At 34.8% G+C, this 144179-nt stretch overlaps 5 protein-coding genes across 5 annotated transcripts in view; 2 read left to right on the top strand and 3 right to left on the bottom strand.

Annotated features, from left to right (window-relative positions):
- The window catches only part of LOC108484127 (pectinesterase/pectinesterase inhibitor PPE8B-like), a 3185-nt gene extending 1698 nt beyond the window's left edge, over positions 1-1487 (top strand). The window contains exon 3 of the mRNA XM_017787799.2: positions 629-1487. Within this exon, the coding sequence (XP_017643288.1) occupies positions 629-1326 (698 nt within the window). The 3' untranslated portion in view covers positions 1327-1487. The remainder of the gene's footprint in view (positions 1-628) is intronic.
- Positions 1488-19619: 18132 nt separating this feature from the next.
- On the top strand, positions 19620-22076 carry LOC108485530 (probable pectinesterase/pectinesterase inhibitor 12). The gene is made up of 2 exons (XM_017789382.2): positions 19620-20774; positions 21300-22076. Exons 1-2 carry the CDS (start codon positions 19850-19852, stop codon positions 21986-21988), a joined length of 1614 nt encoding a protein of 537 aa, XP_017644871.1. The 5' UTR covers positions 19620-19849; the 3' UTR covers positions 21989-22076.
- Positions 22077-81471: 59395 nt separating this feature from the next.
- LOC108486627 (conserved oligomeric Golgi complex subunit 3-like) lies at positions 81472-92345 on the bottom strand. The gene is made up of 25 exons (XM_017790777.2): positions 92105-92345; positions 91638-91721; positions 91445-91552; positions 91244-91288; positions 91081-91155; positions 90866-90961; positions 90623-90700; positions 90354-90439; positions 90167-90233; positions 89994-90056; positions 89798-89899; positions 89599-89703; positions 89412-89504; positions 89076-89164; positions 88684-88903; positions 88182-88268; positions 87313-87429; positions 87171-87203; positions 86832-86918; positions 86686-86748; positions 86311-86427; positions 85885-85977; positions 85460-85585; positions 82041-82141; positions 81472-81935 (listed from the first exon to the last, which is right to left on the bottom strand). The coding sequence occupies exons 1-25, from the start codon at positions 92192-92194 to the stop codon at positions 81806-81808; spliced, it is 2355 nt and encodes a 784-aa protein (XP_017646266.1). The 5' UTR covers positions 92195-92345; the 3' UTR covers positions 81472-81805.
- Positions 92346-92838: 493 nt separating this feature from the next.
- LOC108485477 (DNA repair protein RAD51 homolog) lies at positions 92839-95425 on the bottom strand. The gene is made up of 9 exons (XM_017789324.2): positions 95151-95425; positions 94544-94688; positions 94337-94447; positions 94126-94217; positions 93907-94001; positions 93709-93822; positions 93478-93607; positions 93231-93352; positions 92839-93133 (listed from the first exon to the last, which is right to left on the bottom strand). Exons 1-9 carry the CDS (start codon positions 95247-95249, stop codon positions 93010-93012), a joined length of 1032 nt encoding a protein of 343 aa, XP_017644813.1. The 5' UTR covers positions 95250-95425; the 3' UTR covers positions 92839-93009.
- Positions 95426-100223: 4798 nt separating this feature from the next.
- On the bottom strand, positions 100224-114970 carry LOC108486203 (1-phosphatidylinositol-3-phosphate 5-kinase FAB1A-like). The gene is given in 12 exon segments (XM_053029589.1): positions 100224-100769; positions 101141-101407; positions 101879-103381; positions 103530-103700; positions 103788-103911; positions 104947-105278; positions 105353-106258; positions 111006-111350; positions 111509-111662; positions 112537-113293; positions 113438-114154; positions 114732-114970. Coding segments are annotated over 11 exon segments (5511 nt in total). The 5' UTR covers positions 114063-114154; positions 114732-114970; the 3' UTR covers positions 100224-100442.
- Between the last annotated feature and the right edge of the window lie 29209 nt (positions 114971-144179).

The following is a 144179-nucleotide window of genomic DNA, read 5'->3' as shown; positions in this document are numbered from 1 at the left end:
GTTAAAATCGACTCAATCGGTTTAGTTGATTTCGATTCGGACAGTTTATGCGTTTTTTTTAATTATAGATTCAATTTGGCGATTATATCTATCGGTTATCTGTTACTAAAATTTCAAATTCAATAACTAAAGTTGATTATGAATTTTTTTTTTACCCGGGTTAGTGATTTTCTTGGTAAGAGGATTAAATTGACGAAATTATGTTAAACTAAAATATAGGTATTGGTTGATTGATTCTTAATTTTTAGTTGACATTGACATTGTTTATTATCAATGCAAAAGGATATTGATTCGAGCGCACTGAAATGTGTTTATTCTCTTATTTAAGAGTTTAGCAAGAATTTGTTAATAATTTTAATTTGTTAATAATTTTAAGTATTGTATCAATATATATATATATATATAAAAGTACTGATATCAAAATGTATAGGTACCGAATCTCTAGAGAAGAAAATCATAATTTCACCAAAACTTTATTAATAAAAATAAGAAAACAGATGAGATAAGAAAAAAAGAAATATCTAGAAATAAATATGCTATGTGAAATAAATAGATTTAGGGAAAGAATAAATGATAGGATCATTAATATTCTGATATGCATGGAATGCTTTTGTCCTAAAATCTGCAGCTGTAAGCGGAAGAGGATTCATAGCAAGGGACATAACATTTGAGAACACAGCAGGACCCCAAAAACACCAAGCGGTAGCATTGCGATCGGACTCTGACCAATCACTTTTCTTCCGATGTGCCATTAAGGGCTACCAAGATTCACTCTACACTCACACAATGCGTCAATTTTTCCGAGAATGTAAGATCACTGGCACCGTGGATTTCATATTTGGTGACGCCTCCGTAGTATTCCAAAACTGTCAAATCCTAGCCAAGCAAGGCCTACCGAACCAGAAGAACACGATCACCGCACAAGGCCGGAAAGACCCGAACCAGCCGACAGGGTTCTCGATCCAATTCTGCAACATCTCAGCTGATGCGGATTTGTTACCTTTCGTTAACTCTACTCCTACATACCTTGGGAGACCCTGGAAGCTGTATTCAAGGACCATAATCATGCAATCCTACATTGGAAATGCTGTAAGGCCACAAGGGTGGCTTGAATGGAACCAAGATTTTGCTTTGGACACATTGTATTATGCTGAGTTCATGAATTTTGGGCCTGGGGCTGGCCTTGGTGGCAGGGTTCAATGGCCTGGCTACCATGCATTGAATAACTCGGCTCAAGCTGGCAATTTTACAGTGGCTCGATTGATCGAAGGGGACCTATGGTTACCGTCAACCGGCGTTAAATACACTGCCGGATTAGGAGCATAAATAAGTAATCAACGCAGCTTCAATACTTCATTTATGTTTTTCTAATATAAAATCCCTTTCATATAACACTAGAGAGGTTTTTTTCTTTTTTCTTTTGTTTAGATTTTTTTTAATCTATCAGAAATGATGAATGAAATTATTAAAGATTACATTTAATATAATAGTATTTGAACTAATATTAATTTTGAGAGTTGTTTCATGTATTGGGCGAGACAGCTTAGGACTGAGTTTAAGCGTTATATTAACATATTTTACGTTTATTAAGTCAAATTTGACCTATAATATTATATATTACTATAAGTATAAGGAATAAATATTAAAATTATACATGAGCTTTGATAGAATCTGCAATGTTATAGATTAACTTTAATTTGGTGCATTTGTATACATTAAGCTTTAATTTGGGTTCAATTTTTACATTTCACTAACCCCATTATCCATGTGGCATAATTTCTTGTTAAGTCATATGAAAATTGTTGATGTGGCATTTTATTAAGTTAAAAAATAAAAAAATTTATTTAAATTATTTCCACCTAGATAAAAAAATAGATTTTCTGGGAGAAATATGAAATCCTTTTCTCAAGTGTGTTTATTTTTTTAATCCAGGTGAAAATAAATTAAATTTTTTTGTTTGTTAACCTAATGAAATGTCATGTCAGCAATTTACACGTGACTTAATAAAAAAATTGTGCCACATAGATAACGAGATTAATGAAATGTGAAAACTGAACCAAAATTTAATTTTGATGTATACAAATGTATCAAACTAAGTTGATGTATAACATTCCAAATTCTATTAAAATTCATGTATAATTTAGTATTTATCCTAAATATAATTTTATGTATTATGAGTTACATAATATATAAAAATAATAATATAATATATTACAAACATTAAAAACAAGTTAGGCTCAAGCCTTAAATATTTGAGCTCGAGCCGAAACTATATTTTAAATGGGTCTAATTTTTGTACAAGTTCATTTTTCAAGCCTACTATTTAGGCCCAAATCTTTCCAAATTTTAGGTGGGCTTTCGAATTTGAATAAATAACCCAACCCTAAATAAATTTTGCATCATATTTAACATTTTTTTAAAGTGAGTTGTATTTACCATGTATGAATTAATGATGGTAAAATGCTTTCCAAGTTTTTTTTAACCTAAAAATTTGTTTTTATTCTTCAATTGTATTTTTTATTTTCAAGCAGTTATAATTGCAATTATAACTATTTATATTGTTAAATATGACTCCTATTTTCAGTCAAATTTGAGAACTAATCTTTCAATTAAACTCTGTTTATTTGTTTCAATCAAACACTGATTAGTTTAGATTATTTTATTATTATTTGACCTATGAATTTAGCCTATAAATAGACTCTTTTACAACCTTAGAAAATACACCCATTAGATATTAAAACTCATAACACATTTAGAGAATTTTGTGTTTACGTTTTAAAGGTTATTTGTTTTCAGGTTTTTAGGGTTTAATTTTTATCTCCATCTTTTGTACTCTTCATTCTTTTGCCATTATAGTAATATTATCTTTACCCGTGGTTGTTTATCTTCTTTAGAGGGGTTTTTTCACGTTAAATTTGTGTGTTCAATTTCTCAATTTATTTCACTATTTTTTACTTGTTGCTTAATCGGGTCGATCATATCAAATGGTATCAGAGCTAGTGTAATTTTCATAGATCAGCTCATTCAGAGATGGCAATAACAAGGTTTGAAATTGAGAAGTTCGATGGTTAGACAAATTTCAATCTGTGGCAAGTTCGTATGATGGCAATTCTAGTTCAATCCAGCTTGAAAAATGTTGTTACTGAGAAAAAACCTGAGAATCTAAATAAAACAGAATGGGAAGAGCTTGATAAAAAGACTTTGTCTGCAATCCAGTTGTGCCTCACGAATACGGTATTGCAGGAGGTATTGATGGAGAAAACTTCATCCGCCTTGTGGAAAAGGTTAGAAACTCTTTATGCGACTAAGTCTTTGGCTAATCGTTTAGTGTTGAAACAACGTCTATTTACGTTTCCCATGAACAAATGTGAGCTTCTTAGAAATTACATCAGTCAATTCATTACTCTTTTAAATGATTTAAAGAATGTTGAGATTCATATTGACGATGAAAATTAGGCTATGCTATTATTGTGCTCTTTACCCCCTTCATACAAGTCTTTCAGGGAGGCCCTGATTTATGGCAGAGACAAACTCTCGTTCGAAGATGTGAAGCTTCATTTGTTGAGTAGAAACAAACTCGACAAAGATAGTAAGACAGATAGGCAAGCTTCCGTTTTGGTAGCATCAAAGAAACGAGACAAAAGGTGTCGCTATTGTAAAAAGTTAGGTCACGTCAAAGCAGATTGTTATAAACTGCGAAATAAAAGACCTGCTGAGAGTAACGAGGAAGATGTAGCTGGTGCTAATTTGGCTGATGAAAACGGTAATGATTTCTTGTTAATGTCAACGAGCGATAACTCTAAACTCATGTCCGAGTGGATCCTAGATTTGGGATGTTCTTTCCACATATGTCCCAATAGAGAATGGTTCTCCACATACATTTCGGTTGAAGGTGGAGTTGTGCGCATGGAAAACGATTCATCTAGTAAGGTAATTGGTATTGGTACTGTTAAAATTAGGATACACGATGGGACGATTATGACACTCTCAAATGTCAGGTATGTACCTGGTTTACGAAAGAATCTCATCTCATTGAGTATTTTAGACTTGAAATAATGCAGAATCAACATCAAGTCGACTGGCATTAATTTATCTCGTGGAGCTCTCATTTTGTTAAAAAGTAAAAGAACCAGCAGTCTTTATATTCTGGAAGGTTCTACAGTGACCGGTGAAATCGGACGTCCCTCGTCTGTTATGGAGTCGAAGTCAACTCGTTTGAAGCAGAGACAACTTGGTCATAGGAGGGAAAAAGGTATGACCGTTTCGTTAAAGAGAGGTTTTCTTTTGGATACAGGTTTTGAAAAGTTAAGGCACTGTGTTCGTGAAAATCAAACTCAGGTTAGTCTTGATTTGGTAGTGTACAAGTTGAAGGCTAGAAGTTTTCCAGTTTCTAAGTACAAATTCGACTCAGTTAACTCCCTGCATAGTTCAAGATGGGCTCGTGGCAGGCTTTGGCAAAGATGGTGTTGTGGAAATATAAGTCAATGTGGAGATTTATTAAATATGACTCCTATTTTCAGTCAAATTTGAGAAATAATCTTTCAGTTAAACTCTGTTTATTTGTTTCAATCAAATACTGATTAGTTTAGATTATTTTATTATTATTTGACTTATGAATTTAGCCTATAAATAGTTTTTTTACAACCTTAGAAAATACACCCATTAGATATTAGAACTCGTAACACATTTAGAGAATTTTGTATTTACGTTTTGAGGGTTCTTTGTTTTCAGGGTTTAGTTTTTATCTTCATATTTTGTAGTCTTCGTTCTTTTGCCATTATAGTAAAATTATCTTTGCCTGTGGTTTTTTATCCTCTTTGGAGGGGTTTTTCCACTTTAAATTTGTGTGTTCAATTTCTCAATTTATTCCGCTATTTTTTTTTACTTGTTGCTTAATTGGGTCGATCCTAACATATATTTTATAACTTGCTTTATTTGGTGGTACGTTTGATCAAAGTATATTGGCTATTTGCTTGTATCTTTTTGAGGATTTTGCACAATTAATCTCGTGATTATAATTGAAGAAGAGATTGGATCAAGTAATATTACTTTATAAGGACCCTAATGTAATCTACTTACCTTATATACTAAAATATGCAATCCAAAAAATAAGGATTGACTTTATGAATATTTATTCTATATTCTTATATTAAAAGTAATTGATTTGATAAGATTTAGACAGATCAGAATGAATTAAATTTTAGTTTGTAAAGCTAGATTCATGCTCTAAATATGAAAACTTTATTCAACCACGAAAGAGGTTACTGTGTTAGAGCTATTATGAAAGTAATTACACAAGCAATTACAACTGCACTTGGCACTGATTAAGAATTATAATTTGCTTTATTTAGAGTTACAAACTTTTGGACCAAAATAGATGGACCATGACTTAAATAATATCATGGACGTTTGCTAACCCCTATTTGAAAACCAATCATGTAGAGCAATAAATCCTTAAAGATTGGTTGATCCAAATCAAACAAACTGAATCCCTTGATTTGTGAAGATTAAATTGAAGATATATCTTGTAGATCTTTGATTTATTTTGAACTTTATGAGGATATTTGTAAAGTCTTTTTATAAGACTATTTTAATGGGGTCTTGATTGTATTTGAAAGATATCTCAACAAGCTTTAAACTATTATATAATAGAGACGTGTGTAAATTAGAAAATGAGGAAGAGAGTCAGCATGTATTTTATTCGGTAAGTAATTTGTTAGTGTGCATTTTTGTAAGTAAAACAATTAAGTCACTTGGGTTTACAAACTTAGTGGAGAGATTTAATTATTAAGTGAAAAAGTGTGGTTATTATATCAGTATCTATAAGACTTAAACCATTACTTGTATGAGGTTAAAGATAATAAATTATCTCTTTGTAAACTCCATAAATGTAAGGAAAGTTGAGTTGCGTTTATTCTTTTACATTTCTCATGGTACTCCTAACCCTACTCATAAAGATTACATGAATTTTAAAAAAGGATTAAATATAAAATTAGTACCTAAATTTATCCACTTCTCCCATATTGGTACTTATGAGTTTTTTGTCCTAGATTGGTACCCAAACTTTTTCTTCCGTCAACTAAACCGATACCCAAGTCTAACGGCATTAAATTCAAGACACGTAGCACTCTAAAATGAATACACATCGCAATGATGATTCATCATTTAAAAATTTTAAAAATATATTTGAAAATTAAAAAAATTCTTTTGACTCATCTCTACCTCTACACTTTCGATTCTTCTTCTACCTTTTCAATGATTTTAGCCAAAATCCTTAATTTCTTCTTCTTTTTCTTCTTCTTTTTAAAAATACTTTGTATTCTCATCTCTCTCCCTATAGTCTTCAAGTTACTAAACCCACACAATAAATCACAAATTACAATACATTTCCCTATTCCATTCATATATAAAAGCAACAACAACAATTCACATTAATTAGCCCTTTGCCTTTTTTGTTTAATTTTTTAATCCTAAAATTTGAATTTTCCTTTCAGTGTTTCATTCAAGATTCGCGGGAAGAATGTGAGAATTTTATATCTTCATTATATGGATCGTATTTTTAACGTTTTCAATATTGGATTCAGGCACAATTGGTTGCGATAATTGTTTTGAAATTAGGGTAAGTGATTGGGTTTTAAATCTAGCTGGGGCTTTGTTTTTGTGTGAAAATCAAGGTTTGGATATACAGAAAAGGGGAAGGAAGATGATAATCAAACAAACTGGGAATCTTGAAATGAGGAGTATGAAACGGCGTAAGATGGAAAAAGAGGGCTACGATAATTGTGGGAAGAAGAGATATTTTATGGTTATGATGGTAATCCAAAGAGATTGAAATTGAACAGTTATTATTCATACTGCAAGGTTATTGCTTGGCATCCTTTTGAGTTTTGGGTCATCGAACATACCCAAAATCGATGAATAGGAAGAAGAGAATGTTAGTTATGAAATTTCTCTGTTAAAAACTGGGGTTAGTGAGGATGATACTGTTGTCAAAACTGGTGTTTACTTTTGAGAACTACATTCTGGTGTCATTTCCAAGCAAAAAAGGAGGCCAATCGGAGGAAGAAGAAAGAAGAAGAGAAAAGAAATTAATTACATGACAAAAAATTGAGGGAGAAAAGCAAAAAATATATATTTTAATTTTTTCTAGATTTTGACATCAGCATGACATCATTTTTGTCACGTATCACAATCTTATTATGCCACATGTCTTAAGCTTAACGGCTTTAGACTTAGGTACTGATTTAGTTGACTGAAAAAAATTTAGGTACCAATCTGGGACAAAAAAATCATAATCAATTTGAGAGAAGTGAGTAAGTTCAGATACTAATTTTATATTTATCCTTTTTAAAAATAAATTTTTATAAAAAAAATCAAATGATTAATTTAACTTAAAAATTTGACATGCCACTGCCTAGTTTTTCTTTTACCCACATTTTATTCCAGCCGGTTTATGAGTCCATATCGCTAATAAAAGATATATTATGTTTTAAAAAAAAAAACATAGATTGGTCTAATAAGAGATTATAATATTTGTATGCAAGGTGCAAACCAGCAATCCAATTAAGTGGATAACCTGATGTTTAAACATATATAAGCACAAAATGTCGGAAAAGAATCAACGCATGTGATTTATATTATTTTTAAATATGAAATGCAATTCACCTTGTCCCGTGACTACCCATATGCCAAGCCTCAACTTGCAACCTTTATTGTGTCATCATTATTAAACAAAATTAGGAATTTAATTTATATATTAATATTTTTAAAATTTTAAAATTTTGGTTTAATTTTAATTTTTTAAATTTGTTGATATGATGTTTTGAAATAAAAAATTATTCATTTGAAATCTATGTAATTTAAAAAGATATTTTAATTAACTTGAATTTAATAAAAAATTTAACAATATTAATAGTTAGATCTAAATTTTGAAATTTGACAAGTAAAGAGTCAAAATTATTAGGAATATAAGTAAAGAGACTAAATTCTTTATTTTTGAAAAGTACAAGTGCTATAAGTATATTTTAACCTTTAAAAAATAATGTTAAATTTAATCCTTGATATTTATTCGTTTTGTTACTTTAAATTTTTTTTCACTTTCACCCCAATCTTTAAAATTCAACCAATTTTGCCTTTTTTTTCTTTTTGGATGACAAAACTATCTAAACTATTAATAATTTAATAGTGATGACTTAATAGCTCAGGTGGTAATATACATGTACTTTATTGATGATATAGATTTTTTCAAAAATTATGATTTTTTAAAATTTTTATAAAGTATACATAAATGATCATGTGATTGTTAAGTTAATGTCCTTAAAATTTTAATATTGAATGAGCTTATTTGTTTAAAAAGTAACAATTTTACTAAATTTAAAAGGTTAAATGCAAAAGTGGTTAAAAACTTAGAGCCAAATGGAAAAAGAGTAAACTTTAAAAGTTAAATCTATTATCATGCCAAAAGAAAATAGCAAACTCAAAGTTGTGTATGTAATTTGCTAGCGGGTTGATTACATCTAGACTTATCAAAGATTTGCTACATTAAATTTGAAGATTTGTATGAAATTTAAAAGGATGATTAAAAATATTAAGTTTTAAAATGAGCTTAAACAAAAAATTAGATCCGTTTAAAATATAAATTAAACTTGAACTTTAATATTCAAAGTTCAAGTCTTGCTCGATCTAGCCTATTTTCAAGTTTATAATAATTTTATTTTCTTATATATATAAATATATATATTTATATTATGTAGTCTATACCATAAAAAATTATATATATTATACTATAAGTATTTAAAAATGTTAAGTTAGTTTATATTTAAACATTTAACAAAAGAAATATATATAATGGTATATATGATACAGGAAGAAATCCACTTACATCGATGTAAAAATTAAAGTGGTTTTGCACTCTTCTGTAAGTTTTTATACAATTGATATTTTAACAATTCAACCGTTTAATGTTTCATTCACGTAGATCATGCATAAATTTTGGTATAAATTTAAAATTTATATCTATTTGTTTTGGGTAAAAAACTCTTAATCATTAAATATATATTAGTATATATAATATTTTAGACCAACATGATAGAGATATCGGATCGATTTAGAAATTTACATGCATGACAAGTACAAATATCTTGATAAATTCAATGGTCGGATTGTTAAAATATCAATCGTATAAAAAGTTATGAAATAGTGTAAAATCCCTTTAATCGTACATCGGTGTAAGTAGATTCTTTCTCATATGATATATATAATATTTTTAAATATTAAATAAAAATAATTATATTTTAAAAATAATAATATGGGTGACCTAAACTTGTTTGGGTTAGCAATTTGCAAATATGCGCAAACTTAAGTAAAGTTTGAGATCCATATCTTAGGTAGACAACCATGTATGATATTGTTACCATATATCGGTCAACTTGAACTCAACTTAACCCATAAACACCTCTAATTGTATCAAACATCTTTAAAGTATGACTTAAAACTAAAAAATAAGATTGTTGAATCGGACCGGATCGACCGATCAAACAGGTTGGATTGAGAACTGATTAAGGTACCACTTTGGAGAAAGGTATTGAACCGGTTGACTTAAAAACTGATACAAGCCAATTGAACCAAGAAAAAAATTGATTGAACCATATTTTAATATTTTTTTATTTTTATGAATTTTTAATAATTTATTTAATCAAATGGGCTAAATTGGTCAGACCGATTAGATCGACGAATCCATGGCTTGATCTATTTGATCACCGGTACAATTTTGAGAACCTTGCTTTAAACATTTTAATTGAATCCTCAAAGTATCAATACTGTAACAACAACTTTCTTCTCTCAACTTAGCCATTAAATGCTAATCGAATATGACATATAGTCTATTACAATACGTAGATTAAATTTTAAACACTTATGTACCTTTGTATAGACAACTTGTAAATGAAGTGTTAAAAAAAAATAGCCTTTTTAATTTTTAAGATGTCATATTTAAGTAATCCATGCAATAGGTATACATATTTAAAATTTGATCCATCTATTTTAATATGCCTCGTGTCAAATCCAAACTAACATATAACTTCCAAACTCACTTGTAGGGTGGTAGAAGGATTTGATTGATAAGATATTGAAAATTTTTAAGACTCAATTAGAACATTTTAAAATTTGAGAACCAATTTAGAACCTGAATCATAATTTGGGGGTACATGATGGAATTAACCCATTTGTTTGCCAACAACTCCGAATTCTTGCCATCGATTAGAGTGCCCAAATTATTTGTTTGTATTTATTCATACCCCCAATAAACTTTTCTCATTCATTAACCAATCAAATTACAAATAAGGGAAGAAATTAACTAACAATTTCCTTTGCGTCTTCAATCCAATTTGGCAGATATGAAATACCCTAGCTTTCTTGAAAAATTAAAGTTTGATTCCTATAACATACGTTTAAAGTAAGGAAAAAAAATCTCAATTTAAACTCAATCATTAAATTATTTCAATTTTATTGAATATTGAATTGCTTTTTTAAGAATAAACATGCCTTTGAATTCATACATAATTATACATTCACTCATGCACCTTTCAATAAAATATCCAATGAATATAGGAACACGGGAAGCCTAACCATAAGGTTTAGATAGGAGAGTGTTTCGTCTAAACATTCTGTCACAACAGACAAACCCGCACAATCTTCAAAAGACCACGTCAATATTGTTTTGTAGATTGTTTTTCAAAACCATTTTTTAACTATGGAGAAGAATTTTTAATAGCACCTGTCAATTTATCACATCTTCAACTTGAAAAAAACCTCTTTTAGTCCCTTCAATTCGATTCCAACAGTACCCTTGATTAGTATTCACCACTCTACCACCTCGTACTTAAAGAGTAAGGTACTAAATGGTTGGGACCCCGGCCATGCTAGACTCTTATAAATACCCCTCCTCGACACTAGGGCAAGGGGAGAGAGATATACAATTCACATTGTCTACACTCTACTCAAACTCAACCCCAACTTTTTAAATCACTATTCCCTGTCGCTCTTTGCACAATCTATAGTGTGAACCACCTCGATCCTAGTGACTATCTATACCACCTCTAGTGCAAACCGCTGCCATTGTATTGTTCTACACCTTGTATAACTTAATTAGTATAAGGATTAGCATCCCTTGCGATTTCAATCGCCACCATTGTATTGCCCTTCTCTAAGTCCAAAGAGAATTGTCAGTTGGATCATTTTAGCTAATCATTCTCCACCGATAGATGATCAAGCCTCAAAGACAACTTTGAAGAAGTAACCTTTTGATCAAAGGGCAATCAAATATCTTCTTCTACTACTAGGAAGTATAGGAAGGGCATTACCTTGAGCGTTACCAATATAAACAACTCTAAGAAGAAGCTCAGCCAAGATTAAAACAAGGGCTTAGTGAATAGAAGTCATGCTTTCTGTCGAAAGCAAATGATGTGATAAACACAATAAAAAGCATAAGATTCTACAAAAAAAGATAGCATAAACCTACTTCAGAAGCCTTTATAGAATTTGCCACAGGACTATTTACAAGATTTCTCACAGGATATTTGACGAAGGGAGGATCGACACTCAAGTGTTCATGCACATACTAGTGAATGAAATCAATAGATTCTTCCTCCTCACCAAGCGTTAGCTTAGCAAAAAGGCCCTTACCATGCCAGGGCCACACCATATGAGATAAGGGTGGAACAACAATATTTGGCATAATAAGGAACTCCACCTTCTCCTCTAGAGTTGTGCCATTATGGTTACGCTCATTGAAACAAAACCTCTAAAATTTACTTAAAAGACCATACATCCCTAAACTTAGCATCAATAGTTCTTAAGCGATCGTATTGATCCTATGTGAAGGGAAGAGTAGAAAGCCTCGCACACATAAGAATAGACCATCTTAGAGGAAAAGAGAAATCTCCCACCTTATTTTTTATTAGGATGTATTTGTGGGAATAAAATACAACATTTTTTTTGTTAAATTGATACACTTTGGTTTCATCATTGTTGTTATCATGTGCCTAAAATTGATCTATGCAAAAAAAAAAATCCTCAAAAGTGAAGGCAAACAAATTCCCAAAGCTATTTGAAGAAGGTTCCTTTAAACATTTCTTGTAATCTAAAAAATACAACATTAATAGTAGCCAAAAGTCCTTGATAATTTTCTAATGGCAACGTAGTATAATTAAAATATTTTTACAAATTAAGGATTGAGAGGCAGATGGAACCTTGCTTCAAACAGTTGCAAAAGGAGATAAAAGCCTCTCTTGTTGGTCGTAACTTTACTCATTTGATAAAACATTGATGGAACAAGAAGGCCATATCTATACTGATATAATTTTAAATACTACAACAGCAACATGCCAATCATCTCCTCTATGATTGTGGTACATAACAATTCATCACCTTCCACTAAAGCATTATCCATTAAGGACCTTATAGGATTGGCAATCATTTTGAAATGAAAAACAACAAAAGCGAGAGATAAGAAAAAAATTTACTTTTCAACAAAGAACAATAAAAATGAGTTGAAAGCAAAAGAAGACGAACTAGCACAAAAGAACATTGATCCTAAAGTCCTAAATATGCCTATTTATAGGTGTCTAGGTGGGAAAATGAAGTGACACTTCAAACAAAATGACAACAATGAAGAAATAACACATTCCAAAAAACCTCCAATTGAAGGTCAATGACATGTATAAAGGCAATTAATATGATGGCACAGTCATTAGAGTGACAATAATGACACTATAAAACCTTTCACAATCATTGCTAAGGATTCCTAGTGAGCTTCACTAGCAAATTGGCCCAAAATAAGTCACTTTATAACCAACCTTTCATCTAAGGGGCAATTGTTATACCCTATAACACTCTTGCACCCCTTGCTAAACTACTATTAGCTCAGAAGGATCAACTCAAAATTGCTGATAGGGAGGTTGAATTGGCCTTTGAGAAATTGTGGTGGAAGCAATGAAAAATATGGAACAAAGAACACAAGGACTTATAGTGGTTCAACCCTAATCTCCTACTCCACCACCTTAGCTTACAACAACTAAGGATTTTCCCAAATTCACTAATTTGGAAACCTTTGAAAACAAGGTTTAACCTTACAATATCTCTTAAGATTTATGCTCCAAAATCTTAAGATAAAACTCCTTTAAGGTTTCTACTCAAACCTTAAGAATTAACCCTCTCTCAAAGAGAAACAAATAAGCAAACAAAGAAACAATCCTTATAAGATTAGGATGTTTCCCAATTAAGCACAAATACATAGAAGAACACTTGAGCTAAATGAATACAATGAAAGCTCACAAGTGTTTACAAGAAAAAAAGTATGAAAGAATTAAGCTCTATGTTGTTTTGATTGATCTTTAAGCTTTGCACATGTTTCTTGTTGTTGCTAAACCTTTAAAAGACAGTATTTGTACCTTCTAATTAATTTCCAACTGTTGTGGTTGTTGTAGAAGTGACTGTAATCATTGGGAATGAAATACCAAGTCATTAACTTCACCTACAGCAACAAGTATCGATACCTACTAAAAAGGTATCGATATTTTTTGTATTTAATGTTGATTTCAGTGGCCGTTGGAGCATGAATATCGATACCTTAGGAAATACATCGATACCTTAAGAAAAGTGTCGATATTGGATCGATACCTACCTGTAACACCCCTCACTTGTACTTAATGTCGGAATAGGGTTAAGAAATATTATCGGACTTACAACACATTTATAAATACTTTTCACATACATTTAATCAATTCATACAATCATCATTCAATCTCAATCAATTTGTCCCTAATACGAGCCTACTAGCCCCTAAACATACGTTGGGAGTGGTTCAGGACTAAACCAATAACTTAAGAAACTTCCACGAAACTTTGAAAATTTTTCTCAAACAGGGGACACACACCGGTGTCACAGGCCGTGTGGATATTCGAAATGAAAGCACATGGCCGTGTCCCAGCCCGCATCCGACCCCGTGTAACTCTCTGACTTAGGTCACACGACCAACACATACGGCCGTGTGGCTAGTCTGTATGCCCTAAAAATTACCATACACGCCCGTGCGTGAGGCCGTGCCAAACCTGTTGGGTATACTGACTTATGTCACACAACCAAGTCACACGCCCGTGTGTGAGGTCGTGTGGAGCATACTGACTTCATTTCAAATTCAACACCAGGGGACACACGGCCGTGTAACATAACCGTGTGTCACACACGGCTGAGACACACGCCCATGTCTCTGCTTATGTGGACAAAAATAGGCTATTTACCAAGCCATTTTACCACCCCAAACTTGCATGTACTACACAACCCAAATGGTACAAATTCATAGCATATATAGGCATCTAAAGCAACCATAACCAAGACTAAAATGTACCGTTTCAATATCAACAACTAACATACTTATAATACTATAATTTGCCTACTCAAATCATGCTAATTCACTTTTCCAAAGCATTAATGTATACCACTTTAACTAAGTATTTATTAGCCTAAAACCACAAGCACAACCATTCTCAATTCATTAACCATTAACTACATTAAATGTTGCATTCAACAAGCCATTCTCAAACAAACATGAACCACATCACTAGAAGGCATTAATACGTATATATACATCACATAATTGCCAAAATAAGCCAACTTACATGGCTAATACAAAACCAAACACATTTTATTTACAAGCTAACACAAATGGCCAAAATCATGCTACATAAACCAAAATGACTCAAAGTCCTTATACATGTCATATATTTAGAAATTCCAGAGTTTATAGGTACCAAGTGATAGGTTGATAGTGTGAAGCGAACTCCGACAATCCCCAAATCTGAGCTAGCTTTGAATTTACTATAAAACATAGAAAAATAAACATTGTAAGCTATAAAGCTTAGTAAGCTCGTATGAAATAAACTTAATGTAATATAACTCAATAATTTGAGTACAACAATAAGTAGCTTACATTAGATAACAAACCTTTCCAAATCTCAATTGTGAGATTATACACTACCTTCACAAATTTCTTCGATTTTAAACTTATAATTCATGTACGTACATGTATCATTTAACATCAATCTCATATTCATCCACCTCTTTCGTATACCAGTTGAACTATACGAAATAGAAGTCGGATACTCAATGCTTTCACACGATAAGTACCTATACCATGGCCCGAAGCCAAATCAAGGTAACTTATCTCCGAAGTACTGATATCATGGCCTGAAGCCAAATCAGTCGATATGCATGGCCTGAAGCCAAATTGGTATAATTCGTACCCTAAGTGTTATATCATGGCCTGAAACCAACTCAATGTATCCCCTAATGACATATCACTAACATCCTAAACTATTCCTAAGGTTCAACCGGGATTTCAAATGTCGAATCATCGTCGAATCACTATCGTTCATATCTACAGTCTCATATTCACAATTTATGCAATATCAAACCAAATGAAATACACTTTTATTGAAATTTATCACATACGAACTTACCTCGAATGTGGAAACGATGAAATAAGTTGTTTAGTCGATAACTTTCGTTTTTCCCGATCTAGATCATAATTTTGCTTTTCTTGATCTTAATTAGCTATCCAAGCATGGCTGAATGAAAATATAAATTTTTGGCTTCCTTAGGTTAATATTCGGTGGATGAAAGATAGTAGAAGATGATACAAAATTTTGTTTTATTATAATTAACCTTCAATTTCCAAATTACCTAAATAACCTTATTAATAAACCATTACAACACCTAATATTGTGTCCATATAAGTCCACTCATGTTTTAGATGGAAAATTACAACATAAGGACCTCTAAATTAAAATTCCATAGCTATTAGATACCTTTAGCTAATGGAACTCCACTTTTACACTTTACGAGATTAAGTCCTTTTTTATCAAATTAATCATTCAAAAGATAAAATTTCTAAACGAAACTTTCACACAATCATATATTCATGTTGTAGACCTTAATTTAATAATTAAATAAATATTTTATTTCGAATTTGTGGTCCCGAAACCACTATTTCGATTCGACTAAAAACAGGCTGTTACACTACCAGGGTTTAAAAGTGGCAAAATGTCAATTTGGTATCTATTATCAGAGGGGTATCAATATCTTGTAAAATATCTATACTTAGACAAAAATTATCGATTCTTTTTGTCCTCAAGCAATTCCAACTTGTTTGAAAATGGTTAAAATATATTTGAAAATGTTTGACTTAATTGAAACCATTTCAACTTGATTTTTATGAAATTTCTCAACTTTAATTTTATTCAAAAACACTTTAATTTCTTATATCAAAACATATTATCCAATAAGGCTTAGTTTAACAATCTCCCGTTTTTTGATAAAACAAAACATTTTGTAAATTTATTTTTGAATAGGTTGCTCCCCCTTAATAAAAGTCATTTTCAATTTAAGCTCCCCCTATATAAAAATCATTTTCAATTTAACGCATAAATATTTGGAGCATAAAAATTTTAAATAAGCTCAAATTTGACATTCATTTTGCTTTGAAAACATATTCACTAAAATTGACATTCATCTTACCTTTCTCTTCTCCCCCTTTTTGTTATATTAAAAAAAATCAAGTAAAACTTAAGAGGAAAAGAATTTGGTTAGTCCAAAGATAGATATATTAAAAATAAAGAACAAATGAAGTACCATACCAAATAACATTAAGGTGCAATCACATAGAATTTGCATTTGTTCCCCTTGAAGCAATACATCTTACCTAAAAACATAGAATTAAGTTTTTGGTACCCAATTTCTTTTGGGTCCATAATCATTAGTCTCCAGAATCCTAGTCCCTTTAAGTATCCATTTTGAAATAGCTTCATTGTCTTGAGTAGCACTAAGTCCTTTAAGGACCCATACACTCTTAATAAGTTTTCCCTTGTAAAATCTTGAGGGACTTCTATGTTTATAGAAAGTAAAGATATTTTTAACAATATTTTGTTTTGAATTTTCTCCTTTTTCAAAAACTTTGTTAGAGGGAACTTTTTCACTTTTAAGCAACTCAAGTTGTTTTTTATGATCCTCATGAACTTTTGAAAGTAAATTATGCAAGTCTAAATATTTCTTTTCAAGGTCATTAATAATTTCTTGCATTTTATTTACTTTCTCTTCAAGTTCATGATTGGTTTTGGAAACTAAGTCATTTTCATTTCTCAATTTTGAAACATTTTTCTTGTGTTTTGACATCATTACTTCAAATTCCAAACCCAATTCATCATAGGATCTTGCAACTCATCAAAAGAATAATCATTTAAAGTAGATGAGTTAGAAGTTACCTTAGAATCATTGATGGCCATAAGGCAAAAGTTGGCTACTTCATCATCGGATGAATCTTCACCACTCCAAGCAGCAACATAGGCCTTTTGGTTGCTAGATCCCTTCCTTTTAAGTTGAGGACAATCATACTTTATGTGTCTCGATTTCTTGCATTCATAGCAAATAATGGGATCTTTTTCCTTGGTAGATTCAAGCTTGAGTCCTTCCTTTTTTTTGAATTTCTCTTCCTTTGTTGGACCTCATGAATCTCTTAAATCTTTTAGCAAACATCTCCATCTCTTTATCTTCATCCAACTCTTCTCTTGATTCACTATCATTATTAGTGGTGGATTTTAGAGCTTTACCAACATTCTTCTTCACAACTCTTTCTTATTCACTCCTATTGTTAAGCCTCATCTCATGTGTAAGCAAAGAATCAATGGGCTCATCCAATGACAAAGTTTCTAAATTCTTTGCTTTCTCAATTACGGTCGCCTTGGCTTCCCATGATGTAGGTAAGCTATGAAGCACATTTCTTACCACCTTTTCATTTGGATAAGTCTTCCTATAAGACTTCAATCCATTTATGATAATTGTAAACCGATCGGACATCTCCTTGATATCTTCTTTGGGCTTCATCTTGAAAGATTCATGGTCGAGAGTAATGATTCCAAGTTTAGACTTCTTCACTTGGCTAGTGCCTTCATGGGTGACTTCCAGCTTGTTTCATATCTCTTTAGTGTTTGAACAAGACGAAACTCTACTATACTCATCTGGACCAAGTGCACAAAATAGAGTATGCATTGCCTTGGTATTTTGTTGCATATTCTTCCTATCTTCCTCATTCCATTCATTCTTGCTCTTTGGAAGAAAGATCTCTCCTTTCTTTTGAGGTATGCTTGGACCATTCGTGATGATGTCCCACATAGCATAATCATTGGCTTGTATAAACAAGGTCATTCTATTCTTCCAATAAGAATAATTTGCACCATTGAAATAATGAGGTCTATTGATGGATTGAGACTCACCAAGGAATATTGACCCGGAAGTAGATCTCTTTGTTGTAGAATAAGTTGATAATCGTTTTAAGCTTCTCCGAGGATCTTCTCTTGGTTGTTAAACCGTCTTTAGAAGCTAACTCTGATACCAATTGTTAATTCGGAAGGATCAACTCGAAATCATCGATAAGGAGGTTGAAAATATTTAACTTCATTAAAACAACTTCAACTTGATTTTTATGAAATTGCTCAACTTTAATTTTATTCAAAAACTCAATAAGGCTTAGTTTAACAACTACCCAATGACTATAGAAACACAACAAAGCCCAACAATATGGCTTTCTTAAAAGAACATCTTGCCTAAACACCCCATTACAATGAGCATGCCTGCACAATCCTCAAAAGATAAATGGGGAAAAATTCTTGACAGCAGTTGTCAATCTATCACGTCCCGAACTTGATGGACACCTTGTCTAGCCCCTTCAAGTTGACTCCAACAATATCATTGACTGACATCAGCACCTATGGATAAATACCTCTTTTAGCACCAAGCAAGGGCTCTCATTGTTTACACTCTACTCAAACTCAACCCCAACTTCCCTCTATAAATACCTCTTTTAACACCAAGCAAGGGCTCTCATTGTTTACACTCTACTCAAACTCAACCCCAACTTCCTTAAAATAATCATTTTTCTTAGACTTTTTGTACCATCTACAGTATAAACCATCCAATTCTAGCGGTTCTCTATATTCCTTACCGTGTGAACGATCATCATGATAATGTCCTTCACTTGTTAATTTTAATTATTAAATATTATGAAGTGTGTAACTAGAAGTTATATTAATTTACAGTAAAAATATGATTTATTTATTATTTGGAAAAAAAGAGTTGGGGATGCAAGACAAGTAGCAATCAATCTGAGTTCCGCGTATTCTTTGGTACATAAATTTAGAAATTTCCACAACATTATTTATACCACCGTATTTAAGTTTGTAATCTTATTACAGATACAGAGTCCCACGAAAATGTTTAGACTAAACTAAAAATGAAACTCACGTTCCCAGTCACATTTTTTAATATTAATTCTACTTCTTGGCATTTGATAGTTATACAGAATTTAATGAAACGTTCATCCTTGTCTATTCCAAAATGTTTAAATTTATTTTTGTTTATCCATTGAGTCGAATATACCTTAATATCTTCGTAAGTCTTATAATGTTTTTTATTTTTAAAATATATTTTAAATATTCTTATCAAATTAAATTGTTGTCAATACAATTGAGTTTAATCAAATTCAAAGCTCAAATCAACTCTTAACTCACCAATATTCAAGCTCTCCTATACAAAACTCAAATCTAGTAAGATGAAGAAGCCTCTGTTTACTCTACTTGCGCTTCACCTAACAAACATTAGAATTTAATATAATTGTCTCTCGGTCTCAAGTCTCAACAATTTCACTTAATAATTATGGGGAAAGCCATTAGACCTGTCTGATCTCTCGCGGCGCCTATAAAATAAACAAATATCTTTTCACCTTCTCCGGCATCACCTTTCAATGGCTTCCACCATTTCCAAACTCTCTATCATCCTCCATTTCACCCTCTTTTTATCTTTTGCTTTAGCTCTGAACTCTATTTCAACTACTCCCCTAAGCTCTAATCTCTCTTCCATACGAAATTTTTGCCAATCAACTCCATATCAAGATGCTTGTTTCGATTCACTGAAACTTTCCGTTTCAATCAATATCAGTCCCAGCATAATAAATTACCTCATTCAATCACTCAACTCTGCATTATCTGAAGCTGGAAAGCTCACAAACCTGTTCTCCAATGGCGGAAATGCAAAAATTGTTGAAACACAGAGAGGGACAATGCAAGATTGCAAGGAACTACATGAAATCACACTATCTTCCTTGAAAAAATCAGTATCAAGAATTCAATCAGGTGATTCGAAGAAGCTAGGTGATGCAAGATCTTATCTAAGTGCAGCTCTCACAAACAAGAACACATGTCTAGAAGGATTGGATTCGGCTTCTGGGACTTTGAAACCTGTTTTGGTGAAATCATTGACGAGTACTTACAAGCACGTGAGTAACTCCCTTTCAATGATTCCCAAATCGGGTGGTGGCAAAAAAGGCCATAGAAATCGTCGCCTGTTGGGGTTTCCGAGCTGGTTGGGACGGAGAGCTCGCCGGATTTTGCAGAGCAGCGACGATGAATACGATCCGAGTGACGTGCTCACTGTAGCTGCCGATGGAACAGGGAATTTCAGTACCATAAATGATGCTATAAACTTTGCTCCCAACAATAGTTATGACAGAATCATAATCTATGTTAGGGAAGGGGTTTATGAAGAAAATGTTGAAATCCCAAGCTATAAAACCAACATTGTTCTTCTCGGAGATGGAAATGATGTCACCTTCATTACTGGAAACCGAAGCGTACGTGATGGCTGGACCACTTTCAGATCTGCAACTGTTGGTAATCTCAATAACTTGGTTCTTAAAATTTTCTATTTCTAGTTCAAGACATTTTTACAAGGAAACCCACTTAATACATAGTTTTTGATCAAGTCAGTTCTGTTCAGTAAAATCAGCTATAATGGTTAAGCTTGTTTTATAAGCACTCCATCAGTTGTAGGTTATAAATTTTGGTAACTAGACCAATTTCTTATATATAATTTTTATTTTAAATACATTTATAAAATGTAATAAACAAATAAATAAACTTTTAACCAAAACTTCAACCTAACTCGACTAATGTTAATTTGGTTCAATTTGATCAATTAAAATCTAAGTCGATTGATTAGTTAAAATATGAGATTAGTTGGTTAAGTTAATTTTTTGGTTTAATCAATTGCTCTCCCCTTAAATTTTGGGTTTGATTTGGATGGATAATTTTATATAATCAAGTCTAAATGAATTAAAATTGAAATAGAATTGAGAGGTATATCTGCCTGAAATTATGTTCAACATTAAGATTAAACTTATTGTGTTATCATTGCAGCGGTATCTGGCGAAGGCTTTTTGGCTCGGGATATAACAATCGACAACAGTGCAGGCCCTGAGAAGCACCAAGCAGTTGCATTAAGAGTAAACGCAGATTTCACCGCATTATATAGGTGTTCCATCAGTGGTTTCCAGGACACATTATACGTCCACTCTTTTCGACAATTTTACCGTGAATGCGACATATCAGGCACCATAGATTACATCTTCGGGAACGCAGCTGTTGTTTTCCAAGCATGTAACATAATCACTCGAATGCCAATGCCCGGTCAGTTCACAGTAATTACAGCACAATCTCGAGACTCCCCAGACGAGACCACCGGGATTTCGATCCAAAACTGTTCGATTCTTGCCACGGTTGAACTGTATGGGAATTCAAGCCGCTTCAAAAGCTACCTAGGGAGGCCATGGAGGATGTATTCCACAACAGTTTATATTGAATCATATATTGATGATTTTATAAATCCTAGTGGATGGACTAAGTGGTCCAACGATGAAGGCTTAGACACACTTTATTATGGAGAGTACGATAATTATGGGCCAGGTTCAGGGACGGATAGCCGAGTCACTTGGCCTGGATATCACGTAATGGAATATGATGTTGCTTATAACTTCAGTGTTTCGGAGTTAATTACCGGTGAAGCTTGGCTGGATTCTACTGCTTTCCCATATGATGATGGGATTTGACAAAATATAACTTCCCTATTTGGTATTTCTAACACTGCAGTCGTGAAAGATAATGTAGATAAGGGAACTTTTACTTTACAGGTCAGAACCCACATGGATCTCCACTCTTTCCAAACTTCAATTTCTATTTTACTTCCTAACTGTTAACAAAAACAAAGTGCAAACTTTGAAGCATAACTGTTAATGGCGATTTGGTTATATTATACATCAATTTCATAATCTTTTAAAAACTCATATTATCTTATCATTTCTATATACAATTTAAACCTATCCCACCCCCATTTACGCTTTCTACCTTGACAAGCTTAATTACAAATTGAATAATAATAACAGCTTACAACACTTTTACACTAAAATAAGTGCTTTCTCAATCTTGTATATAAAACTAAAGCAAGTCTTGTCTTAAGAAGTCCCAACAGTTTTGTTCAAAAGATGACAATCAGTTATACCAAATTAAATTGTGCAATCAGATGCAAACCAGTTTGCAAATAGAGTTGCATTTGGCCTATGCAATTGACACTAACAACTCAAATTAAAATATCATTTCAATTAGATTCTTTTGTTGGTCTAACCATTAGTTTCAAGTTAACATGTTTAAAAATATTTAATAACACATTTAAAGTAGATATTTTTTAAGTGTAACAAGTACAGTATAATTACAAATACAAATTTAAATAATCACCAAATAGAATCAAACTATTACAGTATGAATAGACTAATAATTAATACAATCCATACTAGAGCTAACAAACTAGGATTATTTAGACTAAAATTCTCATCCGTGATGGGACATATAATTACGCATAATAAGTCTAAACCTAAGAACCAAATTAGATAGATTAATGAAAAAAGTTGATAAAAATATTATTTTAATTTGAAAATTTAGGATTAATTTAAAATTTGAGAAGAGGGTAACACTCTTTTCAGTCTTTTAAATTATCAACAGAAGTATGGGTGTCGGTGGGATGATTTGTTTGACTAAGGTGAAATGAGAATTGCAGACAAGGAAATATAAAAGGTGGGTAAAGTAGTTGATTTTTGGAGGCAAGGTCTGAAGTGGAGATCTTTTCCTCTGTTCATAGCAGAGTTTTGAAGTTTAGGGGGCTGTCCTTCTACACCCAAATGTACGCAACGCAACATGATCTGTTGCCAACCATCGTATTTCTAAACCAACAGGCAACATAACCCTCACTTTCCATGCTTCATAAGTCCCCACAACCTTTTTTTGACTACAAAGCCCGCCAAGGCTGATATTACAGGGTCAACAAGCTGTTCTTACAGGCTTTCTTCATTTGGCTCTCTGCCCCCTGGCCAATAAATGTTGAAATAATGGTTTTCGAAGATTTTGGCATTAAGAGACAACGGAATCAGGGACAAATTATCGTGATTCACGTGATAGCAACTTGGGTAGTAATTAAATATGGTGAAGTGTGAGAAATATTGCTAAATTTATTATCCTTTTATTGTGTTGTTGGTATGTTAGTCTTATTTCATTTTAGATGTTAAAATTTGAAAATTACTAATACTTTCTTGGATTTTAGATACATGCATTGCGGCCTTACTCCATCTTATTTGATATTTAGTTTTTATTTTAATAATTTCAATGGATATTTTACATATAGATATGAAATAATAATATGTAGATATCTCACTTAAATATTTTGAAGTTTATTTTTCATTATGGTATCAAAATAAGAAAAAAAAAAGAAGTTAAATATGTAATATAGTGATTTTATTTTATTTTCTCTTTTCATATTTCAAGAAAACCTAAAGTTAACTCTTAATTTTCTCCCATTACAGCTGCCACTTATTGCCTCATCAACCTCTGCACCTTCTCCAACCAATTTCACCACCGGCATCTCCTTTCTTCTCACTCTTTCTTGATCTTGCCTTGGTTTAAAAAAATATAGTAATTTTAAAATATCGAGGCGAAGCAAGTAAATACTAGAACAACTCATATTTGACATCCTACAGATTCAAACTTCATATTTGACATCCTACAGATACAAACTTCATATTTGACATCCTACAGATTCAAAAACTATGTCCTAAGTTTTTGACAAATTTCAACTAGAACCAAATTAAAAAGTACATGTAGAAAACAATTCATTTCTTCTTCTAATTACGTATTTCATGAATTGTATACTAGAGTTAAGGTTATGAGCGTGACCGATACTTGGAAGCCCAATATGAGTCTAGAATTTCAAAACAAAATGATAGCACAAATTCAAGAAATATTACTCTTAATACCTAGATGAAATTTTCAACAAGAATTCAAGATTATGCAAGTCTACTACTCTAGACCAAAGCACCACAAAATTTCTCTAAACAAAGTCTAATGCTATTATGCTACTACATTGTTAGCTCAAGCCAAAACAAATATATATATATATATATATATATATATATATATATATATATATATATATACCAAAAGCTTAAGCCAAAAATGTTTAGCTCAATGGACTTTGATTTAGAAGAAGAAAAGTCCTCAACATCATCCATCAAACAGTGGAATTGTAGATGATATTACAACGGTGATAACCACTAAGATGAAAAAGAAGTGATTATTGCTCAACAATGTATCAATCTCAGCACCATGTACGTCGCTTCTATAGAGATTCAACATTACTGAAATTAATACATTGTTGATCAATCCACTTATGCCTAAGCACTTTCCCATACCAAAGGAAAAGATTGATGTTCTGATTAATACCTTCACCAGTCAAGGTAATATTATTTCAACCATTGATGAAACCCTGGTTAATGTTGCTGCCAATAATGACTCTACCACATATGTTTTTACTACAATGTTGTTGAACCTAAAATTGTTCCTAAGAAAGTTGCAGAAGATAAAGTCGAGGAATTTGATGCCCTTGGAAACCCTAATCACAATCCCTCAAAGAATGAATTTAAACTTGTTGCCTCAGAGAAGGATGTTCAAGTTATTGTAGTTATGCTTGCAATACCTACCACATTAGGCATGTAATAGTCCGTTTTCAATGAAATCAAAATAGTAGTTTCGGAGTAAATTATTATTTTATTATTTTAATTTCTATGGGATTTTAGTAAGGTCATATTAAAATTTCGTTAATAAATTTTGACGTTTGCATGCTTAATTAAGTGAAAAGGACTAAATCGTAAAACATACAAAAGTAGAGTTCCATTAGTTAAAGGTGTCAAATGCTTATGAAACTATAACGTGAGATGACTTAGATGGTAATTATACCATTTAAGTAGCTATTGGATGATTATGGCAAGGTTTTATTGAAATTATTAATATTTTTAAAGGGCAAAAATGGTAAAATGGTAATTCAAACATAAAACAAAAGTAAAGGAAAAGATGGTATCATCTTCTTCATTTTCAAAACCTAACTGAAAATCACCATTAGAGATGGGTTGATATTCGTCCAAGCTCTCTCATTGCATGTAATTGTAATTTTGTCCCGTTTTTAATGATTTTTATGTTTTCGGGATCGTTGTAATTTAACCTAGCTAGCACTGGGATCAATTTGTAAAACTGTTAAAGATATCGGGTTTTTCTATGAATTTTTTGCATGATTATTGATGTTTAATGATAGATTATTAGTCCTTGTTAATAAATAAACTAGTTTTGTGAAGTGATTTTAGATGAAATTATCATTTAGGGACTTATTTGTAAAATTAGTAAAATTCCATGGTAAATTTGTGAAATGATGAATTTTATAGATTGATATAGGTCCCTAGAAAAATTGGCTAGCTTTAGAAAATGATGAAAATGTTTAGGTTTCAATTTATGAGCTTAAGGACTAAATTGTGAAAAGTTAAAATGTTAGGGGCAAAATAGTAATTTTGAAAAAAATGAAATATGGACAGAATTGAATAATAGAAGTATTAAATGGAGTAAATTTGTCTATTCAGATCAAGATAGACCACGTACGAATATAGATCGAGGAAAAGCTAAAGCCTCAAATTAGTCGATCTTATTTTTACACCCTTATCCTCAAGGTAAGTTCGTATGAATAAATATCATTTTAATGCTATTTTCAATTGTATTTTAATATGTTAGTTGTCATGTAATTGAATGATGAATATCCAACAATGCTTTGATGGTTATCGAGTCCCGGTTGAATCCTAGAAATTCGTAGGATACAAATGACATGTCATTAAGGATTTCATATTTCGGGTGCTGGTCTTGAATGTCTTACCGATGGATGAGGTCCTGCATTTTTTGCGAATACTCCACAGCTCATTTGAGCAGCATCGTGTAGCTTACATTCCAAGCCATATCTCATGTGAGCAAGCCCATTTCACAGCTCGTATGAGCAACGATGTAAAGGAAAGGTTACGATTATATGTTTAAGCACACTTCGTATGAGCTTTCTCGAGTATCCAATAATATTCTAAGTGGTTCAACGGGCATGAAAAGGAAAGGAGTGGTAAATGTTCTAATGAACTATATTATGTATACATGGAAAGGAAATGATGAAGTCAAATGAAGTATGCTTATGTAAAAATGGCTTACCTTATTTTTAATTCAAGTGAAATATGTTTGAATGCACTAACTTGTGTTGGTGATGGTGCTTAGGCTTGTGCCAAGCTTGTCATTGGATTACATTATGCTTATACTTATGTTATTTAGAGGAAATGGTAAGTTATGTTTCATGTTTTACAAACTTACTGAGCATTATGTGCTTACGTAGTTTTCTTTCCTATGTTCTATAGATAATCAGAAGCTCGATCGATTTTGAAGCTCATCGAAGATCTATCACACTATCTAGCATAAATCTCGGTAGTTTTTGATATTTTAATAAAGGTTATAATGGCATGTATAGGTTGAATTATAATGTCATAATGATGAATGTTTAGTTGGTGAATCGGCTTGTAAAAGTTGTAAATGTTATCTTGTTTTGGTACTTTGATGCCTTGATGATTTGTGTCATTGTGCTATTTCACGTTACATGTTTGGAATGGTTTATATGGTATGTTTTGAGATGGTTTGAATATGGTAAGATTATGGTATGCTTTGTATGGCATATTGGTTGAATGATCTTGGACTATTTAATTGGTCATTTCATGTAGGTTTTGGTCATGTTTTGATGCTTTGATATTTTGTACCAAAGGCCTTTAGGAGGTTGCATAATTTGAGGTTGGAAATGGCTTGTTTTTGGGAAAATTCATGTCCACACGGCCTGAGACACAGGTGTGTCAGTCAGTTGTGTGTGACACACGGCCTAGCGATACGGCCGTGTGTCCCCTGTAGGTTTTAATACATGCAAGTCAGGCTGTTAGACGACCTAGCACACGACTTGACACACGGGCATGTGGGGCTATTTAGAGAGTTACACGGCTTGGCACATGTGCGTATGACTTGACCGTGTGACCCAACCCAGAGAGTTACACGAGTGAGGACACGGGTTGGGACATAGCCGTATGTCCCTATTTTGATTGTTACACGGCCTAAGACACGGGCATGTGTCTCAGCTGTGTGAGGTAGATGGCCTAGTCACACGACCGTGTGACCCCTACAGTCCAATTTTTCTAACTTTTTCTTATACTTTTCGATTGTTTCCAATTTGGTCCTGAATTGTTCCTAAGGTATTTCAAGGGCCTCGAGGGCTCGATTTAAGGATGTTATGAATGTAACTAAATGTAATTAGATTATGTTTGCAATGATGTATGAAATAAATGTTTTAATGTTTCGTTTGTACAGTAATGCTCTATAACCTTATTTCGGCAATGAATACAGGTTAGGAGTGTTATAAGGCACCGCCAAAGTAGAGCGAAGGAGGACTCGCTTTGTTGTAGCAAAGTGTTGGTGATATTGTCAAAGAAGAACAGAGAACAAATGAGAAAAAAACATGCAGTAAAGGTACTTGTATCTGTTAGCTCTATCATTGAACAAGAAAACAATATACTCAAATTCAAATACATCACCAAATACTCAACTAACCCCACTAGGCAATCTTGAAACTTGAAAACCATTATTTGTACACCAAAATAAATCAACTAAACATGTCATTCATCATCTAAACACATCAAAACATGTAACACCCCTAACCCTTAACTATCGTCGGAATAGGTTAAGAGGCATTACCGAACTTTTAACTCAGTTCAGAACAATCATTTATCAAAAATCATCTCATTTCAGTAAATATCATTCATTCACATTCAATATGTACTTAAATCGAGCATAAAAAGTTTAAATCATGCATTCTACGTTAAATCAGTAACATATGAAAATTTTGGAAACTTAGAAACCCAAAAATTTCAACATTTCAAGTATCACACACCCGTATGAACAGACTATGTGCCTCACACGACTAGTAGACACGCCCGTGTCTTAGACAGTGTGAAAACAAGGCATACATACTGACTTGTGTCACATAGCCAAGGACACACCCGTGTGCCAAGGCGTGTGAAAACTAGAGAGGATACTGACTAGGGTCACACGGCCAACCACATGCGCGTGTGTCTAGCCCGTGTGCCATTCGGAATGACCACACACACCCGTGTATCAGGCCGTGCCAAAATTGTAGGGTATACTGACTTATCAACACAGCCAAGTCATACGCCCGTGTGCTAGGCCGTGTGCCATATAAGGGGTATACTGACTTGTACCACACAACCAATCACACACTAGTGTGTGAGGCCATGTGGTGCATACTAACTTCCACTCCATTTCAACACCAAGAGACACACGGTCGTGTACTTTACCGTGTATCACACACGCCCGTGTCCCTGCCTGTATGGACAAACATAGGTTATTTGCAAAGCCATTTTGCGACCCTATTTTCACAAGCATACACAAGCATAAATGACCACATTTTATAACCCAATTGGCAGCCATTCTATAACATTTCATACACATAATATATCAATTCAACTTGGTACTCAATTACCTAATTAATATCATGTATTATTCATTCATATGCCAAATACATATCAAGATATCATTTGCACATTTTCATTCCATCTATTTCTTACCAAAACATACCATATTATAACATTTATACACAATCAAAACATGGTACCAAAATAAGCCAAATCACATGGCTTAACTCACACACAAAATATACTAAAACCTTGATATCAAGTAACTTAATTAACATCTTTTAAACTAGCCTATACATGCCATATTTACAATTATCCATAAGTTCAAAAATACCAATCGGAAATTGGATAGTGTGATGTACAACTCCGACTTGTCTGAAATGAGTAAGCTATCGAACATCTATAAAACATAGAAAAAGAAACAGAGTAAGCTTTATAGCTTAGTAAGCCCGTATAATTTAGAATTACTTACCATTTATACATAATCAAAGCAATAATCAAAGTGTAATCAATTCACTTACAAAATGCCTAAACACAAGTATTCATCCTAAACACAAGTATTCATCACATGTTACTCATTTAAAATATATGAAACCATCCATTAATACAATACCTTGCATTATACCAAATTCATATATCATATAAACAATAATTCATTTGTAAACCATAACTCATCCGTAGAAATAGTAATTGTGCCCGTTGAACCTATTAGTGTAACACCCCGAACCCGTGACCGTCGCCGGTGTCGGACACGAGGGGTTAACGGGCCAAATCCTCTCAAAGTACCAACCAATTTGGCATTTCCAGACAGGCTGGAAAACTGCGTCACTGTCGCCTTAAAAATCATATCTCGAGTTCCAAAACTCGGAAACTGATTCCATAAATTTTCCCTGAATTTAGACTCATATATCCATCCATGGATTTATTTCTAGAATTTTTGGTCAGGCCAATTGGTACAGTTTATTAGTTAAAGTCACCCATGTTACAGGGGTCGACTACACTGACCTTCGCGCGTTACAACTTGAATATCTCTCTGTACAGGGCTTTAATACTGGTTCCGATTCTTTCTAATGAAACTAGACTCAAAATTGAATCTTCACATATAAGGCATGACTTCTAATTCTTTCTGGATAATTTATAGTAAATTTTCAAAGTCGCGACAGGGGACCCAGAAACCGTTCTGTCCCTGTCTCACGAGAACTTTAATATCTCTCAGTATACTGCTCATATGGTCATTTCGTTTCGTCCATATAAAAATAGATTCATCAAGGTTCAATTTCATAATTTATTCACTATTTAATTCTACTTCTACTATTTTTAGTGATTTTTCAATCTCACCTCACTGCTGCTGTCCGCAACAGTTACTGCAGTAGACTATGCCAATTTCATGAATCTTTCCTTGGCCTTAATCATCCATCATACATGACACAAATTATGGCCACCTTATCAAAATTTAAGTTTCTAAGACTCGTGGCTATAGGTTCTAGCATCCCACTCGACGACCACATAGGCCATTTTCACATGGCTTAAAGTTTACAACCCACAGTTCAACAAAACATAATAGCCTATACATGCCAAATGTTCTTCAACAACGAAGACAATACCAAAAGATTTCCAGCCGGTGTGATGACTTCAACGACGGTTCCGATCACGCAAACAATACGAGTCCGAGAGACCTAAAATGGGTGACAAGAAAACACCGAGTGAGTTTATAACTCAGAAGTCATAAGCATTCATCAATCCATTGATAAAGTTACCACAACATGAAACAATAAACGAGGCTAGGTACTCATCCATATCGAATCTATACCATAATTCCTCGGACCTTTCGGTTCAATCTCATACCAAGTCATACATCCACATTTCATATTCTACACAACAAGATATTTGAGGCATTTTCACACACTAACTCATTTCCACCACAGTCGTACAATTTCAATCATCACATAGATTTAAAGCTTACCAAGCTCAACCCCGAGCATGAACGTATTACCTATTCGTCATGAGCTCAAGGTACTTACCGATCCGCTGTCCATACTCAACTCGATGGAGACACACCTCCATATATATAGAGTACGCACACACGATGCTTAATACTCGATTTCGCACACTTAGTGCCATTCGATTTAAGCCCGTACACATAGTGCCATAGCCTTCGAGCTCGCACACCCAGTGCCGTATATTTCCAGCATGCACACTTAGTGCCATATATTTCCAGCATGCACACTCAGTGCCATATATTTCCAGCACGCACACTTAGTGCCAATCTCGTCACCGTACACACGTATTGCCCGCACACTTAGTGCCGAAAGCAAACTTTCTACTCATTTCACTATTTCTTTTACATTCAACAATTGTCATCACTCCATACACATACAATTTCATTTATATATATATAGCATCCCATTAAACACAATTGCATAGATTTTACAATCATTTAAGCAATATCAAACATATGTGCTTAATGACTTACCTCGGATGTTGACGCACGTTTTCAACGGCTATTCAATTATTTTGTCTTTCCCCTTGTCCAACTTTGATCCTTTGAGTTCTTGAGCTAATTCACACAAATTTAACTTATTAAAACCTCATTATGCTAGCTTATGGCCGAATATGACAAGGAGTTTAAATGGTCATATGGCCACCCTTTAGCTTGAATACACAATGGTCATGCACATTTTATATTACATCAAGCAATTCAATACAATTCATTCAAGCATCAAGGAAAGCTAAGGCCATCAATAGGCTACCTAAGGCCGAATATACACATCAACATATGTATTCGTTCATGTGGCGAACATACACATCCATGTTAAGGCCGATTTCCACACTTGATACATTCTACAAGTAAGGTCGCTTGTATCGACTAAACACCAATTTGTTTCAAGTTCACAACTAGGCTAATATGCACATATACACTAGTAAATCAACACTAACATTTGTACTTCACCTTACTAGCACTTCTCATTCAAATGACATGAACAACGAACATAGTTTCCTTTTATTTCCTACCATGGCGAATGCCATACAACACCATACCATGCATCATTACAAGCTTTACTTTTAGCATGCAAATAACATCCACAAATCCACCTTAGCCGAACCTTATCTCCATGATATAGTGAAGATTTGAACCATGGGCTAGTTTAGAACTCAAGCTAACTACTAAAACATGCTTGAATCTCATGGCACAACATCAAACTTACCTTAACTTAGATGCAAATATGGCGAATGTCTTCAACTTTTCTCTCTTCAAACCGCCAAGAAGAACCAAAGGGTGAAGCTTTTCTTTTCTCTTTGTATTTTCTTCCTAGTCTTTGCTCAAAAAAGGATGAATAACAACTTTTTTTTCTTTCTTTCTCTCTAGCTACTGGCTCCATGGGGAGGCATCCATGCTCATTTTTTCTTTTTTTTTTTTCATTTCTTAATTCTTTCTACATAATGCACTAACTAAACATGTTGGAACATGTCCCTTGCCCATAATCTAGACATGGTCAACCACTCATCCAAAATAAATGGAGTATTTGACATGCAACTCCATTTATTTTACTTCATTCCTTTATTAACCTCTTAAAATCAGCTACATATTTTTAAATCCTTTCACATGAGTCCTTTTTCTTTCAATTCACAATCAAATTAACTAAATCAAAGAATTCAAAATTCACACATGCATTTTCACATATTCTAGATAATAAATATTACGTTCGAACATGTCGGTGACTCGGTTTAGCGGTCCCGAAACCACTTCCCGACTAGGGTCAATTTTGGGATGTCACAACTCTCCCCCACTTAAGAAATTTTTGTCCCCGAAAATCTTACCGGTAAATAGGCTCGGGTATCGCTCTTTCATAGAGTCCTCGAGTTCCCAAGTGGCTTCTTCAATTCCGTGTTTATGCCACAACACCTTCACTAATGGGATTTTCTTATTGCGCAACTCTTTTACTTCACGCATCAGAATGCGAACCGGTTCCTCTTCATAGCTCAAATTAGGTGAATCTCAATCTCGAGGCGGAGCGATTACGTGCGATGGATCGACCTATATCGTCAAGCATCGAGACATGGAAAACGTTGTGGATCCTTTCAAGCTCAGGGGGTAAAATTAACCGGTACGCTACTGGTCCAACTCGTTCGGATACTTCATACGGACCAATGAACCTCGGACTCAATTTTCCCTTACGGCCAAATCTAAGCACCTTCTTCCAGGGTGAGACTTTGAGAAATACCTTGTCTCCAACCTGATATTCAATGTCTTTCCTTTTCAAATCCACATACGACTTTTGGCGATCCGAAGCAGCCTTCAAACTTTCACGAATTACCCGAACTTTTTGCTCGGCATCCTTAACCAAATCAACCCCGAAGATTTTTCCTTCACTAAGTTCAGTCCAAAATAATGGGGTACGGCATTTACGACCGTATAAAGCCTCGTAAGGCGCCATCTTGATACTTGATTGAAAGCTATTGTTGTAAGCGAATTCAACCAAAGGTAAATACCGTTCCCATGAACCACTAAACTCAAGGATGCAACATCTCAACATATCCTCGAGTATTTGAATTATCCGTTCGGATTGACCATCGGTTTGGGGGTGAAAAGCAGTGCTAAAATGCAGCTTGGTACCCAAAGCCTCTTGTGATTTCTTCCAAAATCGCGACGTAAATCTTGGGTCTCTATCCGACACGATAGAAATAGGCACCCCATGCAATCGAACAATTTGGGAGATGTATAATTCTGCCAATTTATCGAGCGAAAAATCCGTGCGGACAGGGATAAAATGAGCCGACTTAGTCAATCTATCAACAACAACCCAAATCGCATCCTTCTTACTCGCTGACAATGGCAGTCCGGACACAAAGTCCATGGTGACTCGATCCCATTTCCACTCGGGTATCGTGATCGGCTGAAGTAATCCCGATGGCACTTGATGTTCCGCTTTCACTTGTTGACATATCGACACCTTGAAACAAATTCAGAAATGTCTCGTTTCATACCGGGCCACCAAAATTGGCGTTTCAGGTCATTGTACATTTTAGTACTACCCGGGTGGATTGACATTCGACTACTGTGAGCCTCGTTCAAAATCATCGAAACAAGTTTCGAATTCCTTGGAATACATAATCGACCCTTGAACGTCAAGCAATCATGGTCGTCAATCTGAAATTCCGATTCCTCATTCGAAACACATTCGGCTCGCTTAACGACCAATTCGGTGTCGACCTTCTGAGATTCAAATACTTGATGAATCAATAACGGTTTGGCCTCTAGTTCGACTACTAGCACCTCATCGGGTGAATCGGATAGGTGAGCATCCATCGCTCTCAAGGCAAACAGTGCCTTGCGACTTAGAGCATCGGCCACCACGTTGGCCTTTCCCGGGTGATACTCAATGATGAGTTCATAGTCTTTCAACAACTCAAGCCAACGTCTTTGTCGCAGGTTTAAATCTCTTTGAGTCATCAAATATTTGAGACTCTTGTGGTCCGAATAAATATGGCACCTTTCTCCAAACAAGTAATGCCGCCATATTTTCAAGGCGAACACTATGGCTGCTAGTTCAAGGTCATGGGTCGGATAGTTTCTCTCATGCGGCTTTAGTTGTCTCGACGCGTAAGCCACAACTCGACCTTCTTGCATCAACACACAACCTAACCCAAGCAAGGATGCGTCATCAGATATGACAAACTCTTTCTGGGACTCAACAGTACTAATCGGGGCCTCGGTTAAACAGTTTTTAGTCGATCGAAACTTTCTTGACAAGTGTTCACCACTCGAACTTAACATCTTTTTGGAGTAGTTTCGTCATCGGCGCAGCTATCATTGAAAAACCTTTCACAAATCGTCGATAGTATCCGACAAGCCCCAAAAGCTCCTAACTTCGGTAATATTCCTTGGAGGTTTCCAATCAACTATGGCTGAAATTTTGTTCGGTCCACTCGACACTGGTGCGGACACCACGTGCCCCAAAAGCTAACCTCTCTCAACCAAAATTCACATTTTGAACTTTGCGTATAACTCGCTTATCTCGTAAGATTTGCAACACTAGCCTCGGTGTTCAAGATGTTCGCCATCTCTCGAATAGACCAAAATGTCATCGATAAATACAACTACGAACCGATCCAAGTATGGCCTGAAAATTCTATTCATTAAATCCATAAATACCGTAGGGCATTAGTGAGCCCAAACGGCATCACTAAGAATTCAGTAGTGACCGTACCTCGTTCTAAAAGCGTCTTGGGTATGTCCGATTCTTGGACCCTCAACCGATAGTACCCGACCTCAAATCTATCTTTGAAAACACCGAGGCTCCCTTTAATTGATCAAACAAATCGTCAATTCGTGGCAACGGATATTTGTTCTTTATCGTCACTTTATTCAACGGCGATAGTCGATGCACAATCTCATAGTTCCATCCTTCTTCTTCACAAACAATACTGGTGCGCCCCATGGAGAAAAACTCGGTCGAGCGAAACCTCTATCCGTCAATTCTTGCAATTGACCCTTCAATTCCTTTAATTCCGTTAATGCCATACGATACGGGCTATTGAGATCGGCGTAGTACCGGTACAACCGATGTCAATTCCACTTCTCGAACCGGTGGCAATCCGGTAACTCCTCGGAAAAACATCTGAATACTCACAAACCACTGGTACCGATTCGAGTTTCCTTTCCGTCTCTTTACTTTCAAACACATACGTAAGGTATGTTTCACACCCTTTTCACATACCTCCGGCGGTCATAGAAGATACTATCGCGGCACTCCTTTTAAATCGAGAGACTCGACTCGGACTACCTCGTTATTTGCACTCCTCAAATCAATGGTTTTCCTTTTGCGGTCCACCATCGCATCATGTACGATCAGCCAATCCATACCAAGAATAACATCAATTCATCAAATGGTAGAAGCATCGATCGGCCGGAAAAGCAGATTCTCGAATTATTAGGGGCATCTCTTGCACACTTTATCAACGAGTACGTATTGACCCAAGGGTTTGACACTGAATTATGAACTCGATGACTCAACAGTAGAGTCTTCTTGGATGCTAAGGTTTCACATACATATGAATGAGTAGAGTGGGGTCGATCAATGCAATCACACTAGTATCAAAGAGAGTAAAAGTACCGTTGATAACGTCGGGGAGGATGCCTCCTTTCGTGTGCGGATGGCATATGCTCTAGCGAGAGCACGGGTCTCGGATCGAACAGTACGTGATCGTTGGCTCCTCTCGATTACCACCCCTACCTCCTGAAATCCTCGGGGTCTACCTCTAGCCGTCGCCCACTAGATCTTGCACCTTGCATCTTATTCTTCTCATCTAGCTCGTGCAATCTCTAATGAAGTGGTCCTTGAACCACATCCGTAATAGTCTTGGTTAATGACTTACCCCAACATTCACCTAGGTGTCGTCTTCCACATTGGGGGCATTCAGTCTCTCTTGACGATTATTGCATACACTAGCTACCGATGTAGCTCGAGTCCGTCAATGGTCGGGCTCGATGGAAATTCTGCGATGCCTCGACTTATTGGTGTCCTCCCCGAACTTCTTTACCACGAGAATGGGGCTTTACTCACGATCTTTTACGATAATCTCTTGCTTCAAATTCAGCCTTCTTCTTCTCCTTTCCAAGTTCTTCCGCCTTGCGTGCTCGTTCGACTAGTGTTACGAACTCCTTTATCTCCAAAATACCCACTAGCGACTTTAAATCTTCATTCAATCCTTCTTCAAATCTTTTGCACATAGCAACCTCATCACCACACACTCCGAGCATACCGACTAAGTCTTACGAACTCATGTTCAGATTCGAGATCTGATCATCCGCCTTGCTTGAGTTCCAAGAATTCCTTACGCTTCGATCGATGAACTGTTGACTAATGTATTTCTTTCGAAATTCGATTGAAAGAAATCCCAAGTAACTCGTTCGTTTGGGACTATGGAAATTAAAGTCCTCCACCAATAGTAAGTCGAGTCTCATAACAAGGATATAGCACACTTAATACATTCATCGGTGTGCATGACAGTTCATCTAACACTCGAATGGTGTTATCGAGCGAACTCGGCCTTTTCGGCGTCATCAAGAACTTCTGACCTTGAACTCCTCAGCCCGCTTCCTAATCAGGTCTCAGGTGGTTTACTCAGCCTCACAGGATCGATGAATCAAGGCATTACGGGCTCTTGGGGTGGAGTATTTAAATTCGGAATGGTTGGACAGCCGGGTTGGTTCGGGCATATTGCGCGACCCACTCATTCATCATAGTGAAGAAGGCTTGTTTCGCCCTTTCATTTTGATTATTCGCGGATGACTGAGGCTCAACAGGCGGCGTCCCTTGTGCGGGAGCAGCCGCTACACTTTCATCGTCATCCGCCAAGGGTCTCTCTACCCCGGGTTCCATTTGCTAATCAAAACAAAAATTTCAACCGTCAGAAGTCATCACATTTTTAAGCACTAACAATTTGGCATGTATAGCTAGACTCACACGCGCTATGGTAGTCCTAGAATCGACTAAACCTGGCTCTGATACCAATAAAATTGTAACACCCCGAACCCGTGACCGTCGCCGGTGTCGGACACGAGGGGTTAACGGGCCAAATCCTCTCAAAGTACCAACCAATTTGGCATTTCCAGACAGGCTGGAAAACTGCATCACTGTCGCCTTAAAAATCATATCTCGAGTTCCAAAACTCGGAAACTGATTCCATAAATTTTCCCTGAATTTAGACTCATATATCCATCCATGGATTTATTTCTAGAATTTTTGGTCAGGCCAATTGGTACAGTTTATTAGTTAAAGTCACCCATGTTACAGGGGTCGACTACACTGACCTTCGCGCGTTACAACTTGAATATCTCTCTGTACAGGGCTTTAATACTGGTTCCGATTCTTTCTAATGAAACTAGACTCAAAATGGAATCCTCACATATAAGGCATGACTTCTAATTCTTTCTGGATAATTTATAGTAAATTTTCAAAGTCTCGACAGGGGACCCAGAAACCGTTCTGGCCCTGTCTCACGAGAACTTTAATATCTCTCAGTATACTGCTCATATGGTCGTTTCGTTTCGTCCATATAAAAATAGATTCATCAAGGTTCAATTTCATAATTTATTCACTATTTAATTCTACTTCTACTATTTTTAGTGATTTTTCAATCTCACCTCACTGCTGCTGTCCGCAACAGTTACTGCAGTAGACTATGCCAATTTCATGAATCTTTCCTTGGCCTTAATCATCCATCATACATGACACAAATTATGGCCACCTTATCAAAATTTAAGTTTCTAAGACTCGTGGCTATAGGTTCTAGCATCCCACTCGACGACCACATAGGCCATTTTCACATGGCTTAAAGTTTACAACCCACAGTTCAACAAAACATAATAGCCTATACATGCCAAATGTTCTTCAACAACGAAGACAATACCAAAAGATTTCCAGCCGGTGTGATGACTTCAACGACGGTTCCGATCACGCAAACAATACGAGTCCGAGAGACCTAAAATGGGTGACAAGAAAACACCGAGTGAGTTTATAACTCAGTAAGTCATAAGCATTCATCAATCCATTGATAAAGTTACCACAACATGAAACAATAAACGAGGCTAGGTACTCATCCATATCGAATCTATACCATAATTCCTCGGACCTTTCGGTTCAATCTCATACCAAGTCATACATCCACATTTCATATTCTACACAACAAGATATTTGAGGCATTTTCACACACTAACTCATTTCCACCACAGTCGTACAATTTCAATCATCACATAGATTTAAAGCTTACCAAGCTCAACCCCGAGCATGAACGTATTACCTATTCGTCATGAGCTCAAGGTACTTACCCGATCCGCTGTCCATACTCAACTCGATGGAGACACACCCTCCATATATATAGAGTACGCACACACAGTGCTTAATACTCGATTTCGCACACTTAGTGCCATTCGATTTAAGCCCGTACACATAGTGCCATAGCCTTGAGCTCGCACACCCAAGGTCAGTATATTTCCAGCATGCACACTTAGTGCCATATATTTCCAGCATGCACACTCGAGTGCCATATATTTCCAGCACGCACACTTAGTGCCAATCTCACAACGATACACGTATTGCCCGACACTTAGTGCCGAAAGCAAACTTTCTACTCATTTCACTATTTCTTTTACATTCAACAATTGTCATCACTCCATACACATACAATTTCATTTATATATATATAGCATCCCATTAAACACAATTGCATAGATTTTACAATCATTTAAGCAATATCAAACATATGTGCTTAATGACTTACCTCGGATGTTGACGCGTTTTCAACGGCTATTCAATTATTTTGTCTTTCCCTTGTCCAACTTTGATCCTTTGAGTTCTTGAGCTAATTCACACAAATTTAACTTATTAAAACCTCATTATGCTAGCTTATGGCGAATATGACAAGGAGTTTAAATGGTCATATGGCCACCCTTTAGCTTGAATACACAATGGTCATGCACATTTTATATTACATCAAGCAATTCAATACAATTCATTCAAGCATCAAGGAAAGCTAAGGCCATCAATAGGCTACCTAAGGCGAATATACACATCAACATATGTATTCGTTCATGTGGCCGAACATACACATCCATGTTAAGGCCGATTTCCACACTTGATACATTCTACAAGTAAGGTCGCTTGTATCGACTAAACACCAATTTGTTTCAAGTTCACAACTAGGCTAATATGCACATATACACTAGTAAATCAACACTAACATTTGTACTTCACCTTACTAGCACTTCTCATTCAAATGACATGAACAACGAACATAGTTTCCTTTTATTTCCTACCATGGCCGAATGCCATACAACACCATACCATGCATCATTACAAGCTTTACTTTTAGCATGCAAATAACATCCACAAATCCACCTTAGCGAACCTTATCTCCATGATATAGTGAAGATTTGAACCATGGGCTAGTTTAGAACTCAAGCTAACTACTAAAACATGCTTGAATCTCATGGCACAACATCAAACTTACCTTAACTTAGATGCAAATATGGCGAATGTCTTCAACTTTTCTCTCTTCAAACCGCCAAGAAGAACCAAAGGGTGAAGCTTTTCTTTTCTCTTTGTATTTTCTTCCTAGTCTTTGCTCAAAGAAAGGATGAATAACAACTTTTTTTTCTTTCTTTCTCTCTAGCTACGGCACCATGGGGGGCATCCATGCTCATTTTTTCTTTTCTTTTTTTTCATTTCTTAATTCTTTCTACATAATGCACTAACTAAACATGTTGGAAACATGTCCCTTGCCCATAATCTAGACATGGTCAAGCCACTCATCCAAAATAAATGGAGTATTTGACATGCAACTCCATTTATTTTACTTCATTCCTTTATTAACCTCTTAAAATTAGCTACATATTTTTAAATCCTTTCACATGAGTCCTTTTTCTTTCAATTCACAATCAAATTAACTAAATCAAAGAATTCAAAATTCACACATGCATTTTCACATATTCTAGATAATAAATATTACGTTCGAACATGTCGGTGACTCGGTTTAGCGGTCCCGAAACCACTTCCCGACTAGGGTCAATTTTGGGATGTCACAATTAGAACTTCAAAGGATACTCGAGTGATAAACATCAATAATCCATCAATTCATTAACATTTATGCTCTTTCGAGCCATGATCGGTAAGCTCCTCTTGAGCTGATGAACAGTAAGCTCTATTGAGCTGAAAATAGTAAACTCTATCGAGATGAATAGTAAGCTCATACGAGCTGAAACGATAAGCTCCAATGAGCTGAAAACAGTAAGCTCTTACAAGATAAAATATTGGTAAGCTCATACAAGCTGTGGTGAGTCTACAACATATGCAGGAGCTCGACCAAAACGGTAACCCTAGTGACATGTCATCCGTATCCTATGAATTCATATAATTCAAACGGGACTCGGTAATCAATAGATTATATCAATAAGGAATTCATATTACAAGTATATCAATTACTCAATTGAACATTCATTTCAAATATTTAAAAATGCATAAAAGTGTGATTTTAATTATACGAACTTACCTCGAGTTGCTCGGATGGAAATTATCGTCTATTTATCAACCTTTCTTTTTCCCCAATCTAGTTCCGGTATTTGCTTATCTTTATCTATAATATATCAAATTTAACCCATTCAATAGTTATTCAATTCAATTAAGCCCATATTTCCTAATTTTGGAAAATTACACATTTTCCCTAATATTTTACATTTCTCACAATTTAGTCCCTAAGCTCGTAAAAATGAAATTCATTCAATTTTCATGAAACCCAAGCCTATCCTAATTTATTAGGGACTTCTAGCAGCGCAATATTTCATTATTTCACACTTTTAACCACCATATTTTACATTTTTACAAATTAATCCCTTTTTGACATTTTTGTCAAAAATCACTTTACAAAACTAGTTTAACTATTAACAAATATTCAAAATTCATCATCAAACATCAAATAACTCAAATATTCAACAATTTAACTTCACAAAATCATGAAAAAATTCAAAAATTAAGGCATGGGCTAGCTAGAATACAAAGCAACAATATAAAAAATGTAACAATTATCAAAAACCGAGCTCAAACCATACCTTAATCAAGCCAAATGTGTGCCGAACCCTAATATCTCTTCTTTGGATTCTTTTTCTTTTTTTTTTTAATTGGTTATGAAGAAGAAAAATGATGATAATATGGGTTTTGTTTTATTTAATCTTTACTTATTTTGCATTTTACTAATTTAACCTTTATTAATACATTAAAAACGTACTTAATATATGTCCATACATGTCCATCTTCATTATCCATGGTCTAATTTGATAATAAGGCCTTTAATTTAATAATCCATCGCCATTAGACACATTTAACTAATAACACTCAAGTTTTACACTTTACGCGATTAAGTCATCTTTACCGAATTAAGCATTTAAACGGTAAAATTTCTTTACGAAACTTTCATATAATTAATCTATCATGCTATGGACCTTATTAAAATAATAAATTAAATATTTTCCCTTTGAATTTGTGGTCTCGAAACCAATATTTCGATTTGACCTAAAAACAGGCTGTTATAACTCTCCCCCCTTAGGGATTTTCGTCCCCGAAAATCTTACCTGAAATAGCCCGTTTTTGAGTCAAATAGGAACAGTTATTTCGAGACCACAAATATGAAGTAAAATATTTATTTTAATATTTTAATAAGGTCTACAGCATGATAGAATTATTATATAAAAGTTTTGTAATTAAATGCTTAATTCGGTAAAAAGGACTAAATCGCGTAAAGTATAAAACTTGTGTTCTATTAGCTAAAAGTGCCAAATAGCTATAGAACATTAAAGTTCTTAAGTGATAAATAGTCCATTTTTGGTTAGTGGATGATGATAGCATGGAAAATGGTGTAATTTTGAATTATTTTTAAGGTTAAAATGGTAAATGGTTAATAAATGTTATAATAATTAAAACAAAAACATAATTTTTCGTTATCATCTTCACTTAGCCGATTCTAAAGGAAGAAAAGAAGAAAATTTTTATTCCTAGGGTTCGATCACTTGAACATCAAATTGGTAAGTCATTTTCACTCGGTTTTTAATGATTTCTACGTTTTTGAGCTCGTTGCAGCTTAATCTAGCTAGCCCATACCTTCTTTTTTAAAATTGTTATAGATTTTGAATGATGCCATTGTTAAATACTTGAGTTCTTTGATTTTTAATGATAGATTATGGAAGCTTGATGATAGTTTTATAAGTTTGATAAAGTGATTTTTGACAAAAATGTCAAATAGGGATTAAATTGTGAAAATGTAAAATGTGGTAGTTAAAAGTGTGAAATAATGAAAGATATGGGTTTACTAGTAGTATATAGGAAATTTTTTCATTATGGATTATGGCCTAATTGTGTAATTTTGCATTTTTATGTATTAAGGAATAAATTGTAAAGTAGTCAAAAGTCTAAGGTAAATTTGTAATTTAGCCAAAATGATTGTTTTAGGCTAAAATGAATTAAATGAAAGTTTGAATGAGTTAATTTGATATCATAAAGATCAAGATAAGCAAATACCGGAATTAGATCGGGGAAAACGAAAAGTGGACGAATATCTAATAGTTTTATCCGAGGTTACGAGGTAACTTCATATAATTAGAATTGAACTTTTCTATACTTGTAATTATTGAAATGAATATGTATAATTGAAATACTTGAAGTATGAATGCTTTATTGATATAATGTATATATTACCGAGCCTTGTTTGAATCGTATGAATTCATTGGATACAAGTGACATGCTATTGGGATTACCGTGTTGGTTGAGCTCCTGCATTTGTTGCGGACTCACCACAGCTCGTATGAGCTTATCGATATATCAACTCGTAAGAGCTTTCTATTTTCAGCTCATTGGAGCTTACCATTTCAACTCGTATGAGCTTACTGTTCAGCTTGATAGAGCTTTCCGTTTCAGCTCATTAGAGCGTATTGTTCGTCAGCTCAAGAGGAGCTTACCGACCATAGCTCGAAAGAGCATATATGATAATGAATTGACAGATTACTGACGTTGTTCACTCGAGTATCCTTTGAAGTTCTAATAGGTTCAACGGGCCTAAATAATATTTTTACGGATAAAATTAGGAATTATAAATGTTACTAATGTTATATATATGACATTTGGAATGATGCAAAGTATTGTATTAATGGATGGTTTTATGTATTTGCCAAATGACTAACATGTGATGGATATTGGTGATTAGGTGTTGGTTAATTAAATTGTTGGCATTTTTTAATGTTGCTTTGATTATGTATAAATCGTAAGTTTAATTCTGCATTATATGGGCTTACTAAGCTATAAAGCTTACTCTGTTTCTTTTTCCATGTTTTATAGAGGCTTGATAGCTTGCTCATTTCGGACAAGTCGGAGTTACACATCACACTATCCAATTTTCTATTGTTATTTTGAACTTGTGAATATATGTAAATATGGCATGTATAGGCTAGTTTAAATGATGTTAGTTATGTTACTTGATATCATGGCTTTGGTATGTTTTGTGTATAAGTTAAGCCATGTGATTTGGCTTATTTTGGTACTTTGTTTTGGTTGAATTATGTGTTCAATTATGGTATGTTTTGGTAAGGTAATGTTTGAATGAAAATATGTGACAGCCCTAATTTGACCCTAGTCGGAAAGTAGTTTCGAGACCACAAAATTGAGTCACAAAAATAATTAGATGTTATATTCTGTACTTATTGTATGTGGAATTTGTATGTGTGAATATTTCGTGCCTTGATTTTATCGATTAGGTATTAATTTATAAGGAAGGACTCATGTGATAAGATTTGAAAATGTGATAGGTGAATTTCGAAGTGACCCATTAATGCATGAATTATTGACATGGGGGACTTGCATGTCAAATGGACCACTTTTAATGTAGTGGCTGGCCAAGGTGATGGGTAATAGATAATATATGCATTTTAGCATTAGAATAGTTAGTGGGTGATGGGCATTTCATGTCCTTTATATTAAAGAATTAAATGTTTAATGGATTAATATTATGAAATATGAATTTTTATTAAAAGAAAAGGGTGATAAAAACAAAGTTGGCTCATCTTTTCTTCTTCCATTGCCGAAAAAGAAGAAATTGAAGTTAAGGCATTTGGTCAGCTTTAAGTTGATTAAGAAGCTCTTGAATATTCAGTGCCTAGGGGAAAAGTTTCTAAGAAGTTTTGCCATGCATGTAACTAGATTGAGGTATGTTTGATATTATTCTTTGAGATTCATGTATATTTTAAGTTGTAAGTTTGAAATATACCTAGCCATGGTTCAAATTTTGTTATTTGATGGAGATGATATTCGGCCATGAATGTTACATTCTTGGTTGGTATTTTGATGTCTTTGGTGATGAGGTATGAAGATGGTTGATTTTGAGTGTTTAATAAAAAGGATACATGAATTGTTGTTAAATAAAGGTCGAATGTAGCATGATTAAAGATGTAAATAAATTGAAGTTAAGGAGGTTGTCAATGAAAAATATGAGTTGGATGAGCATGCATGTGCATTAGATGCTAAGGGGAAAAATCAGCTAACATGTTGTGTGTATTATGGCCGAATGTGAACTTTGACAATATTGAGTAATGTTTGTAATTTAAAATGATGAAATGGAGATTATGCTTAAGTGAATTTATAGGTATGTGATGATTGATTTGTGATATGCATGTTTAAATAACATGCATGCAAGGTATGTGTGAAAAAAAAAGTGATTTGGTAATAAATCTTCTTGGGACAGCGGCAGTAACGTGATTTTGGAAAATCACCATAAATTGTGGGAGATGCGTTAGAAGCATAATAAATTATGTTATTAAATATTAATGAGTCTAGTTTCTTATAAAAGAAACCGTGTAAGCAAAAGAATTTCCGATAATGAGATATTTGAAGTGATGTGGAACAGGGTCAGAATGACTTCTAGATCCTCTGTTCTGTTTTTATAAAATCATTATAAATTTTACAAAAATGGTTATAAGATTAAGTTTATATTCTTAGACTCCTTAATGAGTCTAGTTTCAAATGAAATAAACGGGAACATATTTTGAATTCTTTACAATGAGAAATTTGATTCGTAGTGAAGAGTGGTCAGATTAGTCAAACAGTGAAACAGGGGAAACTTTAAGAAAAATCTGGTATTTATTGGCCAAACCAAAAATTCTGAAAATTTTATGGATATAAGATATATGAGTTTATTTTCAGGAAAAATTAACGGCAATTGATTTGGAGTTTCTTAGCTCCAGTTATAAATGATTTAGTGACTGTTGCTCAGGAAGACAGCTTACAGTGAAATTATGATTATGTGGTAAATATTGACAAAAATTTGTTAATGAGTTGCTTATTGATTTCTTATAAGCTTACTATGATCTGTATGTGTGAAAGTCGAATATATATATATTATATATTCTGAAAGTGATGCTTGAATAGTCGAATAATGACTAAGTTTAAAATTGTTGAATTTAAGCTCAAGAGCATAGAGGGGCAAATTCGGATAAGGGAAAAGAGAAAGTAATCGAATAGCCGTTGTAATCATTCGACAACATTCGAGGTAAGTTCTTAAGTGTTTAAGCTTGATTCCTTTTTATATGCCTAAGAGTTAAATTAATATGGCAAAGAGAATGTAAATTTTATTTCGTTAATATGCCGAATATGTAATGATTTAAGGCTATAAGCCGATTATGGCTATTATGCTTAAGCTGAATTGGATTTAGAAATTTGATGCACTAAATGAGTGTTACAATGAATAAACTATGCCGTATATGTGCTGGTAGAGATATCACGATTTGTGATTATTAAATATCTAAAGGAAACGATGATGTGTATGAAATTATTATTATTAGTCCTTTGTCGTAGCCGAATGTGGCTTGGTACTAAAGTGATTAAATGTGAACTTCGATGAGGTAACTGTTAGTGATCGATGATATAAGTTATGCATTATAATATATATTCGGGTTTCAAACCTAGCAGGCGTAATGCCGGTGAAATGACATCGGACTTAAAGGTCTAGCAGGCTTATGGCCGGTGATGAAATCAGGTTATTACCTAGTAGGCAAATTGTCGGTAAACTATTAAAAGTGTGGTGCTATAAAACTATGGGCTAATACTATATGTGAATTCGTTCCGTAAAGTAAATTATTCAGTACGAACAACCTAATTAAGTACATGTGAATTAAATGAATTTGATGATTGATGTGAATCGAACATATAAGAAATGGTTTCATGTTTATGTTCAACTATGAGACCTTGTGTTAAATCGACAATCGATTTCGTTCAATACATTAAGTTGGTCAGGTATGCGATATGTACTTATGCATGTTAAATCGATTGGAATTGAATCATAAATGTGAATTGAGAAGCATAGGTAAAAATGCCTATGTCATATATGTGAGTAAGGATAAAATCATCGTAAATTATCGATAAGGATGGGCTATATGCGGAACCATCTTATAATTTCTAATTTGAATAGTTGTGTGCAAATCAGTAAGCAAGATGTATTGTATTGAGATGATGCTTCAGTGAAAATATACATATGTTCTTTGTGTTGAATGAATATTAAATTAAAGTTATGAGCCGTATGTGACTAGCATATCTAGTCGAATTTGATACTATCAAATGATGTACTAAGATATGTGTTCCAATATGGAAATTAAACCCTATGTGGTTGAAAGGATGAAAATCTTTGTTCATAGATATGTGTTTCAGTTATACATGATTGAAGTGTAAGTTATGAAAGTGGGAAAGAATAGGTGAATTGTCTATCAAAATATGATATTCGGGCTTCGGGCCTAGCAGGCTATAATGCCGGTGAAACGATATCGGGCTTTGAGCCTAGCAGGCTATAATGCCGGTGAAATGAAATGTTATGTGAGTTCGGTGTTCCTTGTAAGATAGGGATTTAGTCGAATGTTAAAGATGAAATGATAGTGTATTATATCATGCTTATATGGCCTAATGGTAAGTATAACATGTTGGTAAATATGCAATGTGCTTTTATAATCGATTGACAAGTTTGAAATGAATGTGAGTGAAATGTTATGCATAACTATCAAATGCTAAGTGTGAAAATGAGATGAAAGAAAAGTGTTTGAGATGTGTTAATATATGATTAAATATGCATGATATTTGATGTGTATCCGGGCTTAAAGACCCGCAAGCTTCATGCTGGTATTATATCCGGGTTAAATCCATGAGCTTCGTCTTTGGTATTATATCCGGTTAAATCCCGAGCTTCGTCTTTGGTAATATATCCGGTTAAATCCCACGAGCTTCGTCTTTGGTAATATATCCGGTTAAATCCCACGTGCTTCGTCTTTGGTATTATATCCGGTTAAATCCAAAGAGCTTCGTCTTGGTATTATATCCGGTTAAATCTGCGCAGCTTCGTCTTTGGTATTATATCCGGTTAAATCCGCAGCCTAGTAATCGGTATTATATTCAGGCCTTGAGCCTAGCAGGCTATTATGCCGGTGAGATACTATTCGGGCCTTTGAGCCTAGCAGCCTATAACGCCGGTGACATGATATCGAGCCTCGAGCCTAGCAGAAGAAATGTCGGTGAATGAATAAAAGTTTAAGGTTAAGGCACCTCGTGTTAGATTGACAAATGAATACATTCAATACGTTAAGAGGGCCAGGTACGCATTATGTACTCATATGTGAGTTTGATTTGAATTGAATCATAAGTGTGATGTGATACATATGTGAATAAATGTTATAACTATATCTATGATCATGATACACCTGGTCAGGGGTGAAAGTATGTGAAAGTATTTGATTTAATTATGTTATATGAATTCAGATTAAGTGTGATAAGAATGTTGAACGTGCATTATGTGCTTGTGTATATTCGGCCAGATGGCAATATACCTAGAATATAGCCTCTTGAGAAATTGAATAATCGAAGTATAACTGCGTTTATTTGTTTGCATTGCTTAAAACTCACTAAGCTTATAAAAGCTTACTCATTGTTACATTCCTCTGCTTTTATAGATTGTTGACTCAGCACTGCTCGGGTTGGAGTTCACCAAGATATTATCACATTGTCGAGCTCACGCTATTGGTGTAAGTAAATCCTAGTATTTCGGGTCTATGGCATGTGTAGGGTTTTAATGTTGAGTATGTGATATTATAATTTAGTCAAAGGTGTTGGCTTGTATTGATAAAGTGTTTTGGCCATGTGAATTGGCCTATGTTGGCTAGTGATGTTTTAGGCCTCGTAAGCCCATATATGGGACAGATTACATATGAAAAGAAAAGTTTTAAATTGACTAAAATTTTTCGGCACGATTTTTGTGTGATTGGCTGAGTTTAACTCGGGTAACACCTCGAACCCTGTTCCAGCAAGGGATACGGGCGAGGGGTGTTACAAAATATGCAAGTGAGGTATTGATATGTATTTGTTAGATGAATGGATTATGCATGGTATTAAATAGGTAATTGAATAACAAGTTGAATTGGTATATAATGTGTATTGAAATGGTTATTTTGGTTTCCAATTGAGTTGTAAAAATGTGGTCATTTATACTTGTGAATGCTTGTGTATATAGGGTGGCAAAATAGTTTTGCAAATAGCCTATTTTTGTCCACACAGGTAGGGACACGGGCGTGTGTCTCAGTTGTATGTGACATACGGTCATGTTACACGGCCGTGTGTCCCCTGGTGTAGAAATGGAATTAAAGTTAGTATGCTCCACATGGCCTCACACACGGTGGTGTGACCGGCCATGTCATACAAGTCAGTATACCTTACAGTTTTGGCACGGCCTGATACACGAGCGTGTGTGGCCATTTCGAAGGGAACACGGGCTAGACACACAAGCGTGTGGCTGGCCGTGTGACACAAGTTAATATGTATGCCCTATTTTCACATGGTCTAAGACCCGGGTGTGTGACACTTGAAAAGTTAAAATTTTTTCTAAATTCCTAAAATTCTAATATGTTACCGATTTAGTCTCGAATGCATGATTTAAGCTTTGTATGCTTGATTTAAATATATATTGAATGTGAATGAATGTTATTGACTGAAATAAGATGTTATTTGATATATGATTCTTCTAAATTGAGTTACAAGTCCGGTAATGCCTCTTCACCTATTCCAGCGGCAGTTACGGGTTAGGGGTGTTACATTACCAGTAAAGAGGTTAGGGTACTATTTTAGCATAGCTTCCTCGGGTTCCCACGTAGCTTCCTCTATCTCGTGTTTATGCTAGAGAACCTTTACTAGGGATATACATTTATTTCTCAACTCTTTGATTTCATGAGCCAAAATCTTGATCGGTTCTTCGTTATACGACATATCAGGTTGAATTTCAACATCTATCAAAGAAATCACATGTGACGAATCAGATCTGTGACGACGTAGCATAGAAACATGAAAAACATTATATATCTTTTCAAGTTCAGACGGTAACGATAATCGATATGCTACAGGCCCTATTCTTTCAACGATCTCATACGGCCCGATGAATTACGGACTTAACTTTCCTTTCCGGCCGAATCGAAGGTGACACCTTTAAAAACACTCTATCTTCGACTTGAATTCAATTTCTTTACGTTTCAAATCTGCGTAGGATATTTGTCGATCTGAAGCTACTTTTAAACTATCGCGAATCATTTTCACTTTTTTCTTCAGTTTCTCTAATCAACTCAACCCCATGAATCTTTTGTCACTCAATTCAGTCCAATACAGCGTAGTTCGACATTTGCAGCCATATAAAGCTTCGTACGATGCCATCTTTATACTCGTTTGGAAACTGTGGTTATATGCAAATTCAATCAACGATAAGTATTTTTCCCAACTACCTTCTGTAATGCCCTGAACCCGAGACCGTCGCCAGAGTCGAGCACGAGGTGTTAACGGACTTAATTTATTAATTAAACAACTCAAACAATTTATTTTAGAACTTCTAGACAAGCTGGCTAACTGGGTCACAGTAGCATAAAAATTCATATCTCGAGTTACGAAACTCAAAATCCAATTCCATAAATTTTTCCTGAAACTAGACTCATATATCTATCAACTAAATTTTTTCTAGAATTTTTGGTCAGACCAAATAGTACAGTTTATTAGTTAAAGTCTCCCCTGTTTCAGGGTTCGACTACTCTAACCCTTGTGTATTATGAATTAAATATCTTCATGTACAGAGTTTTAATTATTATACCGTTTGTTTCTTATAAAACTAGACTCAATAAGAAATCTGTACATGTAAATCATGACTTCTAATTATATTTGTACAATTTTTGGTGAATTTCCAAATTCAGAACAGGGGATCCAGAAATCACTCTGGCCCTGTTTCACAAAAATTTAAATATCTCATAAAATGTAACTCATATACCTATTTTATTCCATCCATATGAAAATAGACTCATCAAGATTTAATTCTATATCCCATTCACTATCTAAATCCATTTATACTATTTTTAGTGATTTTCCAAATTCACGTCATTATTGCTGTCCGATACTGTTTTAAAGCTAATTTCACCTTTTTCATGATTTCCATGGAATAACTAGGATTTAGGCATACATAACACCAAACATGTCCTTGATTAGCCATTCCAACAGCTAATCATTATCAAGCATTTACATACCATTTATCAGCCATATCATAAGATCATACACACGAAATGGCTACGATGCTATACATGTCATACTCAAAATGACACGACTAGCTATACCAAAATAATCCTCGTGATAGTGTGCCCGGACCTCCGACATACTTTACGATCCCCGATTTAGCTTGACAAAACTATAAAAAGAAGGAAAATAAAGGGGGTAAGCATTAAGCTTAGAAAGTTTGCATACAAATAAATAACAACATTCATAAGAATTATCTTACTACTTGGCATGATACTACTTAATGCAACTTCATTAATTGTCATAGACAGATTTTAAACTTCTTCACTTACTCACTTACTTAAATACTTACTTACTTAATCAAATTTATTAATACATTTTACTTACCTTTTTTCCTTATCAAGCATACATGAACATTATATACTTACCTTTGCTCTTCTATCATGAACTTGTCTTACCTTTTTAGCATAACTTGTTTTACCTTACCTTACCTTGATATTCTCTTTAAATTTTCCCGTTGAACTACTTGTAATACTAAGGATACACAGGTACCTTACCGTTGCCATGACTTGTCATGGTCTTACGTGGTATCCTTTTGAAACTTACCATTACCATTACGTAGTATCCTTGCCTTATGAACTCACCAATGCCATGCCTTGGCATGGTCTTACATGGGGCCTTTGCCTTATAGTAACTTATCAATGCCATGTCTTGACATGGTCTTGCATGATTTCCTTGCCTTAGAAACCTTACCAATTGCCATGCCTTGGCATGGCCTTACATGGTATCCTTAAACCCTAATGTCATGACATTGTATCCTACACATTCCTAATGTTCATTCGGGACTTTCTGAAATTACTTCTCCGTCAATTCATGCTTGAGTCTTCTTTGAATAATTTCATAAAATAAATATACACATGCTGGAAATTAACAAAATTAACATAAAATAATAGAATATTGCATTTATTTACCGCAAACTTACCTCGAAACTAAATACGATCAACTATATCGATTTAGTCCACTATCTTTTTCTTTCCCCGGTCTAACTCCGAATTTTGTTCTTCTTGATCTATAATAAAAAAATTTAGCTTATTTAATACTCACATTTATTAAAACAGTCCTTGACCCAAACTTTGGCAAAATTACATTTTTGCCCGTAAACTTTTACATATTTACACTTTTTCCCCAAGGCTCGGAATTTAAAATTCATCCTATTTTCTTATGTTTTATGACATGCTGATCATTTTTCCCTTCTGAGACAACAACAAATTCTCACTCTAACATGTACTTATAACTATTAGGTATTTTTACCGATTAAGCCCTTTTACTCGTTTTCACTTAAAACCCAGTAGCACAAGTTGTCTAACATAATTTAAAACCACATATTCTATCATAAAACACAAAAATACACAAATTTCACCTATGGGTATTTTTCCAAATATGAACCCTAGGTTGAATTATTGCTAGAATAATCTTAATCAAGTTACCGAGACTCTAAAAACGTAAAGAACATTAAAAACGGGGCTTGGAATCACTTACTATAGAGCTTGGAAGCTTGGAACAAACCCTATGTGACAGCCCTAAATTGACCCTAGTCGAAAAGTGGTTTCGGGACCACGAAACCGAGTCTTATCAATAATTAAAGGTCATATTCTGTGTTTATGATGTGCGTAAATGTTTGTGTGGTAGTTCTATACTTTAATTTGGTCAGTGTATGTGAAATTTATTAGTAGGGACTTATGTGAGACAATTTAGAAATATGCTAGGCAAGTGTTAAAATGGCCTATTAATACATGTGGGAAAGTGTTTGTCCTTGCATGTCAAATTAGACAAATTGAAGCATGATGGCCGGCCATGCTATGGGTGGAAACATGTCTCCAACATGTTAGGCTAGTGATGTATGTAGGAAACAATAAAATAGAAAGCTAGTATTAAAGAAATGGAAAAGAAAATGATGATAACAAAAAATAATATGTGTGATGCCCCTTTGCCGTGACAAAACAAAGAAAGAAAGAAAAAAAAGTTGTTGTTCATCCTTTGGTTGTCTTGGCGAATAGAAGAAAGGGAAGAAGGGGAAGAGCTTGAGAAAAATCGGCTATGGTGGTTGCTAGACTAAGGTATGTTTGATGATATTCCATGAGATGCATGCATGTTTTAGTTGTTAGTTTAAGTTCTACCTAGCCCATGGTTTGAATTTTTACTATTGATGGAGATGATATTCGCCATGGGTGTTGTCTTTCTTGGTTGGTGTTTTGATGTTGTGGTGATGAGAGCATGAATAGATGAAGAGTTCGTAAATTGATATGGGGTAAAAATGGGTCAAATGTTCATGTAAATGGTGTGTGAATTTTTAGTATAAAATTCTTGGTATGAGTATTAAAGATGGTACATGAATTCGGCCTTAGAAGAAAGTTTAGTATAATATGGTTGTTGTTAAATGAAGTAGAGTCTAACAAGTGAGCTCATATGTGCATTAGTTGCTAGATGGAGAAGAATCGGCTAGCAAGTTGTGTGCTAAGGCTGAATATAATTTTGAAAATCATTGAGTAATGTATGTGTTTGGAATTGATGAATTAAGAGTATGCTTAAATTGTGTTATGAAGAATTAGATGTTAAATCAAGGTTTGCTAAGCTAGCTATTAAGGTGAAGTGCAATTGTTAGTAATTGAGTACTAGTGTATATATGTGCATTAGCTGAGTTTTGGACTAGAAACAATATGGTATTTAGTCAACACAAGTAACCATATTGTAGAATGTATTAAGTGCACAATCGGCCCCAACATAGACATGTATATTTGGCCACCTAATTAAGCACATAGGTGGTGTTGAATTTAATCTTGCACATTCGGCCATATGGGTGTACACACTTGTGATACTATCCTTGATTAGGATAGTTGGCAATAGGGTGATAGCCTAAGGTTGTGAACCAAATAGTTCAAAAGCATGGGGTAGAAGGATAAGAATTTGTCATGTGTATCCTATGAAATGAAATTTTAATGTTTGATACAAATATTTTACAAAGTGGTTGAATGGGTTAATTTAATTGTTTAAGCTCAAGATCCTAAAGGAGAGGCGTCCAACAAGGGAAAACGAAGGTCATCGAGTAGCCGACTTGGAATTTATTTTACCCAACACAAGGTAAGTCATTAAGCATATGTTTGATGTCGATTTGAATGAACATGATATTTATGCGATTACGTTCAATAAAACGAAATGTATATGTATGGAATGATGACATTGTTGAATGTAAAAAGGTAGTGAATGTGTAGAGTGTTTGGTTTCGGCACTAAGTGTGCGGGCATTAAGTGTGCATGGTGACGAGATTGGCACTAAGTGTGCAAGCTTGAAATGTATGGCACTAAGTGTGCGAGCTTAAATTATATGGCACTATGTGTGCGAGCTTAAATCACATGGCACTAAGTGTGCGTGATCGATTATTAAGCACTATGTGTGCGAACTTAATACATATCTTCGATCGATTAATTATATGGAGGGTGTGACTTTATCGAGTTGATCACGGACAGCGGGAAGAGTAAGTACCTTGAGCTCATGGAAAATAGGCGCTATGTTCATGCTCGGGGTTGAGCTTGGTAAATTTTAAATCTATGTGATGATTACAATTGCAGTCACGTAAATAAGGCATCATGGAATAGATGAAAGTTCATTTATTTGCATGATTGTGGTGAAAATGAGTTGATGTATGGAAATGCCTCAATTACCCTATTGAATAGTATATGAAATGTCATTGGGTGAATTGGTATGAGATTGAACTGAAAGGTTCAAGGGACAATGGTATAGTTCGGTATTGATGGAGTACTTAGCCTCGTTTCATTGTTTCACTTTGTGATAATTTTGTTAATGGATGATTGTGGAATGCTTATGACTTACTGAGTTATATACTTACTCGGTGTTTACTTGTCACCTATTTTAGGTCTCTTAGACTCGTCTCTTTTTGTGTGCTCGGAACCGTCATCGAAGTCATCACACCGGCGAGCAATCTTTTGGTATTGTCTTCTTAGTCGATCTAAGAGAACATTTGGCATGTATAGGCTCTTTTGTTTTGTTGAATTTTGGGTTGTAAACTTTAAGCCATGCGAATATGGCCTATGTGGTCGGTTGAGTGTGGTTCTAAAACTTATAGTCGCGAGTCTTAGAAATCTTAATTTTGATAAGGTGGTCAAAATTTGTGTTATGTATGATGGATTATTAGTTAGGTCATGGAAGAATTATGAAATAGGCATTGTTTGCTTTCGTAATAGATGCTGACAGCAGCAGTGATGTGAGATTGAAAAATCGCTAAACATAGTAGAAGTGGAATTAAATAGTGAATAAATTATGTAATTGAACCTTGATGAATCTAATTTCATGTGGAAGAAACGAAACGGTCACATGAGTTGGATTTTAAGAGATATTCAAGTTTTCGCGAAATAGGGCCAGAACAGTTTTTGGATCCCCTGTACCAACTTTGAAAATTCATTATAAATTAACCAAAGAGAATTAGAAGTTATGCTCTATATGTACAGATTTATTTGTGAGTCTAGTTTCTTTAGAAACAAACGGCATAAGTGTTGGAGCCCTGTACAGGAAGATATCCAAGTCGTAATGCGCAAAGGTCAGTGTAGTCGAACCCTGAAACAGGGGAGATTTTAACTAATAAACTGTACTAATTGGCTTGACCAAAAATTCTAGAAAAAAATGTGTAAATGGAATTATGAGTCTAGTTTCAGGAAAAATTTGCAGAACTGGTTTTCGAGTTCTGGAACTCGAGATATGATTTTTAAGGTGACAGTGATGCAGTTAGCTAGCCTGCCTGGAACAAAAAAAAATATAAAAAAAAATATAAAGGGGGAAATAAGTGAAGTAAGCCCGGTAACACCTCGTGTTCAACTCCGGTGACGGTCATGAATTTGGGGTGTTACATCTGATTGGTATCAGAGCTATGGTTTAGTCGGTTCTAAGACTACCATAGTGCGTATGAGTCTAGCTATACATGCCAAAATGATAGTGCCTAATAATGTGATGACTTCTGATGGTTGAAATTTTTGTTTTGATTATCAAATGGAACCCGAGCCAGAGAGACCCTTATCGGATGATGTTGAAAGTGTAGCGGCTGCTCCTGCACAAGGGACACCGCCTGTTGAACCTCAGTCATCTGCGAATAATCAAAATGAAGGGGCGAAACAAGCCTTCTTCACCATGATGAATGAATGGGTCGCGCAATATGCCCCAACCAATCCGGCTGTCCAACCATTCCCGAATATAAATAATCCACCCCAAGAGCCCGTAATGCCCTCAGTTACTGATCCTGTAAGGCTGAGTAAACCACCTGTGGACTTGATTAGGAAGCGCGGGGCCGAGGAGTTCAAGGCCATAGTTACTGATGATGCCGAAAGGGCCGAGCTCTGGCTTGATAACACCATTCGGGTGTTTGATGAATTGTCATGCACACCCGATGAATGTCTAAAGTGTGCTATATCCTTATTGCGAGACTCAGCCTACTATTGGTGGAGGACCTTGATTTCCATAGTCCCAAAGGAACAAGTTACTTGGGATTTCTTTCAAACGGAATTTCGAAAGAAATATATTAGTCAACGGTTCATCGATCAAAAGCGTAAGGAATTCTTGGAGCTCAAGCAAGGCCGTATGACAGTATCTGAATACGAACATGAGTTCGTAAGACTTAGTCGGTATGCTCGGGAGTGTGTGGCTGATGAGGTTGCTATGTGCAAAAGATTTGAAGAAGGATTGAATGAAGATTTAAAGCTGCTAGTGGGTATTTTGGAGATAAAAGAATTTGTAACACTAATTGAACGAGTCTGTAAGGCGGAAGAACTTGGAAAGGAAAAGAAGAAGGCTGAATTTGAAGCTAAAGACTGTCGTAAGAGATCAACGGGTAAAGCTCCATTTTCGGCTGTAAAGAAGTTCAGGGAGGACACAAATAAGTCAAGGACGACTGTGGGGATTTCCGTTAGAGCACGACCATCGATGGACTCACGAGCTACTTCGGTTGCTAGTGTGGGCAATAATCGTCAAGAAAAGCCTGAATGCCCCCAATGTGGAAGACGACACATAGGTGAATGTTGGGGTAAGTCTGCTAACAGGGCCTGTTACGGATGCGGTTCAAAGGACCACTTCATTAGAGATTGCACGGAGCTAGATGAGAAGAATAAGATGCAAGGTGCAAGACCTAGTGGAACGACGGCTAGAGGTAGACCCCCGAGAATTTCAGGAGGTAGGGGTGGTAATCAGAGAGGGGCCTCTGATACGGTTGTTCGATCCGAGACCCGTGCTCCTGCTAGAGCATATGCCATCCGCGTACGAGAGGAGGCATCCTCCCATGACGTTATCACTGGTACTTTCACTCTCTTTGATACTAGTGTGATTGCATTGATTGACCCTGGCTCTACTCATTCATATGTATGTGAAACCTTAGCATCCAGTAAGACTCTACCGTTGAGTCTCATCGAGTTCGTAATTCAGTGTCAAACCCTTTGGGTCGACACGTGCTTGTCGATAAAGTGTGCAAGAGATGCCCCCTAATAATTCGAGAATCCTATTTTCCGGCCGATCTGATGCTTTTACCGTTTAACGAATTCGATGTTATTCTTGCTATGGATTGGCTGACCGTACATGATGCAGTGGTGAACTGCAAAAGGAAAACCATTGATTTGAGGAGTGCAAATAATGAGGTAGTCCGAGTCGAGTCTCTCGATTTAAAAGGAGCGCCAATGATAATATCTTCAATGACCGCCGAGATATGTGAAAAGGGTGTGAAACATACCTTGCGTATGTGTTTGAGAGAAAAGAGACGGAAAGGAAACTAGAATCAGTACCAGTGGTTTGTGAGTATTCAGATGTTTTTCCTGAGGAGTTACCGGGATTACCACCGGTTCGAGAAGTGGAATTCGGCATCGAAATTGTACCTGGTACCACTCCAATCTCAATAGCCCCGTATCGTATGGCATTAACGGAATTAAAGGAATTGAAGGTTCAATTGCAAGAATTGACGGATAGAGGTTTCGCTCGACCGAGTTCTTCACCATGGGGCGCACCAGTGTTGTTTGTGAAGAAGAAGGATGGAACCATGAGATTGTGCATCGACTATCGTCAGTTGAATAAAGTGACAATAAAGAATAAATACCCATTGCCACGTATTGATGATTTGTTTTATCAATTAAAGGGAGCCTCAGTGTTTTCAAAGATAGATTTGAGATCGGGATACTATCAGTTGAGGGTTCGAGAATCGGACATACCCAAAACTGCTTTTAGAACGAGGTACGGTCACTACGAATTCTTAATGATGCCGTTTGGGCTCACTAATGCCCCTGCGGTATTTATGGATTTAATGAATCGAATTTTCAGGCCATACTTGGATCGGTTTGTAGTTGTGTTTATCGATGACATTTTGGTCTATTCAAGAGGTGAAACTGAACATGCTGAACACCTGAGGCTGGTGTTGCAAATTTTACGAGATAAGCGGTTATACGCAAAGTTCAGTAAATGTGAATTTTGGTTGAGAGAGGTTAGCTTTTTGGGCACGTGGTGTCCGTGACGGTGTCGAGTGGACCCGAACAAAATTTTGGCCATAGTCGATTGGAAACCTCCAAGGAATGTTACTGAAGTTAGGAGCTTTTTGGGGCTTGCCGGATACTATCGACGATTTGAAAAGGGTTCTTCGATGATAGCTGCACCGTTGACGAAACTACTCCAAAAAGATGTTAAGTTCGAGTGGTCGGAACGCTGTCAAGAAAGTTTCGATCGACTAAAAACCTGTTTAACCGAGGTCCCAGTGCTAGTACATCCGAAGTCCAGCAAAGAGTTTGTCATTTACAGTGACGCATCCTTGCTTGGGCTAGGTTGTGTGTTGATGCAAGAAGGTCGAGTTGTGGCTTACACGTCGAGACAATTAAAGCCGCATGAGAGAAACTATCCGACCCATGACCTTGAATTAGCAGCATAGTGTTTGCCTTAAAAATATGGCGACATTACTTGTTTGGAGAAAGGTGTCATATTTATTCGGACCACAAGAGTCTTAAATATTTGATGACTCAAAGAGATCTAAATCTGCGACAAAGACGTTGGCTTGAGTTGTTGAAAGACTATGAACTTGTCATTGATTATCACCCGGGAAAGGCCAACGTGGTGGCCGATGCTTTAAGTCGTAAAGCACTGTTTGCTTTGAGAGCGATGGATGCTCACCTATCCGTTTCACCCGATGAGGTGCTAGTAGTTGAATTAGAGGCCAAACCGTTATTGATTCATCAAATACTTGAATCCCAAAAGGTCGACGCTGAATTGGTCGCTAAACGAGCTGAATGTGTTTCGAATGAGGAATCGGAATTTTAGATTGACGATAATGATTGCTTGACATTCAAGGGTCGATTATGTATTCCAAGAAATTCGAAACTCGTTTCGATGATTTTGGACGAGGCTCACAGCAGTCGCATGTCAGTCCACCCGGGTAGTACTAAAATGTACAATGACCTGAAACGCCAATTTTGGTGGCCCGGTGTGAAACGATACATTTCTGAAATTGTTTCAAAGTGTTTGATATGTCAACAAGTAAAAGCGGAACATCAAGTGCCATCGGGATTACTTCAGCCAATCATGATACCTGAATGGAAATGGGATCGAGTGACGATGGATTTTGTATCTGGGTTGCCAGTGTCGGCAAGTAAGAAAAATGCGATTTGGGTTGTTGTTGATAGACTGACTAAGTCGGCTCACTTTATCCCCGTACGTACGGATTTTTCATTGGATAAACTGGCCGAATTGTATGTTTCTCAGATTGTGAGATTGCACGGGGTACCGATCTCTATTGTGTCAGATAGAGATCCGAGATTCACCTCGCGATTTTGGAAGAAATTGCAAGAAGCCTTGGGTACCAAGTTGCATTTTAGCACCGCTTTTCATCCCCAAACTGATGGTCAATCCGAGCGGATAATTCAGATACTTGAGGATATGTTGAGATGTTGCATCCTCGAGTGGTGCATGGGAACGGTATTTACCTTTGATTGAATTCGCTTACAACAATAGTTTTCAATCAAGTATCAAGATGGCGCCTTACGAGGCTTTGTACGGGCGTAAATGCCATATGCCATTGTTTTGGACCGAGCTCGGTGAGAGTAAAATTTTCGGAGTGGATTTGATTAAAGACGCGGAATGGAAAGTAAGAATAATTCGTGAAAGTCTGAAGGCAGCATCAGATCGTTAAAAGTCGTATGCGGATTTGAAACGAAGAGATATTGAGTATCAGGTGGGAGACAAAGTGTTACTTAAAGTCTCACCTTGGAAAAAGATACTCAGATTTGGCCGTAAAGGCAAACTGAGTCCAAGGTTCATCGGACCATATGAGATTTCCGAACGAGTCGGTCCAGTTGCGTATCGTTTGATTTTGCCCCCTGAACTTGAAAAGATTCACGACGTCTTTCATGTTTTGATGCTTCGACATTATAGATCTAACCCGTCGCACATAATTAGTCCATCAGAGGTTGAAATTCAATCCGACATGAGTTATGAGGAAGAGCCGATTCGTATCCTAGCTCGTGAGGTGAAAGAGTTACGAAACAAAAAGGTTCCATTGGTAAAGGTGTTATGGCTCAAACACGGGATAAAAGAAGCTACTTGGGAACCCGAGAACTCTATGAAAGAGTGATACCCAAACCTATTTACTGGTAAGATTTTCGGGGACGAAAATTTCTTAAGTGGGGGAGAGTTGTGACAGCCCTAAATTGACCCTAGTCGGAAAGTGGTTTCGGGACCACGAAACCAAGTCTTATCAATAATTAAAGGTCATATTTTGTGTTTATGATGTGCGTAAATGTTTGTGTGGTAGTTCCATACTTTAATTTGGTCAGTGTATGTGAAATTTATTAGTAGGGACTTATGTGAGACAATTTAGAAATATGCTAGGCAAGTGTTAAAATGGCCTATTAATACATGTGGGAAAATGTTTGTCCTTGCATGTCAAATTAGACAAATTGAAGCATGATGGCAAGCCATGCTATGGGTGGAAACATGTCTCCAACATGTTAGGCTAGTGATGTATGTAGGAAACAATAAAATAGAAAGCTAGTATTAAAGAAATGGAAAAAGAAAATGATGATAACAAAAAAATAATGTGTGTGGATGCCCCCCTTTGCCGTGACAAAACAAAGAAAGAAAGAAAAAAAAAAGTTGTTGTTCATCCTTTGGTTGTCTTGGCCGAATAGAAGAAAGGGAAGAAGGGGGAAGAGCTTGAGAAAAATCGGCTATGGTGGTTGCTAGACTAAGGTATGTTTGATGATACTCCATGAAATGCATGCATGTTTTAGTTGTTAGTTTAAGTTCTACCTAGCCCATGGTTTGAATTTTTACTATTGATGGAGATGATATTCGGCCATGGGTGTTGTCTTTCTTGGTTGGTGTTTTGATGTTGTGGTGATGAGAGCATGAATAGATGAAGAGTTCGGTAAATTGATATGGGGTAAAAATGGGTCAAATGTTCATGTAAATGGTGTGTGAATTTTTAGTATAAAATTCTTGGTATGAGTATTAAAGATGGTACATGAATTCGGCCTTAGAAGAAAGTTTAGTATAATATGGTTGTTGTTAAATGAAGTAGAGTCTAACAAGTGAGCTCATATGTGCATTAGTTGCTAGATGGAGAAGAATCGGCTAGCAAGTTGTGTGCTAAGGCCGAATATAATTTTGAAAATCATTAAGTAATGTATGTGTTTGGAATTGATGAATTAAGAGTATGCTTAAATTGTGTTATGAACAATTAGATGTTAAATCAAGGTTTGCTAAGCTAGCTATTAAGGTGAAGTGCAATTGTTAGTAATTGAGTACTAGTGTATATATGTGCATTAGCCGAGTTTTGGACTAGAAACAATATGGTATTTAGTCAACACAAGTAACCATATTGTAGAATGTATTAAGTGCACAATCGGCCCCAACATAGACATGTATATTTGGCCACCTAATTAAGCACATAGGTGGTGTTGAATTTAATCTTGCACATTCGGCCATATGGGTGTACACACTTGTGATACATTCCTTGATTAGGATAGTTGGCAATAGGGTGATAGCCTAAGGTTGTGAACCAAATAGTTCAAAAGCATGGGGTAGAAGGATAAGAATTTGTCATGTGTATCCTATGAAATGAAATTTTAATGTTTGATACAAATATTTTACAAAGTGGTTGAATAGGTTAATTTAATTGTTTAAGCTCAAGATCCTAAAGGAGAGGCGTCCAACAAGGGGAAAACGAAGGTCATCGAGTAGCCGACTTGGAATTTATTTTACCCAACACAAGGTAAGTCATTAAGCATATGTTTGATGTCGATTTGAATGAACATGATATTTATGCGATTACGTTCAATAAAACGAAATGTATATGTATGGAATGATGACATTGTTGAATGTAAAAAGGTAGTGAATGTGTAGAGTGTTTGGTTTCGGCACTAAGTGTGCGGGCATTAAGTGTGCATGGTGACGAGATTGGCACTAAGTGTGCAAGCTTGAAATGTATGGCACTAAGTGTGCGAGCTTAAATTATATGGCACTATGTGTGCGAGCTTAAATCACATGGCACTAAGTGTGCGTGATCGATTATTAAGCACTATGTGTGCGAACTTAATACATATCTTCGATCGATTAATTATATGGAGGGTGTGACTTTATCGAGTTGATCACGGACAGCGGGAAGAGTAAGTACCTTGAGCTCATGGAAAATAGGCGCTATGTTCATGCTCGGGGTTGAGCTTGGTAAATTTTAAATCTTTGTGATGATTACAATTGCAGTCACGTAAATAAGGCATCATGGAATAGATGAAAGTTCATTTATTTGCATGATTGTGATGAAAATGAGTTGATGTATGGAAATGCCTCAATTACCCTATTGAATAGTATATGAAATGTCATTGGGTGAATTGGTATGAGATTGAACCGAAAGGTTCAAGGGACAATGGTATAGTTCGGTATTGATGGAGTACTTAGCCTCGTTTCATTGTTTCACTTTGTGATAATTTTGTTAATGGATGATTGTGGAATGCTTATGACTTACTGAGTTATATACTCACTCGGTGTTTACTTGTCACCTATTTTAGGTCTCTTGGACTCGTCTCTTTTTGTGTGCTCGGAACCGTCATCGAAGTCATCACACCGGCGAGCAATCTTTTGGTATTGCCTTCTTAGTCGATCTAGGAGAACATTTGGCATGTATAGGCTCTTTTGTTTTGTTCAATTTTGGGTTGTAAACTTTAAGCCATGCGAATATGGCCTATGTGGTCGGTTGAGTGTGGTTCTAAAACTTATAGTCGCAAGTCTTAGAAATCTTAATTTTGATAAGGTGGTCAAAATTTGTGTTATGTATGATGGATTATTAGTTAGGTCATGGAAGAATTATGAAATAGGCATTGTTTGCTTTCGTAATAGATGCTGACAGCAGCAGTGATGTGAGATTTAAAAATCACTAAAAATAGTATAAGTGGAATTAAATAGTGAATAAATTATGTAATTGAACCTTGATGAATCTACTTTCATGTGGAAGAAACGAAACGGTCACATGAGTTGGATTTTAAGAGATATTCAAGTTTTCGGGAAACAGGGCCAGAACAGTTTCTGGATCCCTTGTTCCGACTTTGAAAATTCATTATAAATTAACCAGAGAGAATTAAAAGTTATTCTCTATATGTACAGATTTATTTGTGAGTCTAGTTTCTTTAGAAACAAACGGCATAAGTGTTGGATCCCTGTACAGGAAGATATCCAAGTCGTAATGCGCAAAGGTCAGTGTAGTCGAACCCTGAAATAGGGGAGACTTTAACTAATAAAATCTACTAATTGGCTTGACTAAAAATTCTAGAAAAAAATGTGTAAATGGAATTGTGAGTCTAGTTTCAGGAAAAATTTACGGAACTGGTTTTCGAGTTCTGGAACTCTAGATATGATTTTTAAGGTGACAGTGACGCAGTTAGCTAGCCTGCCTGGAACAAAAAAAAAATATAAAAAAATATATATATATATATAAAGGGGGAAATAAGTGAAGTAAGCCCGGTAACACCTCGTGTTAAACTCCGGTGACGGTCACGAATTTAGGTTGTTACACCCTAGCTATGTAGAAACCTTTAAATTTTTGCCTAATGAAGAAGATGGACAAAAATTGGCTTTTAATTTTGTTTTTAATTCATTTTAATAACTAAATGACCAAAATGCCCTTAATTAAAAACTATGGTGTTTTATTTTCCTTTAGGTATTTTTTTCCAAACTAGTATAATGGTCTAATTACTATCCAAAGACCTCCACATTAAAAACCCATTACTCAGAAGTACTTAATACCTTTGTGAACTAGAACACACATTTTACAACTTTTGCAATATAGTCTTAAATATCAAATTGGACCTTCTAGCGATAAAATTTCTAAACGAAATTTTCACACAATCATGAAATCATGCCATAGACCTTAAAATGATAATAAAATAAATTTTTCTACCTCAAATTTGTGGTTTCACACCCACTATTCCATTTAGGCCCTATTTTGGGATGTTACACCTTCAAACTCTAAAATACAACATCTCAACATGTCTTTGAGATTTTGAATAACTCTCTTGGTCTAGCCTTCAATCTGAGGATGAAAAGCAGTACTGAAATTCAATTTTGTTCCCAGAGCCTCTTTCAATTTCTTCTAGAATTGCGATGTAAATCTCGGATCTCTATCAGAAATAATAGATAGTGGCACTCGTGTAACCGAACAATCTCAGAAATGTACAAATTTGCTAATCTATCAAGTGAGTAATATGTACGTACCGGTATGAAATGAGCTGACTTCGTTAGTCGATCAACGAAAACCCAGATAGTATCTTTCTTTTTCGGAGATAGGGCCAGTCCCGACACAAAATCCATTGTAACTCTATCCCATTTCCACTCAGGAATCATTACAGGCTGTAATAAACCCCATGGTACTTGATGTTTATCTTTGACTTGCTGACATATTAAACATTTTGATACAAACTCCGAGATATCCCGTTTCATACCTAACCATCAGTACATCTATTTCAGATCGTTATATATCTTGGTACTACCCGGGTTAACAGAAAAGTGATTATTATGTGCTTCATGCAGGATTTTCTGAATAAGCTTTGTATTTTTTGGTACACAAATTCTATTTCGATACATTCAACAGTCATCAGCTCCAATATGAAATTCTGAATCAGAAATAGACTCACATTGAATTCGTTTAGCTTGTAAATCACTGTCATTTTTCTGAGCTTCACAGAATTGTTGAAGAAATATCGGTTTAGCATTTAATTCAACTAAAATAGACCCATCATCACAAATCATCAACTGGGTGTTCATTGCTCTCAATGTAAACAATGATTTTTGGCTCAAAGCATCAGCAACAACATTAACTTTTCCTAGGTGATAATCAATCACAAAGTTATAATCTTTCAATAACTCGAGCCATCTTCGTTGTTGCAAATTCAAATCTTTCTGTGACATCAGATATTTCAAGCTCTTGTGATCCGTATAAATATGGCATTTTTCACCGTATAAGTAGTGTCGCCAAATCTTCAATGCAAACACAATTGCAGCTAACTCTAAGTCATTGTCGGATAATTCTTTTCGTGCGGTTTCAACTGTAAAGAAGTATAAGCTATAACCTTTCCTTCTTGCATCAGAACACATCCCAGACCATTTAATGACGCGTTGCTATACATCACAAATTCTTTCCCTGATTCTGGTTGAACCAATATTAGTGCTTCAGTTAATAATACTTTCAACTGTTCAAAACTCTGCTGACATTTTTCTGACCATTTAAACTTCACATCTTTTTGAAGCAGTCGTGCCATCAATGTCGAAATCATCGAAAACCCTTTTAACAAATCTTCGATAATAGCCCGCTAAGCCTAGAAAACTACGGACTTCAAATACGTTTCTCAGAGGTTTCCAATCAACAATAGTAGAAATTTTACTCGAGTCAACTCTAATACCATCAGCTGAAACAATATGCCCCAAAAATCCAACCTCTTTGAGCCAAAACTCACATTTATTGAACATTGCAAATAACTGATTATCACATAGAGTTTGTAAACAATTCTTAAGTGTTCGGCATGTTCAAATTCATCTCATGAATAGATTAGAATGTCATCAATGAATACAACAACAAATCTATCTAAATACGGTCTAAATATCTGGTTCATCAAGTCTATAAAAATGGCAAGAGCATTAGTTAAACCGAAAGGCATAACATGGAATTCATAATGTCCATACCTCCTTCTGAATGTTGTTTTTGGCACATCCGACTCTTTAACTCAACATTGATAATAACCTGATCTCAAATCAATCTTTGAAAATATTGTAGCCCCTTTCAATTGATCAAATAAATTATCAATCCGCAGTAGAGGGTATTTGTTCTTTATAGTCACTTTATTCAACTTCTGTAATCGATATACATTCTCATCGTGCCGTCTTTCTTTTTCACAAACAATACCGGTGCACCCCAGGGAGAATAACTCGGTTGCACAAAGCCTCTGTCTTTCAATTCTTGTAACTCAGCTTTCAACTCTTTTAATTCTGTTGGAGCCATTCTGTATGGAGTTATCGATATTAGCATTGTTCCCGGTACTAATTCAATATCAAATTCAACTTCTCTGATCGATGGCAAACCAGGTAATTCTTCTGGAAATACATCTGAAAACTCACAAACAACAGGTATAGATTCAATCTTTGATTCAAACACCTTTGTATCCAATACATATGCAAGATATGTATCATAGCCCTTTTTCAAATATTTCTGAGCTAACATAGATGATATCATTATAGGTAATTCACTCAAATCATCAGACTCAATCCAAAGAATTTCACCATTTTCACATTTCAATTTGATAGTCTTTCGTCTACAATTTACAACTGCATCATGTATAGTCAGCCAGTCCATACCAAAAATCACATCAAACTCATCAAACGGTAGAAGTATCAAGCCATCCCAAAAATAGTAACCTCGAGTCATCAAAGGACAATTCTTTACAAATTTTATAAACTAAAATAGACTTGCCTAAGGGGTTCGATACTGTAATTACAAACTCTGTAGACTCAATATGTAAACTCTTTTTAAATACTAAATTCATACAGATATATGAATAGGTTGATCCAAGATCTATCAATGCAACTATATTAGTATCAAAAAAAGAAAAAGTATTGGTAATAACGTCTGGAAATGATGCCTCCTCCCGTGCACGGATAGCATAAGCTCTAGCAGGTGCTCGTGCCTCAGATCTCATAGTCAAATCTCTCGCAGCACCTCAGTTACCACTCATATTTCCAGTATTTTGGGGTGGTCTCCCTCTACTAGTCTTGTTACTTACTTTCGCTGGTGATTCTCTCTTAGCTGTAAACTTTTCTAGACAGTCCCGGAGATAAAGATCAAGAGATCCACATTTAAAGCAAGCTCCACTCACTAATCTACATTCACCATAATGCTTCTTATTGCAATGTTTATATCCAAGTCCAGCATTTCTAATGCTTCCCACACTGGTAACGGATGTCGCATGAGGTTTAGAACTGAAATGTCTTGCATCTCTATCTCTAATCAAAATTCCTGTAGAAGCCATAGAATGAGGATGATATTCTCTAAATTTCTTTGATGCTGATTGATGTGATTTGCCTGCAAATCTTTTTCTGGAATCTTTAGCCTCAAAATCGGCTTTTTTTTCTATTTGCAAAGCTCTTTGGCTGTACAAGCTCGATCAAACAAAATAACAAACTCTTTCAGCTCAAGAATTCCAACTAACATTATGATTTCTTCATTCAATCCATCCTCAAATCTTCTACACATTATAGCTTCAGAAGAAACACATTCACGAGCATATTTGCTAAGTTATACAAACTCTCTTTCATATTCTATAACCGACATACGACCCTACTTCAATTCAAAGAATTCTTTTCTTTTCTGATCAATGAACCTTTGGCTGATGTATTTTTTTCTAAATTCAACTTGAAAGAAATCCCAAGTGTCTCTTTCTTGTGGAACTACGAATATCAAGGTATTCCACCACTGATACACAGTGTCTCTCAACAATGATGCTACACGTTTTAATTATTCTTCAAGTGTGTAGGATAATTCGTCAAATACCTGAATCATGTTCTCAAGCCAAAACTCGACTCTCTCAAAATCATCATTAACAGTGGCTCTAAATTGCTCAACCCTATGTTTTCGTATCTTATCGAAAGGTGGTTTATTCAATCGTAGAGGATCTATACCTTGAGGAACCACAGGGATCGGTTGGGTAACAGGTGGGAGTAGAGGTTGCTGAACAACTAGGTTCGTACGAATGTACTATGTGAACCACTCGTTCAATATATGAAAGAAGGCTTCTTTAGCCTCATCCCCGTGACCACTTGTCCCAGGTCTAGATTCAAAAAGCGCTATCCCTTGAGCGAGAGCTGACGCATTACTTTCTATGTTATCCGCTACAAATCGTTCGGAATCCATTACTATATAAAAACACATTTGAAAACGTCAGGAGTCATCACACTATCACAGTTTTATATATGGCATGTATAGCTAGACTCACTTACGCTACGTTTGTCCTAAAATCAACTAAATCGTAACTTTGATAACAACAAATATAATACCCCTAACCTGTAACCATCCCCGGAATAGGTTAAGAGGTATTACCAGACTTTTAACTCAGTTCAGAACAATCATTTATCAAAAATCATCTCATTTCAATAAATATCATTCATTCACATTCAATATGTACTTAAATCGAGCATACAAAGTTTAAATCATGCATTCTAGACTAAATCAGTAACATATGAAAATTTTGGAAACTTAGAAAAAATATTCAACATTTCAAGTGTCACACGCCCGTGTGAACAGGCCGTGTGCCTCACACGACTAGTAGACGCACCCGTGTCTTAGACCGTGTGAAAACAGGGCATACATACTGACTTGTCACACGACTGATGATACGCCCGTGTACCAGGCCGTGTCAAAACTAGAGAGGATACTGACTAGGGTCACATGGCCAACCACACGTCCATGTGTCTATCCCGCGTGCCCTTCAAAATGACCACACACACCAGTGTATCAGGCCATGCCAAAACTATAGGGTATACTGACTTATCAACATGGCCAAGTCACACACCCGTGTGCTAGGCCGTATACCATATAACGAGTATACTGACTTATACCACATGGCTGATAACACGCTAATGTGTGAGCCTGTGTGGTGCATACTAACTTCTATTCCATTTCAACACCAGGGGTTACACGGTCGTGTACTTAACCGTGTATCACACACAGCTGAGATACATACCCGTGTCCCTGTCCGTGTGGACAAAAATAGGCTATTTGCAAAGCCATTTTTCCACCATATTTTCACAAGCATACACAAGCATAAATGGCCAGATTTCATAACCTAATTTGCAATCATTCCATAACATTTCATATACATAATATATCAATTCAACTTGGTACTCAATTACCTAATTAATATCATGCATTATTCATTCATATGCCGAATACATATCAAGACATCATTTGTACATTTTCATTCCATCTATTTCTTACCAAAACATACCATATTATAACATTTATAAACAATCAAAACATGGTACCAAAATAAGCCAAATCACATGGCTTAACTCATACACAAAATATACTAAAACCTTGATATCAAGTAACTTAATTAACATCTTTTAAACTAGCCTATACATGCCATATTTACAATTATCCATAAGTTCAAAAATACCAATCGGAAATTGGATAGTGTGATGTACAACTCCGACTTGTCCGAAATGAGCGAGCTATCGAACCTCTATAAAACATAGAAAAAAGAAACAGAGTAAGCTTTATAGCTTAGTAAGCTCGTATAATTTAGAATTACTTACCATTTATACATAATCAAAGCAATAATCAAAGTGTAATCAATTCACTTACAAAATGCCTAAACACAAGTATTCATCACATGTTAGTCATTTAAAATATATGAAACCATCCATTAATACAATACCTTGCATCATACCAAATTCATATATCATATAAACAATAATTCATTTGTAAACCGTAATTCATCTATATAAACAATAATTGTGCCCGCTAAACCTATTAGAACTTCAAAAGATACTCGGGTGATAAACATCAGTAATTCGTCAATTCACTAACATTTATGCTCTTTCGAGCCATGATCGGTAAGCTCCTCTTGAGCTGATGAACAGTAAGCTCTATTGAGCTGAAAACAGTAAGCTCTACCGAGCTGAACAGTAAGCTCATATGAGCTGAAACATTAAGCTCCAATGAACTGAAAATAGTAAGCTCTTACGAACTAAAATATCGGTAAGCTCATACGAGCTGCGGTGAGTCCGCAACAAATGCAAGAGCTCGACCAAAACGGTAACCCTAGTGACATCTCACTCGTATCCTATGAATTCATATAGTTCAAACGGGGCTCGGTAATCAATAGATTATAGTAATAAGGCATTCATATTACAATTATATCAATTATAAATTGAACATTCATTTCAAATATTTACAAATTTATAAAATTTCAATTCTAATTATAAGAACTTACCTCGAGTTGCTCGGATGGAAATTATCGTCTATTTGCAACCTTTCTTTTTCCCCTTATCTAGTTTCGGTATTTGCTTATCTTGATCTATAATATATCAAATTTAACCAATTCAATAGTTATTCAATTCAATTAAGCCCATATTTCCTTATTTTGGAAAATTACACATTTGCCCCTAATATTTTACATTTCTCACAATTTAGTCCCTAAGCTTGTAAAAATGAAATTCATTCAATTTTCATGAAACCCAAGCCTACCAAATTTATTAGGGACTTCTAGCAGCCCATATCTTTCATTATTTCACACTTTTAACCACCACATTTTATATTTTTACAAATTAATCCCTTTTTGACATTTTTGTCAAAAATTACTTTACAAAACTAGTTTAACTATTAACAAATGTTCAGAATTCATCATCAAACATCAAATAAGTCAAATATTCAATAATGGAACTTCACAAAATCATGAAAAAATTCAAAAATTAAGGCATGGAGTAGCTAGAATACAAAGCAACAATCTAAAAAACGTAAAAATCATCAAAAACTGAGCTCAAACCGTACCTTAATCAAGCCAAATGTGTGTCGAACCCTAATATCTCTTCTTTGGCTTCTTTTTCTTTTGTTAATCGGTTATGAAGAAGAAAAATGATGATAATATGGCTTTTGTTTTATTTAATCTTTACTTGTCTTGCATTTAACTAATTTAACCTTTATTAATACATTAAAAACATACTTAATATATGTCCATACATGTCCATCTTCATTATACATGGTCTAATTTCATAATAAGGACCTTTAATTTAATAATCCATAGCCATTAGATACATTTAACTAATAACACTCAAGTTTTACACTTTACGCGATTAAGTCCTTTTTACTGAATTAAGCACTTAAACAGTAAATTTTTTTTACGAAACTTTCACATAATTAATCTATCATGTTGTAGACCTTATTAAAATAATAAAATAAATATTTTGAAGTCGAATTTGTGGTCTCAAAACTACTGTTTTTCCATTTGACCAAAAAATGAGCTGTTACAAAACATAAGTAAACCAAGTTCATTCTTAACTAAATGAAACTACAAAGAACTAAACAAAAGACTAGCATGCAAACTAGCCAGAATGTACATGCGCCAAAGCTTCAGTTGTAGCACGCACCTTGCCACTTTACAGAGTCAGTTTGCATAACACTCCTCATTGACCACTATGCAGCAAACACCATTATTGTTTCTCAAAATCTCAAACCTGGTAGTTCCAAGAGGTTTGTGTCGAAACCAAGCTTCAAATGGAGTTTTCCCTTTTCACAGCCTTGGTTGGCAATCTATTCAGCAAATACATTGAGGTATTTACTACTTTTTCCCAAATTTTGTTTTGGAAGCTTGCCTTCAAACAACAAGCACCTAGCCATGTCCATTACAGTCCTATTTTTTCCTTCACACACTCCATTTTACTGTAGAGTGTAAAGGTTAGTGAGGTGGTAATAGATTTCTACTTCTTCACAATACTTCTCAAACTTATCTGAAGTGTACTTAGTTCCATTATTAGACCTGAACATCTTTAGCTTACAACTAGCCTGATTTTCAACGAGTGTTTTGAACTTCCAAAAAACATCAGCTACCTTAGACTTATGCTTCAAGAAATAGACCCAACAGTGTCTTATGCAATCATCAATAAACAGAATAAAGTACTTGTTGCTACTTAATAAGAGTGTCTTCATAGGTCCACATACATTTGTATGGACCAAGTGCAACTTGTCATTGGCTCTCTAAGCTTTGTTGGCTGGAATTGAAAGTATGGCCTGCTTCCCTAGCTAACTCACTACACAAATGCCACATTGGTCTTCAATTTTGGTCATATTTTCAACCAAATCTGACTTGCACAGTTGACTAAAATACCTATAGTTTACATGTCTCAGCCTTTTGTATTAAAGATTAGACTCATCCAATGTACTGGTATAGGAACTTGAGGCCTCAAAGTTCCGATCCAAGACAAAGCTCCTATCATTCATATCAGCAAATACTATTTCTTTTTATATAAGGTCAAATATTATGCAACCTCTATCTTTAAAAACAATAGCATAATTTTTCTCAAGTAACTGACCAATGTTAAAGAGATTTTGATCTATCTCAGGCACTAAAAGAACATTTAAGATTGCTTTAGTACCTGATGGAGTGTTAGTTAGCACATCATCTTTGCCATTAGCTTGAATAAACTAGCCATTTCCAATCTTGACCCTTGATGTGCAGCTTCTATCAATTTCTTTGAAGATGCTTTCTTCTGAGGTCATGTGGTTTGTGCAACCATTATCAATGAGCTAGTGCTTTCTGATAGTGGTATTGGTTGCAAAATAGGAGGAAGTGAATATTAACTCTTTTCTGAGTTTGATTTCCTTTAGCAACCAAAGCTTGTACATTCTGTTGTGACCCATTGTTTCTGTACACCCTTTCTATGTGACCAAACTGATTACAAGCACTGCATTGTATGTCAGGCCTAAACCAGCAATATATTTCCAAGTGAGTAGCTTTCTTATAGTGAGAGCATGGTGGATATTTCTTCTTTCCACCATCTGTTCTTGGCTTTTCTTTCTTATCAGTCCAGCTCTTCTTTCCATTGTAACTTGAGGAGCTCGAGCCTTCTTTGTTTTTGTCTAAAATACCCCTTTAGAATAATCCTCTTGTCTATTTGCTCTCCTTTGCTCTTGATCATGGAGAGCATTTATCAACTCAAATAAAGAAATTGTTGACAAATCTCTTAAGTCTTCCAAAGAGGAAATCTTAGATTCATATCTATCAGGGAGAGTGGTTATTACATTCTCCAAAATCCTACTATCACTAAACTAATCTCCAAACAACCTTATGTTTTTTACAACAACCATAATTTCGTTTGAATACTACTTAACAGTTTCAGTCTCCTTCATCTTTAAGTTATCAAAATCTCTTCTCAAATTGATGAGTTGCAACTGCCTTGTCTTTTTTTTTAGCCTTGAAATTCTTCCTTCAGCTTATCCCAAGCTTGTTTGGGAGTCTCACAGGATATGGTTTTGGTGAAGATCACATCTGATACACTATTCTGAAGGTATGACATTGCTTTATGCTTCTTGGCACATTTCTCAATATGTTGCTTCATTTGAGCAATGGTTGGATTTACTCTCAAGGTAGCGGCTTCCTATCAACATCTACGACCTCCCACAAGTCAAAAGCCTGGAGGTAAGTCTTCATCTTGACTGCCCAAATATGGTAGTTCTCTCCAGCAAAAACAAAAGGTGGCGGTGGTGAAAAACTCCCTGAAGACATATTAGTAACTACAATAAGGAAACAAAATTGGTTTTTTCTTTATCGACAAGAAATACAAACGAGAATAATGTCCCTCAAAGATGACAAACTATTGATACCAATTATTAGCGATATTGTCAAAGAAGAATAAAGAACAAGGAGCAAAAAACATGCAATAAAGGAGCTTGTATATGTTAGCTCTATCATTTAACAAGAAAATAATACATTTAAAGTCAAATACATCACCAAATACTCAACTAACCCTATTAAGCTATCTTGAAACTTGAAAAACATTACTTGTACACCAAAATAAATCAACTAAACATGTCATTAGGCACCTAAACACATCAAAACTTCATTTTTTACTAAATGAAACTACAAAGAACTAAACAAAATACTAGCATACAAACTAGATAGAATGTGCATGCACCAAAGCTTCAACTGTAACTCATACCTTGCCACTTTGTGGAGTTAGCTCACACCTTATCACTTCACGGAGTCAGCTTGTAGTTCATCATGTGTTCAAGTTGCTACATGGTTAGCTAACTTGTAACACAAAGGAATTTAAGAATCTTTCTTCTGCAAAGAGATTAATAAAAAAAAAAAGAGGGGTACATCTAACCAATAGCTTCCAAAAGATTGAAAGTAGAGGAAGAAAGTTCATTTGATTCATCTACTGAATTAGAAACAGTGACTGAGCCTAATATTGACGAAGATGCACCTTTGAAGAAAACTCAAACCAAGTAATTGAATGTTTCCCTTGTCGCTCATCAAAAAAATAGAAGATTGAAACAAGTGAGGGTGACATCTCCTCTTGCCAAAGCTACTAATAAGGCAAGGGAAGAAGAACAGGTCTATTAAAGATACAAGGTTAGACTTTTCTCACTCTTACATACTCTAAAAGGTGTCTCTTTTTAATGAAGAAAAATTTTATTGATGAATACAGCTTCGTTAAGCATGGGATCGATTCTTTACTAAAAAATAATGGACTAATGAAATCAGTGAGCTTTGATAAACCATATGTAATACATGTAGTTTTGGAGTTTTATGCTAACTTTTACGCAACATCAACGATGACCAAAACAAACTTTTTCATAAAGTTCACATACGAAGGAGGCAATGTGATTTCAATCTTGATTTAATTAGGAAGGTGATGAACTGCTACTGCTTGAATATGGTGGAACTTGAGAAGTCCTTAGATACCACAAATTTAATCATTATCAATAATATCCATCCATCATGGCCTTTCAAGGGTAACATTCATGCCTCACCTTTGACTACTACTTATGCAGCCTTATTTGTCATTTATACAAAGAATTGATAACCAAACAGTCAAAGAAATGTTGTTAGCAAAAAGGTAATTTTTCTAATTAGGAAAGTTGTTGAAATGGTCTAATTTGAACTTGGCCAAATTGTCTATGAAGAGTTTGTCAAACATTATAAAAAGTTACACGCCAAGAACCTTTTACCATTTCTTTCCTTGATATTTCAAGTCCTTTTAAAGCAAAATCTTAGACTTATATGAGCAATAGAGCACCTCGAAGAACCATTGCTAAGCTTAAACGGCTTAAGGGAAAACACGTATCAACAAACCCTACAAACTGACCAGGTGACAATAAAGAAGAAGTACATCTAGTTAAGTTTTCCTAATGGCTCCTAAAGTGCCCACTATAATAGGCCCTACGAGTAACATTACATGTTTCACTCAAAGAATGGTTCATCATCTAACTACTTCAATTGACATTCATAATCGAGTCAGAACCAAACTTTAAGTTGAAATTCAAGTTATCCAACTATTAGGGATCAAGAGTTTGCCTTGCACAATGACTTGCTTGCTTACCCCTAAAGCTAATGATTTGGTAATTCTTTAGTACAAAAAATGGGATAATAGAAGAAAGTTGGGTGTTGAAGTTGATGATGATGCTTTTTTTATAATCCTACTGATAGGAGTTATTTTGTCTTTACTTTGTTATTATAGACCTTTTTCAGTTGTTTTCTTTAGATATTCTACAACTATTGAACTTTGAGAAGTTTATTGGTGATTGACTTGTATTATTTTGTTTCACATTCACTTATCATCTTACTTAGTTATAATTATTGTATTTTGATTGTTGATGCAATTACTCGTAAGGCATTAATGGTTAATTTGCTTGATTATGTTTTAAAATAAGTTTGATAGATTAAGGAGATTATGCTAAGAGGAGCTATTGATGTTCTTTTGATAAACTTCCTCATTTGATTGGTATTGTTCAAAAAATTACAATGTTGACTAGTGTTCAAGTGTTTTGAAGTGGTTTTCGAAGCACCAACAGCATCGGCCATTATGGCTAACACTGCTACAATCTTTGTTACTTGTCATATTTGAAGTTGGAAATTTTTGAAACAAAATCTTTGAGCTTTAAATGATGTTGATATTATGGAAGTATCAAAGCCCATATTTGAAGATCAATCCATTTGTAGCAACTTATCTTGAAGATTGAATTGGATCAGATTAAAAAACTGAATCCCTTAGATTGTGTAGATTAGATTGAGATAGCATTGAAGACATATCTCCAAAAATCTATTTTACATTGGCCTTTATTATTATATTGTATCTTGCTATTTTAGCTATTGTTTAATAGGAGACTTAATTGCAGTTGATCCATAATATATTAGCAGGTTTCAAAATCTTATATATTTGATAGACTTGTATAAGTTTTGTACTAAGTATTGAGAGCACTTATCTGTTCATAATGGAACGTCTTTTGATAGTGTAATTGAAAGAGGAAACAAGTTATGTTTATGGTCTAAGTTATCCCCGTGATCTAGATCTTTAGGTACAAAAGTGAAGTTGTTATATTAGGGTGTGATAAGACTTGTATCACTTATTGTATTAGAATTAAAGATAGTGAATTTACTCACTAAGTTAGGCTCCGTAAACATGGAGAAACTGAACTGCGTAAACAATTTTACATGCCCAGTTTCTTCTTATCATAGTGTCATCTTCAATGGCCATTGCAGTCATCTCTTCCATTAAGGCACTATGTTTTCTTAGCAATTAGCAATTATTTGTTTCAATAAGTAACTTTAGTTACTTGAGATCAAGTTCAGCTCAACAGTTACAAGGCATGGCCCTAGGGGTAGTCTAGGAGTGCGGCCGCCCAGGGCCTAGGGCTAGAAGAGGCCCAAAAAATTTTTCTCCAGCTTTTAAAGTAAGAAAAAGAATCTTCAGCCTTCTAGTCTTCTAATCAATGCTTCATTGCAGGTAGAAAAAAAAAAGAAAATGTAGGGAAAAAAATAAAATGGGCCTTCAATTCTTCATCATAAATGCTCCATATCCAACTCCTTAGCTTCTCCAAACCTCCTTTAGTTCCCAAATTCCAACTCCAACCCTTAAAGCTAATGAAGAATTTTAATTTTCCCCAAAAAAATCAACGGTTACTAGCATTCAACCTTCTCTATTTTCTCATAACCATGTCAACGAGAGAAATTTTTCTATAAATTAAATAGGGCCAAATTTCATTTGAGTAATACATCATTCATCAATCAATTGAAGTTATCAATTTTTACTTTATATCTGAGAGATTGAGAGTATGAGATTCTAAAATAATTTTTATGGTAGTTGATGGTGGCTTTGGTGCGATAACCCTTGTCTCTCTTGTTGTCCTGCGTGCTGTGTTGAATTGCCAGTATTCAACTGGCAGCTGCGCCTACTTGCTACCCATAGTGCCTCCTATCTGCGTACCAGATCTACCATTTTTGCAGTTATAATTCTCCCTCCTTCCTCTTCTTTCTTATAATCTTTTCATTCTTAATTTGATGACATCTTTGGGTTTTAACTAATAACGTTATTATATCAGCCTTATATTTAGCTTCTCATTCTAATTCCTTTTTTTGATGAACCATAGTATAGTATACTATACATATCCTTTCTTTATGACTTTATGCGATTAAAATTTTAATTGTTTTTGTGACTCATTTTATTTTTTTAGTTGCATTTCCCTTACAAATAATTGGATATTATTAATTACCATGTTTATTTGTCATTGATTATTATATTTATATTTACAGAATTTCAGTGACTCAATTTGACTTTTGGAATAAGCAAATGTGAAAGCAAATATTCAACTTGAAATTCTTTTATCAGGTGCTATTGTTTTATTTTCTTGTGTTACTTGAGTATCTGATTTATCTTTTATATACACTATTACCTAAAAAGCATTTATCTGGAAGTGAAAAAAGGAAAAAGAGAAAACGTGTTGAAGAGTTAAAAAAATCACAACAATGTGCTATTGATAAATTTGTTTTAAAAAAAGTAGTTTCTAATGAAAATTTGGATCAATCAAATGAAAGTTTGCATAATGGTGTCAATGAGAATGATGAAATTAATGATCCAAATGAGACTAATGATGTGCCAAATGTATCCAGTATTGAAAATATTGGTCTTAATGAAGAACAAACAATTCCTCCTGATATTTGGCATTGATGAAAAACAAACAATTCCTTCTTTGGATATTTATGTTCCTAGAAATTGGGTTAATCTTGATAATAAAATAAAGGACATTTTAGTTTAAAATGGGCTTATATTAGGAGAAATGATTCTTGATTTTCCTCTCGATAATAATAATACTAGGTATTTTTCATATGCTTATTTTTCTAGGAAATTGAGTAATTGTCAGATTAGTGATAGAAAATGGTTAGTTTATTCCAAACATGTTGACAAAGTGCTTTGTTTTTGTTATGATTTGTTCAAATCTATTAGTTACAAAAGTTTGTTAGCAAATGAGGGTTTAAGTGATTGGAGACATTAGTGAGAGGTTCAAACAACATGAAAACAGTGCTGAGCATATGACTAATATGAATACTTAGAATGAAATGAGAGTAAGGTTGGATAAAAATGAAACAATTGATAAAAGCTTGCAAGAACAGATTATGAAAGAGAAAGAGCGATAGAGGCTAGTTTTACTTGGAATATTTTCAGCTATGAAATGTCTTGCTACTCATAATTTGGCTTTTCGAGGATCCAATGAAAAGCTTTACCAAAATAGCAATGGTAATTTCCAGAGACTGATTGAAATGATTGCAGAAATTCGATGTGATAATGCAAGATCATGTTAGACATATTCAAAATCGTGAAATTCATTATCATTATCTTGGGCATAAAATTCAAAATGAGTCGATTTTCCTTTTGGCCGGTAGTGTTAAAATTTCTATAATTAAGACCATCAAAGAGGCAAAATATTTTTCTATAATTCTTTATTGTACCCCCGATATTGGTCAATTAAGAACAAATTACTCTAAGAGTATGATGTGTGAATATGTCAACTAATAAAATAAAATTTGAGGAGTACTTTTTAAAGTTTTTGAAGGTGGATGATACATCTGGGTTGGGATTTTTTAATAAATTACAAGATTTTTTGAAGTCTCTTGATCTTAATGTTGATGATGTAAGGGTTAGGGTTATGATAACGGTTCCTATATGAAAGAGAAGCACCAAGGTGTTCAAAAGCGATTTCTTAAAATAAACCCGAGAGCATTATATATGTCTTGTGCTTGTTATAGTCTGAATCTTAATCTTAGTGATGTGGCAAATTCTTGCATTAGAGCTATTTCATTTTTTGGAACTGTTCAACGCATATATTCATTATTTTGGGGTTCTTCAAAAAGATGAAAAATTTTGCTTGACAATGTCCCTAAATTAACTGTAAAATTTTTATCTAATACTTATTGAGAGAGTCAAATTAAAAGTGCTAAAGCTATTAAAATTCAAACTCCCCAAATAAAATTGGTTTTGTCGAAATTATATGAATCTTGTGATGATGCAAAGTTAAAAAGTGAAACGGAGAGTTTGGTCAATGCACTTGTGAGTTTTGAGTTTTTACTTAGTATGGCAATTTGGTATGAAATTTTATTTGCTATAAATATGGTGTGCAATAAATTGCAATCTAAGTCTATGTGCATTGATATCACCATAAAGCAATTAGAAAGTATATTGTCATATTTTGAAAACTATAGAGATAAAGGCCTTATTTTTAGTATGAATATTACTAAAAGTATTGCACTTGATATGGATGTAGAGTCTACCCTTCCAACAAAGCATTGTGTTATTAAAAAAATAATTTGATGAGAATAACCAAGAGGATAAAGCAATTCAGTCGGCTGATGAATTATTTAGAGTTGATTATTTTTTAGTTATTATAGACATGGAAATTACTTCCTTGAAGAGCATATTTGTATAACTAAAAACATTTGAAAGTATTTTTGGGTTTTTGTTTGATTCAAACAAGTTAAAGTCGTTGGATGAAAAGGAATTGAGAGAATGTTGTGCTACTTTTCACTTTACCTTTTCTCATGGTGATTTATCATATGTTGATTTAAATGATCTTTCTCTGAATTGAAAGTCTTGTAATTTACTTTATTAAATGAATTAATATCAACCATTGAAATTCTTAAGTTTTCTAATCTACAAATTGCTATCTGAATGTTTCAATTGCTTATAATTTTTTTTTAATGGTCCCTGTGATGATGAAAGAAATTTTTCAAAGCTAAAATTAATCAAAACTTACTTGAAGTTGTCAATGTCACAAGAACGGCTGAATGTCCTAACAATTTTATCAATTGAGAAGATTTTTTTTAGAAAACATTGATGTTAATGTTATCGTTATTGATGTTGCATCTCGGAATGCTCATAGAACCCATTTTTTATGATTTTTTATGTTTTTGTAGTTGATGACATAAGAGTAGATTGAATGAAAAAAAATTTGTTAGAAAATATATTATTCGCTAATGTAATAAAATGAATTATTTTAATGAAATTACTAATATATATTTTATTTTATTATATTACATTTTATATTTTTTAAAAGAGCCCAAACAATTTATTATTTCGCTTAAGATCCCAAAAATATCAAGAATACCCTGATAGTTACTGGATCAAATTTGAATTTTATTGGAATCAAACTTAATTAGCTTATGAGCATAAGTGTATTTTTTACATTACCATATAAGTATATAACCCAGAGCGAGATTAGGGCCGTACTAATGAAAAGGGGAGAAAAAAAAAAAAAAGTCCAAAATTTTCCTTTTAGTTGTAAATGGAAGTTGCCAGTAGGGCTGATTACATGAACAGAAATAAAATGAAAATTTGCGGCCGGTTGCTTTTTTTCCTGAGGGAGCGAGAGAGATAGAGAAGGCAGTACTAATAAAATTAATTATGAAAGCGGGGGGAAGCAAACAGTAGAGTTGATTTGATGAACAGAAATAAAATGAAAATTTGCTGCCGATCATATTCTTCTGGTTGGTTCATTATTATTGACAATAGTCTTAAATTTCGGCCAAGGAAAACCTTCCGCAACTTATCAAATAAACAAGTGGATTAGCTAAATCTTCCCCAATGCCCACTTGATTTCCAATCATTATATAATGAAAAATATTTTGGAGAGTACTTTTTTAAAATTATAAGTGCATATTTATCAAAATAAGTAATTATGTATATGATTCTTAATAAAACTTACATACAAGTGAAGTCCAATTACTTGGAAGATTCTCATTTGCTCTTAGATGTGTACCCAACAAACATAACGTAAAATGCAGTCTTATTTCTTTTTCAGTTAGACATTGTATAAGGTAATATTTTTAAGCATCCCATAATTGGAATGGACCAAATAGTTATATACGGTTATAATATAAGCAACGTTAAAGCTTATATGGAAGGAAGGGGCAATAGAATTCGAGGGGAGAGAATTTTGTACCATTCAAATTTGTAAAGATAACGCTACATGTTTTCTTATTACTTCCAGGGGTGAATAACCAGAAAGAAATGTATGAACCCAAAATATTAACTTGAATGAAAAATATGATCGACAATCATTGCTAAGATAATAAGAACTGAACTTTAAGCTCTTGGGGCAGGCAAAAAAGATATGGACTTACCAAAATGAATGTTCGGAAAATTAAACCACCTTAAGTAACCTTTTTTTTTTTTTTTAATCTATCAATAAAACCTTATGAACAGACTGAACCACGATATCACCAAAAATTACTGAAAAGAGTTTGGGTTGAGGGAAAATACTTGAATAAGCTTCGCTAGCTCCCTAGAGGAGATTGTCGAGTTGTGCTTTCAGTTCTTGTATGTTCACCATGTTAATGGTGCTTTTTTCATCTGGAGAATACTCGGTTTTTAAAAGGGATTGAACTTGAATATGGGCTTCCACAATATTCGTCCTGCATAAATAAATAATCCAAATTATTTGAAACTTGCTTCAATATTGTCTACCATGTGCTTAAAGATTATAGAGTTATGGTTTTAAATTTGGGACGGTATCTTACTTAATTGGTTTGAAAAGAATTGTTCTTGTCGATGGGTTCTGTAAATAAAGCTTCATCTTTGCTATCACCAGTGGAAGTTCTTGCTGAATAGCTGAATTTACCTGTTATATTATATTATTATATATAAATCATCAGTTAGTAAGTCTAAACTTTGAAAGCATAAACTGATTTGTCACTAAGGGTGTGCTTAGTTTGGGTGGAAAAGTGGAAGGATGAAAGGAGGGAGTGGAAAAGTGGAAAGAAAATCAATTTTAAGTGTACTTGGTTGAGAAGAAAAGTGAGAAGAAAGAAAATAGGAGGGATACCATTTTCCGTCCTAATGCATAAAAATCAATCCTTTCAAATTGGAATGATAAGTCGAGAGAAAATGAGAGAGATGTGTATGTTAGTTCAAAATTAAGCATCTTTCAAATGTTTTATTTTGTTTCCTTCCAAATTGCAACTCTACCAAGCAATAGATGAAAAAAAAAGGTTGCATTTTATTTCCATTTTTCCATCTCTCCTACCAAGCACACCTATAGAAAGAAAAATTATGTTTTCCATCTTCTAGTTTTCTACCCCTTCAATTTTCCATCTTTCCAATTTTCTTTCCACTCTACCAAGCAAAACCTAAGAGCTTGGTATATCTTGACACACTCTAGAGATTTTCACATAGATGCAACAGTTATATGAATCTGTCTCCATTCTTCCACACCAGGAGCTGCTTCATGATTGTTACAATCCAGATTCCCGTGGCTAGAGTTTTTGCATCAAGGCTTTCCAATATGTATAAATTCATACAGATTCATGCATTACATTTATATAATGTTTCTTTGTGCGTGTGCATGCATACATTTTTCTAACTAAAAACAATGACAAGTTTTCAAAACCAAAGCAAACTGTAACCCCAAAATAGGCTGGCAAAGCATGAATTAAAATGCAACGCACCTTCTGCACAAGTTCAGCCACCTTTTCTGGCGTAGCAAAGGCTTGTTCTTTGAGTGGCTTGGCCATCACTGAGTCTACTTTTTATTCTGAGTACCAGAAGATAATGCAACTTTTACAGCTGTTACCTATAGGAACAAAATAAAGCCTTAGACACTTAGTCATACATCAAAGCAGAATAAATTCCATTACCATCAGAGCTATGATCTGATTCAAAGAAGAATATAAAACAAGGTGTTCAGCATGGCGAGCTGAAGTAAACAGTCATATACAAACCCAAATTTCTATCATTTCAACCGTTATTAGGTACTTTTTAAACTGCTCCAGTCAAAAGGATGTCTTATTTTACCAGCTAGTGATATCTACACTTACAAGAATCTTATATTTTAAGTTGTTAAAAGATCAATCAAGAAGAGAAAAGATGGACCTTGGTAACAAATGACAGCATAGGATCCACAACTTGCTTAGTGACTGCCATAATAAACTCCTCGAAGTTGCTTTTAAACTTTTCTCCAGCTCCTGAACATAAATGAACATATAACATGTGTTATACTATTGGTGGCAAAGTAGATTTCCCAGTATCAATCACTAAAAGGGAAAGAAAAGAGGGGAGGGGCAGTGGAGTTTGCAGGACAAAACATAAATAGTTTGCCAATACTTATTAGTTCAGGGACAAAAGATAATTTCATTTGTTCATTTTAGTAACCTTTCACAAACTATTTCATTTCTTGCCTCCTAATCCCTGAACATTGATGTGTTTGATTGAAGATTATTTTCAACATGCACTTTGGTGCATTCCACTTCAACTCATTGAGGACTGTAAGTAAATTTATCAACAGGTAAAATGCTAACCTTCTTGGCATCTACTTGACTTTCCAAAACACGGGGAGATAAGGTCCTTGCTAATGATGTTGATCTAGTCCAGTCAAATAATGAAGCCTGACCTCTAAGTATCCGTCGCAGATGCTCCTATCAAAGGAATTTTGAAACAAGCATGTAAAAGAAAGGTAAATACGAATGACCTGTTCAAGATCGAAAAGAGCTGAAGATTTAACCATCTAAACATCAAAGAAATCTTAAGTAGAATAATAGCTCTTATTCGTCTTCCCAGTACCTTCTAAAACTCAAAAGGAACTTCAGCTTAAAAATGCTAAAGAGCTGGAGAAGATTGTAAACATCAAGTAGTGCATCTAAGTTAAATAGTAATTTAGACTCGGAGAAACTTACCAGCACATGAGAGAAATCAAGTTCTTTGTATGTAACGGAAAATTCTATGTCAAATGGTGCTATCTGTAAGGCCAAAAACTCATCCTATTAACTAACAATTGAAAGACCAGAAGAAGAGACAATAAGAGAGGAACAAAACAGATAACCTGTTCCCTTAATATCAGAAGATGCTTTATAAGGAAGAGCTGTCCATCCATTGGTGTTGATCTCTTTGTAATTAGTTTGCTTGCTTTCTAGTTAAAATTGAAAGATTAAAAGAGGGGGAAATGAAAATGGATAGAAATCCAACCAAGCTCATTGCATATTTGAGAACACATCAACATGGTAAAGAATGAATAAGCCTGTCAACTTCTTCATAGAGATTGAGTTAAAATTTTTAATCCAAGCTTATCATCTTTGCTATCACCAGTGGAAGTTCTTGCTGAATAGCTGAATTTACCTGTTATATTATATTATTATATATAAATCATCAGTTAGTAAGTCTAAACTTTGAAAGCATAAACTGATTTGTCACTAAGGGTGTGCTTAGTTTGGGTGGAAAAGTGGAAGGATGAAAGGAGGGAGTGGAAAAGTGGAAAGAAAATCAATTTTAAGTGTACTTGGTTGAGAAGAAAAGTGAGAAGAAAGAAAATAGGAGGGATACCATTTTCCGTCCTAATGCATAAAAATCAATCCTTTCAAATTGGAATGATAAGTCGAGAGAAAATGAGAGAGATGTGTATGTTAGTTCAAAATTAAGCATCTTTCAAATGTTTTATTTTGTTTCCTTCCAAATTGCAACTCTACCAAGCAATAGATGAAAAAAAAAGGTTGCATTTTATTTCCATTTTTCCATCTCTCCTACCAAGCACACCTATAGAAAGAAAAATTATGTTTTCCATCTTCTAGTTTTCTACCCCTTCAATTTTCCATCTTTCCAATTTTCTTTCCACTCTACCAAGCAAAACCTAAGAGCTTGGTATATCTTGACACACTCTAGAGATTTTCACATAGATGCAACAGTTATATGAATCTGTCTCCATTCTTCCACACCAGGAGCTGCTTCATGATTGTTACAATCCAGATTCCCGTGGCTAGAGTTTTTTGCATCAAGGCTTTCCAATATGTATAAATTCATACAGATTCATGCATTACATTTATATAATGTTTCTTTGTGCGTGTGCATGCATACATTTTTCTAACTAAAAACAATGACAAGTTTTCAAAAACCAAAGCAAACTGTAACCCCAAAATAGGCTGGCAAAGCATGAATTAAAAATGCAACGCACCTTCTGCACAAGTTCAGCCACCTTTTCTGGCGTAGCAAAGGCTTGTTCTTTGAGTGGCTTGGCCATCACTGAGTCTACTTTTTTATTCTGAGTACCAGAAGATAATGCAACTTTTACAGCTGTTACCTATAGGAACAAAATAAAGCCTTAGACACTTAGTCATACATCAAAGCAGAATAAATTCCATTACCATCAGAGCTATGATCTGATTCAAAGAAGAATATAAAACAAGGTGTTCAGCATGGCGAGCTGAAGTAAACAGTCATATACAAACCCAAATTTCTATCATTTCAACCGTTATTAGGTACTTTTTAAACTGCTCCAGTCAAAAGGATGTCTTATTTTACCAGCTAGTGATATCTACACTTACAAGAATCTTATATTTTAAGTTGTTAAAAGATCAATCAAGAAGAGAAAAGATGGACCTTGGTAACAAATGACAGCATAGGATCCACAACTTGCTTAGTGACTGCCATAATAAACTCCTCGCAAGTTGCTTTTAAACTTTTCTCCAGCTCCTGAACATAAATGAACATATAACATGTGTTATACTATTGGTGGCAAAGTAGATTTCCCAGTATCAATCACTAAAAGGGAAAGAAAAGAGGGGAGGGGCAGTGGAGTTTGCAGGACAAAACATAAATAGTTTGCCAATACTTATTAGTTCAGGGACAAAAGATAATTTCATTTGTTCATTTTAGTAACCTTTCACAAACTATTTCATTTCTTGCCTCCTAATCCCTGAACATTGATGTGTTTGATTGAAGATTATTTTCAACATGCACTTTGGTGCATTCCACTTCAACTCATTGAGGACTGTAAGTAAATTTATCAACAGGTAAAATGCTAACCTTCTTGGCATCTACTTGACTTTCCAAAACACGGGGAGATAAGGTCCTTGCTAATGATGTTGATCTAGTCCAGTCAAATAATGAAGCCTGACCTCTAAGTATCCGTCGCAGATGCTCCTATCAAAGGAATTTTGAAACAAGCATGTAAAAGAAAGGTAAATCTGAATGACCTGTTCAAGATCGAAAAGAGCTGAAGATTTAACCATCTAAACATCAAAGAAATCTTAAGTAGAATAATAGCTCTTATTCGTCTTCCCAGTACCTTCTAAAACTCAAAAGGAACTTCAGCTTAAAAATGCTAAAGAGCTGGAGAAGATTGTAAACATCAAGTAGTGCATCTAAGTTAAATAGTAATTTAGACTCGGAGAAACTTACCAGCACATGAGAGAAATCAAGTTCTTTGTATGTAACGGAAAATTCTATGTCAAATGGTGCTATCTGTAAGGCCAAAAACTCATCCTATTAACTAACAATTGAAAGACCAGAAGAAGAGACAATAAGAGAGGAACAAAACAGATAACCTGTTCCCTTAATATCAGAAGATGCTTTATAAGGAAGAGCTGTCCATCCATTGGTGTTGATCTCTTTGTAATTAGTTTGCTTGCTTTCTAGTTAAAATTGAAAGATTAAAAGAGGGGGAAATGAAAATGGATAGAAATCCAACCAAGCTCATTGCATATTTGAGAACACATCAACATGGTAAAGAATGAATAAGCCTGTCAACTTCTTCATAGAGATTGAGTTAAAATTTTTAATCCAAGCTTATCCACGTATAGAATGCATCATTCTATGGCATGAACATGTTTATAATAGCAAATAACTTAAGGCCTAGAAAAGTAACTGTTACCCAGCTCACTCACTTGGATAGAGTCAGAACAAACTTCTAAAGCTTCCTGAGAAAAACAGCACAAATTAAGTTTTTTACAGAATATGCAAAAGGGAAAACTTTATTAATTGATATAAGAAACTGAACAAGGGTGATTATTGAAAGACTCAAGGCACCTGCGCCAAGCCAGTAAAGACTTCTGATTCCAAACAACGATACAATTTTGAAAGAATAGATACAGTTTTCTCTAATGGTGGATACCAAGTTTTGAACATATCTGGATTTGCATCAGCCTGCAGGAAAAAAAATATTAACACAGATAGAAGTGTTAATTTCATGTAATTACATTTCCCAAAGGGGAAAACATAAAGTTAAATTCAAGCAAACATGATCAATGTGATACTAATCTGGCCAATATCAATCTCCAGATATGTCAAAGCTGCAGACACTACATACTTCACTAAATGCTTACACTTACAAGTCTGCAAGTAGGTTTTGGATATGCATGTTTGCTAACCAACTAGAACAACCCACACTCAACACATGCAGGTCCAATACAACAGCAACAGGATGACGAATTTGTTCCCATTCAGCATGAGACACCCAATATACTAGTTTTCCCATTTCAAGTTACAACTTACAATATTATAGGAAAAGCACTCACTCCAGACATGTCACATGTACATATCACACATGCTTCTTTCATTCAAGGAATTGAAACAATGGGGCCAAAACTCCATGTATTATTGTTAGGGTGTTCGGTTATGAAACAACATAAATTAAACAGACACAAACATATAGTGAAACACTTAGGTCTGAGCAGAAAAGGAAGCAAATGAAGTAACACAAATTTAAGGAATCAAGTTAGGTTTTATGATTATAGTTACAAAGATCATAGACACAAGGGTCTAATTAGAATCAATAACATTGACTTGCAGGAGAAATTAGCTTGCCAATTTGAAAATTTTCAAACAAATATGAATATTTAAGACACATAATCAATTATCTTTAAGCCGGGATAAAGTAAGAGTGATAGTGAACTTACAGAAGCAGTTTCTGTCTTTACATCTGCAGTATGCTGCAGCTTTGCAGGGTAATCGAAGTCTTCATCAAATGGTATATAATTTGCAATCTGTGTAAGAAAGAAGACAATGTGGCAACTAAAATCAACATATATGGAAGCAAGTTCAGTGTTGTGATGTGTGGCATTTTCCAAGTCATGCACACTCCAAGTGAAAAGCACAAGATAATCACTCCCAAAATTGTAAGCATGGAATGCAACTCTTAACAAATTTCTCCTTCAATCTAAAATAATGGGCAACTAAAGCAATTTGTGCTTTCAACAACTCAGAGGGAAGTCACTGGCAATCACTTGATTTTCAGTACGAATCTACCAGATGGGAAAACCAAGAGTTCATTTCCAATCAACTACCACAAACATCAAGGAGCAGAAAGACTACTATGCTCAATAAGGTAAAGAGTTGGTAGCTTCCATCGATTTATGAGATGCACACAAAGAGATATAGATACGTAAGCAATAAACAGACCTCATCACGGATATGAGTTCGAGCACGAAAGGTCAAGCGTTCATGAATGTCTGCCAAAATTCTTTCTAATGTAGGACGTAATCCGGCCAATGACTCACTCCTTCGGCTAAGCTGTTCTCCCAAGACTTCAACTTTGAGGATATCAACCAGCTCACAAAGAAAATCAACATTTGTTTCATGAATGAGTCTTGGACGCAATGTATCATATAAGTATGTAGACCTACAATCAAATACGACTTAGTAACACATGCAAAATATTTATTCTTAAGTCAAACTCTGAAATATTATTTTGATTAATTTCCATAAAGCATCATAAAGCCGTGTAGTAAGGAAACAAAATGAAAATAGAACAAAGGAAAGAAAGCTCTACAATTTAGCAACAAGGAACTTACAGAGGATCTATTAATGGTGCCAAACTTGAAACGTCCTCTGAAGAAGAAGGGAAAAAATGATCAAAGAGTTGATGCTCAAGTTGACAGACCTGCAGTCATGGCAACATGTAGGCCCCAGTTAATAAAGAAAGTATTTGTCTCTTCAATTTACCAACACCAGTGTAAGTAAAAACTTAAAGATTCAGGCTAGATTTTACTGTCTCTAATGCCACCAAACATATAAAACATGAAGAGAGTGCATGACTCAAGTAGTAAGTTTTGCTTCAGTTGATCAGAAGTTCCAAGAACCATAATCGTATTCAGGTACTAACTTAAGGACAGTTTAGTTTACCATACCTGCATTAGGTAAGCACATCCTGATCTAGTCAACGAAGGCAAACCCTCTTTCTTGGCAAATTCAGATATTCGCTGATGCGCTATGCCTTTTATCTGAAAAAGCGTATATTCACAGATACATTAAGAATTTATTTGAATGCTACAGTAAGTGGTGTACAAAAGTGGCAGTAACATAAAATTCACTCACCAAAGAAAGGCGCTGTTCACAGTACAATTTATGGCATTCTGCAAGAATATGAAAATATTCTTTCCTTGATGCTCTGCTTTCAATTTCTTCTAATACTGGCTTAAGCTGCAAATGCTTAAAATTGTTAATGATATCGGCTGAAAGAGAGTCATATTTCTTCACATATGAGAGCTTTCAGACCAGAAAAGGAAATCATTACCTCACTAGCAGCTGCCTTGAATCGGATATAAATTACAGATGCCTCAACACCCTCAGAAAGAGATGCTTTGTTGCCACCACTGCTCTGAATTGCTGCCTGAACCTGATGAAAGAAGAACAAGCATTTTGGGAGGCATTAATTCATCCATAAAAGCATACTTATGCACGTAAATTTGACCTAGAGGTGGATAATTTACCTGAGAAGAAGCCCTTTTGAGAACAGAAAGTACATGGGAGCGGATCATACCCAGGGCTCGAGACTGTAAAAGTAGGTTTCTATATATTTTACTAAAAGAAAAAAGTCTATTTATACGCATGCATTTCGTCCACTTAGCAAAACAATCCATAGATTGTCAACATAACTCCTTACCTGGAGTTGACGGAATTTTAGCAAATAAACACTTGATTCAGCATATTGTGGATTATTTTCAACATACCTACAATGATGAAAAATTCAATATGATAAGAAACTTTTATTACATTTGCTCATCAGGGGACAATTATTAAACAATTGTTGACTAGCTTGCAAAGGTGGACTAAGTTCAAATGTAACTTACGATATGCACTCGTCAAGCCGTTTAAGAAGTGGGAGAAAGTTTGCATTCCCAACATTCATGTTTTGAAAATAAAAGTTAGAAGTAACCTGCACACAAGAGGTTAAATTACAAAACCATGAATTTCGGACTTATTGGACTGACAACAATTCAACATGACCCTATATATATTAACATAAATCCTAAAGGATAAAAGGCCATAAACTAAGACAAAAGCAATATATAAATTCAAAGTAAACCGATCTCTAGTTAAGATAGCATTCAAACCTTACATTCTCCAACTCATCAAAATACTTGAGCTTACTGCGAAGTGCTTCAGCAAACTCGATCAGCTTTTGCTTCTCCATTACCTGCAATAAAGAACAAGCTAGTGATGCAATCAATCGACTAACTTAAACCAAAATTTTCCATCCCACAGAGAAGTGGATTACAGCTATCAAACATAAAGCCCAAAGTGAAAAGCTAGAAACAAAAAGATGGAACCAAATTCCTAACCATACAAAAAAAAATCATACCAATCGATCACATGCATCATGAAGAGTTTTAGTTTTTGTTGCTACCGCTTGGTGTTGCAGCTGTAGTTCATTAAAAAGATCTAGGGTCTCATCCACCTGCACAGAAGTATACTTCTAGCTTAGAAATCATAAGGAAAAGATAGATCTAACTTAATAAATAGCCAGCAAAGCAAATGATAGAATACACAGAGATATAAAACAGGTCATGAACGTACCTGTCGAAGTATATCATCACAAGTCTGTATGCGGTCTGTCAGAGTATTAACATAGTGCTGATATTTCTCCTCAGTCTAAGAGAACCAATTTAGATAAAATAAACAAATATTCAACATCATTGTCCAACGAACATATATGTTGCAACAAGATATAACTACTAACCTCAGACCTCATGGCCGATTCAAGATCTGTGAACCATTTATAGAACTGTACAGAATAGGAAAAAGAAGCAAATGCTTTAGATCAGAATTAATCAATTTCATAACCCTAGTAGAATTAGAACATTAGAAAAACAAACTAATGTAACCATCTACGTAAGATTAGATTCCAACTCAAACAAGACACATAATAAATCTGACTTACCTGATTTGTATTAACCAAAATTGCCTCAATAGCTTCAGAATCTCCAAAATTGTTATCCTTTGTAGAAACAGACAAGCCAGCATCTTGCCCAGAGGTTCGCTCTTGAGCCTACAAGAGCACGTTCCAAACGTCTTTCACCAAAATATCCAAAATGCAATTAAAAAAAGTAACAACAAGCAACAAAATTACTCACCAAATTTGCCGGAAACGGCCTTTCCGCAACTGCATGAGATAGCATCAGTATTGCTCCTTGCTGCTGCTCCGTCAGAGGCGCATTCTACACACAAACCCAAAATAAAGAAATCAAATTAAGCAAAAAAAAAAAAAATCTAAAATAGCGCATTCGGTTCCACAACACAGATCCGAACTTCAAACTAAAAATTTTTTAACTCTTCCGAATTATTAATAATATAATGACATTTTACTCCAAAAAAAATAATGTGATAACATTTCGGTTACAATTACCGCTCCGTTTAGGAGATCGGATCTTATAATTGCTACATTTAAAGATAATGAAATCAAACTCAGGAGAAATGAGTTGAAAGTTTTTTAAGTTCATTGAGATCCAATTAAAGCAGATCTAAATTAGGAGAGGTTCAACTCGGAAAGTTGAAGGCAAACGATTACGAGTTGGAAGAGTAAGTACAGAAGAAAGAGAACCTGTTCCCAAGTAGAAGCGAAGTTGTAGCCTTTGGAAATGGCTCCAGATTTGGGGAGGTTTGGAGGTGTTGCTGCTGAATTTGTTGCCATTCTTTTTTTCTTTTTTGGGTTCTGTTTTGTTTCGGGGAGTCTGGTTGTGATGGACCAGACGGACCTTTAGCTATTTGCTCATTAGACGACGCTACTAATTGAATCCAACGCCATTTTAAACCCGGTTGTGGTTTGACGTGGTGAAGCTGATGACCTTTCAAGACGTACTGTTTTCACTTCAACGACGTCGTATTCCATTTTCTATTTTTTTTTTCGTCTTAATTAATCTCTTACACCAATAAGGGAAAAAGGAACCAAATAGTATGCAATTAAAAATCAAATTAGTTAATTCAATTGATTTAACCATTTTAATTTTTAAAACATTAATTAATAATAACTAAGAAAATTTCATAAATAAAATAAATTTTCAAGAAGTTTATATTTACAAAAATCAAAGATGAAAAATACCCCAATTTATTGTTAAAAAGTAAAATAAAAATTAAGAAAATTATATTTACAAAATATGGTTTTATTGATTTTAACTAATTTTACAAGTTTTGTGTTGTTACCTAAATGTCCAGTTCAATCTTAAACCTTAAAAATTTTGTTTTTTAAGGTTGATATACACTTCACTTCAGTTTCCTGTTTTATTTTTTATAGGAGTAATAACATGTTCCATATACAGACGAAATGAGCAGCAAGACTTTGTAACGGATGCTTCCAATTTTTGGCAAGCTTCATTGCAAAGAAAGAAAATAGCAGAGTTTTGTGATTTGCTCATTAGCAGAAGCAGATGGCTACAAAATAACAAATTGATTGATCAATTAAAGGAAGCTTTGCGGCTACTTGTTTGGAAAACATTGAGCTGAAACAGCTCAGTCTTTAACATCAGCTACACCTCCTGGAGAAATCTGAAATCGAGCTTCAGCCTCGGCCAAGCAAGGTGAGCTTATTATTTTACAAATACGTTCCTCCCCTCTTCCCTTCCGAACAGCCAGTCTATTGTCAATGACAAGCTTATAGTTAGTAGAAGCTTTCGAAGAAGAGTAGTTGGGAGAAAAGGGAAAAACTAGGCCTTCCAGTTTCAATAACAAACCTTGTTGTGGAAGCATGAGCCATGATGTTACCGCCAATAGGCTTAATTTGAGGACCGGCAAAGATTGCTGAACCATCCACTTGAGCAACTACTTGGTTCGTAATTACAACGGCCACGCCAAACTACAGTCACACAAAATGCACATAAAAACATGATAAATACAAGTGAAAATACAACTGTAAGAGACTCATAAGCAAGAAAGCAATTCATTGCTTAATGCAACTAAAGATGTAAAAAAGCCTCCAACCTCATCTGCCAATTTCTGAAGGCTCCTGAGGAACTTCGCAAGATGCATTTGTCGGGCAGAGAGTTCACCCCTCCCAGTAAAATCTGTTCTATAGAGGGCAGTAGCACTATCAACTATCATAAGCGCAAACCTATAAAAGAAATCCATCAAATGATCAACCATGTTACCCAACTATATTAGAGATAATTCCTCTTGATAGGGTCAAGCAAAGGAACTTTTTTTTATCAATACCTTGTTTCCACCATCATTGAAGCTGCTTCAAGTAAAAGCCTAGACTGATGGTCAGTGTTATATGCTCTAGCATAGGCCACATTCTCCAATACATCAGCACCATTCAGTCCAAACCTGCAACATTCAACAACAGAGTTAACCATCAATGCTGTCACATAGCATGGCAGTACAGTCCTTATCATGGTAGCCACGAATCACCTCTCCGCTATCTGTAATAGTCTTTGTGGTCTGAATGTCCCTTCAGCATCAATGTACATTGCTTTTCCCTCACCACCTCCTTGATCTAATGGAAGCTGAAATATCATAGAAATTTAGAAGCAGGCCAAATGCACTTACTGTTATGTTAGGCAGAAAAAGTATGTGCAACATATACATGAGTTGCAAGAAAACTCAGTGAATGAAGAGAAGAGGTCTTACTTGGCATGTTACACATAATGTGTGACAAAGCTGTGTCTTTCCCGAACGGAACTCACCATATATCTCGGTAATGGACCCAGTCTCGATTCCACCTGTTCTATAGAAAACCAAGTGAGTGTGTAATGATACATACAATTAATTTACAGTTCATATAGTGAATTTTAACTGAGTGTTAAAGAGTCAAAGTCAAAATACATGAGAGCGTATGCACCTTCCAAAATTTTATCAAGTTCACTTGACCCAGATGTTATCTGAATTATCTCCAACCTTTGAGCATGGAGCTGGCTAGCACTGGTGAAGCCCAAGGGAACCAATTTGGAAGCTGTCAAGCACCAAAGAAGACTTAAAAACTTTTTTTAATTTCAAATCACTTTACAAGATTATAGTGAACAACATAATTATGGAAACAGCAGCATACCGGCTTCCATAATCTTGTCAACTTTAGCTTCACTGATTCCTTTGATCTGAAGAAGATCTTTCCTTGGGGTATAAGCAACAGATTCAACCGTACAAAGACCAGCATCCTTGAGCTTCTTTACGTCCAGAGCTGCAATGCCCGATGCCTTCAATTGAATAAAAAAATATATATAAGAACAAAATCCAAAAGTATAACTTAAGCCCGATATACTAGAGAATTTATATTTTCAATGGCTTACAGTATAACAAAAAAGCAGTTAATACAATCTCCATCTAATGGTCCAAACTTGACAAGAAACCCTAACAGAAAATTCCCCACCTAATCAGCAATCGAGAAAATATAACCCATCTACTACGATCTCATCTAATTAGGTAAAATGGAAAGAAAAAAAAAACGAAATTGGAAAGAACCCATGGTGGAAATATAACCCATTTTCGTTTTTGGAATCCTAGAAAAAGAATTCACTATGATTTCTTCTCAAAAATTGGACCAATCAAGAAAAGGAACATCATTTCGGGAACTTAGAAAAAAACCCACATAGAAAAGCGTCTTACTTTTGAATACAATGGAACAAAAAGCGAAATATAGTAGATTGTTCTTATTTGACCTGAAGCTGCTCAACAGGGAAGGGACCGTGCTGCATTTCGTCAAGCTCCTCTTGTTCCTGTTGTTGTTGAGCCATCTTTGGGTTTCTCTGCTGCTCCATTTTGTCGCCGAGTATACCAGGTACCAAAGCCCAGATAAAAGGAGAGGGTTCAACACTGAACAGGAGAAAGGAAATGGAAGGGAGAGAGAAGTGAGGAGGGAAAGGAAATATTTTGAAAGGAGATGAAAGGAGCGCCAAAAGATCACATTGGAGGCTTGTCTGGCAATTTTGTAGCTTGTGGGGTGCAATTGAATGTGGCTAATGGCCCAAAAAGAAGTCTTCAATTTGATTTGGATATGCTTCCCTGAAGGAAATGAAGAAGCCCACCAAGAAGCAATAGCACAAGTGTTTAAAGCAGTCCATTTCTTGTTTCAGAAGTGCCTTGAGAAGGTATAGGATTCCTTTGGATTAGAGTTTACCCATGGTAAGATGGAATTTTGGCTGAATAATCCTTTTCACTGTATTGTTTGGAAGACTTGAGGTGCGATGCAATTGAAAACTCTCACCACGATATTGCTCTCAATTTTCACTAGAGCCAAAGGTGCCATAAAGAAAAAGTTGAGGTCATTTTCTTTATTACTCTTGTTCTTTTTTTTCTATTTTTTTGAGTTTTATAGAAAGCAAAATATTATTAGATATTATTATTTAATTTTTATATAACAATTTAATAAATATATAATTTTATTTTCATAAATATAAAATTTTATTTATTATTTAATATAAAATAATTTAAATATATTTTATTATTTATTATTAATGTAATTTAAAAATATTTAAATTTTATTACATATGATTTTAATATTTTAATTATCATTTTATAAAAAATAAAATTTTATTTTATGTTATATTATATTATTTATTGTTAATATAAATTTAATTATTTATTTTATTATAAATACATTGTAAACTAATGTCTATAATGGTCATTTTTTATTTTCAACTCACCGCTATAGCTGCGTTTGAATCCAAACACACATCCACCGCTATTTCTAATCCCACTGCTATAGTATCCAATCTCACCACTACAGTAACTAATCTCACTACCACTACAGTTTTTAACCTCACCGGAGATAAACACGCTGCCCATCCGAACTAAGCCATATGTTTATGAATGGTGCGTTTGCGATTCCATTGGTTTTCTTGATAGAGTCGAATTTTATATTTGGTAGTATAAATTATAATTACACAAGAATGTATTTTATATTTCAAGAATATTAATTACTATGAAAAATTATTAGTTTGATAAGAATAATTTCTAAACAAGTAACAAAAATTAAAATCAAATGACCATATGTATTATGTTAGTCTAAAAAATAGTTGGTAATTCGATTACTAATAAAAATAACAAAAATAAATAAATATCATATGCAATTTTATCTAATTGTTAGAATGCATATTTATTGGATTATTTCCTAGTTAATATTTAACATATGCTCCTCATCATCATTTGACGATCCTTAGTTGAGTTCATCATCATCTAAATTTGAATTTACATCATTATGATTATTTAGATTTCTTTATTCCATATAGTCTTTGAAGTATAGATTATCTCAATTCCACTTATAATTGAAACTGAGAAATATGCAACATGCTTCTACGATCCAAACTTGTTTTTGTATGTTGTGAATATGAGAAATACTTTTTTAGAACAAAAAATGTTTTCTCAATCATATTTTGAAGCCTTAAATATTTTAAATTAAAAAGTTCGCAAGATATTTATGGTGTTTATGTCTAGCATCATTCTTTCAAATGGTATCATACACCACGATATGGTACAAGAAAATATTTACCTTATAATATTTGGGTTCATAGTCCAAATAATTTATAACTTTAATCATAAAAAATTACATAAATTTAATTTTGAGAAATACGTATGCTAGGTTATATTAATTTTTATAATATGTAAATTAAGTAAAAATAATATAAAAATTATAATATATAACCTTTATAAATAGGTCCAACACTTCTTATAAATAATATAATGTTTTTCCATAATTTTAGTAAGTTATAATTTAAAAATTATAATATAGACGTATAAATAAGTTATGTAGATGCTTCTTGTCCATAATTTTTTATAAATAAATATATGATACTATAACACTTTTATAACATGTAATTTATTTTTATGATAATTTTTTACCATGATTTTAGAAAAAAATTAGGATTTAAATAATACAATTTTTTGTTATAACTTTATAAAATACAAAAAATTATATTATAATTTTATAGGTTATAATATAAGAAAATTTTATCATAATCATTCCAAATACTGTATGTGTCCATGCTTATAATATAATTTTATAACTTAAATAAAAATAATTTTAAAACTAGATTTGAGTATAAATACTCTAATTCTCACCTCCCTAATAATTGGAAAGTATAATTGGGATACTCCAATTACACCCAATTCAGTTACACCTATCAATTACAATAGTTACCCAAATATATCATCTTTGTGTAGTTACAAGCAATTACACTCAAATTTAATTATTAGATAACTTTCTAAACACTAAAATATAATTTAGTAAATTGATCGGTCATTGAAATTAATTCAATCGAGATCAATTAAAATTTAATTATCAATTAATTCAGTTCAAAAATAATTAATCAATCAATTCACCAAATTAATACAATAAATATTATATGGCATACACACACACATATATATATATATATATATATATATATATATATATATGTGTGGTTAAAATCAAATTAATTTAGTAAATCGATCGGTCATTGAAATTAATTCAATCGAGATCAATTAAAAATTTAATTATCAATTAATTCAGTTCAAAAGTAATTAATTAATCGATTCACCAAAATTAATACAATAAATATTATATGGCGTGCACACACATATATATATATATATATATAAGTCAAATATATATTAATCCAATGAATGTGATGTAATTTTCTAAAGGAAAAATATTATCAATTTAATTAAAATTAAATAATATATTATGTTATTTCAAAGTATATATTATTTTCTTAATGGTTTTAATTTAGTATTCTCATTGTGTTACTTGGTTTTTTCTTTTTCATGTTTTAAACTAAAAAAATCGTTATAATTATTGTCATGTTTTAAACTTAAAATATGTTACAAATTTCGATTAATTCAAAAATCAACCGAATTAATGAAAGTTAAATGTTCAATTAACGGTTAATTTAAATATTGTACGGGTTTTAATAATAATCTAAGTTCATATGTTAAGAGTTTTAAATTTTAATTATTAATAATTTAATTTAGTTATTTACTAAATTAACAACTTAAATACCCTTAAATATTATACTCATAAAATTAAAAAATTGTATTTTAAAAACATGGCATAATGATTTATTTAGCCATCCAATTTTATAAAAAAATTATTTTAGCTCTCTATTTAATCTTTCATCCTTCTTTAGCTTTTAAACTCGTGTTTTGTCAAATTACCTAAAAATAGATGAAAAAATTAATACATTTTAACTTTATTGATGTGACATACATGTGGACTGCCACGTGGATAACATATAAACATTGAATTAATTTTAAAAATTAAAAATTCAAAAAAATTACAAATTTTTTTAAAATTAAAATTATTAACAAGTATAAGAATTGTAAAAATATTTTTAATATTTAAAATTTTAAAATTAATTAAATATTAATATATCATCAACGTGATAATATATATATATGTCACATCAACAAAAGTTAAGAAACGTTAATTTTTCTATGCATTTTGGGGTGATTTTACAAAAAAATACAAGTTTAATGGCTAAAAGAAGCCAAAAAAAAATACTTAAACTCACGTTCTCTTACACTGATAATAATGTCAATATCTATCGAGTTAAAACTCAATCAACAAAGAAAATAATTGTTAATAAAGAAGTTTTTAGAGATTAATATGTCTGAGTACCGCCAAACGTGAATAAATTTATCATAAATTGAGTAGCATGTCTATCTAAGTTTAGCTTAAACAAAAATTTTCATGCCTCAAATCAATTTGATTTGATTTAAATAAGAAAAAATATATTTAAATTTAATTATTTTTAAATACTTTAAATAATAAAATGGGCTGCAAAGTAGCACCAAAACGGATTTGTGCTTGAAATTATTTTGAAACTAGCTACTGTGGATGGACAACTCTAAATCTGTGTTTTTATAATTTGTTCTGGATTTAAAATGGTTACTAAAAAGTTTATATAAAAATGTAAAAAGACAAAAACACTCATAATAATTGTTACTTTGTAAAAAAAAATAAATAATTTTTTTATTTCTTAACTAAATTTATCATGAGTGACACTAATTTAGGACAAAATTCTTATTGTTTTTGGAAATTGTTATGAAAAAGTATCGTAAAAAATACATTTGAGAAGTAAAATATGCATTTAAATGATGTTTAAATTAGTTAATATTATGATAATTTAGTAAGAATATAAAATGTAAGTTATTATAACTTGTATGAAAAATAAATTGTAAATATTTATAAGCAATTAATGATAATTATTTGTAAATTATAATTTAAATATATAACATATATTCTAAATATTATTAAAATATAACCATTATAAATGTTATACATTTGAAATAAATTTTAATAAAAATATTATATACCTAATCTAAATATTACATAAAATATAATAAGGATTAAAATATTAAGTTCAAAAGCAAGCAATGAGAAAGAAAGCCTAATGATAAAGGCTAATCTAGTACGTGTAGATTTTTAAATTCAAATGACCATCAAATGAGTTTTTTTTTATAATTATTTTAAAAATTTTTAAAAGGTTTTGTTAACATCTCAATTTTATTATTATTCTAGTTACCATTTCTTTTCTTCCTTTTTTTAGAATTTTAGTCATCATTTCTTAAATTTTTATAAACTTTTATAATATATTCATTTAATCTTAATATAAAAAATATATGTAATACTTCAGAATAAGCTGCATCGTATACTATAATTTTAAACAAAATGGAGTTGAAAAGGAGGATAAAAAGGTAGATAGAAAGAATGCATTCATAAAAAAGTATGCAGGAAAAAAACTCACTACAAGTTTCTGCTTACAACGAAATAATTAACAGATAATAATACAACTGTGGCAGCAATTACAAATTACAATTGGAAGGAATACAAAATTTAAAAAAGAAAAGATGAATGGGCATTGAACCTACATATTGCAAGAGCTTTGTTGTCTAATATATATTTGAATACAACTATATGAAAAGAACTAAAAAATGAATATACCCATGTCCGAAAGGATTTACATTTTCATTCAACACGCACAAGTACCGCCTTGTGTATTTTCTTCACAAACATCTGTCTGTGATCCACTAGGAACAACTGTTGGAGATGGCCACTGGTCGGGCACCATAAGAAAATAAGCTGTCATAGCTTTTCTGAATCGTTTCTTGTACTGTTGGGGCGATATCACAGTAGGAGATTCGTTTTTAGGCCCGCCAAGTATGCCTGTGGTTTTCACCCAAGTTTCAAGGTGCTTGTCCCATGTGTATTGTCTCATGAAATCGATTATTCCAAGAACCAGCTCATGTTTTTCCTCATCCACACCAACCAGTAATGAGTAATCCATTACATCGATTAACTGTGCCAAAAGTGCATATGTAATTATTAGAAAAATATAAGCATTCAGCTCTGACTAATTTATCAGAAAACATTACTCTGACCATTGGATCAGTTCAATTAGCTCATATGCATGCCATAGCAGAAAAATCAGAGCAAACATCAGCACTCAATTGTATAGTAAAATATAATGCTAGTAAGAAGAACCGAATCCTATATTACCTGCTATTGTTTCTCTCAGGTCAGCATGATAACTACCAAAATTTATGCCGCACCACTATAACTTATTTCATTCACAGCGGATTATGAAAATAAAAAGGAAAGTCTTTAAATCTTCAAAATAGTGAGTGTAGCACAGTAAGATCAAAATGAGTAAGATAGATTGAAACTTACAGCAAGAAAGGAAGTGTCATTCCAGACAGCTCTTTCCAACAAACGTTTTGCCTTGCTTCCAACAAAAATTGGAGACGTTGGCATTGCTTCGATCAAATTCTGGTCCAAAAGGACTTTGTTGCTACCACTTGTATCAGGGTTATACCTAGATCAAGAGGATCCTTTAAGGTCATAAAGCCTTGCAATATTACGCCTGAAGAGAAGATTTTCCATCACCAAAACGTCCATTTTTGACTCCTTCCCCCCTTTAAGGTGCTTCGATGAAACCTTCAAGACAATGACACCAGAAAAAAAGTTAAACCAAAAATCATAGTAAATTTATCTCAAAAAAGAAAAACCTAATATTTATATTTAGAACTTGTATTCAGTAAAAGTACAGGAACATCAAAAATCTTCCCAGAGAAATGCAGTTAAGCAGTTCAATTCTCAGGCTTTATAACATCAGAATATCAAGTGTTAACACACCATGTTTGGACACAAATCTAAACCAAAGTTGAAGTTCATGTTTAAATCAGTAAGGAGATGCACACAAACAAATATCCCTAAGAGTCTTTTGAAAAAAAGAATTGGAAAGCATAGTTACAGGAAAAGCAATAGATAACAAATGCATTGGGCTACTAAAACAATTTCTTTTCCTGGAATTATTAACCAAAACTTCAGTCATGAACTCCAAATACTCTTCATACAGGTTAGCAATCTAAGCTAAATAACTACATAGGTAATATTAATAAATAATACCTGATATATACCCAAAATCTTTGCCAGGCAAGTTGGGCTTCTTGTACTGATTGAATCAGATAAATACTCGAAATAAGCTGGTCCAAACTTGATGAACGATTCTAGTTCCGTCTTTGTAACTTGTTTGATTATAAACCGATCATCTAAAGTTTTTGCAAAGAAGACATTGCTCTTCCCACCTTGAGCACCCCACTTCTTACAACGACTGAGAGAGTGTACAAAATCCAGCTCTGAAGGGCAGCAAGTCCTCCTCAAGCTCTCAAAACGCTTTGCATAATAACAAGTTACAGAATACTTCACCTTCCCAAGGGGGCCATCATCTGTAAAAGAAACTCTGGCATGCAAATCCTGTGTGTATGAGATAGGGTCGGAAACCAGGGAGCTAAATGACCCAGACAAAGACAAGATACTATCATCACCAGATCCAAAACTTCTGTATGCATCAGATGATAAGTCGTTAAAAGAATTAAGTGAGAGTGAATTCACTGAATCAAAAAATGACGATGAAACTGCAGAATCTGAAGCATCTTTTGGTTTCTCCAACTCAGACATCTGTGAGTGATAATCTGATGAGACAAGTGCATATGATATAATACTAGTTGGCTCATCATCATAAACAGGCACTACTGTGTCATTAACACCAATAGGAAGCAGCAGCCTGGCACCACTTTGCCTTTCCAACTCCGTCAATGATGAGACATAGACTGGATTGTACTCACCAATACTGAGTTTTAGAGCATTGAAAAAAGATTTCTTGTTAAATGAGTTGTGGACATTTGGAAACGGCATGCTTGCCTGGCTCATAGACTTCTCCTTATTTTCAAGTCCCTTAGTAGGCAAAGCAGACTGAGGAGAATGAGCCACTTCCACTTCATTAGAATCACTAGCACAACTTCCCAGATCTGAATTTACTGCAGCTGACACATCTGTAATGACTGAATCAGGAACAGAGTGACCATTCTCCTTAGGAACAACACTAGCTGGATGACTTTTGCCAGTCCATGCTGCCTCAAGGGTGTCAGATAAATTAGCCATAACAGGAAATTCCCCTTCCAGCAGGACAACTTTTGCATATTCTAGAGAATTGGTTGCACTAGAAGAAAGAGAAGGTTCAGCCTCCTTCTTTTCATGGAAGTCCTGGTCCATACCCCTTTCTTTGTGATCTCCACCTGGCTTGCTGATTTCATCAGCATTGCCTCCATGATTTATGTCTATATCAGGCTTGGTCTCAACTACAGCAGAGCTAAAACTGCTAAAGGCTTTACTTGGTTTGGGAGTGACATTCATCTCAACAAACTTCTCCACAGAACTTACAGGCTTCAGTCCAAGTTTTGGGATGGAACTGCTCATAATTTCCTGGACATTATTGTTAACCGAACTATGTACATGTATCAGCCTTTGGTCCCAAACATAAGAAAGAAAGAGTATCTGCCTCCGCAACTTATTGATTTCAAGAATGTCAGTAACAGGTTGGCCAACTTTCAACTCCTTACAAATCACTTCCTGCAAAGATTCCCAAGGAAACAGATAAGAAACCAGGCAGCATGTTGAGATGCTTTTACGCAAAAGAGAAAAACAAATTAACAATCAGACAGCAAGTGTCGCTCATAAGTGACAGGGGCAGGGTGAAGATGAATCTCAAATCAACTACCTGAAACTCTTTCCTATCTTTTTGCAGCATTGCTTCCAGTTCTTCGATACAGATTCTTCTTTCAGGTGCCTTTATGCCACTATTTTGGGACTCTGAAGCTAATAATTTCTCTGAAATCCTTTGAAGTGCATTGTACACTTCATTAAATAGGAATTCTGCCCTGTTACTCACCTGCAAAACCATAATAATCATCTTTTATGTGTTATTTGATTCAAGAATAGCTTTATGAAGAGGAACAAGTATTAACGATATTCAAACCTCATTTGCTTCGGCTTGCATCCACTCTTGATTTTCATAATTAAATTCCAGTTTGGAAGGTGGAAGATAAATAGAATGAACATCAATTGAAGCATATCGGAAACAAGCAACCATTCTCCCGAAACTACAAATGGTAAAACAGTATAATAAGAGAGGATGCCATGGGCAAGTAATATTTTTTTGATAATTTCTAGTGTTCTGTTTCTTACAATCCATACCATTCATTAACCCTACCCTTCCCATCCCTCCATGACAAGTAAACCTAATTAGCCAGAAGGGAGTAACTTGATTGAAGTCAAGCCTAGGGCTTCAAGAGAATTAGACACTTTCCTTGGGGCAACAACCAATTGGCAAGTTCAGGAATAAGGAGACCTCATACATATGTACACACAGATATATGCCCATATTCTCAACTACATAATGATCTCATTTTCCTGATAATTCTTCTAGGCCAGTAAACTATACTGGGTAAGAATAGAAACAAGAAGACTGAAGAACTAATAAGGAGACATGATGTAGCCAGGTTACCTGGACGAATCCACTGATGAATTTCAGAAGCCAACTTAAACCAACTATATATGTCCCAAATTCCCAAACAGAGCAGACTCGCTCAATTCAAAAGCCAAATGGATTTTTTTTTTTTTTAAATAAGTCCAACAAATTTTCATTTTTGCAAAAATAACGTACATCACTACTGTGCCAGTGCACATGCACTTACATAGATAAGCACTTGTGGAGTTGTGTGACTTGTTTTGCTCAAGGACTAGGTTTTTCTACAGTTAGTAAAAATCAAGAACACGAAGATCAAATGAATCAGCAGACAGCAGCAGTCTTCCTCTTTGGTTAAAAATGTAGCCCTTGCTTTTTGACACAGGCTTCATAAACACAGGCTAATCCAGATAATAACAAAGCAAGTTAAGTCAGTCTCATAAGATAAATAAGTTACCCAAAATCACCAAAATGACATATGACTAACATTTGATCAATGGTTCACAGAGAAAGCAAATTGATTGCTTATAGACTAGGCAAATCACATAAACAGAGTGAAAAAGACCAACCTTCCAGAAGTGCCATCTTCACAAATGATCATTCCATTCAAACCAGTAATCTTAATTCTTTAGTATACATAATACTTGATATTTATTAAGTAAAAACTTACCCATAGAATCGAAGGCAATCCCTGTGAAGGGAATGACCACAGCTTGCAACTCTGCTAGCAGCTGCATGGTTCGAAAAGCTAAGCTCCAAAAATTTCCCAAAGGATAAACCCCAAGCAGCATCAGACATTACAACTCTTCGAGTGGCTGGGGGGAATCCCTTGATTCGAGGGCATTGCAAGCATCTATGCCACATCCAAATCTTGCCTTCCCGCTCTCCTGGTAAGGGAAGATCTTGTAGTTTCTTGACAGATATCGTCAGGCTACCTTGCCTATGAGTATAACAATGAACATGTGCCTCGGATGGCATCTCACACGAGCGACAATGGGTGTTCTGAAGAAGAATCTTAAGTTGTAGAAATTAGAAGCAAAGAAGAAGGTATCTTTGCTAAATGAAATAACAATTACCTGATCAAACAGATTATCTCGTAAAAACCGCCCCAAAGGCTTATCAAAACTACCATAGTATTTGATTCGCAAGAGATGGGACCGCTCACACACAGTTCCCTTCCACACACAACGTGTTGATAACGATACCAAAATGCTCTGGTGGTCTGAAGGTGATGGAGGAAACTCTTCCTTTGAGGATGCCACCTCCTCATTGCTGTTAATAGTCTCTCGATTTGAGGAGGCCAACCCTGTGCCACCTACATGATTTGCAGACAACATATTGCTGTCAGCATGATTATTGGCACCACCCTGCTCTGGGGCCTTTGATAGGAATTGGTCACCCATTAAAGCTTCTCCAATGCTAGCTGGTGTCTCAACAGATTCTTTAGGATCCACTCCATCGACCTTGCTAAATGCATGATTTAGGGAGGGAACATCGTTATAAGATATATACGCCCCTGAATCAGACAGTGAACCAATAATTTCGATCAACTCTGAGGGAGATCCCTTGGATGTAATTTAAGCATGAGTACCTTTTGACAAGCAAGATGAACTGACCCCAGTGCATTTGCCAGGTGGGTCAATGCTGTCAGATGATGATCTAACAGATATTGCTTTGTTGGATTTCTGCACTTCATCTATAGTTTGAGAAACAATGGGCTTCCCGGAGGATGAGATGGTAAAACCAGGTATGACAGAAATAGACCTGTCAATACTTGATGGTTTATCGGGTAAGGCAACAGTTAAAGGAGATTTTAATGGGAGCTCTGGAAGCATAGCCCCTTCATCAGCTAGAAATGATGTCTCAACAGCCAAGTGATAAGCTGCAAAAACACCATATTGGACCACATGTTTCACCCTTTTCAACTCATCTCCACTGGCTCCTTTGAGTAAAATCGGAAACAAAGGAAGCATTGAACCCGACTTAGTGCCATCATTTTTATCAAGGAAATACATGTTACAGTGGTTAACTAGTGTATTTGTGGGAATTTACATGGCATGACATGACATGCCAGAGCTTTATGCAGGTGCACTATCCATCTTACCATCCTAACAGTTGGTAACAAAACAGATTGAAATATAGTTTCTGCTACACTATATTTGAAATGTAATCTAGAAATTATGCATGACAAAGAGCACCTCATCGAGCTGTTGCTCTCACGTGATGCTCTAATTAGCATAGATTAGGGGAGTTGTGAACAAGTTTTAGGAAGAAGAATGATTCTCTCTTATTACTTCTAATCTGAATACAGCCTTTTAAAGAATAGCAGGAAAAATAAAAAAGGAAATAATCTCTAGAAATTAGCCTATCCCTAAAAATTAGTAATTTGATTATGGCTAATAGTACAAGGAAATTCCTAGCACTAATGTAGAAAATCTGCTTAATTTAAGGAATTCCAACACTCCCCCTCAAGCTGGAGTGTAGATGTGAATCAAACCCAGCTTGCCCATAATTTCTTCGAACATTTTTCTTGAAATGCAACCCCTTACCAGGAGTCCCTTTTAAGTATCTCAATATCCTGTAGGCAGCTTCCAAATGTTTCTCCCGTTGATATCTCCCCCTGTCTACTTCTTCTCCATCCTTATCAGTTCCTAATTTAAGGTTGGGTTCCATAGGAGTCTTGTCTATGTTCTTTGGAGTTTCTCAGAGTCAACATTAGAAACAAAGGCATTGTAGGATTTAGACAAGTTTCCATAGGATACAAACCGAGAAATGGGATGTTGAGTGCAGCTCCTAGTGCCCTTTCTTACTGCAATTGGAAGATGGATGGAAGATGAAGGAGGTGAAACTTCTACCTCAGGACAGTCCTCGGGTAAAGATGGCATAGGCACTGCTGTTTCGGTCTCAGGCAGCTGATGTCTCCGAGAGTATACACGAAGTCCCTGAGTTTTTCCTTGTTGTTTTTCAGAATGAGTGGGCTGTTTTTCTTCATTAGTATGATTAATCACCCTTGTTTCTTGTTGCTGAACAGTGGAGATAGGAAAAACAAGTTCCAAAACAGGAATAACAGTGGCTGTAGGATTTTCAGCAGGTTTTGTAGTTGTGGTAGGGCTGACAGGTTCCAAAACAGGAATAACAGTGGCTGTAGGATTTTCAGCAGGTTTTGTAGTGGTGGTAGGGCTGATAGAGTCTTGAGGTATAATGAGAAGATTGCTCAAGGTCTCATCTTCACTAAGTATCTCCCCCTGAAGATGAGAGGCTGAAAAATATGGCTCGTTTTCGAAGAAAGTAACATCAAGGGACACAAACATCCGGTGTAAGGTTGGAGAGTAGCACTTGTACCCTTTTTGTGCAGGTGAGTAACCAATAAAGACACAAGTGTGAGCTCTAGGATCAAGTTTAGATCGGTTAGGTTGATGGTTGTGGACAAATGCTTTGCAACCAAATGTTTTGGTTGGGAGATTAGGAACACGAAACAAGGGAAAATTTTTGTGAAAAGTATGTAAAGGTGTTTGAAAGTTTAATACCTTTGATGGGAGTCGGTTTATAAGATAACAAGCAGTGAGGACAGCTTCTCCCCATAAATACTTTGGTACACCCATAGTAAACATAAGGGCACGAGCCATGGCTACAAGGTGTGTTTTTCCTCTCGGAAACCCCGTTTTGTTGAGGAGTGTCAGGACAAGAACTTTGATGTATGATTCCTTGCTCAGAAAGATAAGGACTTAGGATAGAATTAAAGTACTCTCTCCCATTATCAGTTCTAAGGGTGTGAATATTTGAATTGAACTGAGTTCGAATCATTGAATGAAAATTTTGAAGACTCTAGAGACTTGGATTTTTCTTTAAGGAGATAGACCCAACAAACTCTAGTGTGGTCATCAATGAAAGTTATGAACCACCTAGCCCTGTGATGTTTTTTACTCGATGGCTCCCCATAGATCATTGTGAATTAAAGAGAAAGGTTGAGATTGAACATAAGGTTTCAAAGGATAAGGGACACAAGTGTGTTTAGACAGTTGGCAAACTTCACGTTTAATGAACTAATTTTCTTATTTAGAAATAGTAGAGGAAACAGTTTCTTCAAGTACATGAAATTGGTGTCCTAGTCTACGATGCCATAGCATGATAGAATCGTCTTTTGATGTAGATAAGGCCATCCCTTCTTTTGAACTGTTTTTGTTCCAAACATATAAGCCATCATTAACTTTAGCAAGTGCCAATCATCTTCCCGATTCCTGCTTCTGAACCACACAACCGAAAGCGTAAAATTCAGCAAGTACTTTTTCATCCTTGGTAAGCTTGCTAATTGAGAGTAAATTACAGAAAGATTTGGAACATGTAAAACTTTATCAAGGGAAAAATTTTCAGAAGTCTCATTGTCCCCATTCCACCACCCGTGAGTAAGATCCATCAACTATGCGAATCCGAGAGTGATCATGACAAGGTAAATAGGTGTGAAACAAACTTAGATTACTCGTCATGTGGTCGATGCACCCAGTCTAGTATCCGTGAAGTTGTGATAGGTTCGTGTGTAGTATTTAAAGCGAGACCTTGAATAGCTAGTGACCCACCGGGTCGTAGGAGTCTGAGTAGTTTATGAAGAGCCTCAAGTTGAGTTTTGGTTAGCCTAACATTCGAGCATCTTCTTCAAGAGTAGATATCATTGCTGCCTTGTTTTCTTTCTGCTTTTTTCTTCGAGGATAGCCATGGAGTTTGAAGCATTTCTCCTTGGTATGCCCAACCCGATTACAATGGCTACACCATGGCCTTTTGAACCGAATCAATTCCATCTTTGAACCTTTGAGATTGAGGGCCTCTTGAAATAAGAGCGAGTTCTCGAAGGATGATGACCACTACGGTCAATGGTTTTAATTCTCTTGCGTCTCCCAACATAATAAGACGCCGCTTTCTCTTCCTCCTTACTTCAAAGAATGCTTCTCCTATGGTTGGCGGTGTGGTTACGCCTAGTATTCGCTTCTTGGACCTCATCAAGATCACGATTTAGTCCTGCTAGGAACTCATAGAGACGTTCTTTGTTAAGATGATCCATGAACTTCGTGTGTTCCAAGCCCTCGCCCCAATCAACTTTATAATACATGTCTAACTCCCGCCATAAGATCTTTAGGTTGTTGTAATATTGAGTGACTTCAAGTGTTCCTTGTCGAATATCTTTCAACTTTAATTTGATCTCGAATACTTAGGAAGTATTTCCAAGATCCGAGTAATTCTCCTTGATTGCATCCCACATTTCTTTGGCGCTTTTGAAAAAGATACGTTCGCTTATATGACCTTCCATCGAATTTATAAGCCAAGCCATAACCATTGAGTTGTTAAGCTCCCAAGTTGCATAACCGAGTCTGTTGATGCTGGTCGAGGCATTTGTCCATTAATGTACCCAATTTTTCCTCGTCCACGAAGAACCATAAGGATGATTGTGACCATTGCAGAAATTTTTCCATCTAATCGATAATTTGTGATTATAAGAGAAGAGTTAAGGTCACCTTGTGGGATTTCTTGACTTTGATTTTGAGTTATTTGTGAGATCTCGGTCTCGAGAGAAATTTTGATGTCACCCATGGGAGTAGGGTTTCTAACAGAGAAAAAGAACAAGAGAAGAGAAGAAAGAGCAGGATCAAATGGATTCCTGATGCTCTTGATACCATGAATAAGTTTTAGGAAGAAGAATGATTCTCTCTTATTACTTCTAATCTGAATACAGCCTTTTAAAGAATAGCAGGAAAAATAAAAAAGGAAATAATCTTTAGAAATTAGCCTATCCCTAAAAATTAGTAATTTGATTATGGCTAATAGTACAAGGAAATTCCTAGCACTAATGTAGAAAATCTGCTTAATTTAAGGAATTCCAACAAGTTGAATATTGAAAAGTATGTTAAGGTGGGTTCTTTCCACTAGCTAGTTATAGGATCATCCAAAAGAATCCAGATGGCCTGAATTGATTTTTCACCTAGTAGTCAAAGTAAGTGCTCCATCAGCAAAATCTGAGAATGGTTAAAACAAAATATTCTTAGTGGAAAAGCCTGTTACCCATCCCCACCCTCTCACCCCCAAAAAAATGCTGGTTGCTTTGAATTGTTAAGTGCAAACTAATGAGATTATGGCAAAGAACAAGTGTAAGTTATGGTCAGATGAAGCTCAGAACATTGGTCCTTCCTCTGATTACAATTACTCCAAGTAAATTTGGCCAAGTACTATAAAAGGCCACACCAGATACCAAATCTAAAGCTAACTGATGGTTGAATCTAAAGCTACAGCTGCGTATTACAATATGAGTGGAAAGGAACAAGTGGAAAGGACCAACAGTTTTCAACAAGGTTCAAACTGATTGCTCCAGATTTTAACGAAAAGAAATGCAGATGTGTTCACACTTCACAGGCACTTTAGATATATGAGTAAATACTTGATTCATGTCAGGCATGACAAATGAATCTTTAGTACACTTCCATGATTGTTCATTAATTCCATAGAGCCTGGTCAATTTACCCACTATTTTAGGTTTAGCAGGATCAGGTATTTACTTTGCTGAGCATGTGATGTGTTTAGTCTGTATCACGTTCTCACATTTGTGAAACAAATGCACCTTAACTTGACGTGAAGAGAATATATAAATATAATCAGAGTAAAACAAATAAATAATAACCCTTATTTTCATGCAAAAGTTTTGACAAATAGGAAATGGATGTGCGTGTGTATACTGAAAGGACTTACAGTATACCCCAGAGGCTTAGGGCAACCCTCAAAAAACATTAGAGTCTTCGTCAATTTCTTCCCTCCTTGCCCAGCACTTCCATGCTCCTCAAGAAATTTCTCCACATGGAACACATCACAATACCCTAGCTTCGGTGATGTAAGACGATCAATGGAAGGAACTATTTGAGCACCAGTGCAGCGGGCTATACGCTCTAAAAGTGGCCTCTTAATATTGAGAACAAGTGATATGCCTTTGTCAAGAAGATACTCTTGGGCATATCTGGACACGGATTTCTCCACCAAAAGAACCTTAGGATGATGTGCATCAATTTTAGCAACTGCCATCTTAAGATGGTCCATTTCCTGAAAGAGGAGAATAAGCTCGTAAAAATAAAACTTAGCCTTAACTGCTTCATGTTCTGTAAGGTGAGAATCAAAAGAATGGCTTCCAGGTTTGCCCCTTTTAGGAACCTAGGGTTAATAGACAATCAATATAGAAGGAAACAGTTAAAGACACAAACCTGCTGCAACAACGTATCAAAACTTGACAAGTGGTTAGAAATGCGCTGATATTCCAAAGCTCCTCCAAGGATTAGAAAACGAGGTTTATCTATTTTTGATGTCATTCGTCGATGAGCCACATTTTTCTTACAAACAACTCCTTTTACCACAGCACTAGAAAAAAAAATTATTAAAAAAGAATCAGAATCCTATTAACATAATAAAATGGCACGTAGAAAGAACTGCAGAATGTTCAAAGCTTTCTTTTGGCAACGCCTTTACATTGATTATTAATTATACTTTTTTTTTCCATTAAGACCAATATATAATCCAACTAACATAAGCCAACAATCTCTCCCGATTATTCTCTCTGTTCCCCCAAATGAACATTAAAAATCACAGCAAAATCATTCTTCATGAATGCTTGGACACAAATATGAAGGAAATTCACAAATAATAGCCAATCAGGAAGGGATATATTAGGAGAAAGAACTTTAGCCATTAACTCATGCCCAATAAGTCAAAGAACTGCAATGAGTTAGATAGTACCCATCAACAGAATTGAGGAAAAGAATGAACCATTTGATATATTGGAAATTACCAACCTCTGACATTGAAATTTGGTAATTATATAGATACTTAAAGTATATTGGACAAAATAACAACTAAATATCTTTCAAGACGTAATGACCAGATGCTCATGCCATGAAACACAGTTAAGTGTCTTGTAATCAACTATAGAATTGATTACTAACGACAAGTTATTTATATGATTGATCTGAAAGCTGTCACACGCTAAGAATTCTCAATAAAAACAAGTGCAGTTGCCTTTTTGCAGAACATTAACAAATTTTAAAACAAAGTCAGTGATATTGCCTTTGGTTAACTGTCTTGAAATCAAAAATAGAATTGATTACTAACAATACAAGTTATTTGTAGGATTGATTTGTTATCTGTCACATACTGAGAATTCCTAAACAAAAACAAGTGAAGTTGCATCCTTTATGCAGAACATTAACAAATTTTAGAATGTGTTTGGTGATATTACCTTTCACTGCGATGCCCAGAAGCTATGCATTTAACTTTCACATATCCTCCAGGATCCATTCCACCTCCCTTGCTTGTATCTGGCTTCAAAAGTGTTGCAGCTTCCCAAGACAAAGAAATTATTATATCCAACCAACTTTGTGCACCGTCCTCATTATCCACAAAGAGGTTTTCAACCTGCAAAATCTGAGCTACCAAAGCTCTAAAATGCCCTTCCACCACATTTTTCATGGCCTGCCTCTGCTCCTCAGTGGACTTATCCCTACTTCGGTAGTCCCCACTGCCAAAGCTATTTGAAGAGCGCAAATATCCCCACTCCCCTGTAGCACCCTCATCATCATCATCGAATAGAGCAGCTTCTCTCTCATCCTCTTCATCCTCAGGTTCTGGAGGGAGCCACAGTAGCATATCATTCTCAAAATCCACAGGCTTGGCATTTGTACCATCCACTTCATAATCAAGAGCTTCACCCTGCTCGGCATTCTCTTGCCCATTTATTTCTTCAAATTTCTTAATCCCATCCACAATTTGTTTATTGGAATTCTCAGCTAAAGGTGAGCCACTCAAAGATTTTGCATAAAGGTTCTCCCCATTAGGTTGAAGTTTAACTGATCCATAAGCACAGTCAATTTCATCAATATTGATAGCACCAAAATACTCTTTGGAATGACAATCTTGCCTTGATTCTGAATCCAAGCGATATGTCATCATCACTCCAGGACCCAACAGTTAAGAAAGCATTAGGTTTTGATCAGTAGCTCAAAATCATAAATAAAAAGCACAAGAACCTGAGATTATGTATTCAGTCAATGCATGCTAGTGATCTGAAGTTGAAGAAAATTTGACAAGGTAACAAAAGGTACAAAACATTTCTGCTCACTCAAAAATACATCAGAAAGGACAAAGGTACCTGTTACCACAAAAGCCAAAATGGTTTGAAGAAGAATCTACAATGGCTGAACTTGGATTTGTGCTCGTTGCAAATGTCTCATTGTTTTGTTCAGCAGATCCATTCATCTGAGCAGATCCACAAGGGCTAACAACGGAATTAAAATTCACACAGTGGTAAGGTCCAGTTGAATACGGAGTAGAACCAACAGTGCTGCTACTACTAACACCAGTGCAGCTGGACTTGGAACTGGCCAAGCTTGTTGCAGATGGTGATGGACTGAGACCAGGACTAGGTACTTTAGTCCCATTCTCAGCAGTTCTTATCCCCTGCTCCCATTGCTTGAAACAATAATTGCATACCCTAATCCTTTCCAAATCTTCCCGACCAGCCCTTGGCTCATCAGATGGGGCAGGAACTGAGTTTGCAGTACACTTGGCACAAAAAACTCGGCCACAAAGTCGACAATGATGTCTACGGTTAAAAACTGTAAATTGGGAGTCACACTCGTAGCATACCCTACAACTCTGGTCGGGCATCCAAAAGTCCCTCGACACATTCGGCGGCTCATTCCTTCTAGGGATCCACGACTTAACTATATCAATCAGATCAGATAGTTTGTTGTCAGGAGTGCCCATCGACAACTATCCCTCCTGATCCCAGTCATCATGATTCATTCATTTGCTACTAAAACAACCACAACCGCACAAAATTTGCTACGCCCAATTCCCTAGCCATATGTAAACCGCAACAAATTGAATGAATAAGTTACAACAAAAAGCACTACTCTGAAACTTATGACTCTAAATCAAAGTTGAGGGGAACTTAGATTGGAATTGATTTTACTGATAAAAAAAGAAGTTAAATTTTTCTAGCAACTAAGTTATATTTACATGGAAAACATAATATCAATAATACATTCTCAAAATAAATTTAGAATTACATAGAATACTACAAGTCTACCCCTCAAATTCCAAACTCTTCTTCTTTCCTCTTCTTTACTTGCACTGGAAACTTCTCCGCACTGCTCGATCCAATAAACCACGAAATTGAATGCTTATATAAGCGGATACTGATAAACCCTAACAATTATACTAATCAGCTAATCCTCATTGAGACCAATGAGAAAAAGAAAGATCGATTTAATCAGATCAAAAGTTCAATTAAGTAGGATCTTCTAACGACGGAAAATCTCCAAAGAAAAAATAAACTGAATTGCTGAATTAATTTTTCAAAAAAAAAAAAAACTGAAGAACTAAAACAAATTATGAGTTTTAAAACTTGAAAAGAAAGAGAGAGAATCCTACCTTCTTATGGATTAACTTTTAGTTTCCTAATTCGCTTTTTTTTCTTCTTCTTCTACTTCTGCCTGTGAAGTCTGCGTTTGTGTGTGTCGTTCTCGTTTGTTTGTTGTTAGCCCTTTTCTTTAATCAGATTATTTTTGGTGCAAATAATAACGGTCCTTGGTTTTTATCAACCGCATGTCGCTTGTATTTGTGATTATAATTTTTTTCCTTAGTTTTTACGACCAACAAAATACGAATGGATGGATACTTTTTCAATATTATATTTGTATTTATATTTATCCAACTGTATTTATCATATGACAAGGTCGATAACTTATTTGTTTTTTAATATATTAAAATAATCTAAAAGAATAATTTTACAAAAAATATTATTAGTTAATATATTATTAAAAATATATTAAACTAAAATTTTGGGTACAATAATATATAATATATTAAAATAATATTTTAATAATAGTTATTATTATAATAATAGTATTAATGTGATATTATATTTAATAATACAATTAAAACTGTTATAATATGTACCAATTATTATATTAAAAATATTATAATGGGTTAAATATTGAATAAAATATTATATTTATTATAATATATTTTTGTGTATATATATATTTAATATATATTTATATTTTTATCGTCAATTAAATAAAATACAAACAAGTATAATATCTTTTAAACAGTTTTTATTTACACATAAAGTTATTATATACGGTGATTATCCATTAAATATGGTAGGAAAACGCTTCTAATTATATGTGTTTTTAGCTTTGACCAAATGGTTAAATATTAATGCTTTTATATTTGAGTCTCAAGTTTGATTTCTCTCTTACTCATATTTCATGTTGTTTCAAGCTTTTAAATTTTTAATTATTTTTTAAACATATTAGTTATTTCGTTAGATAGTTAGATAGTTACAATTGCATTCTTGGGTATCAAGTTCAATTCCTCTATTACTCACATTTGCAGTTTTTATTTCATTTGCTTGATCAAGCTTTTTATTTTTTATTAATATTTTTAACATATTAGCTCATTCAATTAGATGGTAGATAATTGCGATTACATCATTGAGTCTGAGGTTCCATTATTTTTATAAGCATATTAATGTATTTTTTATTTCATGTTGTTTCAAACTTTTTTATTTTTAAATATTGTTTTGATGATATTTTAAATATTTTTATTTTTAATTAATGTACTTTTTATTTTAATTATTTTTATAAGCATATTATTATTTTTCATTCATTTAATGATATTTGTAATAATTATTTGATTTTATAAATAAAATAGTTAAAATAAAAATACATTAAATAAAAATAATTGAAATCTTTAAACAATATGAAATAAAAATACATTAATAAGTAAATACATTTATATGCGGTGTGTTTCCTCATCTTCGATGAAACTACTTTGGAACTGCTTTCTCTCTGAAGGTTTCATCCCATTAAGAGGAGTGGCGCAAAGAGATCCTCTTAAGGTTTCATCCCATTAAGAGGAGTGACGCAAAGAGATCCTCTTTCTTTTTACATTTGAAGAAGGGTCTTGGGAACCAATTATGCTCTTACGTTGAGGTTCGAGTATTTCACACATCTTTTTTGCTGATGATTTTTTATTATTTGGCAGAGCAACTGAGCAAGGTGCAAAATGCCTTAAGCAAGTATTGGATAGGTTCTATTTCTTCTCTGGCCACAGACTTAACAGGTAGAAGACCCAATTATTTTTCTGTAATCCACAAACAAAACAAAGCATAAAGGAACAGAATCATTCGAAAACAGAGAAGGGAAAGAAGAAAAGAAAAGAAAAGGGAGAAATAGGGATTTTAAAGCTTGGAACTTAAATAGGTAAGTCAATTAATTCCTTTTCTTTTAATTTTTATGTTTTTGAAGTTTTAAAACAAGGTTTTGATAAAATTAAGTAAATATTTTGGAAGTTCATAGGTTTTCAAATATAGTTCATGTTGAACAAAAAATATGAATTAGGGGTTTAATTGATAGAAATTTCAGTTAGAATTGATTAAAGGATTAAATTGTAAAAGAAGCTATTAGTTTTACATAGTAGGGACTAAATTGCAAGAAGTTTTAGGTTAGAGTTTTTTGATGAAATTTAGATATTTATGTCTAAGTTTGGTTGAAAATTGAGTAGAAACAAGGTATGAATTGAGATAGAAAAGTAAGTGAATTTAGTTAAGATTAAAATTGAAATTAAAGTAGAAATTGAATAAGAAATTTAAATATTAAATCTAAATTAGTATTGTATTAATGATTATGAAAATTGTTTTAACTTCTGTAGCTAACGTTGTTCCGGAAAACCTTGGCTAAAGAAGGAAAAGGCAAAGTCAACAAGGGTTAGCTCAGAAATTATAGTTTGTATTTCTATAATCCTAACTTAATATTTAATTGTTGAAATTATTATTTAATATGTATCGTAAGTGCATTGAAATGATTATTTGAATTGGAGTGAACATTGGTTGAAATTGAAAAGTGAATTTAATTTTTAATTGTTGTATTTTGATTAAATGTTATGGTAAATAATTAAGGTGAGAATTATTTGTATTGAGTTTTACAATTGAAATGGATTGATTTGGTATGTGATAAATTTATTGAATTTATATGGATTATGTGATTGATGTGGAAATTGAATATTGAATGTGTGTTATATTGAAAATTAAATTGATTGGGAATGTGATGAAATTAATATGAATATGTGATTATTGTGAAATTTGAATATTTGTTATTGAAAAGTAAAGTGAATTGTATTGAATTGAGAATATATGTGATTAATTGAAATGTGTATTGGTTGAAAAATTAAATGTGAATTGAAAACCCTATTAACAGTATTCGGGCTAAGTCGAATATAGTTGGCATGCCATAGGATTGGAAGTGTTCAGGGATACTTCGACCTTGAGTCGATGAGGCACTATAAGTGTCGTACTGTTACTTCGTCTTCGAGTTGATGAGGCACCATGTGTTTCGTACTGCTACTGTTACTTCGGTTTAATCCGATGAGATACTGAGTACCGTACTGTTACTGTTTACTTCGACAAAGCTGATGAGGCACTAAGTGACGTAATGGTGTGTTGGTTGGATCCGTGTATCCGTCAATGTCCAAGTCATGTTAATAGGGATAAATAAAGGTACTGAATGACTGACTATTACTGAATGATATTGATAAATTGATTGATATTGAAAAATATTGACTGATATCAAACTTGGAATAAAACGGATTACTGATTGAAATGTGAATTGTTGAATATTATTTATTGATGCTGAACAGTGAACTGAAACATGATTGAAACACATCAATTATGTAACTCTAAATGAGGTATAAGTATATAATATTATTGTTCAAGTGAATTGTGAACATATTGTGGAAAATTATACGGGTTAGTAAATGAAAGAATTAATTGAGTTATAACGGATTTATCTATGAATTGAACAATTATATAATTGTAATTGTTATATGATTTTTAAGTGAATGTTATATTTTCATATTATTAAGTGTTCGGATTATAGAAATACCACTGAGTTCATACTCAGCGTACGGTTTGTTCCCGTGCGTAGGATAAGTTAAAGTCAGATCGTTGAATCAGCATCCCAGGCCGATCCCGAACTCTAAGTGGAGAAGTATATTAATTATTGGTAATGGCATGTATCTAGGATATCTTATTCATATGAGTGTCATTTTGAATTATGAATGAAAAAGTGAAATAAGTTCGAAATGACACTCATATGAATTTGAACTATTTGAAAATGTGTGTGAAATACTTAAAATGATTCATCATATAGGCACATAAAATATCTAATTTGACATGTTTTGAGTAGGTTTGAATGAGATTTAAAGTAATTGAATGAATGGTTATTGGAATGTTTGGTATATTAAGTTGCAGGGCTGGTAAATATGTTGTTTAAGGCTGATTTTGAGTCTACACGGGCATGTGTCCAGACCGTGTAAGACACACGACTTATACACTGGCATGTGGTTAGGTCGTATGTCCCCTGCATCTTGAATTTTAGCTTCGAATTGAGCACACGGGCAGAGATGCAGTCATGTGTCTCAGCTGTGTAGAGGACACGACCTAGCACAGGGCGTGTGGACTGGCTGTGTGAAAACTACTCCTTAATACTTTCAAGTCAAAGAGTTACAGGGCTCTCAACACGACCGTGTGACCTAACAATATGGCTGTGTGATCTAGTGACACGACATAAGAGATAGTTGCAAACTTATGTGGCAGTTTGGGGTTTTCTAGAGTTAATGACTTAAGGAAATATAATGGCATGCCTTTCTTTCATCATAGGGTTGGGAGTAACACCTTCCAATTTATTCTAGATAAGGTGCGGATCCATTTAAATGGATGGGATGCTTGTAAGTTATCATTTTCTAGAAGACTCACCTTGGTGAAGTCTATATTATTTTCAATTCCCAATTATTTCATGACTACAACCCAAATTTCCATTACGGTATGTAAGGAAATCAAGAAGATTGCTTAGGGCTTTCTATGGGGTTCCTTTAATGAAGCTAAAAAAGTGTCTCTAGTTAGTTGGGATGATTGTTGTAAACTAGTGTTTAAGGGAGGGTTAGGAATTCAATGATTACATCATCAAAATAAGTAGTTCCTTTTAAAATTGGGCTTTAATCCAGTGACTATACGGATGCACTATGGGTACGGGTACTTCAAAGTTCGAAATAAGTACAATATTCATGAGGTTATTCTGAAAGAAATACACCACAACAATTGTTCTTATGTATGGTGTGTTTGGAGTGAGGTGAAGCAATGTCTCATCTGGATTAAATTTTGGAACGATGCCTGGTTGCGAGAATTAGGTCCTTTAAAACTTCAGTATATTGGAAGTGGTCCTCTTGATGAAACCATCCATTTTTGTGACTTGGTGGATGCGGAAGGAGAATGGAATTCCAATTGGCTTCTAATAGTTCTTCCTAGGAATGTGGTAGATCAAATACAAGTTTGTAATCCTCCATTAAGGGGTTCGAAGATAGATTGTATTTCTTAAAAGTGGATGGCAACCAGAAATTTCTCCCTCAAAGATACATATAAGCATATTTGTTGTACTATCAATCCTAATCAATTTGAGAATGACAAAGTTATTTGGAAAACGAAGGCACCTCAAAAGGTACAAAATTTTTTGTGGCTACATGTTTGGAATAAACTTTTGACTAATGAGGTGTAACACCCCTTACCCGTATCCAAGGCCGGAACAGGGTACGAGGCATTACCAGACTTAACCATACACATAGATGAAAACCGGGCCATAAAATTTTATTTAATTCAAAACTTTTCGAACACATGCATAGATTCATATTTAAAGACATATAATGTGGCATATATGAGCACTTACACATCCATTATTATGAAATAACATGTTATTCACTTTAAACATATTTGCTTACCATCCTGTATATAATATACATTCTTACACTAACTAGAACTAAACATGTTAAATCTTACTCTCATTTTATACCATCATAATGTAGTTGCCAAATTGTCCATTAAACATCCATATTCAAGGCAACATTACTCAATTCCATTTAATTGATGATCCACTGGTCTGCATTTAACTTACCTAATGTATTACCAATCATGCATAACGAACAAAGCTAACTATATCATCACATCAAAACATAGGACATAGCATGATTAATTAAACTTACAAACCATAATGGATAAGGGCCACATCTCATGATCATATACAATGACTCAATGCAGACCGATACATATGGTCAAAGTCATAATAATAATACATATCACAAACCAACTTCCTATACATGCCACTCACTTGATATTTCTAATATTTGAATTAATTCTCCCAAAAATGATAGCTTGATAGTGTGATTTTGCTTCCGACGATCTCTAACCCTGAGCTGACCCCCCAAAACTGAAGAAGTAGAGAGGAGGGGTAAGCTTTACACTTAGTAAGTCCATATGAAGTTACTAAGCAATTACCCACATTTTTTTAAAAGTGAAACATCATAATCGTACAATTTACTCTTGTTCAGGTTAAGCTGTTTTACCAAGTTATAGTTACTAATTCATTTATATCTGGAGCTACGAGACTCCAAATTAAGTTTTGTTAATTTTCTTTGAAACTAGACTAATATACCTTTCTCTCATAAAATTTCCAGAATTTTTGGTTTAGCTAATTAGTACATTTTATTCATTAAAGTTTTCCCTGCTTTGCTGTCGAATAGTTCTGACCTCTCTTCACTAAAAAATATTTTTCTCATAGTACAGAAATTTGATAATTCTCTCATCTATCTTTCTAGAGAATAGACTCATTAATCATTTTAATAATATAAATTACAACCCATAATTATTTTTATACAATTTTTAATGATTTTCTCAAATCGGAACAGGGGATCACGAAGTCATTCAGACTCTGTCTCACAACAATTTAAATATCTCATAATAGAAATTTCGATTGCATATACCGTTTCTTCTATGTGAAAGTAGACTCATTGGGATTTAATCTCATATTTTATTCAGCCCCTAATTAAATTTCCAAAATTTACGGTGAATTTCCAAAGTTGCACCACTGCAGTAACCCAAAACTGCCAAGGCTAAATTTACTCATTCATTACCATTATTCACCAAATCCATACAATATCATTTCATTCATAATGGTAAGAACACATAATTATGCTTCATAAGCATAAATCCATAATCTCAATGTCATCAAGGACTTATTCCAAATCATGTCATTTTCATAATATTCACTAAATACTATATACATCATAGATCATCACATGTCAAGGCATCACATATAAGTTTAGTGTACATACATGTACAACTTGTAACATAACTCAAAGACATACTCACCAATGGCTTATCTCATTGGGATCATCAACAAATACTTCACCAAATTACCCTTTGAACACTCAGAATATAATCGGATACACGGAATGCATGCACGTAAGTGCCATGCCCATAACTAGACAAACTCAATAGCCTGCAGAATATATGTGTAGCCAAGCTACCATGTAACCCACCCATAAGTGAACTCGGACTCAACTCAACGAGCTTGGGTGTGCGCATCCATAAGTGAACTCGGACTCAACTCAACGAGTTCGGATGCCTAGTTAGATCTCACGAACTCGGACTCAACTCAACGAGTTCGGAACTCAAATATCCTAGTGACATGTCACTTGTATCCTTATCTATTCCTAAGGTTCAAACAGGATTTTCCTCGATCACACATCTTTGTCGTCTTCCATGAAATGTCGGAACCGATACTTGGTAGCATTTCATATTTATCAAGTGATTCACATAATTTTGCATATTACTCAACAATAACCACAAAGCATAATATTTCATAATAATAATCATCATATCATATAAATAACATTAAATTACTTAAAATGACAATTATGTTACCAACATTTACACATGAACTTACATCTCATTTAATATCAAGGTAATAACATTAAATTACACATTGCATTATAAAAAAATCATATTAACTTACCTCGTATGCGAAAATGACCATTTTTACCATTTTGTCCACAACCTGATATTTTTCGATTTTAGCCTGAATTTCGATTTTTCCTTGCTCTATCATTTCAAATATAGCCTAACTAGGACTCACATTATTCAAATTAACCCAAAATCATATTTTTTCAAAATTACAATTTTGCCCCTAAACTTGTCAAAATTACATTTTTGCCCCTAGACTTGTAAATTAAACTTCATCCTATTTCCTTATGTTTTATGACATTCTGATCATTTTTTCCTTCTATAGTAACATCAAATTCGAACTCTAACATGTACTTATGAACATTAGGTATTTTTACCGATTATGTCGTTTTACTCGTTTTCACGTAAAATCGCTTAGAAAAAGTTGTTTAACACAATTTCAAGCTTCATATTCTACCATTAAACATCAAAATACATGCATATCATTCATGGGTAAATTTTTAAACATAAATCCTAGCTCAAAATAATGGTAGAAATGAGCAGATCATGTCACCGGGATTTTAAAAATACATAGAACATTAAAAACGGAGTTCAGAATCACTTACTATTGAGCTTGGAAGCTTGGCCAAACCCTAACCATGGCTGCTTTTGGTACATTCTGCTGTATCAAGAAGAAAGGGACACATTTGGGGTTTAAAATTTGTCTTTTAATTCATTTTACCCCTAAATGACCAAAATTCCCTTTTTACTATTCTTTCAAAATTTACCCAACCAAGGCCATTTTTGTCCAGAAAGTTATACAATGGTTTAATTATCATTTAAGGACCTCCCATTTAAAATTTCATGACAATTAGACACCTCTAACATGTAAAACTTAACTTTTACACTTTTTACAATTTAGTCCTTTTTACTAAATTGAGTGCCCAAACGTTGAAATTTTTGAATGAAATTTTCACGAAATCATTCCGTGAGATTGTAGACCATAAAAATATAATAAAAATGGAATTTTTCTCATTGGATTTGTGGTTCCGAAACCACTGTTCCAACTAAGCCCAAAATCATGATGTTACATGAGGAGCACACATGAAGATGTATGATTTTTTTCTCTTTTTGTGAACAATGTGGTAAGGCAGTGGAATCAACAATTCATGTTGTGAGAGATTGTGGTTTCGTTCTGTAACACCCCGAACCCGAGACCATCACCGGTGTCGGACACGAGGGGTTAACAAGCCAAGTTCACTTGTTTTGCCCATCCATTTGACATTTCCAGTCAGGCTGGAAAACTGCGTCACTGTCGCCTTAAAAATCATATCTCGAGTTTCAAAACTCGGAAACTGGTTTCGTAAATTTTCCCTGAATCTAGACTCATATATCCATCCATGGATTTATTTCTAGAATTTTTGGTTGGGCCAATTGGTACAGTTTATTAGTTAAAGTCACCCATGTTACAGGGATCGACTGCTCTGACCTTCGCGCGGTATAACTTGAATATCTCTCTGTACAGGGCTTTAATGCTGGTGCCGTTTGTTTCTAATGAAACTAGTCTCAAAATTGAATCTGTACATATAAGGTGTGTCTCCTAATTATTTTTGGATAATTTATAGTAAATTTTTAAAGTTGCGACAGGGAACCCAGAGACCGTTCTGGCCCTGTCTCACAATAGCTTTAATATCTCTTAACATGTAACTCCTATGACCATTTCGTTTCTTCCATATGAAAATAGACTCATCAAGGTTCATTTACATAGCTTATTCACTATTTAATTCCATTCCTACGAATTTTGGTGATTTTTCACATTCACGTCACTGCAGCTGGCAGCATCTGTTTTTAAGGTAGGTCTTACCTATTTGGTAGTCTCCATGAACCAACTAGTCTTGCCATACATAGGTTCATATATGATCATTTTAACCATGCCAATGGCTGATCATATGACCAACATTCCCATTTCCAAGCCATAGCCACATCATGACACCAAATATATACATACAAACCACAATTAGTCTAAGTCGATACTTCACTTTTACGAGCCATTTTCGCATGGCCGTACATATATACATCACAACATATTCAACCAACAAGGGTAGTCCTATACATGCCATTTCAAAGTTCAACCAAAATTTATACCAAAATAGAGGCGTGGATAGTGTGGATGACTTCGACTTTATTGATCCCGAATTTGATTGCTATCGGCGAAATCTATAAAAGAGAGCCAAAGTAACGGGTAAGCATTTTTTTATGCTTAGTAAGTCTCAAGGAATATAATCAACTCTAATTACAGCAGTACATTCACATAGCCAAATGCATCATTTCATTAATACACATTCTTACTTCACACTTCATCATTATATACTTTCACAAAGTATCAATCAATTCAATAACTGAAATTCATTAGTCGATTGAGCGAATGTTGCTCAAACATGTCGACTTTCCAATGCACATATAACGTACCTTATCCTTTGGGCTTTTCGAGTGTACTAATTGAATTCATTACAGCAACCAACACTCACCTCCAGCCCAAGATTCTTGAATATAACCGGATATAATCACGTGCACAAATGCCTTGGTCTTAGCCGGATAGAATAACTTCGCACGAATGCCTTGGTCTTAGCCGGATATAGCCACTAGCACAATTGCCTTGGGTCTTAACCGGATATAATTTCCAGCATAATCGTCTTGAGGCTTAGCCGGATATCATTCAATTTCTCATGTACACATACATCAATAATCATTGGACATACATATTTCATTTTCGTTACTAAGGCTCAAACGCACATATATTCACAAGCATATTCGCCTTCGGGACTTAGCCCGGTATCATTCAATTTCTCATACACACATAAATCAATAATCATACACATCCATACTTCATCTCACATAATTCAAGTAAGGTCACTTCTTGAGGACTTACCTCGGATGTTGTCGAACGGCTTTTTCGGCTATTCGATCACCTTTTCCTTCCCCTTGTCCAATTGTGGCCCTCTTAGCTCTTGAGCTAATTCAAACAAATTCAATTTATTAAAACCTCATTGTGCTTGCTTATGGCGAATATGACAAGGAGTTTAAATGGTCATATGGCCACTCTTTAGCTTGAATACACAATGGTCATGCACATTTTATACTACATCAAGCAATTCAATACAATTTATTTGAGCATCAAGGAAAAGCTAAGGCCTTCTATAGGCTACCCAAGGCCGAATATTCATGTACATGTTGAGGCCAATTTTGCACTTAATACCTCACAAAAACAGCATGCATTTTACTAGTTAATGCTTTGCACATTGTGGCCCAAAACTTATAATATAGCATCAAGCACTTATATGTGTGCTAGGTAATTGTGCTTGCAATTTCACAAGCATTCTTCCACATCTTCTTCTTTAAACCAATATATTCATCACTTACTTCATAGCCAAAACATCATGTGCAAACATATATATACAATATGAGCATGGCGAATTTCAAGGTGTCCATAGCCATCCAAAAATACAAATTTTAACTAACATGCAAGAAGCATGAACCATGCTCATGAATGCATCATGGCGAATATGACAATCATGCTCCATTCAACTTCAATCATGGTTAAACACAAAAGAAAACTCAAAATCTTACTCAAGAGTAGACAATCCATCATTGCATGCATCATCATCAAGCTTCACACTTAGCATGCAATGGCTTTATCACCATAACAACTTTGGCCAAATACCATTTCCATGGCATAACAAGGATTTGAGCCATGGCTAACATGCACATCAAATTAGCAACCAAACCATGCATGAAACTCCCAACACAACCTCATACATACCTTAATCTTGATGCAAACTTAGCCAAATCTCCTTCTAGGTCTCTTCCAACCCAAGCATGAAGCAAAAATCCTCCCCCTTTTCCCTTAGTATTTTCGGCCAAGAAGATGAGAAAGGATGAACAAATTTTCTTTTCTTTCTTTAGGACATTCGGCCAAAGTGTTTAGAATGGATGAACAATTTTTTTTTTAATGCTAGTCTTTATTTTATGACTTCCTACATACACCACTAGCAAAACATGTTGGAAACATGTTCCTTGCCCATAACCTTGTCATGGCCGCCACTCCTCCTTAGGAAGGGATTATTTGACATGCAACTCCACCTTTTGTTAACATGTACTAACAAGCCATTTAAAATTAGCCTATCATATTTCACCATGTTTCACTTTGATCCCTATTTAATACTTTCTCATACAAATGGGTAAAATTAGAGAATGAAATTTCCACATATGCATGCACACACATAGTAAGCATAGAATATAACAATTAATTATTTTTATAACTTCGGTTTAGTGGTCCCAAACCACATTACGGCTAGGGTCTATTTTGGGCTGCCACAACTCTCCCCACTTAAGAAATTTTCGTCCCGAAAATCTTACCGTAAATAGGTTTGGATATCGCTCTTTCATGGAGTTCTCGGTCTCCCAAGTAGCTTCTTCTATCCCGTGCTTGAGCCATAACACTTTCACTAGCGGAACCCGCTTGTTTCGCAACTCTTTCACTTCTCGTGATAGGATACGAATCGGTTCTTCCTCATAACTCATATTAGCTTAAATTTCAATTTCTGATGGACTAATCACGTGCGATGGATCGGATCTATAGTGTCGAAGCATCGAACGTGAAAGACATCGTGAACCTTTTGAGTTCGGGGGCAAAATCAAGCGATATGCCACCGGACCGACTCGCCTCGATATCTCATATGGCCTAATGAACCTCGGGCTCAACTTGCCCTTACGGTACGAACTCGAGTATCTTTTTCCAAGGCGATACCTTGAGAAACACTTTATCACCCACGATACTCGATATCCTTACGCTTCAGATCCGCGTCACGACTTCGACGATCGGAGGCTATCTTCGACTTTCACGGATTACTTTCACTTTCTGCTCAAAGATCCCTAATCAAATCCACCGAAAATCTTGCTTTCACCGAGCTCGGTCCAAAACAATGGTGTACGGCATTTACGACCGCACAAGGCCTCGTAGGGTGCCATCTTAATACTTGATTGAAAGTCGTTGTTGTGGCGAATTCAATCAACGGCAAATACCGCTCCCATGAACCACTAAACTCGAGGACGCAACATCTTAACATATCCTCAAGTATCCGAATTATCCGCTCGGATTGACCATCGGTTTGGGGTGAAAGGCGGTCTGAAATGCAACTTGGTACCCAAAGCTTCTTGCAACTTTTTCCAAAATCGCGAGGTAAATCTCGGATCTCTATCCGACACGATGGAAATAGGCACCCGTGTAATCTCACAACTCGAGAAACGTACAATTCCGCTAATTTGTCCATTGAAAAATCCGTGCGACGGGGACAAAGTGGGCCGACTTAGTCAATCGATCTACCACGACCCAAACCGCATCCTTCTTACTTGCGACAATGGCGGTCCGGATACAAAGTCCATTGTGACTCGATCCCATTTCCACTCGGGTATCGTGATTGGTCAAGTAATCTCAAGGCACCGATGTTCCACTTTCACTTGTTGACATATTAAACATCTCGAAACAAAGTCGAGATGTCTCGCTTCATACCATGCCACCAAAATCGACGTTTCAAATCGTTGTACATCTTCGTACTCCGGGTGGATTGCCATTCGGCTACAATGGGCTTCATTCGAATTATCGAAATGAGTTCAATTCTTTGGGACACACAGACGACCTTTGAACCTCAAACAATCGTCATCGTCAATTTGAAACTCCGAGTCCTTGCTCGGAACACACGCAATTCCTTTTGCAACCAACTCGTCGTCGACTTTCGAGCTTCTCGAATTTGGTGTGTCAATAATGGTTTGGCTTTCAATTCAGCCACTAACACACTTTCGGATCGGACGGACAAGTGCACATTCATCGCTCAGAAAGTGAATAACGATTTACGACTCAAGGCATCCGCAACCACATTCGCCTTTCCGGGTGATAGTCAATGATCACTCATAATCCTTTAACAGCTCGAGCCAACGTCTTTGTCGCAGATTTAAGTCTCTTTGGGTCATCAAATATTTGAGACTTTTGTGATCCGAGTATACATGGCACCTTTCACCAAATAAGTAATGTCGCCAAATCTTTAAGGCGAATACGATGGCGCCAATTCGAGATCATGAGTCGGATAATTTTTCTCATGTGGCTTTAATTTCCTCGACGCATAGGCCACAACTCGACCTTCTTGCATTAATACGCAACCTAACCCAAGTAGAGAGGCGTCGCTATAGATGACAAACTCCTTGCGGACTTGGGTTGCACTAGAATTGGGGCTTCACCAAATAAGTTTTCGATTGATCGAAACTTTTTGGCATTTCTCCGTCCATTCGAACTTAACATCCTTTTGGAGTAGCCGTCATCGGCGTGGCTATCGTTGAGAAGCCTTTACAAATCGTCGGTAATAACCTAAGCAAGCCCTAAAAAGCTCGAACCTCGGAATATTTCTGAGGCTTCCAATTAAGTATGGCTGAAATTTTATTCGGTCGACTCGAATACCGTCTGAGATACCACATGACCCAAGAAGCTAACCTCTCTTAACCGAACTCACACTTGCTGAACTTAGCATATAATTGCTTATCCCGTAAAATTTGCGGCACTAACCGCGGTGTTCAAGATGTTCGGTCTCATTTCTTGAATAGACCAAGATGTCATCAATGAACACGACTACTGAATCGATCCAAATATGGTCTAAAGATCCGATTCATTAAATCCATAAATACCGCAGGGGCATTAGTGAGCCCAAACGGCATCACTAGGAACTCATAGTGACCATATCTCGTTCTGAAGGCAGTCTTGGGTACGTCCGAATCTCGGATTCGCAATTGATAATAGCCCAATCTCAAATCTATTTTCGAGAACACCGAGGCTCCCTTCAGTTGATCGAACAAGTCATCAATACGTGGCAACGGATATTTGTTCTTTATCGTCGCTTTATTAAGCTGACGATAGTCGATCTACGTACCGCATGGTTCCATCCTTCTTCTTCACGAACAATCTTGGCGCACCCAAGGCGAAAAACTCTCAGGCGAGCAAAACCTCTATCCACCAATTCTTGCAACCGAGCTTTCAACTCCTTTAATTCCGTTGGTACCATACGATACGGAGCTATCGAAATTGGAGTGGTACCGGTACCAATTCGATGCCAAATTCTATTTCCGAACAGTGGTAAACCCGGTAATTTTTCGGGAAAACATCCGGTATTCACAAACCACGACAGATTCGGGTTTCTTTTCGATTCCTTGTCATCGAGCACGTCGCAAGGTACGCTTCGCACCCTTTTCTTACATATTTCGGGCCAACATCGGCGATATTACGGTGGCAACCCTTTAAGTCCGTAGACTCAACCCGAATTATTTCATCATTCGCGCACCTCAAATCGATAGTCTTGCTCTTGCAATTTACAACCGCATCGTGCATGGTCAACCAATCCAAACCAAGAATAACGTCGAACTCATCGAACGGCAAAAGCATCAAGTCCGCGGAAAACAAGAACCTCGGAACACTAGGGACTTTTCTTGCACACTTTGTTGACAAGCACGTAATGACCCAAGGGTTTGACACCGAATTACAAACTCGATGAGACTCAATGGGCAAAGTCTTCTTGGATGCTAAGGTTTCACATATATATGAATGAGTAGAACCGGGGTCAATCAAAGCAATCACATTTGTATTGAAAAGAGTGAAAGTACCGGTAATAACATCCGGAGGCGGCATCCTCGCGTGCGCGTATGGCATAAGTCCTAGCAGAGCACGAGCCTCGGATCGATGGTAGCATCTCTAGATCTTCTCGACCGCCACCGACATTGCCCATATTTCTAGGTGGCCTACCTCGGCGATGGTAGCACCGGGTTTGCACTCGACTTACATTCTGCTCATGCATCCTCGGGCAATCCTTCATAAAGTGGTCGGCCGATCCACACTTATAGCGAGGAGCGATCACGAAACCAACAGCTCCCGAATGCCATTTGCCACAATGTGGACACTCGCCTCTCTCGGTGATCATTTCCACCACCGTGATCGAGGTGACTCGTGTGGTCACAGGGGTCGATCGCGTCCTCGTCTAGAAAAGCCCAAACGCCTCTAGACCGGCTCACATCATCTCGAAATCTCTTCGATGCTTGTTGAAGAGACTTTCCGAGGACCTCTTCGAATTCTCCGGTTCCCACATCAGCTTTTTGTTTCTCCTTTCTAAGCTCTTGACTTTACAAGCTCGCTCAACAAGTACTACGAACTCTCATATCTCGAGGATGCCAACAAACATCCTTATATCATCATTCAGCCCATCCTCGAGCGTTTACATAATAGCTTGGACGAAATGCATTCTCGCGTCTGGCTAAGCCTCACAAATTTTCGTTCGTAGTCGATGGCGACATCGAACCTTGCTTAAGATCAAGGAATTCCTCCGCTTTTGGTCGATGAATCTCGATGATATACTTTTTGAACTCGGTTTGAAAGAATTCCCAAGTCACTTGCTCTCTAGGCACCACAAGTCGAGTACTCCACCAATAGTAGGCGGACTCGCGTAGCAAGGAGATGGTACACTTTAAGCACTCATCGGTGTACAGGATAGCTCATCAAGCACCGGATAGTGTTATCTAACCAAAATTCAGCTCGCTTCGGCATCATCATCATCCGTAGCCTTAAATTCAGTGGCCCCATGTTTTGAATCCTATCGATGGGGGCTTACTTGACCTTATTTGGTCGATCACCGGAGGTATTGTAGGTGCGGGGTTGCATTTGTCGGGAATGGAGGTTGTGGAACAGTAGTGTTGGTTCGAATGTATTGATTAAACCATTCGTTCATCACACTATAAAAGGCTTGCCTAGCCTCGTCATTAGGATTGCTGGCCATAGGTTGAGAGTCCGCCAGCGCTGTCCCTTGCGCGGAGCAAGCGCCACACTCTCCACATCATCAGCTATCGCTTCGGTTGGGATCGGGATCCATTGCTATAAACAAACACAAAGTCAAATTGTCGAAATCACCACACTATCGATTCATCATTTAATGGCATGTATAGCTAGACCCCAAACACATCACGGTAGTCCTAGAATCGACTAAACCGTGGCTCGATACCAATAAAATTGTAACACCCCGAACCCGAGACCATCGCCGGTGTCGGACACGAGGGGTTAACAAGCCAAGTTCACTTGTTTTGCCCATCCATTTGACATTTCCAGTCAGGCTGGAAAACTGCGTCACTGTCGCCTTAAAAATCATATCTCGAGTTTCAAAACTCGGAAACTGGTTTCGTAAATTTTCCCTGAATCTAGACTCATATATCCATCCATGTATTTATTTCTAGAATTTTTGGTTGGGCCAATTGGTACAGTTTATTAGTTAAAGTCACCCATGTTACAGGGATCGACTGCTCTGACCTTCGCGCGGTATAACTTGAATATCTCTCTGTACAGGGCTTTAATGCTGGTGCCGTTTGTTTCTAATGAAACTAGACTCGAAATGGAATCTGTACATATAAGGTATGTCTCCTAATTATTTTTGGATAATTTATAGTAAATTTTTAAAGTTGCGACAGGGAACCCAGAGACCGTTCTGGCCCTGTCTCACAATAGCTTTAATATCTCTTAACATGTAACTCCTATGACCATTTCGTTTCTTCCATATGAAAATAGACTCATCAAGGTTCATTTACATAGCTTATTCACTATTTAATTCCATTCCTACGAATTTTGGTGATTTTTCACATTCACGTCACTGCAGCTGGCAGCATCTGTTTTAAGGTAGGTCTTACCTATTTGGTAGTCTCCATGAACCAACTAGTCTTGCCATACATAGGTTCATATATGATCATTTTAACCATGCCAATGGCTGATCATATGACCAACATTCCCATTTCCAAGCCATAGCCACATCATGACACCAAATATATACATACAAACCACAATTAGTCTAAGTCGATACTTCACTTTTACGAGCCATTTTCGCATGGCCGTACATATATACATCACAACATATTCAACCAACAAGGGGTAGTCCTATACATGCCATTTCAAAGTTCAACCAAAATTTATACCAAAATAGAGGCGTGGATAGTGTGGATGACTTCGACTTTATTGATCCCGAATCTGATTGCTATCGAGCGAAATCTATAAAACAGAGAGCCAAAGTAACGGGGTAAGCATTTTTTTTTATGCTTAGTAAGTCTCAAGGAATATAATCAACTCTAATTACAGCAGTACATTCACATAGCCAAATGCATCATTTCATTAATACACATTCTTACTTCACACTTCATCATTATATACTTTCACAAAGTATCAATCAATTCAATAACTGAAATTCATTAGTCGATTGAGCGAATGTTGCTCAAACATGTCGACTTTCCAATGCACATATAACGTACCTTATCCTTTGGGCTTTTCGAGTGTACTAATTGAATTCATTACAGCAACCAACACTCACCTCCAGCCCAAGATTCTTGAATATAACCGGATATAATCACGTGCACAAATGCCTTGGTCTTAGCCGGATAGAATAACTTCGCACGAATGCCTTGGTCTTAGCCCGGATATAGCCACTAGCACAATTGCCTTGGTCTTAACCGGATATAATTTCCAGCATAATCGTCTTGGGCTTAGCCGGATATCATTCAATTTCTCATGTACACATACATCAATAATCATTGGACATACATATTTCATTTTCGTTACTAAGGCTCAAACGCACATATATTCACAAGCATATTCGCCTTCGGGACTTAGCCCGGGTATCATTCAATTTCTCATACACACATAAATCAATAATCATACACATCCATACTTCATCTCACATAATTCAAGTAAGGTCACTTCTTGAGGACTTACCTCGGATGTTGTCGAACGGCTTTTTCGGCTATTCGATCACCTTTTCCTTCCCCTTGTCCAATTGTGGCCCTCTTAGCTCTTGAGCTAATTCAAACAAATTCAATTTATTAAAACCTCATTGTGCTTGCTTATGGTCGAATATGACAAGGAGTTTAAATGGTCATATGGCCACTCTTTAGCTTGAATACACAATGGTCATGCACATTTTATACTACATCAAGCAATTCAATACAATTTATTTGAGCATCAAGGAAAAGCTAAGGCCTTCTATAGGCTACCCAAGGCGAATATTCATGTACATGTTGAGGCCAATTTTGCACTTAATACCTCACAAAAACAGCATGCATTTTACTAGTTAATGCTTTGCACATTGTGGCCCAAAACTTATAATATAGCATCAAGCACTTATATGTGTGCTAGGCCGAATTGTGCTTGCAATTTCACAAGCATTCTTCCACATCTTCTTCTTTAAACCAATATATTCATCACTTACTTCATAGCCAAAACATCATGTGCAAACATATATATACAATATGAGCATGGCGAATTTCAAGGTGTCCATAGCCATCCAAAAATACAAATTTTAACTAACATGCAAGAAGCATGAACCATGCTCATGAATGCATCATGGCGAATATGACAATCATGCTCCATTCAACTTCAATCATGGTTAAACACAAAAAGAAAACTCAAAATCTTACTCAAGAGTAGACAATCCATCATTGCATGCATCATCATCAAGCTTCACACTTAGCATGCAATGGCTTTATCACCATAACAACTTTGGCCAAATACCATTTCCATGGCATAACAAGGATTTGAGCCATGGCTAACATGCACATCAAATTAGCAACCAAACCATGCATGAAACTCCCAACACAACCTCATACATACCTTAATCTTGATGCAAACTTAGCCAAATCTCCTTCTAGGTCTCTTCCAACCCAAGCATGAAGCAAAAATCCTCCCCCTTTTCCCTTAGTATTTTCGGCCAAGAAGATGAGAAAGGATGAACAAATTTTTCTTTTCTTTCTTTAGGACATTCGGCCAAAGTGTTTAGAATGGATGAACAATTTTTTTTTTAATGCTAGTCTTTATTTTATGACTTCCTACATACACCACTAGCAAAACATGTTGGAAACATGTTCCCTTGCCCATAACCTTGTCATGGCCGGCCACTCCTCCTTAGGAAGGGATTATTTGACATGCAACTCCACCTTTTGTTAACATGTACTAACAAGCCATTTAAAATTAGCCTATCATATTTCACCATGTTTCACTTTGATCCCTATTTAATACTTTCTCATACAAATGGGTAAAATTAGAGAATGAAATTTCCACATATGCATGCACACACATAGTAAGCATAGAATATAACAATTAATTATTTTTATGACTCGGTTTAGTGGTCCCGAAACCACATTCCGGCTAGGGTCTATTTTGGGCTGTCACACGTTCAGTCTATGTGGAAGTCATTAATACCTAGTATTAAATGGAATATTTTCTTCAATTTACATGTTAGGCGTTGGATACACTGGAATATCACGAACGAGGGGAATCTAAGAATTGATAGGGGCAAATGTCCAACTTTTTTCTCAATTGTGACCTGGTTTCTTTGGAAGAGTCGTAATGAATTCATTTTTAATAATGCTAGTAGAAGTAGCCATTAACTCATTGCCTTGGCTCTTGCTTGGGCAAAGTCATTTGGTTTTAGTGGTAACATGAACAGTTGGCCTGTTTTTTTAAAACGGAACAAGGGTGGCAGCGTCCTGATCCTGACTGGATTAAGATTAACATTGATGGATCAATGTCAATAAGCAATACCAAAGCGACAATAGGGGGAGTCGTGAGAGATTCAAACGAAAAATGGTTGATGAGTTTCGATATGGTAACAAGGGTGTCCAATGTTTTCCAGATTGAGGTATGAGCGGTTGTTGATGGCTTGAAGTTGGCTTGGTCAAAGGGCTTCACTCGGGTAGAGGTTGATTGTGATAATGCCATGTTAATTGATACTATTCGAAATGGTTTTACATCACTTAGTAACATTGCATAAGTTCAATTAATACATGAATGGTGCTCTAAGGATTGGAAAGTAAAGTTTAGACATGTATTAAGAGAGAGTAACAAGGTGGTTGATTGTTTGGCAAAGGCAGAAGTAGAGAAATTAAATCAATTAGTCATTCTCACAGGTCCACCACAGTATGTAAGAAGACTGTTAGAGGAAAATGGCCATAGATCTCTGCTTGATGGGGCCTCCATCCCTATACATTCCTAATTTTTAGGCATGTACTTTTATTTACTATAAAAAGATAAAGAATAAAATTTTCTCATAAAAAAAGTAATATTTATATGCGGATAGTCAAATTCTTGATTTTTTATATTTTAATCATTGAATGCTATATTTGATTTTTTTAAAAATATTAAATGTGCAAAAAAAATCAATTCTTCCTAAATTTGTGGTAATTTCTTGAAATTAATTTTACATTTTATTATATGTATATGTACTTTTTTTTGACAAATATGATTATGTATTCTTATATCTTATATATGTATGTATATTAAAACCAAAGCCTTGGCAAAAAAAAGGAAATTTCAATGCAGACAATTTGTTCCTTTTACATGCGTATTGTTAGGGTTTATATTCAAAATGTAATTAATTTTTCATTCTAATTTTCTGAACTAATTGAATAAAACTTATCACGTATTTCTTTAACTTTTTTGTATAATTATCTTCAATAAATTCTATATTGAAATGAAACTAAATAAATAAATATTGATAGTTAGTTATTTAATATTTAACATATATATTAAAACCAAAGCGTTAGGATTTGTTTTCGTTAATATTTAATATTTAACTAAATAACTAAATATATATATATATATATATATGGGGATTGTCTATTCCTTTGACGTGTATATTGTTAGGATTTGTTTTCGTTAGTTTTGATATAAAAATTAATTCTAAATTAATTAAATTTACAAAATCTGCACAAATTACTTTGATCATATTTAAATCTATTTTCAAGCGTTACAAACTCAAAAAAAAGTTTCTAAATGATTTAATATTTTTACAAAAGTTTTTGAGCGCTCTCATGTCCTTTAAAATGTTCCTAAGCCTTGAAAATATGCTTACACAGTAGTGTCTCAAGACATATGACCTTGAGACACACTACATCAAATGTAAAATTTGCTTTAGGGAAGCATTGTCTCGAGACAATTTGAGTCAAGTCTCGAGACAAAAGGCCATGTCTTGAGGGATAATCATGTTTATTTCGAGACAAGCCAACATCGAAACTAAAAGTGTGTTTCAAAGACAAGAAACACCGAAACTAGAGGTTGCTTCAGGGGAGCCATGTCTCGAGATAGTCGTGTATTTGTCTTGAGAAATATCCCTAAATGTCAACATATCTGTTGTTTCTCGAGACATTATGCTACACCGGTCATATTTTGTTCTTCCTGTTATAAGACAAAGCTTATACATTTGGATACATATATCTGTAGGCTACATTAAATGCGTGAAATAAATTCTCTCACTGGCTAAAAACTCTCTCCAACGACTCCAAACGTCCAAAAATCAATGAGAGGATATAAATATGATTCAAGGACACTCATATGAAGACAAGAAACAAGCTTATAAATATCAAGAACAAAAATCCAACCATTTTTCTTTGTTATTCTTTTTTCACTTTTACACACTTCTAGGTTCAACTGTAATTCATTCTTTCGAGCCTTATCTTGTATTGCGAGAGAGCTTAATTGTTGTAAATCTACCTTTTAAATGTAGTAATTCATTCTTAATCTTATATTGTTGGAAAACATCCTGTTTGAAAACAATTTTCTTGCATAGTAGAATTTTTTTTTGAAAACCGAGTCAATTTGTGATATTTATAAAAATAATTTTTTTCCCAAAATCACACTTGTGTTTTGGGCTAAACGGATCCTTGTCGTTCCCGGCTTTCAACTGAACGACCTTCTCCGTTATTGTCGTACCACAAACTACTTCGAGTGTGGGATCGAACAAATTCGAATCAAACACAGAATAAAAAATATTTTCTTACTTTCAGTAGGAAAGTCTCTCTTATAGAAATTAGTAAATTGTTATTCCCGAAAAATAGAATTTATACTTTAAAAATAAATTCTGACTGTTTTCGAGGTAGAATAACAATATCTTAAAAGTTATGTATAACTTATTGTGTTTTTAGCACTACCTGTGCCATCTATTTAGAGAAAGAGGAAGTGAAACCCTAATTGAATTAATAGAATTCATTTAAAGCCTATTTAATAGAAAAAAATTCCCTAGTTCAGGGAGAAAGAGGCTAATATGGTGTGTTTCCCCTCATATGTGTTATGATGGAGATTCGAGCCTCTCTTATATTAGGTTCAATTATATGTACTTCTTAGACTTTTAACCCAACACTTTATAATTTAATCCAACTCAATACATGTTTTTCTATTTTTCAAAATAGACATTATTTATTAAATTAATTTTCTAATTAAATAATTTTCTCAACTCAGTTCTTGTTCCGTTAAACATATGACAACTTTACCGTAAAAGAATCTATGAGAAAATATATTTAATTTTCTACATTCAACGGATTCACAATGACCAATTAATTTAATTTCATGTTCGAACTTCAATTATTTAGTTAAATAATAATTCAAAAAATTAAATTAATTCTCGATTATTTCCATATTTAGTGAGAAACCATATTAATTTTTTAATAGAACTCATTTCTCTAACTTTGTCATTTATATCCATTTTTTTTTCATTTGATTCAACATGCAATTCATTTCTAGATTTAACGAGCTAGTGGAGGGACCAATTGGACATATGTAATTAGGGCTCAAATGATTTATAATTAAGTTCCAACTTTTCACCCATTAATTATAAACTCATTTAGTCACGAAGTCATTCCACTATGTACCGTGACTGAGCTCTCCTCAGTTACGTACTATTATAAAAGCTACTTGATTAATGCTCATCCAATGGCCTTGTCATAAGTATGTTACCCTTATAGGATATCCTTAATCTCTTTGGGATAAACCTGTTCTCTTAGTATAATCTTATTTATCTCATGGTAACCATTATATCTTCCTTATGAAAAGCCAATTATTATCATATAGTAATTAAGTCATTCATTCCACTATAGTACCGTGACTGAGCTTTCCCCAATTACATACTATAGTACTGTGGCCACGTTTACTTTTCATCTATCATATAATGCCAATGAGAGGATATCATTTTCTCATGGTTTGGGTTATGAATTCCACTATAGTGAATGATGCTACATACTGTAGAAGTCGTACACCCAACACACTAGCTTTTGGTTCCTCATCCATTTGAACTCAGGCTTTTACTTACATTAAAGTATACAAGTCACACATACATAGTCCATCACACTTAGGATTAGGGTATGCCACACTATGAACATCACAAGTGAATAAATCTATAAACGGATTCAGGATCTATTCTTGTTGGGTCCAGTCCAATGTACTATCAGTCCAGTTAGTCACATCTATGTCTCTATCTTCTAGAAGTCATCCATTCTGATGCCTAAGACAAAGCATCTTCCTACTTGGACTTGATAGATGATATATTAGTCTTTCAATCGGCTTGCTCATTTTTTATTTAACAAAGAACATGTTTAGGTTCGTCTACTAATATAATATGTCTTTCCGTCTTACGATTCGACTACGTAATACCGCTTAGTATTAGTTAAACATTAGACAACTAGTGAGCTAATATTTGCTTCTATTTTGCTTTACATGCAAAAATCACGTGAGGACGATATACAAAGGATATTAATGTAATTCATGAATAATTTTATTAACTAATTTGTTTGAAAAAATTACAAGTGTATATAGACAAAAATACTACTATTAAGACACTAGATCCAACATATTTATCATCTTTGTGAATGTTTACTTAAGGTTTTGTGTAGAAAGCCTTAAGGGAAGTGGCTCTATATTGCTCATTTAAAAGATAGTGATTGTAAGGGCTAAATCTTATCCTAAAAAGGTTTCAAATTAGTTAATTTGGGAATTCCTTGAAGCCGAACCACTATAAATTATTGTGTTATTTTTTTATTTCATCTTTCTTATAAATTTTTAAAACACCAATTCAACCCCTCTTGATGTATATCGAGCTTAATAGTCTTGAGTGTAGTTAATTGTGTATTTTCTACTTGTAATATTTTTGAAATAATTGAATAAATAAATATTACCAAATGTTTTTTTAATATTCTTTGTATAATTATTCTCAATGGTTTTTCATGTAAACTAAAATGAACAAATAAATTTTAGTTCATTGATTACCTATGGTTTAACTAATATTAAGTTACATTATATAGTCACATTATAATGTGAGGAGATAATTTATATTAGTATGTAATCTAAATTGTTTAAATCAATGAGGTTAGACTAAGCAAAAGACTCATGTTAAGACTATTATGTTGTCCATAAGTCTAATTGGGGAGATAACTTGTGTAATAGCCCGTTTTCAGTGAAATTGGAATAGTGGTTTCAGGACTACAAATCTGAAGTTAAAAGAAAATTTATTTTAATATTATTTTATGATCTACAGTATGACAGAAATATCGTATGAAAATTTAGTTAAGAAATTTTATCGTTTACATGCCTAACTTGATAAAAAGGACTAAATAGCATAAAGTGTGTGTAACACCCCTAACCTGTATCTGTCACCGGACTAGGGTTAAAGGCGTTACCAGATGAATCGTAACATTTTACGAACAATTCATAAACATCATCCAAAATCATAGTTATACATTACAATGGAGTCCCTTATATAGGTCATAGAGACCTCAAACATGCATTAGAAATGGGTCGAGACTAAACCGAGCTCATACAAAATTTTTCAATAACTTAAACATTTTTCAAAGTTTTACAGATAACACACCCGTGTGAACGGGCCGTGTGCCTCACATAGCTTTAAACATGCCCGTATGTCTAGGCCGTGTCAAAATAGGGCATACATACTGACTTGTCCACACGGCCACAAGACATGCCCATGTGCCCGTCCGTGTGAAAATTAGGAAGGCTACTGACTTGAGTCATACGCCCGTGTGTCTAGCCCGTGCTCAAAACTGACTTGGCCATACGGCCCAGCATATGCCTGTGTGTGTGACCGCGTGGTCTGCCCAGGCTCATTTCGAAATGGCTCTCGAGCAACATGGTTTAGACATACCCTCGTGTCTCTACCCGTGTGGGAAAACATAGGCCATTTGCAAGGCCAAATTGCCACCCATTAAGGGTCCTCCCTACAAGTAATAAATAAACATCAATTGCATACCAAATGCTCAACCATTTCACAACCAATACATACACCAATAATGTCATATAATTACCAACCAAATTCATGCTTATTCACCATTCCAAATCACACCAAATCATAAGCCAAAATTATGACAAAACATATGATTTATAACCTTGATACATTCCATTCATTCTCATACCAAATTCTTACCCAATTCTAAAATATGCACATAGCAAAACTTACCAAAATGACCATTTCTTTTGGCCAACCAAATGCACATCATAATGACACACTTGCATCACATAATTCATACCAAAAACACATTCATATACACAACCAAAACCAAGCCAAATCACATGGCTAAATATATATACATTACCAAACATATTCACACACTTCTAACCTATACATTCCATACTTCAATATATACATTTTCAAAAGGTACCAAAAAGAAGTTCGATAGTATGGTGATGATCCTCGATGATCCCCAAGCTCCCGGTAGCTACGATATCTATAAAACAGTTGAAAAACACTCAAAGTAAGCTTTCGAAAGCTTAGTAAGCCATATACAAATAAACTTAACAATATAATCATATAAGCATCATAATATCCATATACTCCTTAGTCAAATGCTATCACAAACCACATAGCTCAAATACATTTCCTATATTTCCTATTCATTTGCACATATAGCATATTTTCTCATAATTTTGTCACATATAATCACTTGATCACAAAGATACATATACTTACCTTTCAACATCAAATATGATACTCAATTTCAAACGTACTTGAATCGGATAAACATTTCATATAATCATTCGTTTCTTGGAATGCCTGTTGAACCGTTCGAAATCATAAGGATACGCAAATAACTCGGAAAGCTCGTACAATGCTAACGTCCCAGACATGGTCTTACATGTAATCAATTATCGATGCCACTATCCCAGACAGGGTCTTACACAAAATAAAAGACGATGCCAACGTCCCAGACGTGGTTTTACACGTAAATCATAAGTCGATGCCAATGTCCAAGACATGGTCTTACACGGAAACACATATTAGATCCTATGTCATGACATATGTATCCTAACTATTCCTATGGTTCGTACGGGGCTTTTCGGACATCGGAACTTTATCGATACTCTCTCTCAGATATCTCATATTCAATGCATTAAGCTATTCATCATTATTCAATAGCATATAAGCATAAATAAATCATTTCAAACACAAGTATTTGTATATAGACTTACCTTGTACGGATTCGGATAAACGAAGTCAGTTACTCAACGACTTCCGATTTCCCCCGATCTAATTTCGTTTTCTTTGGTTCTTGATCTAAATCAATTCAAATTTAACTTATTCAAACTCACATTCATTCAAATCAATCAAAAAACACATATTTAGGGCATTTTACAAACTAGCCCTCGCATTTTCACAATTTGACATTTTAGTCCCTAATTCACAAAATCACAAAATACTCAAAGTTTTCTTAGCCATATGTTTGGCCGAATATTCCTAGTGCTCATATAAGCCCACATATTTCATTTATTTTACATTTTAGTCCCTTAAAATCTCATTTTTACAATTTAGCCGAAATTACTCAAATTCATCAAAAATTCAAAGATAAAATATGTTAACCCAACATACATCTTTCATTTTCTATCAACTAACTTAACAAAACTCATAATTTTATCAAAGGATCAACTCAAAATCATCCATAAAATCAGAAATTAAGAAATGGACTTGATAGTATACAAAGCAACGATCGCAAAAATGTAGAAATTATCGAAAACAGATCAAAACACATACCTTAATCAACAATTAAAGTGTCAAAACCCTAAAAGTTCTTTTCTTTTTTTTTCTTTGATAAATTCGGCTAGAGGAACATAAAAATGGCCTAATTTTTATGTTTTGTTTAATAAATCATATATTAATTCATCAATTACAATTTTACCCTTCCATTATAAACATTTAAAACATTAATATCAATGCCATAATTGTCCACTCAAACTTCAATGGTCAAATAACCACATAAGGACCTCACAATTAAAGAGACATAGCAATTAGACAGTTAACAAATAGAATGCAAATTTTACATTTTACGCGATTAGGACTTTTTATCAAATTAAGCACACAAACGATTAAATTTGTAACACCCCTTTCACGTATTCAACGCCGGAATAGGGTATGAGGCATTACCAGACTTAAACACAATTAAACATACACAAAACTAGATCATAAAACTTCATTCCAAATTAACTATTATTCAAACACATGCTTAAAGTCCCTTATACGGGCCTACGGGGCCCAAAATATACGTTAGAGATAGATCGGGACCAAACTAAGAACTTTCAGAGCTTTTAGAAAACTTAAAAAAAAATTGTCATGAAACAGGGCCACATGCCCATGTGGATAGGGACACGCCCGTGTGGGTAGGCCGTGTGGTCACACACGGCCCATGTCCCAAGCCCGTAGAGCTCTCTGACTTGCATTCAAGAAGAAATTTGAGTCACACAGCCTGAGCACACGCCCATGTTGTTAGGATGTGTGATAATTAAATTTCACATTTTAAGTGCAGACTTCACACGGCCGTATCACACGGCTATGTTAAAGCCCGTGTGCGTTACACGGTCAAGCCACACGCCCGTGTGCTAGGCTGTATGCCTAAACCTAGACATTTTGTTTCTCATTTTTAAGTTGCAAGGGACACACGGCCTTATCACAGGCCCATATGGTAGGCTGTGTGTCACACACGGCCTAGACACATGCCCGTGTGCTTACCTGGGTGGACGAAAATAGGCCTTTTAAGACCACTTTTCTCACCCTCATACTAACCTCCTGCATAAAAACACATTTATATACCAATAAAGTCCAACAAATCAACCAATTCAAGCCAAAACATGCATATTTCATTATCTATTATAACTAACACATTCAAATTACATTGCATACTTAATCGTTCATCCTATTACATTATCAAATCAACCCCATTTACATGCAATATAAATCAAAAAGTTATTTAACAAAATCTACCAGAGTAAATCTAGATAGTGATTCTCAATGTAGATTCGATCCTCTGAATGTATATACGTTAATCTACAAGATAAATAACATTCACAAGTAAGCTTATAGAAGTTTAGTAAGCTCATAGGCATTGAAAATTAATCTTACCGAACATCTAACAATAATCATATATTATACAATTCACTAATTCCTCCTGTCAATCACAAAATCAATGATAAGTTCACTTATTTGGATTCAATGTCACATAATAACAATTTTTTTTATTCTATTGGGCCCCAATTATCACTTACCTTTTTTATCCAATTTAGGGAACAATTACGGAAATGAGTACTTCGTTATCACAATGCCATAGTAAAACTATGGTCTTGTACATAGTCACATGTTATACACCGAAGCCATAGCCCAGCCATGGTCTTACACGGATCACAAATCACACTGATGCCATATGTAACGCCCCCACGCCCGAGACCATCGCCGGAGTCGAGTATGAGGTGTTACTAAGCTTAGTTTAACATTTTTAGAACTTTGGATTATTGTTTCTACATTCACAGCTTTTAAGCTACTTGCATCACAGTCAAAAGAAAAATCATATCTCGAGTTACGAAACTCGAAATCAAGATCCATAAATTTTCCCTGAAACTAGACTCATATACCTATCTACAAATTTTTTTCTAGAATTTTTGGTTGGGCCAATTAGTACAGTTTATTAGTTAAAGTTACCCCTGTTTTAGGACTCGACTGGCCTGACCTCTGTTTACTATGAACCACATTTCTCTCTGTACAAAATTCATATGACTATGAGATTTATTTCTACTAAAACTAGACTCAATAAGGATTCTGAGGATATAAAGTATACCACCTAATTATATCTTTATAGTTTATGATGAATTTCTAAAGTTGGAACAGGGGATT

The sequence above is a fragment of the Gossypium arboreum genome, chromosome 6 (assembly GCF_025698485.1).
Source record: "Gossypium arboreum isolate Shixiya-1 chromosome 6, ASM2569848v2, whole genome shotgun sequence".
Classification (NCBI taxonomy): Eukaryota; Viridiplantae; Streptophyta; class Magnoliopsida; order Malvales; family Malvaceae; genus Gossypium; species Gossypium arboreum.
The sequence above is the reverse complement of the archived record's forward strand: the minus strand, read 5'-3'. Positions and strand labels throughout refer to the sequence as shown.

Bases quoted from the DNA above. Each gene is read 5' to 3' on its own strand.
- LOC108485530 (XM_017789382.2), top strand. From the start codon at position 19,850: ATGGCTTCCACCATTTCCAAACTCTCTATCATCCTCCATTTCACCCTC. The intron at 20,775-21,299 runs GTAATCTCAATA...TTATCATTGCAG, and splicing joins TTTCAGATCTGCAACTGTTG to CGGTATCTGGCGAAGGCTTT.
- LOC108486627 (XM_017790777.2), bottom strand. From the start codon at position 92,194: ATGGCAACAAATTCAGCAGCAACACCTCCAAACCTCCCCAAATCTGGA. The intron at 90,701-90,865 runs GTATGATTTTTT...TCTTTATTGCAG, and splicing joins ATGATGCATGTGATCGATTG to GTAATGGAGAAGCAAAAGCT. The intron at 85,586-85,884 runs GTCCATCTTTTC...TTGTTCCTATAG, and splicing joins TGCTGTCATTTGTTACCAAG to GTAACAGCTGTAAAAGTTGC.
- LOC108485477 (XM_017789324.2), bottom strand. From the start codon at position 95,249: ATGGAGCAGCAGAGAAACCCAAAGATGGCTCAACAACAACAGGAACAA. The intron at 94,218-94,336 runs GTGCATACGCTC...TCTATAGAACAG, and splicing joins ACTTGATAAAATTTTGGAAG to GTGGAATCGAGACTGGGTCC. The intron at 93,353-93,477 runs GTTGGAGGCTTT...GTGTGACTGTAG, and splicing joins TTCAGAAATTGGCAGATGAG to TTTGGCGTGGCCGTTGTAAT.